This window comes from Micromys minutus (genome assembly GCF_963924665.1).
Source record: "Micromys minutus genome assembly, chromosome: 3".
NCBI classification, from domain to species: domain Eukaryota; kingdom Metazoa; phylum Chordata; class Mammalia; order Rodentia; family Muridae; genus Micromys; species Micromys minutus.
Window position 1 is genome coordinate 54,945,613 of NC_137972.1, and position 143,708 is coordinate 55,089,320.

At 46.6% G+C, this 143,708-nt stretch overlaps 5 protein-coding genes across 7 annotated transcripts; 2 read left to right on the plus strand and 3 right to left on the minus strand.

Annotated features, from left to right (window-relative positions):
* Positions 1 to 1,565: 1,565 nt before the first annotated feature.
* On the plus strand, positions 1,566 to 23,243 carry CFAP100 (cilia and flagella associated protein 100; the record flags this gene model as incomplete). The annotated part of the gene is made up of 16 exons (XM_080914440.1): positions 1,566 to 1,617; positions 8,842 to 8,919; positions 10,333 to 10,433; positions 12,127 to 12,319; positions 13,976 to 14,043; positions 14,129 to 14,292; positions 14,544 to 14,624; positions 14,980 to 15,161; positions 15,612 to 15,650; positions 15,727 to 15,847; positions 17,209 to 17,257; positions 17,364 to 17,515; positions 19,811 to 19,946; positions 20,659 to 20,864; positions 21,453 to 21,546; positions 22,874 to 23,243. 16 exons carry the CDS (start codon positions 1,566 to 1,568, stop codon positions 22,985 to 22,987), a joined length of 1,830 nt encoding a protein of 609 aa, XP_080770566.1. The 3' UTR covers positions 22,988 to 23,243.
* ZXDC (ZXD family zinc finger C) lies at positions 23,243 to 56,220 on the minus strand. Of its 3 annotated transcripts, none has more exons than XM_080915004.1 (11): positions 55,229 to 56,220; positions 53,178 to 53,330; positions 53,002 to 53,080; positions 52,049 to 52,179; positions 46,624 to 46,794; positions 43,850 to 44,040; positions 41,665 to 41,749; positions 28,088 to 28,257; positions 27,894 to 27,947; positions 26,180 to 26,281; positions 23,243 to 24,808 (listed from the first exon to the last, which is right to left on the minus strand). In XM_080915004.1, exons 1-11 carry the CDS (start codon positions 56,202 to 56,204, stop codon positions 24,722 to 24,724), a joined length of 2,199 nt encoding a protein of 732 aa, XP_080771130.1. In that variant the 5' UTR covers positions 56,205 to 56,220; the 3' UTR covers positions 23,243 to 24,721. The 3 variants fall into 3 exon arrangements, with proteins under 3 accessions (XP_080771130.1, XP_080771128.1, XP_080771129.1); XM_080915002.1 differs by having other exon boundaries at positions 43,352 to 44,040; XM_080915003.1 differs by lacking the exon at positions 27,894 to 27,947 and having other exon boundaries at positions 43,352 to 44,040.
* Positions 56,221 to 60,570: 4,350 nt separating this feature from the next.
* Positions 60,571 to 88,191, minus strand: UROC1 (urocanate hydratase 1; the record flags this gene model as incomplete). The annotated part of the gene is given in 21 exon segments (XM_080915005.1): positions 60,571 to 60,711; positions 62,261 to 62,360; positions 64,776 to 64,857; positions 66,060 to 66,159; positions 68,590 to 68,688; positions 73,070 to 73,140; positions 75,034 to 75,155; positions 76,251 to 76,323; positions 76,912 to 77,009; positions 77,425 to 77,604; positions 77,874 to 77,936; positions 78,779 to 78,859; positions 78,861 to 78,964; positions 79,879 to 80,022; positions 80,114 to 80,180; positions 82,759 to 82,820; positions 82,943 to 83,071; positions 83,348 to 83,407; positions 84,346 to 84,439; positions 85,071 to 85,201; positions 88,066 to 88,191. Coding segments are annotated over 21 exon segments (2,127 nt in total).
* Positions 88,192 to 98,015: 9,824 nt separating this feature from the next.
* CHST13 (carbohydrate sulfotransferase 13) lies at positions 98,016 to 111,497 on the plus strand (the record flags this gene model as incomplete). Its single annotated transcript, XM_080915020.1, has 3 exons — positions 98,016 to 98,112; positions 104,541 to 104,623; positions 110,658 to 111,497. 3 exons carry the CDS (start codon positions 98,016 to 98,018, stop codon positions 111,495 to 111,497), a joined length of 1,020 nt encoding a protein of 339 aa, XP_080771146.1.
* A 2,449-nt stretch (positions 111,498 to 113,946) lies between these two features.
* On the minus strand, positions 113,947 to 116,585 carry LOC308418913 (uncharacterized protein C3orf22 homolog; the record flags this gene model as incomplete). Its single annotated transcript, XM_080914441.1, has 3 exons — positions 113,947 to 114,154; positions 116,070 to 116,192; positions 116,497 to 116,585. 3 exons carry the CDS (start codon positions 116,583 to 116,585, stop codon positions 113,947 to 113,949), a joined length of 420 nt encoding a protein of 139 aa, XP_080770567.1.
* Positions 116,586 to 143,708: the final 27,123 nt, after the last annotated feature.

The window sequence follows — 143,708 nt, forward strand, 5'->3', positions numbered from 1 at the left end:
GAGTATATCTAACACTAGCTGCATAAAAAACAAACAAACAAAAATAAACCACATCGCGGAGCTCACCCTTTCTGCCTGACTCCTCCATGCCCAGTGCTGGGCTGCCCTGTGGGATACTGTCCCCTTTGGTGATTCAAGGGTCCCTGCCCCTTTGGTCTCTGCACTCCTACCCCTGGCCTTCTTGTCTTGGATTTATTTCTCCACCCACAGGGTGGCGCCAACGACCTTGAGTAGCGCCAGGAGCTAAGAGAGACTGTCTTTGGCACATTCCTAGCCTGTAGACTGAGCGTTGTCCTCCCCTATCCTAAGACTCCTAAATAGTCTCTGAGGAGCCAGGCTGTTGGCTGTGCTCTAGCTGCAACAAATTCCTTACGGATGGGCAGGAGAATCTGGGAGTGAGAGAAGCTAGTGCGCTGGGCGAACATACCCTGTCCCCGGGCTGCAATTACCCAGATCGCTCCCTTCCTAGTCGTTGTCCCTTCCTGATCTTCTCTTTAGCTGCCACAGTCCTGCACAGGACTCTGCGCCCGCCCGCCAGCCCGCCTTGTGTGCCCGGGCCCGCCTCCGGGGCTTTATGACATCACAGCTCCTGTGAGAATAGTTTCCTTGGCGTCGCAAACGCAGTTCAGGACCAGAAGACTCGAGAATTGCGGACTGAGACTTCGGAGCGAGCTGAGTGCACGCACGCGGTTGGTGGGTGCGCGCGGGATTGGGTCGGGAGGTGGGGCGTGTCCGTGGGGCTCGGGTCCGAGATCAAACACTCTATCTGGGACCCTTGCAAGGCTTTGCGTTTTTCCTTGCTTTATTCCATTTCATTTATGACAGGCCCAATTTAAGCACCACTGCTGCTGCATTCTTGCCCCAGGGTGTGGTGTGGCAAGAGAAGTTGGGGTGTTAGGAGGCAGGATTCTCTGGTAGTGTCTTGACCACCGGGTAGGGGTGGCTTAGATTGCAAGCAACCCTAGGCTCCACCCTTAGCTCTACTTCCTTGAGGTTTGGAACACTGGTTGGGCTTCTGCAAATGGGAAAACTCATTTCATTTTGAAGGGAGCCTAGAATAGCGGCAGGAGCTCCACCAGGTAAAACAGAGAGCTTGTTTCCATGCAACTTGCCTTCTGGGAGAAACGTGCAATAAAAGTCTTTTAAGAGGTAACCACTTGAACTCATAAAGAGGAAAATGAAGTGTGGCTACATGCACTGGTGCAGGAAGGTCCCTCAGAGTAACATCTGAGTTCAGATTTAAAGGGAGAAGCCACTACCCCATCCTTCAACCTCACCTAGGTGAGAGGCTCCACAGAGGCCCCAGGCAGACCAAAGCTGCTGTGTTCTAAGAACAGGAAGATCCAGCCAGTCTTGCCCAGGAGGGAAATAGTGGATCCCACCAAAACCACTGCATGGTATAGGCAGTGTTAGTCCACATAGGGGAAGTGCAGGCTGCTGCCAGCCACTCGGGGTCAAAGAGGGCTGTGGGTTTGGGGGACTATCCTCTCAAGTACTGTGTCACTCCTCAGGTGAGAATCTCCTTCAGCTAAGGCCAAGCTTTGCAAACCAGTTGGTCTTCAGCCATGACGTTCAAGGCACAGTCCTCTACGTTCTCTGTGAAAAATGCTGGAGACAGTAAGTACTGAGCTGAGTGGCGGCTCCTAGAGCTTGAAGGAGACTCTGGGACAGTTCAGTGTGAACTCACTCAAAGATCACCAGGCCTGCTTTCCTCATGGCTACGTAGGTTAGCTGGTAGGAGCCTGTTACACAGCTTTGTCCACCATGAGAGGAAGGAGCAGGAGCGCAGGGTTGGTGCTTTCTGAGGTTTGTGGAGTCTGACGCAGGCGCCTCTGCCCTCTGGTGGGCACTTAGCAACCTGACTACCCTTGGCTTTAAGGGAGCCACCCACTTCTGCCTCGGCTCTTCCTCCTGTGTGTCTGTGTCCCAGTATCATCCTCATTAGCACCTTGAATCTGGGCTCACGCTAGAATGTACTCAGCTTTACTAGCCACATCTGCAAAGGCCGTTATTTACAAACAAGTCTGCATTCTGAGGTGCTGAGGGGACATGGACTTCAGTGCATGAACTTGAAAACACACTGTAGACAGTAACAGGTCAGGAGAGATGCCACCATAAAATCAAGCCTCTCTACTTCTGTTATGCTGTGGCTTCTCAGCTGAGCCTGGAGGAGAAGGGCTGGCTGGCCAAATGACCTAGGGAGCTGTGAGGTGGACAGCGTTATCATCTTTGCATTGTCTGCTCCCTTCAGCTTTTAAATCAGAACCGCCCTCTTTTTCTTTTTTTTTTTCTTCTGCTTAAAAAAACAAAACAATGTGTTTTTAGGGTAAGTCCTCCATATTCGAAACCTATTTGAAAACCTACCCCCAATACCTCCCTGGACAGCATGGTGATGCTCAGAGCCATCTCCAAGTAAGCTCTGTTCACATCCAAGCAGAAACATGTGTCTACAGCTTGTCTTTTCTTCCACTTAATAACAATGCCCTTCTGTAGCCTGCCTTTCCCATGAGTGCACACACTGAGTATTCCTGTGAATGGTGGTACACCCTGTGATGCCGGCACTGGGGCAGCAAAAGAGGATCGTGAGCTTGAGGCTAGCCTGGGCTAAATAATGAGATGCTGTTGAGGATTGTGAGTTTGAGGCAGGCCTGGGCTACATAGTGAAACCCTGTTGCAAAAAGCTGTAATTTTAAACAAAACTGGAGCCATTTCATGCTTTCAAGCAGATTGGAAATCACACAGCATAAATGGAATGTGCTTTATCACCAGCTGCCAACAATGGAGACTTTGTGTGATTTCAAAAACTGAACTCTTACAATGCTCCCACAAGGATCCCATAGTCACTCTCCACGTCTCTCTGTCTCCCTTGAAAAACAAGGCTACAAATAGATAATGTCACCTCTCAACACAGAACAGTACATGGCCAAAGCAACGTGGGAAGGAATGGCTTTATTTTGCTCACAGTTCCGTATAACAGTTCATGAGGGCAGGAATTTGGAGGCAGGAACTGATGCAGAGGTCACAGAGAAGTTATTGGCTAACTCTCCATGGGCCTGCTTTTATAGAATCCAACAGGTAGTACTGCACAAATGGGCTGGGTCCTCCCCTAACTGATCAATAATTTTTAAAAAATGCCTTACAGCTGGATCTTATGGAGACATTTTCTCAGTTGAGGTTCCCTTCTCTCTGATGACTCCAGCTTGGGTTAAGTTGATACAAAACTAGTGAGTACACTAGCCCACAACTTCAGACCAGTTAGAGATCCTGGCAGTTACTGCCAAGATGTGTGCCGTGCTGCTGGTCATTTTGGTTCATGGGCATCAGAGCTTCATGGGACAATTGGTTGCTTTCCTCTTTGGCAGCTTGCACAGCACCATCCTGTGCTAGGAAAGTGAGTTCTCAGAGAGGAGGCTCTGCAGGTCAGATACAGCTTGGATCCTCTAAGTCCTGTGTGCAAAGTACAAGTCACCTTCAGTGAAAAAGAACTTTGACTCTCAGGGTCAGCAAAGGACAATAGCAATGGCTTACATTGTTTGGGACTCCCCTGACTCAGAAGGAGATTTCTCATGCTGCCATTTCTTTTGTTAGATAGTTTATGCCTCTAATGGGGAACATTGTCAGCTCAAGTGACATAACTTCAGTGTTTGTGTGTAATATATGTATATAAATGCTTATATACAATGTTAGGGAAATAAATATAAGTATTATTCTCTACGAATTTTCACACATCTTTAGTATTATTTTACTTCACCCCTTCTTAGGGTTTCTATTCCTGCACAAACATCATGACCAAGAAACAAGTTGGGGGTAGAAAGAGTTTATTCAGCTTACACTTCCATATTGCTGTTCATCACCAAAGGAAGTCAGGACTGGAACTCAGACAGGTCAGGAAGCAGGAGCTGATGCAGAGGCCATGGAGGGATGACACTTGCTTCCCCTGGCTTGCTCAGCTTTCTTTCTTATAGAACCCAAGACTACCAGCCCAGGGATGGCACCACCCACAATGATCTGCCCCCCCCCCTCTTGATCACTAGTTGAGAAAATGCCTTACAGCTGTATCTCCTGAAGGCGTTTCCTCAAACTGAGGCTCCTTTCTCTGTGACAACTCCAGCAGTACAACCCCTATTTTCTCATTCTGTGCTAAATGAAATCGTGTGTGTGTGCGTGCGTACTCGCACACTCGTGTGTGAAAGTCAGAGAACACCTTCGGGGCATTATCTTTCTCCTTCCACAGTGTGGGCTCTGAGGATCAAACTCAGGTCATCAGGCCTTCTGGCAAGCATCTAACCCAGCCATCTCACCTGCCTTTTGGGATACTTTTGCCTCAGTTTCTCCTTGGGGCACCTCTCTCCTTTGAGCCCTTCTGGAGTCTAGTCTCCTATTTCAGTTTTTGAGTGATTCCTCCCTTAAACACCCCATTTTAAACTCTGGCATCTATTCAGCTGTGTACAGCTTCCAGGCAAAGCTTGACAGAGAGGATGGTCAGTACCAGGCAGCCCCTGGAGGCCAAGGTGACCTTGTCTTCTTGAACCCAGGGCGGGTTGATTTCAGACAGAACAGAGGGCCACTGTCTCGGCCCCACTGGTTCTTGCTCTGTAACCCTCCCTGGGACAGTTAGACATTGATATGACACTTCAAGATCTTTGATTGGGTAAATGACAAACTATAAGGAACCCCATCCCCCAATGAACAAGGGACTCAGATTTTATGCTGGCAGCCACTAAATCTGTCACAGAAGAGAACTTAAAGTCAGACCCCCAGATAAGATGCCACTTCATACACATTAGGCCACTATCAATAAATGGCAAACACAGAAGATGGTATTGCCAAGACAAACAAGGAGATTCTTTATTCACCCAGATCAGTGAAGATTCAGCCACCAAGGAAGCAGTCTGGAAGCTCTCTGAAAGAATTCAGAAGGGCTGGATAGATGGCTCAGTGGTAAAGAGCATTTACCTTTCTTCCAGAGGTCCTGAGTTCAATTCCCAGCAACCACACAGTGGTTCACAACCATCTGAACTGGGATCTGATGTCCTCTTCTGGTGTGTCTGAGGACAGCTACAGTGTATTCATATATATAAATAAATAACTCTTAAAAAAAGAATTCAGAATAGAACTAACATCACAAAGCAACTCCAGTCCTAGACTCATCACAAGGAGGCTGAGTGATGAAAGGCCTGGAGTAGAGATGAAGACAGGGAGGCCAGGGTCCTGCGTGTTACTCCACCCTCACGCTGCTGCAATGCCTCCGTTTAGCCCAGGTGTTGGGAGAGGGGTGACTAGATACTCTGGCAAGGGTCCCCTCCCTTTTAAATATGATCCAACAAGCTCAGCTATGATGGTCTTTTGCAGACAGGTCCAGCAGAACTCTCAAAAATGGTAGTTTGGCTTAGTTTACACATCATCATGTATAAAATGTCTAGAGAGGCCTCTAGATCAGGCCCGAGTAGCACTGCACTGGTGGGCAGCCTGGGAAGCAAGAGCTGGGGGTGAATCACATGAGCAGAGTCTAAGTGGCATCTTCCCCATGAAGATCTGGTGGCAGCCGGGTCCCTTGGTGAAGCATTTTTGTGAACCTCTCAGTGTTCTCTGAAAAGAAACCTGTCTCTGGTCCCATTAGTCTCTTGGCCATGCAGGGGGAGAGCATCCCAAGAAACACAGTTACACTTTCAGCAGGTGAAAGGGAAACTGGGCCAAGAGAGCTTTCCCACTTCCCCACCCCCAATGACTCAGCCTCCTGATCTTCTGCTCTTTGACACTGGCAAGGCATGGAGCCTAGGAGCCTAGGTATTATGAAGACTTCATGCGCTGCAGCTGACACACCCAGCTTTTAGTGTTTGGCGGCTCCTGGGAGCTCTTCTTGTTGCCTGGCTGCAGTTTCTCTTGGTGGTCTCAGCCTTTTCCCGGCTTCTTTTGACTTTCGGGGTCTTGGACCACTCTGCCCAGCACCTTTTCCTGGGTCCCTCTCTCTGTTGCAGCCTCTGCCACTGATGCACCAAGCCCAGAACAGGGCACATCTTTGTACGTAAATCCAGAAAGGGGACGTGGAGCGTGTTTCCACTGTCCTTTGCAGTCCCTCATTTTCATGAAGGGCAGTTGTGGTTGTGCCCCCTCTTGGCTACCAGTGGGCGATCCTGCGACCTAGCGCTCAGGAGGTTGGGCAGACAGGTGAGCCATGGGGGCTTCAGCTACTGGCAGGTCCTCCAGAGAGCTGGAGTGTGCAGAGCTGAGATCCATGCGGCAGTGGCAGAACAAGGGACCTAAGCCGATAGTGTTAAGGAAGCCTGGTGGTCCAGAGAACCCACTGCAAAGTTGAGAAATGGTGAAAGACTGAAAAAACTCCTAGGATCCCTCGAGGGGCTTGTTTTTGCTAGGTGTGTGTGTGTGTGTGTGTGTGTGTGTGTGTGTGTGTGTTTCAGCTACAATGGTGGGTGCTAGAATTTCCTTAGAAACAAAGCTTCCATGCAGAGGCTATTCCTCTCCAGGACTGACAGAATCCTTGAAGCAGTGCTGGCCTCTGACCTGCTCTAATCCCCATCATGAAGGCTGGCTGCCTCATGTGGCATCAGGTCCTGAACAGTCAGCTGTGTATCTTGCAGCATTTAGTCAAAAGAATTTTAGTGGAAAAGTAGGATATGTGTGCATGCACACAATTTTGTTTTAAAAAATATTTGCTTATTTCTATTATTTATGTTTAAATGTTTGTCACATGTGCAGGTGTCTGGGGAGGCCAGAAGAGAAGGGTTTCCCTTATGGAAGAAGAACAGCACTTACTCTTCACTCTCAGGCTATCTCTATGGCCCTTACAAATATTTTTATTAAATTTTGGAGGCTTTATGAGGATGTATTTTGATGATATACACCCACCTTTCACTCCTCCCTGATTCATCTCTTCTCCTCTCAAATAGATTTCTGTGTATAGGTGATTGGCCTGCATGTGTGTACACATGTGCCTGGTGTCCTCAGAGTCCAGAAGAGGGTGTCAGATCCCTTGGGACTGGAATTATAGTTATCAGCCACCTTGTGGTTGCTGAAAATTGAACCTATCCTGGGTTCTCTGCAAGAGCAAATGTGCTAACTGCTGAGCCAGCTCTCCAGTGAGGGGGCAGAGTGTACCAAGACCAAGTTTTCAGCACAAAAGAGATTAACTTGCAAAAGAGTAAGGGCAGGGAATAAGAGACAAAGGCAGGAGACAGAGGCTGAGGGGAGCAGGGGAAAGAAACAAGGTGGGAGTAAGGGATGTTTGAGTCAGAGGGGCAAAGGTTTGTCTCTGGAGAAAGGAGACAGGAATAGCCCATGGGTAGATGGCAGTTCATAAAGAGAAAGGGGGAGCCCAGATCAGCATGAGTTGATTAATTTTGATTGGATGGGTCTGGTCAGTATAGCATTTTGATGGCTGGACTTTCATAGTCAGCCTCAGGAGGAGTAAGTGACCAAATAAGGGACCAGACCTTGGAAGCTAGCTCTAGAAATGAAATTTAATGGTCTAGCAAGGGAGGGAGAGTGGGGGAGGGCAGGACTTGTCAGAGCCATGTTTGCCACAGTTCAGCTTATTAGAGCCCTTCATCTGCCCTCATGTCTTTTAAACTAGAGATACAGGAGATATATTAGATAAATTAGATATACCACACTTGGGAGGCTGAGCCAAAGGGATAATGAGCCTGAAGCCAGTATATGCAGGGAGACTCCCGCTCAAGGGGACGAAAACCTCTGTTGGGTAGGGGAAAGAGTGAAGATGCTTCTCACACAACAAAGGTTGAGAACTCTGACTGCCTACGTCTTTAGCCATGAATAGCTCTTATTCAATTCAGAATCTAGATTTTGACTTGATTTTGATTCTGGTCTATTTATTTGACTTGGTGTGTTTTTTAAAAAAATCTTGCAATTTTTATAATGGGATAATTGAATTTTACTACCAGGCAAGTTTTCCACAAACTCTAGAAAATGGAATAATTTGTTGAGAGGGAGCTCTCAGGAATGAAGGATGCCTGACTCCCTGACTGCCCCACCCATTGTCTGTGATGAGACTGTAGTTTCACAAGTCCTGCAGGCCACCAGGCTTCAGTCTGAGCCTTCTTGCTGGTTAGTCAGACTTGCTGGGCCTACAGGGTTACGCTCAGCCTCACCCTTCCACTCTGGCCCACTCAGGCCTGACTTTTCCTATTTGAGGGCACTGGGGACCACAGGCATCCCTGAGCACTGGGGACCACAGGCATCCCTGAGCACTGGGGACCACAGGCATCCCTGAGCACTGGGGACCACAGGCATCTCTGAGCACTGGGGACCATAGGCATCCCTGAGCACTGGGGACCACAGGCATCTCTGACTTAGCCCAAGGCTCAGTTCTGCTCTTTCTTGTTCTCCTGGCAGGACACAGGATGCTGGAGTCCTGGTGGGCTTGAGAGGGGCCACAGGGCTCTTTGCTGTGGGTGTCAGGTGACAAAGGTAGCAAAGCAGCTGGATTACAAGGGCCTGAAGCTGCCTGAAGGAAGATATGAACCCACCCTGGGACCAACCTGGCCCTTTATTGTAGGTTTCTTGGTCACAGGGCCAGGTTAACAGAACCTCTTTTTAGGTGGAAGGGGTAGTGTTTCCCAAGAAGTGAGCTTCTGAAATTTCCATTCGTTCATGGGAGGAGTCTGGGACACCTGACCTGCCTCTAAAATATCTCTATGTTGCTTACACTAGTGTCTTCACCTCACATGCAAACTTGAAGGCTCATTGAGGTCACTAAACTGGTGCCCTGTGAGTCTGGAACCTACAGCAGCCTTGCTGTGTGCTCATAGCCCTCAGCGCTAGATATGTCATTGCGGTGGGTGGCTCTCTCTTGTCTCACACCAGGAGGCAACCAGGAGTTCATAAACAACAGCTCTTCTTCCTTCATTGAAGACAAAAAGAAAGCCTTAAAGAAAAACAAAGGTAGTTTCCTGAGCAGGTTAGGTGGAGACAAAGTTTGGCCCCTCTTCTAAGGTGCTTCAGTCTGGCCTCCAAGGTGCAGGATGTTGGGGAGGGTTTCTCTTCCTGTTGGGCAGAATGCAACAGCAACACAAGGAGGATTAGGAGTGGGGGTAATGAGAAGTGGGAAGTGAGTCAGGTCTGAGCTCCAAAACTCTTAAGAAGGCATCTGGGTGATCAGGACCTCTAGAGGCTGATATGCTCCACTGTTTTTGACTCAAGACAGGAAGAAAGGAATGGAGAGAGAGAGAGAGAGAGAGAGAGAGAGAGAGAGAGAGAGAGAGAGAGAGAGAGAGAGAGAGAGAGAGAGAGAGAAACTGTCAGCCCTAGTTTTCTGTTGGTATGATAAAATACCCCGTAAAAACCACTTAGGGGAGAAAGAGCTTGGGTTAGCTCACAGCTTCAGGTCACAGTAAGAAGGCAGGAACTTAAGTCAACTAGCCAAGAGCAGAGAGAAATACACTCGTGCAAGCTTGGGGCTCAGCTCACCTTCTCCACTCCTACACAGTCCAGGTCACAATCCTAAGGAGTGGTGCTGCCCATGGTAGGCTGTTGTCTTTCCACATCAATCAACATAATCAAGACAATCTCTCACAAACAGGCCCAAAAGCCAACCTGATCTAGATAATATCTTCCTGGGTGATTCTAGATTGTTTCAACTTGAATAAGTATCTTATTACCCACTCATTACCCAGAGGCCCCATCTAATAGTTCTGGCTCACATTTAATTGAACAAAACTCCATGTGGCCATAAGCATGGACACAGGGCTTTTAAAGCAGACACATAGCTACTCTTTCTCTCTCCCAAGGCTCTCAAAGAGCCTTTACCACATCAAGACTCCCCATTCTTTCCAGAACTGTCCTGGATTTTCATAGTTACTCCTAAGATTTCTGAGTTGCTAGATGGGGACCCCAGGAGACCCTCTGACTTTCTGGCCTTCCAGAGGTCACAAAGACCACCTCTAATAAACACACTAGAATTGGGTCAGTGTAGAGGAGAAAGGTATGACCTGGGGTTCACAGAGAAGACCAGTATGAGTCCTGACTCAGGCTCCCTTGATGGATTTCTTCCTGTCTCTCTGGGTCTTCCAGGAGCTGGTCTGGCTTGTGTTCCACTTACTGTACCCATAGAAAACCTGTTCAGTTTCATCACTTTTGGACAGCAGGCTATGGCTTTCCTTCTCTGTGAAAGGAGCCTTGCTGGGATTTCCACATCAGGACAGATGCTGGGAAGGAGCTTAGCTCCCCTAGATTAAACCACAGAGGAAAGTTTATGGGGTTTCAAGAGTGGCTGGATGGGAATTGTGCTGTGTATTGTGTGCTGGGTAGAAAAGGCATAGGGACCCCTAAGACACAGGTTGTTTTCTCCTTCTCCAGGGAATGTGACTATTTCTGACCGATCAAGTAACCCTTTCCACATATCAGGGGATGTGGACTTCTTCTTGCTCAGAGAGCAGGAGCGGAATCAAGCTATTGCAGTAAGTATCTGGACCTAGGGCAGTCTCTCCTCTCTGAGTAGTTTCCCATCTCCTGTTTCTATCTCGGTAAACATCCCCCTCCCCAACTCTCCAGAACAATCAATGACTCACTTTCCATGCAGATTTCTCTACCTCTTCCATTCTCCCCTGGGAGAACTGCCTTTCCCTCTCAGCATTCTTCTTGTCCTTCAAGGCCTGTCTCAAATCCCATGGCTCCTCTCCACTGGACCTCTCTCTTGCTTGGAATCCCACAGGGCAGATACCCAGAATGCCCCTACCCCTGTCTTACCCAGTACCCCAGCTTGCTACCTCTTATTTTATCCATGTGACTAGGAGCCATGGCATCCCTGGATCCCTCATCCCCAGCTCAGAACAGCAGAACACTTCTGCCATCCCCTTTTTCTCCCGACCTGATCTGGCAGCTGTGTCCTCTGGCTCAGGCTTAGCATCTACTGCTATCATGGTGGCAGGGTCCCATGCTAGAATCACATGGGCTGTAATTGGAACAGGTCTGCGAGCCATGCTCAGCTCCAGAAGGAGAGGCTGTGAGCTTGAACTTGGATCTCTGGAAGAAGATTCTCAGATGCTATATGACACACTGAGAAGAAATGGAAAACCCATAGGCAGGCCTCTCTCTGGTCTTTACCTTGGGCCTTCCTCTTCCTGGGATGCAGACTTGGGTATTTCTTCTATTTCCAGTCATAGCAGTACCTTGGGGACACTGCCTTCTGCAAAATGTCAATTACATGCCGCCCTTTCACCCTTGAGGAATCTACAATTTCCTCTTTACAGATGCCCAACCTGTGCCCTCCCTACCCAGAGTCCCCATACATACCCTCTTCACCCAGTAGGTCTCCAGTCTGTACCCTTCTCACTTTGTACCCAGCAGACCCTCAGCTCCACCCTACCCCATACAGCGACTCAGTGTTTTCCACACCTGAGAGTGCCATTTTACCATCATGCAGAGGGCTCAGCTGAAGACTTCAGGCTGGATTCAGCATTTGCTGGGGTTCTTTGGGGTTATCAGGTAGTGGATTGTGGCAGAATAGGGTATACTTTAGGTACTTTAGTACCAAACCCACAATGCTAGACAGCACTTGGGCTTGAGAGCTGTTACAGTCAGATTGTCCTCTTCCCCTGCCATTCTCGGATGGATCAGGATGATACCTTGTGGGGCAGTACAGAGGTGTAGGGCAGTGGAGACAGAAGCCACCAGTGTGCTCCCAGCCTGGTGACAAGAGATCCTGCAGAGGGAACTGCCTGTTTTGGAAATAGGGTTAAGTTCCCCAAACCTTTGGTTACTTTTAGTAAACTAAATGCTCAGCCTCAGTTAAAGGGTGGCTGACTCTTAGTTCTGCTGGTACTGTTTGTTATCTGGATGCACTCTGAGCTGGCACTTGTGTTTGGTATGGCTGCCCTTCCTGAGACCCATCCTCAGTGGTCACTGTTTCAACTCCAGAGGCTGTGCATTAAGAGCTCATGGGGCTCTCTAAGAGCACCAAGGTGTGTGTGTGTGTGTGTGTGTGTGTGTGTGTGTGTGTGTGTGTGTGTGTGTGTGTCTATCCATCCATATGTGTGGGCCCCTGTATGTGTCCTCCCTATATGTAGGTACCTTCAGCAATAGAAGAGGGGCACTAGAGATATGCATCTAGAAGTCCTGATCTGATCCTACTGACTGTCTGTCACCCCACAGGAGCGTGAACAAAAGAAGATTTTGAGGGTGCACCAGAAGATGACCTATGCATCTAAGGTATCGGCCAAGCACGCTAGCCTGCGCCGGGAGCTACAGCTGGAAGAGGAGATGGAGCAGCAGCAGCTGAACGCTGAGGCCCAGGAACTGTATAGCTTCCAAGACAGCAATGCTTGGAAGCTGGCCATGACCAGAGGTACAGCACCCCTACCTTATGTAGGAACATGGTTGAGGGATGGTTAATAAAGGCCTTCCTCTGTGTCTGACACTTGTAAACCTTTTAGAACTCTGTCTTGATGGGCCACAATTCCAGGGTATGCTAATCACTTGGGAACTCCATGGTGCAAAAGGGGCTGGCTTAGCTCACAGAGGCTTCGGTTCCATCCACGTACTCAACAATGGGCCAGTCACAGTCAGTGGGCAGTTCAACTATAGTGGGAAGACTGTATCTGGAACTTGCCTTCCAGTTCTTGGTCACATCATGGCATATGACAGGTCATGGGTAGCACTGGACTCCCCTAAGTGCACCAACCTCATGAATTGTGGGGTCTGTATTAAGACACAGAACAAAGCATCTGTGAGCTGCTAGTGTATTGCTCAGCAGCAATCCCTGAGTTGTGAGCTTAAATTCATGGTACATGGTGGGGGGGACCTCAGAGGCACTAACTGTGATCATAAAACAGAACCCCTAACCTCTACCTTGACATCAAGTGCTGAACTCAATGGGATTTGTGGGGGAACTTTTGCTCTCCATTCCTCAGGCTGAGAGAGGCATGTGGGGTGGCAGGCAGGGGAAGGCCATAAAACTCCTTACTGTCCTGACATTGACTTTCATGGGGACCTAGTGTCCTAGAGGCACAAGAGACTTGAGTGGCAAAATCACCCATAGAGGCTGTGATAGGGTCTCTGGACTACAGAATAGAACTCATACTTCATGCCACCAGGCCCTTCTCCCAGAAAGAGGAGCCTAGGGACCAGTCAAAAATCAGTTTTGGGTCCTCTAAAGTCAGAATCACATACAGCTTCCTCATTCAATATGCAGAGGACACGGATTTTGCCCAACAGTGGTATTTGCACAGTGGAGGCTGTCTAGATGTCCGCCTCACTTGGCTGAAATAGTAACCATGGGCTTAGCTACTCAACCTAAAGAATCCCATAGAGAGCACATAGCACCCCATTTATTTCTTGTGCCTCAAGGGCCTGGCCAGTGTTACTAAGTCTAATTGGGTGAGGATTGCTGAGAGCTTTATTCCAAATTGAGAGGATAATACTGTGAGAGAGAAACAAGTCAGACAAACACCAACCATGTTAGAGCCTAGCAGTCACCTCTCAGCATTCCAGGGAACACCATCCTGGAACCACCTTGGCATTAGAACCTATAGGAATGCTAAGGTTGTGTTTATGCCCTCCTGTATTTTCTAAGTAACTTATAAATCTGTTCATGATGGGTTCAGTATACATCTATGTAAACAATTGTAGTGACAAGCAATTCTGTCACTACACCTGTAGGGCAAATGTGATTATTTTCCATATGTTTCTAATCTCTTGGTTGAAACGAAGAATACAACCCTTGTAGATGTGGAGTGTTGGCTATGTGCTGGGGGAGCCTTTTCTCCATTTTTACAGTCCTTCTACCAACACTATAACACCCTGGGTGGGCAGCAGGAGCAGCATCCGCTGTGGACCATCTTGGGTGCCGAATTCCAGCTTGGGATCTATCTCCTACCCTCCCTTCCCCTTCCCTCCCCCCCTTCCCTCCCCCCCTTCCCTCCCCTCCCCTCCCCTCCCCTCCCCTCCCCTCCTCTCCCCTCCCCTCTCCTCTCTTCTCGTCTCTTCCTGGGTCTTGTTGCAGAAAAGAAGCAAGAGCACGAAACATTGAATGACTACGTGGATAAGAAGCGAAGCATGTTTCTCCTCCAGGTGGGAATGGCTACATCCAGGCTAGGGCCTATAGCTTGGTCGTGGCCCAGCCAGGTGCCCTCATGCCTGCTCTGCTGGCCCACAGTATGCCCTGGCAATGAAGCGCAATGAAATCCAGCGGCTGGAAATGCTGGCGACCCGGGAGGAGAACAGGCTGGAGAGGGCTGAGAAGTTAATGGAGAAGGACGCGTCCTTGTTTGATGAGTTCCTCAGGGAGAATGACCGCAACTCAGTGCAGGCCATGAGACTGTGAGCCTACAGGCCCTGAGGCCTTGCATATGCAAACCCATTGCCCGGGCCAGGTCCAGTCCGGTCTTAGCTGGACCTGGAATCCTAAGCCCCAGCCAGGCCCTGATCTCAACCTATGGTCATGACCCCTGGATATTTCCCACACCATCAGCTCCCCACTTGCCCTGTGCCCAAAGCCAAGGCCATGCTTCTTCCATTTCTGATTGGTCTTTAATGATCCATGATTGGCCTCCTGGTTCCCCCTCCTCCAGGGTTGAGAAAGAGACCAAGATCAAGACAGAGAAGATTGCTGAGATCCGGGAACTCACAGCCCAGATCACAAGCATCAAAAGGTAGAGCATAGGAGGGCACCATCCTCTGTGACTTCACTGGAGCCAAGGGCCACTTAGGACCACAAAGGCCTCTCAGGGACTCAACCCTGTGGGAGGCTATGGCCTGTCTTATGGGTGGTGATGAAGCTGACACTTAGTGACTTTCCTGAGGCCACACCCCAGGACACAGGAGCATTGTGGCTCAGGCTGAGACCAGCAGGAGAGTCCCCATAGGTGAGGACCCTGCAGGTCACAGAAGGGTCATGACTCTGGAAGTTCCACTGTTCTGGTCTCTGTAGGGCAGACTTCCTTCCCAGCCCAGCTAGGACTTGGTTGTGGACACCACCTAATTTCCTTTGTCTCTCTCTGGGTCTAGTGAAATCTCCAAATTTGAAGACACTTTGAAACATTACAAGGAATACAAGGACTTCCTGTACAAGTTGTCACCTAAAGAGTGGTTGGAGGAGCAGCAGAAGAAGCGCTTGGCTCTCAAAAGGGCCAAGGAGTTTGCAGAGTTAACCAAGAACAGCAGCTTGGCCACTTCATTAGGGGACAAAGGTAGGACAAAGATGAGGGTGTTCCCCTAAGGATGGGCCCTGATACTGGTGCAGAGAGCCTGCACCCAACTCAAAGGGACCCTGCATGCATGGGACCCCACCCACCCTTTCGTGGCTGGCTTCACACATAGAAGTGCCCACTTTGAACCAGGAGCTCAGCTCGGGACTTTCCATAGGGACGTGAGCTTTCCAATGAAACCAAGGGCTCTCCTCTCGAGCAATTTCTTCCCTGCCTTCCTCCTGGGCTGAGAGCCCGAGTTGCCAAGAGATTTCAAAGACATCCATGGAGGCTGTCACAGGGCCTCTGGACTGCAGGACAGAATTCCTCTTTAAGCACACGAGACCCTTCTCTCAGAGGATCCCAGGGACCAGGCAGAAAACCAGACAGTTCTGGGTCCCCTAAAGTCAGGATCCAATAGTAGTCATATGGGTCCTCTTTTGCTTCCTGTAGGGTCTGGCACTAAAAGCAAGACAGCCTCCCTGTGGAAAGGTATGCCTGCCCCAGCACACAGGGGACTCACACCTCATGCCAAGGGCATACATTAACCTTCTGTTTGCCCTGCTAGAGGTTCGCAGCTTGAAAAAAGTCACAAAGCTTTCACGGCCTGGAAAGGTTCCGTCATCCAGCACTCACAGCCTCCTGCAGGTCGGTCATTCCAGTCTGCACAACGAGCTGGACTCCAGAATGTGAGTGGCCTTGAGGGGCCGAGGGAAGCAAAGGTCACTGTAGGAGACAACCAGCCTGGCAGGGACATGGGAGGGTGAGGAGGGGGAAGCCAGCTGAGGTCACTCCACAGAGCTGCTTCAGGTGTCTGGTTCTGGTCCTGGGGTGATGGGGTTGTCAGTAGCCCCAGTGTGACAGCACAATAGGAGAGTGGTTGGGGCCAGAGAAGTTGTCCTCCCCAACCCCCGCCCAGAATGCATGTACCAGAGCAGCTTTCTCCTGTCCATAGGCTATTCTGGGAGGGCTCCAGATGTCAGAGGTCCAGAATACTGGTAATAACTATAGGGTCACTGAAGGCCCAAATGGTATCTGTTTTAGTGACATTTAGACTCATCAATGCTGAGAACACCATTTGACATTAACATATGTCACAGGCATGCTTAGGGACAACCTAAAGACATAACCTGATGCATACTGAGGAATGATACTGAGGTGCTGTGTGGTGTAACAGCATGTGTGATTCACAGGTTCAGAACCCAGTCTGCTGTGAATTCACAAACAGCTCAGATCATTTGACTTGTAATTAAATTCTGGTCCTGGCATGTTAGAAGACCTACCACTGTTGCCTGGTTTTTCCTATTTCTCACATTTAGCTACATACACACAGTTTAGGAGTGGCTATGCTGAGCTACATCCAAATTCTTCCTCGGTAACATAGCCTCCAGAAGGTGCAGTGGTGAGGCACATGCAACTGTCTCTGCTCCTACAGTTCTGTGCACTAGTGTATCTCCATTTCTACCTTGGATTCCTGGGCATTCAGTAGAGCCCAGCTGGAGTGCATGGGTGGGGGGAGCCACTGGGAAGGGCTGGGAAGCACGTGGAGGTGGGCTCCACACAGTGCTGAGACAATGCAGCCACTCAGCAACCCCGTGAGCTGTCTCAGGACAGGCCCTGCCTTGTATGGTGCTGCTTGGAATATGCTGAGAAGAGATTGGTATGCTCAATGCTGTAGACTGGGCAGATGCCCAGATCCAATCCAGATGGCCTCAGAGGGGTCACTCATAAAATGAATGGTAAGTAGGAAGGTAGCTGGGAAGTGACGGTAGGTATATAAGGCTCTGCACCTAGAGAGTAATAGCTGACAGATCAGGGCAGAGTAACCTAGTGGATCAAGGGAAGTCAGTTTTACTCTAACTGAAGACTGCTTACTGAATTTTATATGTTCCTTGGCTGTGGGACTCTGATGGGGGCTGGTGCTACATCTGGGCAATATGCAGTAAGGGATGGGGGGGGCATGCTCCATCCACGTCTTTGGTCCTTCGAACCCCTTACCACTTGTAGCCTAGACTGGCCCAGAAGCTCTGATCTCATTGTCTGTCCTTAGATCAAGCTCCACGTTCCCATCACAAGATGAGACTGAAAGCGATGAGGAGGTATGTGGCTGGGCTGTCTCTCCCCTCCCGTTCCCCTGCCCCCTCCCGTCAAGCGCCTTGCATTGCCCCACCTGTCCTGTACAGCACCCTCTGCCTCCCCTCATAGGAGATGTCACTATACTTCACTGAGCCCCAGCAGCTCTTAGACATCTTCGCAAAGCTAGAGGAACAGAACTTGTCACTGATTCAGAACACGCAGGAGATAGAGGAGACCTTGGATGAACTGAATGCCACTATGAAAAACACCCAGATCCGCATGTAGGTCCCTGCTGCCCTCTTGCCACTCCTGCCCCATGGCACTACCTTGTAGAGCGTCTGGGTGGACGCAGGACCTTGGCGCCATCTGCACTCAGAAGGCAGCAGCGAGGACCTCCTAGTCAGCCGTCTGCCACTATTCAGGCCCTGGGAAACCAGCTCTGCCATGTGGAAGGCCACATCCCAGGGCCCTGAGGCAAGCATGGCTTGGAAGGGATTGAAGCTGGTCTTCAAGACACTTCGGCCATGGGGAAGTATTAGAGTTCCTCACATAACAACACTAGCCCCCAGGCTGGCAGGGAGAGACCTGACTTCTTGGGGACAGGGAACATTTGGGTAGGCACTAAGCAGTAGAGGTGCAGTTGAGAGGGAGGACACAAGGCTTTCTGACAGGCTGGAGCCAGACTGGAATGGGCGAGGCCTTGAGAGGACTGGTCTGTCAAAGTCTCTCTAGCACTGCAAGGGATCAGGGATCTGGAAAGGCCCTAAGTGTAGCTAGCTAGGCAGCAGGGGAAGGCTGGACCTGGATCCACTCCTACCTGTAACCCACTGGAAACTCATAGACCCATAATCCCTATTGCAGGGTATGGCTATCAGACATCCCATCCCAGTCTCCTCTTTGGCCTATTCCAGAGTTCAAGGGAGATGAATAGTAAATGTTGAGCTGGGGTATTGGGGTGGGGGTACTAAGGGCCCATCTACCAAGTCCATAAATTCTAAGCAACTTTTCTCTGATGGCCCAAGGTCTGCCCATTGAGAGCTTATGCTGAACAGCAGCAAACAGCAGACAGACCCACACACTGACTGATAGGAAATGCACATGCTCTGGCATCAATGTGAGAAGAGGACTTTGGTTCAGGGAGAGAATGTTTTCCCAATGGCGGGGAATGCCAAAGCACTGAGGTGGAGAGGGTGATGGGAAGCTAGTGCACTTTTGTGAAGACAAGTAGAGGGGAGAGGGGATGGGAGCGGGGTGGACAAAGGGATAACATTTCAAATGTAAATATAGAGAGTATCTAATTAAAATTTTTTTAAAAAAGGAAATGCACACTCTAGGAAGATGAGAGCTATGTGAGGGACAGGTGACAGCTGATGAGAGGAAGCAGTGTGTGGCCCAGCACTCTGTTGGGGAACAGGAAGGAGCCAACCACCCAGAGTCCTGGGAAAGCAGCTCAGGCAATGGAAGCAGCCAAAGCATAGATAGGTCCTGACTCAGTTGAGACTTCAATGTCCAGCTAGGGAGCCCCGTTCCTCATATCTCATTTTACTGGTCCTGCATGACTGGCTCCAGAATAAAGTGAAGCTTCCAGCTGCTAGGCAGAACTGTTTTCTGGAAACCTGGCACGGTCTGGAGGCACAAGATCTTAGATTCTTAGATTCTCAGAGGAGCTGCTCTCCCCCAACGGTGCCACCCATCCTCACAGCAGCACACAGGTGACAGCAGAAGTAATCTCTCATCACCTTTTTCTCAGAAAAAAAAAAGATGACAACAAAATAAACAAAAAAAGAGAAAACAGCTTGTAAGAAAGAAAAAGCAATAGATACTAATTTAGCAGAAGAGCCTTAGAGGCAGCTGGGATAACAGATACATTGTACAGAAAATCTAAGGCTTTAAGAGGATGGTTCAGTCAGTAAAGTGTTTGCCTTGTGAGAAAGACCTGCATTTGATTCCCAGCTGGGAACAGTGGTATGCATTTCTAACTACGGTTTTAGGAGAGAAGGTACAGGGAATCCTTGGGGCTTGCTGGCTAGCACCCTTAACAGCACCAGGCAGTGAGAGACACAAAAGCAGCATACATCCACACATTTAAGGAAGAAATGATGACACTTCTCAGCCACCTCCAAAGGACAGAAGAGGAAGAAACACTTCTTGTCTCACAGTGAGACTAGCATGTGGCCCTAATGCCAAACTAGACACAGACAGCCCAGAAGAGAGGAGTCTCGAGCAGGGCATCTCACCACTGTAGACATAAAGACCTTAAGTGGAATCCCAACAGTGTGTAAAGACACCATGGGTCACAAATTAGGAATAGAAGGGAATTTTCATTTGCTAAACATCACAAGACCCTACAAGCTAATACTGTTAGTTAAAGGCATGAGACTAACCAGTGGCTTTTCTATTGACATCTGGAACAAAGGTTAGGCATCTCCTCTTTCTTTGCTGCCTTTGAATTCCACCCTGGTGGGCAGAGCCTCAACTCCTCTAGACCTGTGACCTCAGGATAGGACAGGTTCTCTGCCTAATAGGTCATGACTAGTGAGAACCCTGGGTGCTGAGGGAACTCTCTAATCCTGCAGGGAAAAGGAGGTCAACCTTTTGAAGCAGTGGATTACCACCATGATGATATCAATCTCCAAGGAGGAGGAGTCAGCCGCAGAACTGGAGCTCAAAGCCCGAGTCTTCCACTTCGGGGAGTATCACGGTGACCAGCAGGTAAGGACAGGGTTGTCTCAGGGCTGAGGCCAGGCCATGCATCCTAGACCCTGACCACTTTCTAGGCTCTGAGTGCTTAGTGCCAGGGCTGTCTGCTTACCTACTTCCTCAGCTGCCTGCACTGCCTCACAGACTCTCAGCAATAGGGATCAGGTTCTGGTCAGGAGCTTAGCACACGTACAAATAGAAATCTCATTTGCTTAGTCAGGTTCTTTCCAGTGCTGCCCAAGCCTAGTTTGATAGTCACCAGGCTGGGTACCTGGCTTCTGCCTAGCCAAGAACTGCTGGGCACTGGCTGTGGCTAGACCCGACTTTTTGCCTGCTGCTATTCATTAGTAGTTACTCAACACCCACACAGCAGTTGTTACCTGCTTTCTGAATGTCAGAAAAGGCTCAGAGATGAATGAATTTATTTACCCAGGGCTTCACATAATGTGGTCCTGTGGGGAGCTGGGGCCAGTGCATGGCTCTCTGGAATACAAGATTGGGGCCTCAGTGGGTTTGCTCAGGAAGCTGGGGGAGGGACTGGAATATGAGGTAAGTCAGAAGCCCAACCATACCTGGTTACGAAAAGCAAGTACCATTGCTCCACTCCATTCTCTGTGCCCAAGCTGTGGCTGTTCCATCCTGGCTGGCAAGCCATGAAGGCTGTAGGTATCAAATGAGGGTGATCAGGGACCTGCAGCCATGCCATACTACCAATTGTCCCCAGGACAAGATGTTGGAGAGCCTGAACCACAAGGTGCTGGATGTGTACCGGAACTGTGTGGGCATGCAGCAAGAGGCCAGCCTGGGCACAGTGCAGATGCTGACTGTGGTGGAGCACCAGCTGGATGAGCTGCTGGAGAATCTGGAGCGAGTGCCTCAGGCCAAGATCGAACAGGCTGAGAAGGCCAAGGAGAGGGAGCGGCGCATGAGGTCAGCCACTGTGCCCAACCTTCTGTGGCTGCAGCCTTGGCTGTGTGCAGGGTGATCTAGTCAGTGTCCACCAATATGAATCTCCTGCCCAGAGATGAGCTTAGACTCTGTATCATGAGGTTGAGGCCATTGTTGGTTAGGTCCACAGGGCGAAACTATGAACTCTCTGCCTGGTCATCTACTTATATGTGGGGGCCCTTGGACACAACCATCTGCCAAGTCTGTCTGTCTTTCTTAAGGTTGGGGTGACCTCTTCTGGGGCCCTGGCACCTGCTCTAAGGTTAATGTTTTAGTTGGGTGCTAGGGGGTAGGTCTGTGGACACAGGAATTAAAGACACAAATGTAGATCCAGGGACACATATTTTTCTTGGGTGTGTGCCCTAAACCTTAGGTCACCCTCATGGCCAGCATGGCAGCTACATAGCTCTGCCTGCCTTTTTCCTAAGCCATGGCCACTTGCCCAGGCCTGATAGGAATGGCAGTGGGGACATTTTTACGTGAGAGGGCATGGGCTAACTTGGAGCCTGAGTGGGAAAAGTAGAGATTCCTCCCAGGCCCTGGTCCTCATAAGCCTACCTCTTGTCCCAGGCTTCGTGAAGAGAAGGCCAGGATGCAGAAACAGTTGCAGGAGGAACGTCTGCAGCGGGCTCGAGCAAGGGCCCAGGCTAAAATAAAGAAGAAGGTGAGGGGTGGTGCCAGGGCCACTCTATGGTGTACATCTGAGGTCCTCCAGCCAAAGCTCCAAGGCCTCTCTGCAGGCAAATCACTCTGCTGAAGAAACAGACAGCTGCTTGCAGAGCCAAGTTGGAGTGGAGCAGTCTCCAAAGCCAGGCACTTCTAGTGTCCATCATGGGGGTGCTCTCCTCACGAGGATCAACCTCCCAAATGTGCTGCACCCTTGCCAGGTGCAGATGCTCAGCTCACAGAATTCATACCAACATCCAGTCTCTCAGGGTCCTGTTGCTCTCTCTGTCCACCACCCAGATAGACGTGGGGCCAAGATAACTGCCTGTTGCTAGGCCTGTGTCTTCTGGGCCCCAAGCCCTCACCCAGCAGAAAGTGGACTGTGGCAGCCTTGGGCCTTCTAGATATGACAGCACAAAGTCTGGTCCTGGAAGCAGATCTGGAGCCAAGCACAGCTTCTGAGAAGCAGGAGCTGGTTGGCATCTATGGAACATGGCTGCCCATGCCATTACTTAGAAAAGATGAGTGCTATTAATATTAAGATACTACTAAACATCCCAGTGCTTAGTTCAGAAGAAAAGCTGACACATATTTCCCTTCAGAAGATGTAGCTCATTAGAGAAAGACTTCCAGGCCATGATCAGGACTCAGATGGCAGAGAGAACATTAGACAGAGATAGTACAATATCAGGGCCTTAGTAGAGAGGGGAGGTTTGTCTTTCCTGGAGAGGAGCCTCATTAAGAGAGGGGGATGGGGCAGAGGAATGAGAGAACATATGTTGCCATGAGAAGGGTGGTAGGGCAGAAGAGCCTCTTAAGAGACCCTTCTCAAGCAAATCTAAGAACAAAGGTAATGGCTAACTAAGTTCTGGGGGGTGCTGGGTACTGGCAGCAAGTCTCATTACATGATTTAGTCCAACATAGTGTATGTGACAAAGGTATGGAAGAACTCGGACTGGTTAGGACCATCAGTCCAGGTCTACAGGACACAGACAGTTTATCTCTGTCCAAGAGACAGCTGAAAGGTATGAGATTGGTTTTTTAAAGAGTGATCACTGACTTTTTGAGGCCAACCTGTCACACTTCAGGATCTCTAGTGGAAGCCCTGAGCTAGGAAATACTTTAGCTCTTGCTCTCAAAAGGTATTGCTTCACGGAGTTGGCATCGTCTACACTCTAAGTCCCTTTAGCCAGTATCACCCTTGAGTGGATGGTCTTCATGGCTAGATTTGCTGGCCTCTTTATGCACCTTATGGCAGGGCACACGCACACGAGCAGCATGGAATGTACATGGTTAGTACAGGCTCATGTTTATTCCCCCTGCAGAGAGGCCGTAAATTGGTATGCCGCGCCCATCCACCAGTCATCAAAGTAAAGGAGGAGCATGAACAGTCACTGATGGACAAGGACAAGGAGGAAATGCTCTTCTTCTTCACTTAGCAGTAGAGCTGGCTGAGGGCTCAGGAAGAAGTCAGCAGTAAGTGCAGACAGGGACTGTAAGCCTGAGGGGTCCCCAACTCCATCTCATACTTTCAGCCTCCTTCCTCACAGGAAATAAAATCATGTCTCTTGGGAGTCTGAACAGCCTGTTGAAGGAAGTGTCTTCAAACCCCTTTTGTCATTTCATCCAAAGCATGTGCTTGAGAAACAGAACACTATGCTGGTTCTCATCATAAACTGCTGTTTGGAGCGAAGTCTAAAACCTGTCCCTGAGGAGGGCAGTATGCTGCTGGCCCTTAGAGACAAACAAACCAGTAGCCAGCTGGAAAGAAGCAGGAAGAATCTCAACACCATGCATGGTACCTTGAATGAAACCAGAGCAAAAGCTTTGGCACGTAACACACAAACACTTTTATTTGCACTAAGGACTGGGCCTAAGGCAGCAGGAAGCTTCAGTGCTCAGAGAACAACAGCCTATCCTGTCACTCGTAGACACAAGTTGGAGGCTGTGGGAAAAAGAAACTTCTCTGTGGGGTGGGCTCTTGAGGCAGGTGACAGTGGTACCAGGATGCCTACTGAGTGTGCATGGGGATGCTGGTTACAGGTAGGCAAGTTCAACCCCTCAACTTTGGCCTGTGATGCAGGAGAGACAAGTGGAATGAAGTCTTCTCAAGTAGGATTTGTAATCTGTTCGTGGGGAGCAGCACCCAGGTAGATGGCACAACAGAGCCATCCAGAGAAGACTCATGCCCAATCCAAGGGCTCTTCCCAAATCCAAGAAACAAAGCAACTCAGGTGGAACAGAACCAAAACAGTATCTGAATAAGCACACACTCCAAAAGCCCCCCCCCCCCAAAAAAAAAAGCATTTCTCAGTGACCCTGTATCTAGCCCTGACTAACAAATATGTGCAAGGCAACCAACTGTCTCCTCAGGGAAGACTGAATCACTCTGTGAAAACACACAAGGCCACATAATAATATGCTTATCTTTACCCTCAACCATAAAACAAGCCTATCATTCCAGCCCTATACATAACATACAGTATTCAGAACTTCAATGAAGAGACTGCTGACAAGTTACTATTTACTATGAATCCCAGAAACAGAATTTAGAAAGATGACTTTAAAAGCCTGAACTCTTCATTCCTAAACTATGAGCCACACTGACAGTCTAGGAAGAGGAACTACTAGCAGCCATTGGTGGGTTCAGACTAATTGCCCTGCCAGAGTTCAGCCTGACTTTGGCTTCACCTTGGCATACAGTGTAGTGAAATAGTGAAAACAACACACCCACTAAAACTATCCCCACAGGTGAGAAGCTGTCTTGTCATACAAGCTCTCAGAAAAGAACCCAATTCCTAGATGTGTCAGACAAAATCCTAACACACTACAACGGACTCAGTATAGAAATGTATTTGAGACGGGATTCATGTTCTACTCACTTCCTGCAAGGATCTTTTAATGTAAAAGGGCTACCTACCTCAGGCCCAAGGCGACCTGGGAAGGGCTGGAATACACACACACACACACACACACACACACACACACACACACACACACAAATCAGCTCTTGTTGGAACAGAATCAAAGTACTTTCAATATGTGCACCCCAAAGTCTCAAAGAAACAGGCTGGAGTGCTGAGGAAGTCAAACGAGTCTCTCTGTGCCCCCTACAGCCAGTGGAGGTTTTGAAGTACAGCCTGGAATGCAGTCCTCATTTGCTCAGGCTGCGGTCACTGAAGGTCCTGCAGGTTGATAGTGCTTCCTGGTACCTGTGCAGTCTCCAGCCCAGCAAAACCTCCGGGTGCTGGAAGTACCTCCTGTAAAACCAACCAGAAAAGTAAGGGGTAGGGCAAAAAGAGAAGAAGAAGGCACAGCAGAGATGTGACCCACACCTAGGTTCCTTCAAAAAACAATGTGACAGATATGGTGGCATAAGCTTTTGATCTCAGCAGGAGGAAGGCAAAGACAGGCAGATCTCTGTGAGTTCCAGACCAGCCAGTATAGGCTACAAAGTGGGAGCCCATTTAAAAAAGAAACCAGGCTGGGAGAGGGAGCACCTTCATGAAGGCAATGGGAGGGGGAGGGGATTGGGAAAAAGGGGCTAACATCTGAAATGTAAATACAGAGAATATTCAATTTAAAAACAAAGAAAGCAAGCATGAGAGAAAGGAAGGGAGGGAAGTAAGCGGGGAGAAAGAGGAAGAAGGAGAGGGAGAGAGAGCAAGGGAGGGAGGAGGAGGAGGAGGAGAAGGAGGAGAGAGAGAGAGAGAGAGAGAGAGAGAGAGAGAGAGAGAGAGAGAGAGAGAGAGGAGAGAGGAGAGAGAGAGAGGAGTAAGGGGACTAAAAACAATGTTTTTCCAGATATTTTTCTCCAGGTCTACTGATAGCTCCATACATACTCAAGCACCCATCTACTTCTCTGTAAAAAACTGAGCTCATCCTTTCTTGTACCCAGCATGCAGTGGGCAGCCTGCCCAGGGAGATGGCCATGGCTGTGTACCCATCATTCTCCTCCTGCTCTGGCATTGTAGACTCCACATTGCAGTGCGCAGGTCTCAGGTCACTAGTAGTTTGTATCTCCCTTTCCTCCCTCACTGCCTCTTGCACTCTTCCCACCACCCTGTATCTTCCCCCCCTCTTTTGGTTTTTAGAGACAGGTCCCTGATATGTGGCCAAAGTGGCCTCAAATTCACAGTTCTCCAGCCTTGTTCTGAGTTACTGGGTACAACTATGCCGATTACATCCGGCTCAGATTCCCTTTCTTTAGCAAGTCTTCTGAGGGCTCGGAACAGTAAACAGACATCTGGCAGCCTGAAAAATGACTTTCATTCCCACCTAGATCTGTACTGGTGACTACCTCCTCTCAGCTTACCTACTCATCCACATAGTTACTGAACTTACCCAGGTATAGCTCATTTGTCAAGAATTTAGAACCAGAGAGTGCAGAGGTCCTAGGCACACTGGGTTTCATCTGGTCCACAAGCAGGCACTGCTGTGTCAAGCAACACTTATTGAAGCTGTGACCCTGACTACCTTTTCAGAAAAGTGCAAAGTGGCTGGTGTGACCATTAACCCAAGGGGCCTCCAGGGCATGTCTGTGGCAGCTGCTAACCCATGCCACAGCCTTCTGACATGGGAAACCTGGGATGAATTCTACTGAGAAAAGCAAGAACCGTAGGCATCCAGACCTGGAGGACGTAGACAGGCAGATCCACGGTGAAGTAGGGGTGGAAGGCAGAGCGCTGTGGGCTGAGGGCCAGCGGTAAGCCTCCTTCACCTGAGGGGTCATCCTGGGGAGGCAACATCAAGAATTATTACACTCTGATAAACAGGAAGCAGGAGCAATGGTCCCTCCATCTCTTCATTTTAAGCCCAGTCCCAGGTTCATTTTAGTCTGGAATCTTCTGTTGTCTGGCTCCCATATGTTTATTATTTTAATACTCAAAAATTGTGCCTAGTTCCAACAGCTCCTTTCCTCCTACAATGTCCTAAATTCCACATGGATGTTGAGTACCTTCTCAAGCTCATGGAGGCTCCCGGCTTACCAATGGTCTGAACAGAGATCTTACAGCAGACAGCTTCTGGAGATGAGGCGGCTACCACCCCCATAAGCCAATCAGGAGAGATTTGTTTTGCCTTCTCAAGTGTGTACTCAGTTACAGCTGTCTAGTACCCACAAACTGAGCACCCTGTACTGTGGCACCCCTGTCTCTACTGCCTTAAGGACCTTCTGAGTACTACTGTTTCCATCTTATGACACAGAACTGAAAGATAAGGCCACTTGCCCAAGACAACACTAGGTGTGAAGGGACAGGTGAAAAAGTCACACCCATGCTCTTTCCAGTGGCTCTTTCTACCTGTGATGGTAGTTGTGCTAGAGTTTCTTCACAGTACAGCCTTAGTCCTGGAGTGATTGCTGCAAGCTGACCTGCACATTGGGACAGGCCTCTTACTCCTTTCACTGCCCCTATCTCTATCTTTTATCCTTTATCTCTTCCATAGTTCCAAGATGTTCTACCACAGGGTTAAACTAGAAGGAAGGAACATGATTTTCAGCTCATTTCTATACACAAGTCTGAGTCTCCACCCTCCAAACTCTTGTCTGCATCTTTTTTGCTCTAGAACCCTTTTCCTGCCTGCCTCCCAGGTCACCCATTGCCACCTCTCCCCCATTATCTGAGCCCCACAAACCCTTCACAGTCTTTTAGTCCCGGTCCTGCCTCTTTCGTTCATGGTTCTCCCCAAGATGAATCTTGCCTGTCTCTAAACTCTCTGAAGAAACAGGAACAGCTCTACCCTTAGTCTCTGACATCTAGGCTTTCACTGGCCTGCTGAAGTTTCATCTATACCTTCAAGTGGTATATATGTAGTTGTGACTAGGCCTGAAAATACCCAGATTCCTGAGCTTTCAAACCTCTTCTGTCTCCCATTCTACCTCCTCAGAGGAAAGCCTTGGGGGTGCAGGTATGTATGGGGCTGCTAAGTGACTTGGCAGTGAGCCCCCACAGATAGGCTCAGATGTAGGCAGGTCTGCTGAACCTCCAAAGAGGGGGCTAAGCCTTCTTCAGTGACCAGTGAAAAATGAAGCAGAAAAATCAGAGGCCCCACCATTTTCATATGAGAGTCTGCACTAGCTGGTGTGCAGAGTGCTGCCCAGAAGCATGGCCTGAACAGTTGTGAGGAGAGCTTCTAAGAGGCTCTGGGGAGAGGTGGAAAAATGTGAACACCAGTGAGGCTTCCACATGGCCACCTTGGGCATCTCAGATGCCTCTGCCCTGCACAAAGAAGGTACCAGGCAGGCCTTAGCAGGACAGGGGCATACACCATGTGCACCTCCAAGGGAGGTGGGGAAGATAGACCAGGTTGAGGGGACTAGACACAGGGTAACACAGTGCCACAAACCTGATACGTCAGTCCTAACAAAGGCAAGGGCTTGCACAGATGCAGTGAGACAGGCTGAGAAGAAGAGAGAGGCTAGGGTTATTAAGATGACTGGGACAGGACACAGGACTTGGGGCAGTTAACTGAGAGGGCAGAGGCCACCCCTCCACCATACTGCCCCTGCAGACCTCAACACCCACATGTCTGGTTCCTACCTGCAGAACAGGGATCTGGACACACTGAGGCCCGGCTGCAGGGGCTGGCACTGGTAGGCCTCCACTGGGTACCATGAGATTTCCACAAAAACAGCTCTGCTGGCCTGAGTGGACATGAGGAGGGCTCACTGTGCCACCTTTTATTTTCCTGTGAGCAGAGTCAGATGCTCCTAAAACAAAGCAGATAAAACCAGCACCTGTAGCACACGCTTCACTGGGCTCAGCCCTGAGAACTGGAGGAAGAACCTGCATGGTTCCCATCATCCCGTACAACTTTGCTGAGTTGAAAATTGTTCCAAGAAAGTTTTCATGAGGCAAGAAAGAGGTAAAAACAGACAAAGCTGATATGTTAGTGGAAAACTTATAAAAGCCATTGTAAGGCCTTGTGCCTGACAGAAGCTGACTCAAGGTACTTTTCTGAGGGCCAAGTCCTGTTTCCTTCTTAAACTCCCATAGCTCAGGAAGGTGGGAGACCACAGCAGCTGGCTTTGCCACCCAGACCAGCCTTCTAGTTGCAGCAGGTTCGACTACCTGCCCTCTACAAGATCCATGGCTGCTATGGACCTGCTGACTTTACTCCTGAAGGTCACCAGCACCTTGTGAGGGTAACATCCAAGTGTGCTATGCTCATGTTTAACTCCCTAGGCCACAGGTATAGGGCTTCCCTCTGCTTCTCCCCACATACAGCCTGTTCTCTCAGGGTGGGTGGGGACTGCTGAGAAACTTTTTTTTTTTTAATTGTTATTTACTTCCCCTCCCTCCTCTTTTCCTAGCCTCCCCTCTTACCTCTTTCCCCCCATTCTTCCTCCCCTCTTTAGAAAAGGGGAGGCCTCCCAAGGATATCAACCAGCCTTGGTATATCAAGTTTCAGTAAGAGGAGGCTCATCTTCTATTGAGCTAGACAAGGCAGCCCAGGTAGGGGAAAGGGATCCCAAGGCAGGCAATGGAGTCAGACAGCCCTGGCTGTCTTTAGGAGTCCACAGACCCAGTTGCATAACTGTTACATATGTGCTCTCTGGCTGGCAGGAGGAACTCTTTCTTAAAGTGCAACTATTAACCAGGCTGATGGACAAGGTGAGGAGGAACAGACTGACCTCCCCTCATTGCAGGGAGAGGGAGTGCATCGGATCCACTACAATTTCAGCTCACCTGCTGGGATCTCTGTCCAGAGTCCCTGATGATCTGTACACAATTTTCCTACCTAACAGCTCTGTTCTCAGCAGAACAGGGTTGGGGCTGGGCTACTGCAAGACAGTGCCCAGGGCCAGACATAGCAAGAAGCTTCCTGCTGCTTCTGCAACACTATCCCACCAGCTCCAGAACTATACACCGTGTGAACTCTTATGCTTTTAAGTTTTTTGTTAACAACCATGCTTCCATGACATAAAAATATGAACATAGCTGAAATTTTGTGTTTTGAAGTTTTTAGTCTACTAGTTAAAATTGAGTCACTATTGTAATAACTAGTCATGCAAACCAAATCACAAGATGGCAGATGTATCATCAGATACAGGGGAGCTCCTATAAGAATGGCAATATATATTCATATAAAGGGTCTTACTTATTATTGGTCTTGGACTTGTGATTCTCCTACCTCTGCTTCCTGAGTACTAGGATTATAGGAATGCCTGGCACAAACATAAAAACTTTGATAGTCCTATCAAAAAGCCAAGTTGTATTAAAAACACATCTCAAAATGACTAGGAATGACTGTTTACTCCCTGTATTCCCCCCCCCCCCCGCCCGTGCATGTATTTAATGATCACTTATGGGGAGAATAAACATGATCAGCATAGAACTCTTTTAATTAAATTTTTAAAAATATAATGCTCATGAGTCTTAAATATACTCTCACCACCACCCTCAGTTGCTGATGGAACTCACTCAGTGTGGAGGAAATAACAGTCAGGAAAGCCAAGCAGCAAGGGCAGGCATCAAGTCAGAACAGTTAGGGGAGCTTATTCTGATAAAGGCTACCTTTAACTTTTGTAATTATAATAAACACTAATATAGTCAAAAATGTAACTTTGCAGAATAAGAGGGTTGAGGTAGCTTTGAAGTTTCAAGAGCAGACACGATTGGAATAGTATCTATCTAGTATATATTACTGAACTTTGGTTTTAATTCTCTAGATACTGTGCAAGTTGAAGATTACATGTCATGCTGTAGCACCTTAGTAGCACCCTGCTAAGCTAGTTGCTCAGGTTTATACTTTGCCTACGTGGATGGCTCCCTTATTTACCCTTCCTAGTGAACTTAAAGCTGATGGGTGGATTTTTAACTTTTTAAAAAAGTTGTTGGAATTTGAAATTTTTAGAGGAACTACGCAAAATATGACAAGCAATGTGTTTTTAATGTTTCCTGCCAAAAATCTAGCAGGCCTTACCTTACCTGGACTTGTCACTAGCAAGGTGTGATGGTGTACTTAACACTATTACCATCTCCCCCGGGTCCCCGACTAGCTTCTTCCGGTTTAACAAAAGAGCTGCCTACTGACTCCTCATTGTGCCACTAGTTCTAACAGGTCTCTTTAGACTCTGTCCTATGGGTTTTCCAAGTTTGACAAGCACATCAAGGGCAAGCAATCACCAAGTCCCTTTTCACTAGCCTCTGTAAAATTCCCATCAGAGTCAAATACAACCATGATACAGGTTTGATATCGTTCCTAGATTTTGAGAAGACTGTTCTTGGCAGCTCTCCAATAAAAATAGTGAAGGTCACTATTATTAAGGGGTACTTCTTGGGTTCTCAGTTGATTAAGGCCTGTGAGAATGAATGCTACGAACTGCTTGTTTGTAGAGATACCATGGTTTTCTGGTCTTTGACATGGTCAATTATGCTGACAGGCTGCCTAACTAACCAGGAGCCACTTAAAGCTCTAGGTGAGCTTTTCCCATTCCTCATAGTCTACTTTGCCTGAGAGAGGGCAGACATAACACATGACCTATAGGGGTTCAGGGAATCCTGGGGTCTTGAGTTCTAGTCCTGGTGGATCGCTATTAGCTATTACTACTCCAAATTCTAAGATCCTTATCCAAAAAAGGGATCTATACATTGGGAATTTTAAGAGAAGACTAGGTTGAGTAATAGACACAAGGGTTCAGAACCATGCAGGTACACAGAAGACCTTAGATATGACACCTCTTTTGGGCTTTAATATATGGGAAATATTTTATTTGTGCCCCAAATATAATTATTTGAAATGGCTAGTATCTGTGTGTATATTACTCATTTAGCAAGTATTTCCTGTATCTTCATCATGTGATAGAGTGACACTTTCCCTAGAACTCCCTATGGCTGGCATGTAAAGCTAGCATTAAAATGAAGGAAAGGCTATCCAGTGACTGGCCCAACTTGGGATCCATCCCATGTGCAGGGACCAAACCCTGACACTATTACTGATGCCATGTTGTACTTGCAGACAGGAGCCTAGCATGGCTGTCCTCTGAGAGGCTCTACCAGCAGCTGACTAAGACAGATGCAGATACTTACACCCAACCATTGGATTAAGGTTAGGGGCCCCTATAGAAGAGTTAGGGGAAAGATTGAAGGAGCTGAAGGAGATGGCAACCACATAGAAAGAATAACAGGATCAACTAACCCAAATAACCCGGACCTCTCAGAGTTCCTAGAGACTAAGATGCCAACCAAAGAGCATACATACCCATGGCCCCCAGCACATATGTAGCAGAGGACTGCCTTCTTTGGCTTCAGTAGGAGAGGATGTGCCTAATCCTACAGAGACTTGATGCCCTAGGGAAGGTGGATACTAGGGAGGGGGAGTGGGTGGTTGGGAGAGCATCCTCTCAGAGGTCAAGGAGAGGGGGGGACAGTGTGAAGAACTCTGGGAGGGAGGACTGGAAATGGGGGCCAACATTTGGAATGTAAATAATTTAGTATAAAAAGGTGCAGTGGTAGCTGGTGGTGCTTCATACATAGAACTAGCATTTAAGAGACAGTATAGCTTGAGGCCAGCCTGGGCTACATAATGAAATTCTTTTTCAATGCACCCCTGCCCCCTGCTGCCCCAGCAGTGGAGATGAGATAATAAGGCAAAGACCGAAGATGTAAATAAGCTGACTGAGGCTGAGGTTGGCATTGCAGGCAGTCACTTGAACACAATGGCACTAGTCACTGTGAAGCAACATCTAAAGTGACCTCAGCAGCAAGGGACTACTCCTACCAAAGAGAAGGGACCAGGAAAAATGTCACCAGAGTCTAGAAGAAAGACAGTGCAAAGAGACAGACTGTCATACAGCAGCAGCTTGCTTAGTTACCCACCCACCTGAGCCTCAGGATCAGCTTCCAGGTGCTACTGGGGGAGCCTGGGTGGTAGTCTCTAAGGACATAAGGTCAAAGGTCATGACTACAAAGCCAGGCATGAGTATAGGAGAGCACTCTGTGTCCTGGAGGTCACTGGCTGTTACACCACAAACCCAAAGCCTTATTTTGCTTCAGCAAATTGTAAAATGAATATGCAATGGACATGACCAGAATATAAATTTACACCCATTCCAGCTCTTTTCAGTCTGTACTCAATCGTTTTACAATAAGTCCTGCAGACATCATACCCATCGTAGGAGGCCTGGTCTCACCACAAAGAAGGGGACTATGAGGTGAGATATCAGATGGTGTACTCTGATCACATCTGCCTTTGGATCAATGTAGAGTTGACCTTATTAATTAGCTCCCTGATACTGTGTGTGGCAAAGTTAATGGTGTTTTTATGTTAAGGTTGGGAACCAGCCATCAAGGGCTGCTTCCATTCCCAATCACCAAGAGCAAAAAGGGAAGACAAGAACAAAGTGGTCTTACAGAGGACAGTCAAATGAGGCACAGACTGTCCCAGCAGGAGAGAAACCTTGTAAATGAGAAAGGTATGAATGAGAGTAGAAATGAAAATGACCAGGCTGAAGGAGAGTCCTGAGGTTGGGAGTATGGGCTCGCCTCCAGGAATGTGGCAGAGTTTAATGCTACTGTCTTTCCCTGCCTCACTACGCCACCTTGCCAAAACCAGAACTGTGCTCAGGAGACTGAGAGCCTACCCAGGTCCATCACAGCCAGGATACTGTAAAGAGCAGTGCAATTGCCTGAAGGAACTTCACTACTCTTGGACACACAGACAGGACTAGGTATAGCTGGAGCAGAGGTACCTGGGCTAACCGAAAGTACATGTGACAGTGTAGCATCTACACTCTGCTTTGGTCCCCAAAAGCCACCACCATAATCCTGTGTTTTTGTGTATGGAGCTCATATGATAGAAAAAACTCCCATGGTCAAATGACATGCCCACAAAATCCAAACCCACCTACTGCTTTGTACTTAAATTTCCAGATAACTGTATGGATGCTGCTAAATTTTCTTCTAGAAAGAGAAGTGAAGTAATCCTGGGCTGATGCTCCTTGTCCCCATTTAAGGAGCCCCTTTTCATTCACAATGGCAGCTAAAGGAAGAAGGGAGGAAACCTATGAAACACAGGCTTGAAGATGTTTGTTTGAAAGTGAAAAAATTATGAAGATGAGATTACTGATTCAAGGCTCAACTCAGCCAGTAACTAAACTTGCCAGTGCATTTCAACTACGCGCACATGGCTCAGCCATAGCTTTCTGGCCACAGTCTAGGCTTTGCTGGGACCAGTATGTCACCTCAGGACTAGCTATGGAATGGAAAGTACATGCTCACCCTGGCCTCTTCCTCCTGCCTCTCTGGGAGGGGAATCACACATCTCCATGTACAGTACTCCATGTACTGAGACCAGAGAGCCCAGGAAAGCGTCACAAACTACCTAGGAGGAATGGCTAGTCTATTGCTCACTTTTAATGTGGTAGTTTTAGTTTTTAGAATTATAAAATCGATGTAGTCTCAAATATAAATAGTAGAAATGACAAAATATTCACAATCTTTATATTGAGAGTGGGGGTTGGGGGGACTATCTACCATGGGCATGTCTTGTCAGTTCTGTTTCTATGTAAGTATATACACAAATATGTCTACCCACACACCCACTGTTTCTTATAGACTTACCAAAAAAATGCAAAAGCATGCAGCTTTGTTGACAGACATTTGAGTTATAAATGCTCTCTTGTCAACAGTTCTGATAGAACAGTGGGTGGCAAACGGTTCCTTTACATGGTCCCTGCTATTTCTATCAGCTAGATGATAGGTGTAGCTGCAAGTTTTCTTTTTTCAGTATTCCTTTCTTCTTGAAATCATCACCCAATGAGCCTGTAGACACACCAGACCATCTCCAAGAGGGCCTGCCCTGGCAGTCTTCTGCAAGAACTTGCTCACAATGGTGCTCATCTGCCTCTTCACCCAGCATTATTAGATGTGGCTTCTGGTCAAGTCTGGTGATAAGATGTGCTTCCCACACCTCTGTTCCTCGGGCTTTCTGCCATTCCTCAGCACATGTGTATGTGGAGAACTTCTTCCCTGCCTAGCCTGCCAAGGTAACTGGGGACTAGGACCACGGCTTTCAAAGCCTGAACAGCTGGGTCACCTTAGTGCCTCAGCCTTCTCTCTGCCTCATTACACTTTCTTTGGACAGGACAACCACACTGGAGCCTCAGGACCTACCTAGACAGTCGGCCACTTGTTTTCACCCCTGTGGCACCTTCTCATCCCCATGTCTTATCTTCCCTGATGCTTTCCTGTCTCAATTGAGAACTAACTGTATAGGGCACATGGAGTATAAGTTAACAATGACTGTTGCTCTGAATGAAACAGGGTAAAATACAGGTACAGATGTGTGCACAAGCAGCCTCCTCTTAAGAAAAGGAAGATCCCTTCCAGGTTCTATCTTCATTAATTTCATCATTTGGTTTTTCCAGTCTTTGCTTATCAGGTATTTCTATTCCACTCAGTAGATGGGTATCTGCTGTTCACCTTTCTTTGGTGTATGGGAGGGAAGAGGCCATACTGCCAGTGAGCAACCGAGCTCTGCCTCTCAGCTAAGTTCTACCATCTTCTCCATGTACAAGTTGTTTTTTTCTGCCTGCTTATGAAATTTCCTCCTGTGAGGCTGCTGTAACCAGCAACCACATTTCCTCATTGTCCACTGCTGTCCTGTAAGAACCTCAGATGGCAGACATCTCTTTTTTACTGGATACTAAATTTACTAAAGTTTTAGCCAAAATCTCTTGGGTTTTCCAAACAACAGTGAAATCATCTATAAATTATCACAGTTCCTCCAAAGAATCCACCTTAGTTTTATTTTTGGTTTATTTCCAAGGCAAGATCTTCCAGAAGGACATGAACACCTGTGGCAAGAACAGAAATATGAGACTCCAAAAGTCCTGGGCACACCTGTAGAATGCCCTTGGAGCACAGTGCTAAGTGAGTGATGGCTGCTAGTCTAAAGTCACCTGGTGGCTGAGGACAACTTTGAAGCCCTGATTCCACTTCTTGATTAGTGCAATGACAGGTACGTGGCACCATACTCAGCAGAAATCATTATGAAATTACTATTTCACCAGTGAGGCCTATTAATTTTTAAAGAAATCCAACTTAAGATCTATTGAGGATTGGAGAGATAGCTCAGTGGCTAACAGTGCTCATAAAACACTCAGGTCTGAATCTGCCATCTCTAGAGCCAAAATCAACAAGCTGGACATGGCAGAGCATGCCTGTAACCCTAGAAATGGCAGGAGGGAAGGCAAGAAGGATTGCTGGTGCTACCTAGAAGACAGAGGGCTAGGTTCAGAGTCAGTGAGAGGCTGCGTCTCAATGGAATAAAGAAGTGGTAAGTGTGGGACAGCTGATGTTCCTTCCTCTGGCCTTTGCACACAAACCCGTCTGTTGAGAAAACAACTGGGCTCTTCACTGTCTCTGATTATGACTGACTCATTAACAGATCTACCACTAGGTAGTTTTCAAGCCCTGATGGTCTGAATATAGTAAATACATGATGCTGAGGATGCTGCTTAGAACATTGCATCTTTCTTTTTAGGAAGCTTCTAAGGCCACTCTTTGTGGTGACAGCACTTACTGTCCATTTCCTAGGTAGAGTAAGGTGTGTAGCCATTGCACAGTAGACTGACACATGCACTTTTTCCATGTTTCAATCTTCACATTTGTCTTTCAAAATAATGTGTTGTTGCAAGTACTATAATGTATTACACAGTGTGTGGTGTGTGTGTGTAATATGTTTATTTCTGTTCTCCTGCCAGTGCAACTTTTTAAAAATTTATTTTATTTTTTTGCAGTTTTTCCTTGGTTCAAGTGCCTCAGCAGAAATGGAAACCAATGGCCTGGAGAGCTGTGTGCATTTAAGAATGCGCTTTGTTTTGCCCAAGCCAAAAGTTCCAACCAACTCAGGACTGGTTGTTATGTGCTTATTTTCCACTGTGTTCTTCCTTTTCTTAAGAGGAGGCTGCTTGTGTACACACCTGTACCTGTCTTTCAGCCACAACCCTAGTTCATACGGAGCAATAGTCATAATCAGCTTATACTCTATGTGCCCTATGGCCACTGTCTCATTTAATCTCAAGAGACCCAAGCAAGTGCTTCTACTGTTCAAGAGCTCCAACGAGAAACTGTGGCTATCATTTTCTGTTGAAATTAGGCTCTCTTCCCCCTTTTCTTTTGCTACCCAATTGCTCAGTGGATTTTATTTTGGTTTCCAAGTGAATTTTACTTTGTAATTTATACAAATGGTTAGAAAATAAAATCCTGCCAAGACTTTTTCCCTATAAAGATGTTAGTTGTAATTTTTCTCATTTCTCGTATGATTTTTACAAGCACTGGATATGGACTAGAATTTAGTAAATGAGCTTCACTAAACTCATGAATAAACATTCTTCATAGCTTCCTTGTCTCTGCAGTCTACAACAAGCTAAGTGAGTCAGTTCCAACACTACTAGGCCTTTACTCATCCTCTCCCCTAGGTTTCTATCAGTGTTTTTACTTTGTGCTAGTTGGGATGCCAAGTTTTCAGAATAAATGTTCTTTAGCTCTGCTGAGAGCCACACATGGACACCAACCTAAGAGAGAAGAGCTTTGCTGTCTCCCCTCTTCACTCTAAGCCCTCTCCAGGCAAACAAACATCACACCTGCTTTGGGGACTGTTTCTGAGTCACTGTTGGCCTTCCTGTGCCTTCCCCTAAGGGTGTGCTTTGCTTAGATCTGTTCAGTCTTTGTCTCCTGGCAATGCACTTAAGAGCTGTTTATACTTTTACAGTGACACAGATGCCCTCAGGTTTTGGTCACATGTATCTTGCTATTTACTGTTTCTTCTGAAGAGAATCATGTTGGCTTTCATTCCCTGCCCTTAAAGCCACTGCTCACTACTAAAGAACTTGCTTGGTATGTGTAAGGACCTAAGTTCAATCTCTAGCAATGATCTCCCCTCTCCAATGATATTCTCACATTAAGTAAAAATTCTAGTATTTGAGATTCTGTTAGAAACAGCTCACTGCCTGAACTATAGATGCCAGCAGTACTTTTGTGTATCTACTCTAAACAGCAGCACACTGGAGCAGCCTTGAATTTCAGACCACACATTTTCTAAGAATGCAAACAGTGTAGGCCCCACATTTACAGCATCATCTTTTTGTTTGTTAAAGTGTAGCCTCTGCAAAGGTGGAGTTACACTGGGACATCTGTGCTCAGATTTACAGCTCATAATCTCCAATCACAATGTCAAAATGCTGACATCCCAGAAACCTAAATTTTCCTCCTCAGACTTGGTGCCAAAATAGCAAGCAGCACAGCCCAACTTGGCGTGAAGGCATTTCGTCTGAGCTGATTCCACACATAGAAATGTTTTACTAAGTATCAATATAATAACAAGGTGTGTAAAATACTGTGAACATACCTTCAAAAAGCTATAACATTTTGTATAGAAAAGGCACAGGAAGGTCAGCAGTGACTCAGAAACAGTCCTCAAAGCAGGAGTGGTATCTGCATAGAGAGGGCTTAGTGCAAGAAGAAGAGTTCAGATCGACTAAAATGGTATCTACAAATATTTCCTAGCACTGGCCACTGAGAACCAGGTACATACACCTCACCAGCATAACACTGGACCCACATCCTGATTGTAAATAAAGGAGCCTCCAGTAAAGGAGTCTGGGTTCTCTGTAGAAGCAGCTGACTGCAGGTCAGGACAAGTACAGGACAAGCTGACCCCGATCAGGCCAGAAAATAAAGAAAATACTTAAAAACATACAGGATAGGGTATGTTTTAAGGGCACAAGAAACCACTTGCAGGGACTCCAATGGCTGTGTCCAGGAATACAGACCCAGAGCAACAACATCAATGCTAGCCATACTGTGACTCAGTACTGAGCATAACCTAAGGCCAGGCCTGAGTCAATGCTGAGAGTAATGGAGGACACCTGGGAGAGAGAAGGGAGTGCACTGTCTGTACAAATGTAACTTTTAAACACCAACAGCAAATACATATTGCCTGTAGAACACCAGGGTCAATTATCAGATGAAAACTCACTGTCCAGGGTTAAATCTGTGGAAAACATAATGAGAGATAGGGTATTTGCAGTATGTGGTAAACAATTGGCTTCAATGAACTCTTAGAGGGTGTCTGCTTGTCGACATGTTCTTGCTTTGTGGATGGCTGGGTAGCTCTGTAGTTAAAAGCACTAGCTGCCCTTGCAGAGAACCCAAGTTTGATTCCCAGAACCCACATGTTAGCATATATCACCTGTAACTCTAGTTCTAGTCAATCTGATGCCATCTCTTGGCCTTTGAGGGTACCAGGTACAGGCATGGCACATGAACAAACATACAAGGTGAGAACCTATAAATATAAATATAATTAAAAACAAACAAACAAACAAACAAACAAACAAAGAAGAATGTTCTTGTTTCCCTAGGGTACTTAGGCCACTTCAGAGAGGCAATGCTAACAACGATATACAGTGCAGTCCTTGGTCACACACTGCCAGCCCTACCTCTGGAGGGGCTGGATCTCACATAATTGAGTCCCATTAATGAGTACAGCTAGTATGTTTCTGGTGAGCTCTCTTGGTCATCAATGCTGGAAGAAGTCTACACTGTCCTCAGCACATGGAACCCCTCATGGATCCTGCTCTTGGTCTGACCCTGTCCTTTAACTACACAATACTGACGGAGTACAAGAGCTTTCAGTGGGCTGTAAGAATGAGTGAAGCTATACTTGAGGGCACAGAATTGCAATATGTCTACATCAAGTTAAATATTTACAGCTACAAGGAAAAAAATAGAATATTTATAGAGGGTAGAAAGCTGGCCAACTGCACCTTTGCTAATAATCCAAACAATACACCTGTACCAGCACAATGCACAAGAAGGGCACATTAGCTCCAGCTTGAAAAGACCTGAACCTCAGTCTAATCAAAAGGAGGCTAGAAAAGAGGCTAAAAGAAATACACATGGAGAGAATCTGCAAAGAGAGAGGAACTGTATTCTTCAAAAGCATTATGACAGGCAAGGGAAGTCTGAGGCCTTGACTTGGTTGGAAGACCTGAAAACAGAGCCCAGGTGGGAGCTTAGTTCAGCCCAGGCAGAGAATGGTCCTGGTGTACACCTGCTAAGAGTAAACTTCCCATGACTGTGCCAGATGAAGATATCAGTAACAGGCTCACCAGGGCTATGAGTAGGCTGCTCCAAGGAATGGCTAGGTAACATGTCAGTTATGGACACATGGGTGACAATATTCATGGCACACACTACCCAAGGTAGAGAGAGTCTGTAAGTCTGAAGTTACAGTACATGTTAAGAAAAACGTGGTTGGTTCCAAGGGCTATTTAAAGGCAGGGACTCTATATGGAACCTCTCCTGGCTGGTCATAGGATTTCAAGAATGCTCTTTAAGACAGGTAAGTAAGTGCAGAAGGTAATACTTTACCATGGCAGGGACATTTTTTTCTTACCCCTGAAATCTATATACCTTGTAGATGACATGATTATATTTCCCTTCAAAATCTCCAAAACGTTTAAAATGAATGAGTACATCAAATGCTGTAATTGTCACAGAAGGTGGCTAGAAACTACTCACAGAAACCAAAGCACCTTGATTTTCTCTTGTCAATTATACCTCAGGGTGAAGGATGGAGCAGTCACTCTTTAGACAGGTGTCCTAGCTAATAAGAGAAAGGTAGAACTATTACCACCTTCTCTGAAGACCTCAGGGATCTAATGTCTCACGCTAGTCATTAATGGCTGCTAGGAACCAGTTCAGGGGACCCTGCAAAGAACCTAGCACCACCTCAAAGAGTTTTACTAACTCTCCTTTCCCCAAAAGAATCAATCAGATCAAGCCTCAAGATGTAATAGCTAATTTAGGGGAGAACACAATGAAGTACTCAACTATACCAGTGAAGCATGCTGCAAAAGACACCTGAACACATGGAACAGATTAACCCAACCTATGCAATACTCCACCAAACATGGGAAAGAGTGGGAGAGAGAAAGGAGAGGAAGAGAGAGAGGGAAAGGAGGGAGTGCATGCTATGGCTCCTAACCAGAAGGGCAGCTGCCAAGAGTAGCCTCAGACTCTCCTGTGGACTCTGATGCTATCAGGTGTCAGCAGCATATATGAAGATTTAGACATCTGAAAACCTCAACATTCACCAATACCAATGTCAAGGAAAAGCTGTCAGTTTTAAAAGAGGTGAAATATGTACCTAACTTTTAAAGTGTTTTTAATCTTTAAAATGTCACACTGCAAATGATAACTGCATAACTATCTTTGTAAGCACTATCCCAGTGTGGTGAGTGTAATAAACTCTGTACCTGAAGTCTGAAGTATTTCTTTTCCTTCAACACCACAATTGTAACTGGGCTCAATAGAGACATCTGGCTTGCACGTAGTAATTTTTTTCTACAGATATCCACATTTCCTTTTAATTTCCCTGCAAGGTTTACACTTGGATTCTTAACCACAGAATTGCCCTAAATTATAAGTGACAGGCACACAGGGAAGCATCTGCTGAGAACTGTTACTTTAAATATGGAGCTAAGATATTAAGAACAGAAAGTCATAAAATTGTACCAAAGTAAGTTTAAGTAGTTTCATTAGACAGGGCCCACCAGTCTCCTCTCAGCACATGCATCTTCAATCTCATGTGCAAAAGGGCAGCAGGTGAGGCCACAGACTAACTGGCCCATTCGGTACTGTCCTGTTTTGTTTTTTTCATTCAAGTGAGCTGCTGCTCTTCTAGGTTCAGGCTGATTCAACCAGAGACTGCTGTACATAGGCTGCCTTCACACAGCTAGCCTAGAGATAATGGCTGTACTAGAAAAGGGCTTCCACCACATGGCCAGACCTAACTTGGCATCCAGCCACCTTTCTGGTTTCCTAACACCTGGCCCTGTCATTTACTCAGTAGCCTTCCAGAACTGTCCCTGTTTGAACCCTTGATTTTCTCAGGGCCTCAGACCTGTCGAGCATGTTCAGACATGCTGGTGATTGGTTGCTACCTGTTTTCTAAGTTCATGTTAAGCTAAGGAATAAAAGGGCATTTTGAACATAGAAGACAAAGAACACAGAAACAACTGTTCTGTGTGCTTCCTCTGCCTGTGACTGTGACACAAGAGACCTTAGCCTCTTGTCCACCAGCACTGCAGCACACTCGGCCTCACCTTCATCGCTCCCAGTTCCTTTCTGCTTTTTTTTCTTGACTAGTTGAATGGCTCGGTAATCAGTTCTTGCTGAGCCCCCACTTTCCTGGGACCAAAGAAAAGTGTGTCAGTGGCTTGATCTAAACAGCAGAGGAAGGGTAGCAAGGGGACTAAGCCTGCCTGGGAATGTCAGAGCTCCAGGAATTAGTCACCAGCAAAGGCGCTCAGGAAACCATATGCTCAACTGTTAGCAAAGGAAAACGCACACAGCCTCATCATCTGGATAAGTGAAGTTCATTCTTCCAGGGTCTAAACATGCCAAGATATTTTAGAGAGACTGCTAAGAGTTGTACACTGCCCTGCTCCCTAAAACAGCATGTCTTCTTGATGCCAGGGTTATGTCTCAGCAGCCCTGGGCAGTAATGGCATCAAGTGCCACACTGTCATCTGCCAGTACAGAAAGTAGTACTGAATTCATGGAGGTGCCAGAGAAACAGTATTCAAATAGGAAATTTAAAAATGTGTGACCACTTAGTAAGAAAAGCTTCCTTTTAAAACTAAATGGAGCAAAGGAAACCTGTCTGCTATAGCTCATAGCATAATGAAAACACATTCACAACACCATTCCCATTCAGAGAAGCAGGGGAGCCCAATGCCACACAGCTAGCAAGAGAACAAACAAGGGGTAAGCTTAAATTCTGTGGGCTGTTCCACTTCCACCCAGGTTCTGCTGGCTCTTGCACCACTCCATCTTTCCTGACACAGGGAGGCATGGCGTATGAGGAAAAGGCTTCCCACATGCTTTGACATGTGCCTCCAGTGCCTGTCTAGACACCTGCTGCTCTCAACAACTGCTGTGGGTAGCCTAAGCAGATGCTGGCAAGTGTAGTTCTGTCACCACCAGACACCAGCAATGGGGAGACAGACTGTGCACACTGAGAGAAATGCAAGTCGGCTCCAGTAGATTGGTTGCTAGCTACCTTCCCACTTGATCCCAATTCACAACTTAGTATTTTAGTAAGGTACAATGTATGAATCTTAACATAATGTCAAAGCAAAATTCAATCAGCATTCTAAAGAAACCTATATAATCATTTCCATCGTAGACTGCGGAAAGTCACACTCTCTCTAGGAATCTTTAAATTAGATTATATTAAAGGCATAATTGATATAAATATAGAATACAGTAACTGTCCAGCCTCAAAATTAGAGTATTGTTATAATCCTTCAAGAATGAAGGCTCAGGAATCACTGTTACTCTAATAAAAATATCCTGATGTAGCTTTCAAGTTCCCATTGAACTGTTAAGATGATTGATGTCAACATTGCTCTTCTAGGACTTGTCACTATGTGAAAAGCACAAAGGTAAATATTTCAATAGTAAGAAATGCCTCAAGTTTTCTCATGAAAACTGTATAAAATCACAGAACTCAAAAGAATCTTAGAATGCATGTAGCCAAAACCCCTTATTTTAGAAATAACTGAAGATCTAGGGCTCAGATAGGTTAAGTGATTTCTTAAAGCTGTAAGAATGTCAATTCCAGACTCAAGGTCAAAGTCAGGCTTCCAGACTATTGCTCAGGCTCCTTCTGTCCTTCTGCACACCAGAAAGAATTGTCTGCATAGTCAGGCAGAATTCATTCCAAACATGATCCAAAGTGCATTAGGGAGTGAGCTAGTGGTGGTGATGGAATAGAGTGCTTCATACCAAGTAGAGACTGCCTGTGCCAGGACTGAGCTCTGAGTCCTTTTGAGTCCCTGGCCTCTCTGCAGAGCTGGTCAGCACAGACTGGGATGGCCCATGGCTTTCTTTCTGCCCCTGGACCACATCTGGGACAGGAGATAAGTCTTGTTCCACCTTTATTGGAACCAGCAGATCTGGAACACTGGCAGTTTCTTGAGTGGTGTCTGAAGAAGTTGGTGTGGTATTAGGTGCTGTCAAATTATTGCTGGGGGTTAAAGCTGGAGAGTCTTGACTCAAGTTCCTCACAGGCAGAGCCACTAGACAGCCCACTGTTCCTGTGTTCATGGCTTGTGAATCATCTGCACTGAAGCTACCTGCTTGGAGAACTGTGGCTGTTGTTCCAAGAACAAGAGGACTATCCAAACTTGAAGGCATATCACTGTGGGCCACTAAAACGAGAGGGTCCATTGGCCCTAAGGAGTTATTATTAGTAGAGAGATTCCCTCCCAGAGAAGAGCTCACAGAAGTGACATCAATGGTGAGGATCCCAGAGTTCAGTGCTTCATCTGACCCAGCTGTTGAACTGCTGCTATTAGTAGGCGTGTCAGAGAAAAGTGCTGCTAAATCTATGTTGGTGAGCTCACTTTGGCCTGGGCTACTCAGTTCACTGCTGGGTGTGAGTGAACTTGAAGCTTCCAGCTGAGGTACAAGATCTGTAAAAAACAATGGATATTTCAGTTACTATGTTGCCAGACTAAGAAATCTTTCTGCTTGGAAAAGCTAGTAGCTAACTAACCCTTGAAGCAACACTGACTACTTTTTCACTAGACCTTGTCATCAGGGTAAAGAATGAGACATACTGCTGGCACATAGTAAACAGCAAACACCAAAGGAAGAGCTGGCTCAACAACAGGAACATCAGCTAATATTTCATGTCCTCTGGCCGTCTTTGTGCTCCAAAGCCTGCCCTTCCTCCTATGCTGCAGTAGCTAACCAAGGTTTCAAACCACCCATAGCACAAAGCCTCCATAAATTAGCTCTAAGAGTAACTCTGGCTCTGGGGCATTTTTACAACTGTCTTCAGTCATCTCAGGTCTTGTCAAACTTTCTGCCCAGCTCCACATCTACTGTTATCCCAAATTGGATTAGCCTGAGTCATCTGTAGTTAGTCAAGGAGTAAAATTGGTTGTCTGGCCCGTTTGAAAGCTCCACATTAATGCAGATGCATGGAGATCAGACATTAGGTCCTTTTACATCCCTTACTTAAGCTTCTGAACTACCCAAGTGCCTGAAGCAGAGGGAGGGGGCACTCAGTTCTGTTTGTCCCACATCAACTACACGCTAACCATAAATGCATACTTTATAAGCATGAAGGCCAGATCAGAGTGCATAAGGTTTTTTTTTTTTTTTTTTTTTTTTTTTTTTTTTTTTTTTTTTTTGGTTGTTGTTTTGTATTTCTGAGACAGGAATTTTGTGTAGCCCTGACTTTCCTGGAATTCACTCTGTAGACTAGGCTGGCCTCAGAGATCTGCCTGTCTCTGCCTCCCAAGGACTGGGATTAAAGGTATATGCTACCACCACCAGGCTGCATACATTTTTAACTCAAGCTTAGAAAGACATCTAGTCTAGACATAAGAACAAGAACCAAAGACAGAATCTTTTGTTGTCACATTCACAAAATGTCTTCAACAATATCCCAGCATCATTACAACATTCTGAGGAGATGGGAGTGATTCTTCCTAGAATCCTGTTTTACAGGAAACATGTTACTTTTTCAAAATTAAAAATAAGCAAACAAACATGCATCTTGATGATTCTGTTCTTTGTGAAGAGTGGTTTTGGTAAAACAAAGATACCCACTTACTCAAAAATCTTCCACCTGATATTTTAGTAATTCCACAATTGTCAACTGGTATGAATGGACACACCAGAGAAAAATCACATAGGGCTAATAGTTAGGATTGTGGCTTTGGGAGGCAAACGGATCCCGATAAAGACCCGGGCGTGCGTGCAAACTTTTCTGTAGCATGGTGAAGCGAGCTGAGACACAAGCTAGCAGTTATCAGGCAGTCCTGCATGCTTGGTCCTCTACTGACCATGATGGGCAGGACGGTACATGAATCAGCCAACTATACCATAAACATGGCCTGCTAAAGGGCCTCTCATCCATCCAGAGTTTAAAGCAAACTCCTGTGAAGTAATCTGAATTAGTCAGCTTAGAGAAAGAGAGATGCAGTTTGAGAGTGAATGTCAACTCAGAGCTAGAAAGGGACAGTGGTTGAGAGTGACATTTCCAATATGAATTTTAGGAGACACTCTGCTGTCCTTAAGAAATCCAGTCTAGCAGGAGGCAACTGTTGTGGCAGGAAGTTACAGTGCCTGTGATCCAAAGAGCAGACTAACAACTGCTTCTCCCAAGAGAAGAAACCAGATTAAGAACACAAGCCTTCACCAGCTCCAGCTGCTCAGAGCCCTGCAACAGACACTTTAACCAAGAGTGATTCATAACATCATCGCCTTCCTAATTTTCAAAGCTCAAAGGAATCCTTGCTTCACAGGTCACAGTGAGGGGAAACTGGTTAGAAACACACATGACCATCACCAAGTTACCTTACCAGGAGCAGAAGTAACCAGAGACATAGTCTCGGTGAATGTACTAGAGACAGGCAGCCCCTGCTGGCACTCCTATATTCTTGATGTCCTGTCTATGACTGTAGATATGACGTAGAGGGGCAGGCTTCTCAGTGTTGTACCACAGATGCTGAAAGTCAGGTCCTATATGCTCAGCATCCTCTCCTCCACATGCCTTTGACCACTATCATGGTGCTTCTCTCATACCCCAATACCCCAGCTCATTCCCAAGACACAATTCCACCCTGAGCTTGGAGAGCTTCCTGTCCATCTATAGATCTGTGTAGGATCCACTGTCCTCTAAGACCAGGAGGAAGAGAAGCTTCAGTGCTCAGGAATGATGGACATGGCAAGGCAGAATCAGAGGGTGAGCATACAGGGTCAAGGGCCCAACTGCAGACTGGCACATATGTAGGGGAGGCCTGCAACATGATGGCACATGTGAAGAGAAGAACTTCACATGTAAGGGCAAAACAGTTACAAAGGGGCTATGTAGATGAGAGTAGCCAGAGAGGAGAGCACATAGGTCTCATAGTTGTGTGGAAACATATGGATCCAACTTCATGGTTTGCACGTGACTGAGGTAAAAGTGAGGAAAACAATTCCATGTTTGTCATGCTTAGGTATATATTATTTTGCAACCCTCAGGGGCCATAATCACAGACCTTGGCGCTGGCTGTGTTGCCGCACCATGTGCGCCTTCATGCTATGCTTGGAGGTGAAGAGTCGGTTGCAGTTGGACACTGGGCAGCGGCTTTTTGGAGCACCCACATCCTGCAGATGTTTCTTAGAATGGATGTACAGACTGCTGCGAGCTGAGAACCTGGCACAGCACCCTGGAACACAGAGGGGACACAGAATTATATTTGAGATGACCAAGGATAATTCCTAACTATATTAGAAATGACACTGGACTGGTAAGACAATTCAGAAGGAAGAAGGTGTTTGTCACCCAAGTCTGGTGACCTGAGTTTGATTTCTAAAACTCACATAATGGTGGAAGGAAATAACCAACTCTACAAAGTTGTCTGCTGACCTTCACATTTGCACTGTGACCCACTGCACCACATGCTTCTCCTTCCACAATAGTAATTAAGAATCATGTATGGGCTAGAGAGATGGCTCATCTTTGTTTAAGATCACTGACTGCTCTTCCAGAGGTCCTGAGTTCAATTCCCAGCAGCTACATGGTGGCTTACAACCATGTGTAATAGGATCTGATACCCCTTCCGGTGTGTGTGAAGACAGTGTACTCACATACATAAATAAATCTTTTTAAAAAAGAATTATGTACTGACTATTTCTATGTCAACTTGATACAAGCTAGAGTAATCTGAGAAAAGAACCTCATGAGAAAATGCCTCCATAAGATAAGGCAAACCTGTAGTGCATTTTCTTAATTAGTGATTGATATGGGAAGGCCCAGCCCATCATAGGTGGTGGTACTCTTGGTTGTAATCCTGGGTGGTATAAGAAAGCAGGCTGAGCAAGCCATGAGGGACAAGCTAAGAGGAGCAAGCCAATGAGCAGCACTCTTCCATGGACTCTTTTATTAGCTCCTTCCTCTGGGGTCCCTCCTGATTTGAGTTCCTGCCTTGATTTCCTTCAATAGACCTTGATTCAGGACATGTAAGCCAAATAAATCCTTTTATCCTTGAGATGCTTTGGATTTGATTTTTCAACATAGCAATAGTAACTCTAATTAAGACAGAAATTAAGTCAATGAGAAACTATAACCCAATCTATTCAGGATAACAAAGGGCTCAGAACCTTCAAGAATGAAGGTATGGGTCACTTCTTAAGGGAAAAAAAAATGAAACAAGACATTAAAAACAGAAACAAAAATCCAAGACCTGCTGAGGTGCTTGCTAAGGGTGAGGAAATATAGAATGGGCAGTAGAGGAAGATAGTCATAAGCACCAACTAAGGCCATGTGACCAGTTGCAAAACCAAGAATGATAATTGACATGTGCTTCTGTAACACGTTTTGTTAATAATGTGTTTGTAAGGACATTTGTGTTTTCTTCCCTAGATTTCTTCACCATGTTATGTAACACCAATTGAGATACCAGTGGTTAGAATATGTAAGTTATGGGATATTAAAAGACTGTCCCTCAAGGGACACTGCTACACACTCTAAGATATATAATGCATTTGCAGTCATAGGTAGATAGTTATATAATATGAGGAATAATTATGGCCTGGTTATTGGTTTTATTTGGAAATAAAACATGACATAGAGATATGATTGTGTGTCAAACTGACAAGGAGTAAATTTGCCATGGCTAATCTTGGTTGCCATCTGGAATTACCTAAACACCTCTAAGAGATTTTTTTTTTTTTTTTTTTTTTTTGATTGAATCATATGAAGTCAGAAGATCCACCCTAAATTGGGACCAAACCTTTTGGTGGCAGCCTATATAAAAGAACATGAAAGATTAAAGCTTTTGGGTTTTGCCTGCTTGCCCTAATTCTCACTGGCAAGTTTCTCTACCCTGCTGCCAAGGTATTCCTCCACTAGATTCAGAGCCTATTTCTTCAAAATTCCAATGTATGCTGAGACATCCAGACTTGTGGATTCTTGTATTTTCCCTTTGGAGACAGCCACTGTTGGACTATCTGGACCACAGCGTGTAAACCACTTTAATAAAATCCCCTTTAATATATAAGAACATTTTAACTGTTCTGTTCTTCTAAAGAACCTTAATACAAATCATGACACTATGTTGCCATGCATTGGTACTGACAAGTGACATATAACAAATACCCTCGCACAAGGGATAAAGGAAAAATTATAAAGGAATATGTAGACTGAGTTACACTAAGACATGTGACATAATCACATTCACTCTGTTTCTTCTATTTACTGCTCAGAGTTAAGTGGAAACAACTTAAAAACCTTGAGTTAATTCAGTTGCAAAAATGTATATGAATCACCTCTATTACACTATTAAAAAAAAGAAAACAAATCCTATAGTTCTAGGGATTGGGACTATCTTAACCATGACCAAATACAAACCTGCCCATTTCACCTCTGTGCAGCGCAGAAACTGAGCAAATGTCTCTAGGTCACAGATACAAGAGCAGCCAGAGCTGGTATTCTCCAGCTTATAGGTCAATTCTCTCACACATAAGATCTGGATTTGAGTGCTGGAGGCAACACATGTTTACAATTGCCTTCCCTTCATCCATGACAGCCTATCATGTTGGTGCCCTGTCCTTCAGAGACCCAGGAAGGGGAGGTAGAATATCTGAATTTAGAGGCTTATGAGTTAGATGAGCACATAGGTAGTAAGTCAGAAAAGATCAGCGCTGAAATAATGAATGTTGTACAAACAGCTTCAGAGAAGACTAAGATACAGATGTCTGAGCAAGGGGCAGTGGGTGACCTGCCCTAGTGAGTGATGGATGGGGCCAGATCTTGAAGCAAAGGGTGTTAGGACACATTGAACTGCCCAGGTAAGGCTGTCTGCGTTGCAACCCTTGTTTGCCCCATGACCACAGATAAGCTTCTGACTCTTTGCAGAGCAGCTTTTCCTTGTCTGTAAAATGAGATGTATGGGGGCAAGATAAGCAACAGCCTCAGAACTTGTTTAGAAACGCATTTTGAAGTTCCATGTGAGAATGAAATGAAATCCCAGACTGTACAGAGACAGCCAGGGCCCTTCCTCACATGGCCCCACAGTCCCCTAAATAGCCCACTTTCAGGTCCTGGGTACTAGCATTGTCTACCACCCTGAGCATGTCCCTGATGCCACTTTCTACAGAGTCTAGCTTCATTTTAGTCCAGTAAGCAGGAGTTCTGGAGTCTCTGCACCAGGCTCCACTGCATCATGACCTTGACCAAGCTGTCACACATCTCTTTGCTGAGGCTCAAAACTCCTTGAGAACTTCAGATGCTCCATCATTAACAGTGAACTTCCTTTTCTCCTTTCCCCAAGCACTCCAAGAAGAACTGTCAAAAATGAACAAGCAGTACCTTCCTCCTGCTTACTAGCTCTGCCTGAGTTACTCTACCAAAACTAGCCCACCAACAGCAAATGATACTAGTGGGCCACAGCATTCATAGTTGGCCCTCCACAGACATCCTTCTGGCTCAGTATCCTACCTTCAGAGTTCCTATTAGGGCAGTCTTTCCACATTATACCACCATCTGTGGCTCTCCATCACGGCTCACTAGGGCTTAAAAACAGAAAACAAAACAAAACAAAACAAAACAAAAAAAAAAAAACCACAAAAAAAACCAAACAAACAAAAACAAAACAAAACAAAAAAAAAAAAAACTCCAGCTAATAGTAATCACTACAACTATCGGAACTAATACTGTTTTTACAAGCTTTAAAAGTTTCAATTAGCTGAATCCCTGTAGGAACCCCATGAGGTTTAGTTTATGGATGAAGAGGCACAGTTCTGTTTATGCCAGGACTCCTATGAGCCATGCAAGGGGAAGACTTAGGACTTGAATCCAGAATCCACATTTTGAACTGCTTGAGAATTGCATCCTCTCAAAGGGCTTACATGAGGACCTGCATGCTATTTGCTTCACCCCTAATCCAGCTTGCTCTTTAAGCCAGCAGCAGACATACAGTCTGCTTTCTGAGTACTTTTGGTCAAGCTGAATATTTTATCATTTTATGTACCATATGACCAAACTCTTCTCTTATCCCAACATCAGCTAAGACCCTGATCTCAAAGACTACTCCTCCCCGTATCCAGGTCTAATCATTACAGCAGGCTCTGATTTTATTCTTGATGTGGATGGGATTTTCTTACTTTCTGCTGTCAGACTCTAGCTCAAGAGCAACTGTCTTCCAGGGAGACTGCAGTGCCTTTCCAAAGACCAGACTGGGCCTTGGCTTCTACATGAGCTACTACTGCCCTGTGGATTCTCTCTCTGGTCTTTCTGCTTCCAACAGCATTCTTTAATGTCTAGCTAGCTTTTCCTCCCTAAACTAATCAGGACATTCACACTCTGCCCACCAAGAGCAGTATAGATGACCCCTGACATCCACAGCAGCTGGAATGTCCTTGTTTACCTGTCCATACTCACTCACAACTGGCATGGTAACAGAAGGGAAAGCTTGATCATACCATTTGTTATGTTCAGTATGTTGTAAAAACTGGCATTGGTCTTATTATTCTTCTCCAACTATGATAATTAAAGTCTACAGACTCAGCAGAGGTGCTAAATTTAGGGTTCAACAGACTCATGCTAAACTGCTTCTTTCTTAGTGAACTTTCAACTAGAGCAGGAATGGTATAAATGGACCATACAAATAAATTACAACTTTTAATATTTCAAAGAAAAAAGCCTGTGCTGGCTAGTTTTATGTCAATGTGACACAAGCTAGATTTGTTTCTTTTGAAAGAGAAAACTTCAATTGAGAAAAATGTGTGCAAACATTAGTCTTTGAGAATGTCTGAGGCATTTTCTTGACTGATGATTAATGTGGCAGGGCAACCACAAATTCACTGTGGGTGGTGCCATACTCAGCCTGTGGTTCTGGTGCTCTGAGCAAGCAGGCTGAGTAAGCCATGGAAGCAAGCTAGTAAGCAGCACTCACCTATGGCCTCTGCATGAGTTCCTGCCTCTAGGTCCCTTCCTTGAGTTCCTCCCCTGACTTTCTTTGATGATGGTCTGTAACATAGAAGTGTAAGCTGAAATGCTCTCCAAGTTGCTTTTGGTCAAGGTGTTTTATCAGAACAATAGAAGCCCTAACTAAGACAAAGCCTCATGTACACCCTTATTTAAAAAATCAGACAGGCTTTATTTCTGTCCAGGTGCAACAAGACTAGCCATTTGTTATTTAGTGAGGCCAAACTACATGCCAGACCACACATGATGGTGCACTCTTCTCACTTCACCTGTTCCTCATAATCACCGAGTTAAACAGGTAGTGGAACTATAGCCTCAGAGTACTTCTTCCAATATACTCCCCTAAGACAGTGTGCATGTATTCTCAACCAACCAAATAAATACAGTGCTGCAACTGACAATTACCTCAGTGCTTCTGCAACTCAAACTTACAGCTTAACAGGAGTGTTGGTGTGGCACTTTGTCTACAGCTAAAGCAACGTTTTAAATGCTACCTTCCACAGGGCATTCGAATGGCTTTGTTCCCAGGTGGGTGATACTGTGGCCCTTCAGATGCTCTGCTCTAGTAAATGACTTGCCACAGCCTTCAACAGGGCAAGTGAACCTCCGGTCATCATCATGTTTCCTGAAACAAACGAGCAATCGTTATTCATAGATTCATAGGTATAGACTTTAGACCAGAAACAGCATGCTCCCTCCCTTCAGAAAGATCAATGCATTTCAGAATGTTCACCCAGGGTTTGTTTAGCTGCCCCATAATCAGAAATTCTACTTTCACAGGTAGGTAGCCCCAGAGCCAGAAATGAAACAATTAGCGCTACAACAATCTAGGAAGAGCTGAGCCCCAAAGAGAATGAAGCAACATGACTGTTTAGAAGTCTCTATGGCCAATGTTTCTTCCAAGTCAGAGATGACCAGAAGACAAACATACAGCTTGGCAGCAGCAGGAAAGATCCCTCTTAAGTAAATTTGCAAATACTTTCTTTTTCTAAGTAATGCTTTCACTCTGAGCACCTCAGACCTCAGTCATGCAAACATATACCTGCCACCCACCCACCCTGAGTCTGTATAATACCAATGTTGGGGCTGTGACCAAGATGGAATGAGACAACATACTGAATATCATGTGTACACAGACCCCTAGTTGTCATTATCACTGCTGAAAGTTTGCAAGAACATGAAGAAAAGTATTTCTACCACATTTAAAAGGTAAAAAAATGTAATTGTATTGACAGGAATTTAAGTAAACCAAATTAAACTTATACAGGAAACAACTGTTAAGTGAAGAGACTCTTTGTGGTTTTCTTACAGTTTATTTTCTAAAACAGTGACACTTAACTCCATTTTAAACTGCCTGAAATCTGTAAGCAATTCACTAAAAGTGGTTTGAGACACAGTTCATGTGCTCAATATATGTGTTCAATGCCAAAATATATGGTCAGTTTACCTTTTGTGTCTTAGAAGTTTGGACATACTGGTGAAAGTCCAGCCACAACTGTCTGAGTCACAAATAAATGGTCTTTCACCTTGTAAAAGAAAAAAATGACACAGCACAGTCATGAGTGCAACAGCCACCACAACACATGTGTCTGTCTATACAGTGGTGCACACTGAAGCTCATACCTGTGTGACTTCGAAGGTGGATTTTCAGTCGGCAGGCTTTGTCATATTGTTTATTGCATCCAGGAAAGGAGCAGGAGAAGAGCTCTTGTTCCCTGAAATGGGCTCGGTTATGGGAAAACAGGGCACTCACTGTGATGAACGTCTTCTCACAGCCTGAATGGAGGAAGCACAAGATCAGCTCTCAGGACAAAATCACTCAGTGCAGTTCACACTGCTGACATCCTGTGGCAGTTCAGAATGGACAGACAGGAAAGGCATGGATCGGAAACCATGTTTGCAAAGCTCTGTCCACCAATGCTTAGCTTTCTAGAAGGTACAGAAGATCCTGTTACACACGTGATATTGCAACACACATGCCACCTGTTACAGTGTGATGTAGTGTTTATCTTCCAAACATAGTATTTGCTGGCCAGTTCTGCAGACGTCTGCAAAGACTAGGTTTGTCTTTTACAAACTCAGTTGGCAATGCTGTCTGAAACCCAAGAAATGAGCAGGACAAACTAAACACTAACCATCAAGATTTAGTTGGGCACAGCTTTGCAGGGCTGCAACCATCCTACTAACTCAGATTTTCGGTCCCACTAGAGTGATACTGCATCCTCCTTACTTTTCAATTCCCTCCAGCCTCTGCAACTGATACTCCACATCTTACCACATGGTTTCTCTTTCTCTTTTACCCATTTATTTAGGCTGCCAGCTTCACCCCTGTTAACACAGCCCCACCCTACCCCAAACTTCAGCCCAATCAATCTACACCTCAGCAATTCCTTCATCAAAACTTCTTTGACAAAATGGTGCTGACACAGGGTGGTGAGTTTAGGAGCTCTTTCTCAGACTCTCTAAAACACAATCACTATGACTGTGAAGCACTAAACAGCCTGCATAAAAGTAACAGCCCAGGGAATCTCTGCCCCATCCAAAAGTCCTCTTCCTTAGCCTCAAGCTATCTGCTTTGCAATTTAGTGTGTAAGTGAATAGGTTAATCCAAACATTAGCATTCTTTGCCTTAGCAACTGTCCTCACCACCCCCTATCAATAGGCAAGCTCTTTCACCCTGCCTCTGCGATCTTTTCCTGAAGCCCTACACCATTCCCACTCTTGGCTCACTGTTGTCAAGAGAACCTCTCCCTGACTGGACACTTAGTGTACGCTACCTTTACCAGAGTGAGATCAGCAATCACCATTCTCTTATTAGGAAATGACTGTTTGTTTCCAATCAGGAGCCTGATGATTTGTACATAAGGCTGTATCAGATAGTCTGTGGGTGTGTTAGAATACAATACTAGAATCTATTGCTTGTAGAAGTTAAACCTGGTTCTTTCTCCTAACCTCATACAATACACAAGATGTTCTTTTTACAGCTGCTATATCCTACACATAAGAATAATCTAACTAGAGCAGAGTGTATATACATGTTAATGTGCAAGCTAGGTGCTGGCTAAGAGTAAAAAAGAGAACAGATATGACTCCAGAAACTGAGACATATGTCAAAAATAAGTATAAAGACACAAAAATCAGCTGTGTCAAACACCTGCAGAGGCTCACCCTGAAGCATCATTCTATCATAATATTGGGAAGGACAGGGGTCTGATTTAAAGTATGAGACGTCCCTGGGAGCTCTGTGTCCACTAATCAATGGGGCTTCCAGAGAAGCTGGAGAGGGACCAGAGAAGCACCAATGTGTGGCCATTCCCTCAGTATTTGGATCTCTGGTATTGTTGAACGAGTAGACTGAGAAAAATAAAGTTCTGACTCAACTCTGAGAAGTGGTCACTTTCAATGGAAGCATCTTAACAAAGGTTTGTAGCCACCCCAGGATAGCTGTGACTATGCATGTCACCTAGCCATAGGAACCCAGAGCTTTATATCTAACTACCTTAAAGGAATCTCAACACAAACACAGGAGTGGTTTTTGCTCATTTAGATTCTCATTTAGATCAGGGCATTACTACCCCACCCCACCCCAGGGAAACTCTGCCCAAACAGCGACACCGGCCCTTGGGTCCAAAAACCGCCCCTCCTCCCCCCACAGGCCCGAGACTGTAGTTTACCAGGGAAATCACACTTGTAGGGCCGCTCTGGCTCGAAGTGGCTGCGCTGGTGGGAGTTGAGCTTGGCGTGTGTGGGGAAGCGCTCGGCGCACACCTCGCACTTGAACAAACTCTCCTGCTCGTGGCCCTTCATGTGCGCCTTGAGGTTGTAGACTGTGGTGAACTTCTTGCCACAGCCGCCCACCGGGCAGCTAAAGGGACGCAGCTTGTCATGAGACTGCAGGTGCCGTTTTAGCTTGTAGGAGGTAGTGAAGGCCCATCCGCAGCCATCCAGCGGGCACTTGAAGGGCCGCCGGCCCTGGAGGCTGCCGTGCGTCAGCAGGTGTACCTTCAACTGGTGCTTCTTGGTGAAGCTCAGCGCGCACTGCGGCTCCGGACAGCAGTAGGCCGGAGAGCCAGCGCTGGCGGCCACCGGCCCGCGGCGGGACGCAGCAGCGCTCGAGGGCTCCAGGCCCGGGGTGGTCGCGGGGTGCAGGCTCGGGGCGGCTGGCGCGGGGGCGGCGGCCAGCGTGAAGACGCCGCGGTCGAAGCGCACCAGGAGGTCCTGGTTGTGGATGGTGACGGTGCCTGCCAGAGCTGCGCCGGGGGCGGCGGCCGGGACCTGTTCCGTGGGGCTCGCGCCCGAGTCGGGCTCGGTCTCCTCCTGTCCATGGGTGTCGGCCGCGCGCGGCACTTCCAGCAGTACCACGAAGGAGTCGCCGCCGTCCTCCGGGGGCGGCGGACTGGGCCCCGGGGCCTCCTCTTGACGCGGCCCGGGCCCGCCATCTTCCGGGCCCCTCAGCAGCAGCAGGCGGCGGCGCCCGGAACCAGCACCGAGGGACGGCCCCGCGCCACGGCGAAGTCGGCTTGGGCCACCGCCATGTTGGTCTCCGCGCGTGGCCGGGGCGGCGAGCACCGCCGGGAGGTCCATCTTAGGCCCAGCTGAGGTGTCGGATCCGCAGCCACCGGAGAAGAGCGGCCCAGCCCTGCTAGGCATGCGCGAGACACCTAGGGTCCGCCCCCCGGGAGTCTCTGTCAAAGCTGAGCGTAGAGTACAGCCCAGAGTCGCAGCCCGAGCTGCGCGTGCGCAGGAGCCGTGGGCGTGGCGCGCGAGGGCTGTCGGGACTGTAGTCACGAGGGAGCCTGGGGGTCGGGCAGAGGTGGGGTCTACAACTTCTCTGTTCTTTGGTTTGAGTCCCAACTTGGAAAAGAGGGTCTTCAGCTTTTGGCTCCTACTTTTGCATCTGGGTAGCGCAAAGGAATGAAAGCTGATAACATTTCCTGAGAGTTTCTGTGCCCTCCGTATTTGAAGATAGGAGCTAATTCAATGTATGGTTGCCATATGTAAGGAAACAAATCAAGTTTACCGGCAGCCACATGGTCCAGAACTGGCACTCAGACTTTGAACCTCTTGCTCGTCATCTTCTGTATGACCTCGCCGAAGAGCGCGTCTTTCTGCTGCTACTGGGCCACAGACCTGGTTTGCCCTGTAGCAGGTCTTAAACCAGTAAAGACATTTTGCATTTCCTTGATACATGTCAGTCTTCTGAGTTACAAGTTGTTCCCTGAACTCCACAACCCCACTTGTCTCATACAAATTTTTCTGGAATCACACCACTCCTGTCATCAGAACTCAAATTCAAACTTATTTCACTCCTAGGTTCTCAAATAACCAAGGGACTCATCCTCAGTCCCCCTTTACCTTACTATTAAAAATGTTTTGATAGTTCCTCAAAACTTAAACATAGAATTAATAATGTATCCCCACAGAGTTCTAGAAGATCTAAGAGCTGAAAGCAGGGCTTTGGGTAAACACTTGCACATCTGACTCACAGCAGGATTTACAGGAACCCACAAGCCCTTCAGTGGCTGAAGGGCTAAGCAAATGTGGTCCATCATATGGAGTTCATGGCAGGGCATTCTGCTATGTGCTGCCACATGGAAGAACTCAAGGACATGGCTGGGTGAGTAAGCCAGTCACAGAAGGATACATACTATGTGACTGAGGTCTCTAGAGCACACAATGCAATAGGGCGAGACTAGGCTGATGAATACTAGGGACAGAGGGGGGTGGGCAGTGTTGATGAAAAGCTCCTAGACCTGGGTGATTGGGACTGCTGCATGGGGTGCTTCAGGCCATGGAGTTGCATGTGTGTTGTGAGCAAAGACTCTTCGATCATATGTTCTCTCACATGCTTATTTAGCAGAACACAGACACAGATGAAAAGATGTTTTGCTAAATAAGCATGTGAGAGGACATGTGACAAAAGGTTCTTTGTTAACAACACACATGCATTGGTCCTCCTTACATTGCATAGTTGAGTGGCATTTGTGTGGACTCCATAGAGAGAAATGCACCCAAAAACCTCTTCTGGTGGTGTGCTGCAGTTTCTTGTAGCTTCTTCGGACTCAGAGTGCTTGACAGCATCAGACCCACATGCTAAGACAAGACCCATGGAGGACATGTGATGTTTAGAGGGTATAAATAGCACTCATTAGATAGTGACTGAGGCTGAGCTAGGCTTGCTTATAGAACTAGCTATGCAATGCTTGTTAGTCTTGAGTCTTTGCTGATCTTTGGTTCCCCGAGAGAGGCACAGCTGAGAACTTTTCCAGGAATCTCTCTGGGTCTCTCCTATTGACTGTGCCAAGGCTGAGGCCTGGCTGTTGCTGTTAGGTAGTTTCATTGCTACTGATTCATGTTTGCTATCCCAAATCTACCGAACTGGACGGCTTATGTATCCAAGCAGTGTTGCTAGAGGATTGAGCTGCCGCTGCTGCCCTATGAAGTGAACTGCTGATTTCCAGACAACACAGATTCGGTTGCTCCAGAGAACTTTCTAAACAGATGCAGTTCCCCCTTATTCTTTCTTTTCCATTACCTCTGGTGGGTGGTGGGATAAATGGGGAGGTTAAAGCATTTAAGAACCATCATTAAAAATAGGCATTTAAATAATTGAAGTTACAGTTGTGTGTTTTACTACAATGCAAGAAGAAAGAAGTGGATAGCATGTGGACATTATTTTCTTTGGTGTTCTCTGCCTTTTCAAGAGTGTCTTAGTATTTTTTTAGGACACCTGTCATTGGGTGGATCCAAACTGTTGGGTTTGCCAGGAGCTGTCTTGCACTGTACACTCTCCACTCTCCAATGAAAAATCTGAGCAAGATTTGACTCATGGGCAATAGAGGAAGCCAATCAGATCGGGGCCCATTCCATACTACCCAAAGTAGACTGAGACCTGCCTATCCACACTACTGTGTAGGGGAAATTTCAGGATTGCCCCAAAAGATAATAGCTTGTTTTTAAATGCTACTCCATGTACTTATCGGTTCAACTAAATTTTATTTTACTGTGTATGTACTCAATATGTGTTCTACCACTGAGCCTGCTTCAGCCTCTATAAGGACTGCATTTTTATAAATAAAGATGCTCCTGGCTTTTAGGGGGGAAATAGAATAGGCCTAGCCTAAACCTATGTGTAATTTTAATCTAATTATATTTCAGCTAACACTTATATGAATAGTAAATTAAACTTACTTTAAATGAATTAAAATGTCAAATTTACAATTTAGTTTCTTGGTGACACTAGCCACATCTGAATACTGGACTCGCCATATGAGGTATCCATTCTATTGGAAGACAAGGGCTGGCAGCTTTGCTGACTGTTGCCCACTATACCCTTCACTGTATCCTCCACGTTCTTCTACAGGAAGAACTGGGACTACTGGACGACAGTGCACCAACACTGGGTGGTCTCTGCAGTACCAGCCTCTGCCTGATTCTCTGCTGTGGCACTACATAGAGAATAAACAAAACAAAACAAAACAAAACAAAAACAAGGTTAACCCTCAACAGAGATCCAGGTATTGTAGCTCTGCCGTTCCTACTTGGAAACTGAGGCTCAGAGGCTCTGGTCCCTCACTGAAGAATGTCTGGGTCCTTTCTGATTAAAAAAAAATATTTTATGCAAGAAACATAGACCAGAATGCCAGAAATCTAGTTTTGACCTCTGCTATGGCTCCTGACTGGGCTGAAGTTTTATTCAAAAGTTGTGCTGAGAGGTAATGGACCCTTTAGAGGTAGAGCTGGGGGAAGGTTTATGTTATGGAACATGCCCTTGAGGAATTGTAGGACTTAGGTCCTAGCGTCTCTTCTTTCTTCCTGGCTCGTAGTGTAAGCAGTTTGTTCTGCCATGTGCTCTCTGTCATTGCCATTTGGCACTGTTGCCAGAGGCCCAAAGCAATATGACTTCCTGATCCTGGCTAGGAACATCTAGAACTGTCACCCAAATAAATCCCCCTTTTCTTTGTAAGTTAACTGCCTCATAGCCCTGCTTCAGCTTAGGAGACAACATAGCAGGAGAGCTGGCCCGGTGAATGATTAAAAAGGGGGGTACAGGGCATGGTAGTGGGGGGCCTAAAAGCTGGGTATTGGCTACCCAACTCTCTTGCTAGAGCTCCTGCTTCAGAGGCAAGTGTAGGTCTGGCTGGGTTGCGTTGCAGGCTGTGGAAATGGTGTAAAAACCCAGCTTATGGCTAATGCAACTCCTGAAGGATTCCAGATCCACCCAGGGATCTCTGGAAGTGGCTGATTCTGTTTTTCATGTTCACACAGATGGCCTGGAAAGCGTCTTTTCTCCACATGTTGTTGTAGCACCTGGCCACTTTGCCTCAGAGACACTGTTTCCCACTCCTGCTACCCAGTTTGCTCCATGTGCTTACCTCTACTCTGGTCTCTCTATTCCTGTATATCCTCCCCATACTCCTCGGCACCAAGAATTTGGTGTAAACTCTTTGTGTACCCATCCTGGGTTCTCTGAGGAACCGGAAGTGAAGGCAGAGACAATGGATGGGTGGGTAGCAGTCATGCACAGGAGACAGAACAGCACATTTAGAAGGCCACAGAGAATCCTGTGAGACTGGTGCCAGCTTGGCCAGCATTCAGGGTTCCTTCCCATCCAAGCTGAAGTCCACTCTACTGCAGGCTTTTTATTTTAAATATTTATTTATTTTATGTATGTGAGTAGCTGTCATTAGACACACCAGAAGAGGACTTTAGATCCTATTACAGATGGTTGTGAGCCACCATGTGGTTGCTGGGAATTGAACACAGGACCTCTGGAAGAATAGTCAGTATTCTTAACCACGGAACCATCTCTCCAGCCCTCTACTGCAGGCTTATGGGCTTGTCTGTGAACAAGATACATGTACCCTACCTTCAAGCCAGTGGTCAAAGACAAGTAAGTGTCCCATCTTGATGGGACACTAAGAGTGCCATGTAGGGGTACAGTGGCGGGGATGGGGTGATGAGCTACGAGGGGAAGCCAGTGGGAAGGAGGGGATAAAGAGGACCCATGCTCTTTTCAGGGCTGCAGGGCTCGCTGTAGCACTTGTTCATCTGTCACCTCATGGGGAAGAGTGACCACCAGGCCACTGTTCTCCTGCATTGTCTGGCAGATGATCTCATAGGCTTTGGGGTTGCCAGACCAGCAGCGCCGTGCCACCTGCAAGAAGCCAAGCACATAGCATTGGTATTAAGATCACAGGGATGCGCACATAGTATCCTGTCTCCCAAACTCTGTCCTTTTCTACTTGGGGATTTCAGAGTCTCCTTTGTATCTGTCCAGATCAGAACCCCTGTTCTCTTACCTGGAACATATAACTGACTTACCCTCTTTTCAATCTGGAACCACCTACCTTAAAAACGACCTGACATTTATAGAGGGCACTGCCTGGTCAGAACGATCTCAGGCCTAACACTCATTCATCCTGTCTCCTTTCAGACTCCTCATCACCAGCCACATGATTCCTCCTTGGTCTGCTCTTCTTCTTGTGCCTGGTCTGTCCTAAGTGATGGCCATGGCACCTTGCCATCAAGCTGCCATCAACCATTTCCAAGCTACCTCCTTACCTATATCCATACCACTGATAGTGGGGGCTCCTAGGAGGAAACCCTGTAATGTCTCACTGCAACTCCTAGTGTCATGATGAGGAACTCTGCCACTGGAGTGCTGAAGTTTAGTGGTTCCTGGTGAGTGGCCCTACCCAAGCCTCCCCATTCCTGCCTCTGTGTACAACCTCTGTCATCCAGAGCTACAGTGTGCACTCTGGTCCTTTGCTCTGGAATCCCTCCTCAGCTTGCTCACCCCCTATGTACCTTCCTCATGGTTACCTGACCTCCATTATCTGGTTGACCCCTCCTGGCTGCCTGAGATGTGGTTTAGGAGAGGAATCCGTCCCATTTCCCTATGGGATACTATGCCACCACAAAGATGGACCATAATTACAGGAGTGAAAGTTTATCTAGCTTCTAAAATGTGATCTTTGGCTGCCTTCGAAAGGGGCAATGAGGGTTGGTGTAGCTGTCTGACATGGGCAAAGCCCACCTGGCACAGCAAAGAGGAATAGCAACACAAAGCAGCAAAAGATGTGCCTTCAAAGGCAGATCTTGAGACCAGGGCACAGCACCGCGATGGAGTGAGCCTGAGGCCGGGGTTTCACTGCAGCCCCCAGATAGTGAGACAACAGCCCCAGTGCAGGGGGTACTTCAGGAGGAAGGACTGAGCCCAGCGGGGTTCATCTGCGTATACAGAAGATATATATACTGAAGGGTGAGACTAGAGACAATGATAACCAAAAGGAAGTGCAGAAAAATATTTGGGAAAGGATGGTGAAAGGGGAACCCTGGGGTCTGAAGAGATGGCTCAGCAGTCAAGAGCACTGGCTGTTCTTCCAGAGGACTTAGGTTCAGTTCCCAACACCCACATGATGCTGTGAACACAACAGTATCTGCAGTTCCAAGGGATCTGATGCCCTCTTCTGACACTTGAGGGTACGAGACACACACATGGTATACGTACACACAGGCAGAACACCCATACACACAAAATCAAATAAAAATAAACTTTTAAAGATGGAGGGGGTCCTAGAGGGGCTGGGAATAAAGCCCTTACCAGGGAAGGGCCAGGACTGCAGTCCAGACTTTCAACCTGGATAGGGAGAGCCATGGAGGAGAGCGGGTTCGGAGGAGCTAAAAAGTTCAGAGGAACTTACACCATTGGAGACATCCCAGCTGAGCATCATCCTGGCTTTTTGCTCAGCCTCTGGGGTTCCATCTAGAACAAGGCCAAATCCCCCATTGATCACCTCACCCCTGCAAGAGACAGAACAGTTTCCAGCTAACTTCCTGCATCAACTTGCCTGGAACAGGAATGTTTGTAAGTCTTCAGGCATTAGCTTGAGGAGATACCGGCACTGGGGAAGCCTTGTCACATTGATCTCTATGTCATAAATCCATGTAGCCAGAACAGAGCAGCAACATCCTGGCTTCTCAGTTCATTATGCTTCTGAGCTGGTCTTGTCCACTTTATGTATGCCTCCAAAAGCCCCACTCCCCCTACATCACCTTCTGCTTAATGCCTGTTTGTTCATCAGATTGGGAAGCAATCTCTCTCTATCCAGGTTGTGTACATGCTGGCCAAGTTGCTGTAGTGCTGAGCTAGACCCTGTTTCACAGGGCCCACGGAAACACTGATAAAGAATAGATGGGCACACAGGAAGGCTGACTGGAAGCTGCCATGTCCCCAGGACTGACTGCCCAGAGGCTGTCTGAGCTTACCTGGTCTGTGAAATGATATGAAGTACCCATTTGCCATCCTCTCCTATGGAAACAGCCCAGAAAAGACTTTGCTAAGGTACAGTCTCTCCTGCTCATTGACCCGACTGAATGGCCATGCCTGCAGACATAGTCCGGAGCACATGGAATTGCAACCAACTGGTGCCAAGTGGACAGACAGCACATAGCCAGTCACCAAGCAGACACTCCAAAAAAGGGACTTCGACAAGGCCATGGAATGAGCTAACACCCACACAGAGCTGTGGGTGGTGGCCTTGACAGGGAAGAGCTTCTCAGCACTTCAGTAGACAGTCCAGTAAGTAGAGAAGCAAGTCAAGAAGCCTGAGGGCAAACAACTTAAGACTCTTAGATTCCTGCCATACAAGGAAGAAAATAAAGCCACAACTGGGTGTGGCTTGTCATTGGAGACGCATCTTCAGTGAGCCAGGTCCCTCAACCCCTTTGGGGTGTTGCATCCCACATCCTCCCTGTGAAATTCCCAGGCCATCTGCTGTGTTTGTCTTGTGAAGCTTGGGACAAGCTTCAGTCTTATTAGTAGTTACACTCATCCCTTCCCCTGTGCTCCATAACCTGGGGGCTCTTTTCTGTGCTGTTTTTCCTCCAGCCAGGACATGTGCTATGGTCACATTTTCCATAATTAAAGCCACCTGCCTGGGTTGCAGCTAAGAATTTTCGTCTTGGTGGGCATGAGGGCAAGCCAACCATCTGAATGCACTGGGAAGCTGGTTAATGGAAGGACTTGGCTTTTTAGGATAGAGAGGCTTGCCTGGACCCAGCCCATATTCTCTCTCTCTTTCTCTCTCTCTCTCTCTCTCTCTCTCTCTCTCTCTGTCTGTCTCTCTGTACCCCTCAGAGCAGCCAGAGTCCCAGCTTTAAACTGCTCTGAGAATCTCAGGCAAGACACATTCCTAGCAGAGGACCTATGGCTTTCTTTCTTTCTTTCTTTCTTTCTTTCTTTCTTTCTTTCTTTCTTTCTTTCTTTCTTTCTTTCTCTTTTCTTCCTTCTTTTCTTTTTTTGTTTTTTCTTTTGATTCTGTGAGAGGAAATACTGAAAGAGGTTGGTGAATGCTGATGCATAGTCCTTGTCTAAGGAATCTGAGTTAATATTTTCAGCAGCAGAGGAATGGCCAATGCCAATCAGAATGAGACTCCTAGAGTTAAATGTTCCCTTGACAAAGATGGTGGAACTTTTAAGGGGCGGGGCCTCATGGGAGGTCTTCAAGTCATCGAGAAGTGCCTTTGCAACACTGCCAAAGGGGTTGAGGGACCTGGCTCAAATGTGATCCTGGTTTCTTCTTTCCCCTGTCATGAATGAATGGATGAAAGGTTCTGTCTGCATTCCCAGAGGCTCCTGCCGTACTATGCTGCCTATTATAGTGTGATCAACTGACCATCAATTGTAACCTGTGAAGCTATGAGCCAGATAAGCCAAGAACAGAAAGATAACCAACATTGTAGAGACCATCAGAGGCGTCTTCTATGCTGCCCCAATGGTCGGTCCTCATGCTGCTTGGAAAGTGACCTGAGTGAATGGAGCTGTAAGCTGGGAGAGTGGAAAACCAGAACTTACTGTCCTGGCAACCATGCATTCCTATTCTTCCAAGGGAGATAGTTGTACTGGGGATATGAATTTGGAAACAAATGTGTCTGTTACTCATGCTGGTCTTTGTGTTCTATATGATAGTTACAGGCCAAACTGCTGGAGTTGCTTTATGCAAGTCTCCTTCTCTGTCTCTCTAACCTCTGCAAATCTCAACATATGGACCCCTGGTTCCCAGCTCACACGAGGAATGTATTCACATAAAGCCCCCATTAGAACGAGTGGCCAGGGACCTAAGTCCAAGAACTGCAGATCTCCAGACCCATCCCTGCCTCAAGAGGATCCCATGGTCTCCACATTAGCCCACAGCCTACTTTCTTATGTCTTCTTACCAGCCGACACCTCCTCCGTTGTGAAGTGCAACCCAGGTGGCACCACGACAGGCATCTCCTACGAAGTTCTGCACGGCCATGTCTACAGGAAAAGGGAAGCAAGCACCATCATTCCTTGCACTAGGTGGTCCTGAGGGTCAGACAGGTGTATGCTAATTCTTGGTCTGAAGAACAGTGTGTCAGGTGGTAGGTAAGTGGGGGACAGAGACAGGAGAGTCTAGAAACAGGAAACAGGAGAAATGGACAACATCTAGTTGTACCTGTTGTCCTTCACTACAGCTACGCTCTTCAGCACCGAATGCCCGTTCATGCCTGGGGCAGGGATTGCAAAGGAATGACACTTCATTTCAGAGAAGCGAGTTCCCTACGTTGGCAGCAGGGCTTAAGAGAGATCACCTCAGCACAATGAATGTGCTGTCCCTTTAAATGCTGATAACTCCTCCAAGGCGGGTTTTTTGCTTCAGATAAGGCTCTCCAGAGAAACCCAGAAGTGGTTCAAGCTTTTAGATGACTTAAATCAATTTGCTTATTATCACACTCAACTCTCAACCCAGGAGGCATTCCTGTCCAACATTTTTCTTTTTGGACTGAGCAATGTCTGATGCTGCATGTGCTCCAGCTGAGCATGCTTAGTTGAGACGGCTTCCTATTCGAACACTCACACACCTCTGGCTTCCTTTACTAGGGACAGTGCTTTGGCAGTGTGCTGGCTACAAGTAAGCAGCCACTCACTGTTTCTGCCCTAGTTTTGGTTTTCCTCAGATGCTTTTCTGCAGCAGAATGGAGCCCATCATTACAGGACAGCCACATAGCCAGCAACCTCTGGATTCCAGACCCCATGGTGAAGAACCCCTTCCAGTTGCCTTCTAAGCATCTAAATGCTGAAGGACAGAAGTCTGTGAGAGTTGACATTTTGCCATCCTGGAGACACGCATAAAACTGCAGCTCCTGTAGCTCCCCCCCCACAGAGATCAGGGGTCCTAGGTTCTCCCACTCCTGGTTATGGGTAAGGAGGAGGGGTAGGAAGAAAAAGAAGGGGAAGAAAAAGAGGAAGAGGAAAAAGAGAAGGAGGAGGAGGATGAGGAAAAGCATGTAGTCCAGAACCTGGAAATCTACTTCTTCCCTCTGAGATGAGGCCTCTCTGTGTTACTCAGGATGCTACTAATTGTTAAGCTCACGCCCTGCTGCCCTATCCCAGTCAGCTGCTGGAACGGCTGGAGTTCCAGGTATGCACCTCCTCAGCTGGCTAGCGTTAAGTGACAAAAATCCTTTGGTCTTCCTCACCTGCACAGAAGGCAGAGCCATCATAAATATTCGAAGTCTCCCTAAAGGGGCTGTCAGTGCCACTCACGTCGTGGTGGTCACGGCTCAGGACCACTGGTGCCTGCAGGGAGTAGGGAAATTGTATCAGCCAACAGTATCCACCAGGTTTGAGGGCATGAGGCAGAGGATGAAAGGGGAATCACTCCAGATATCGTTTGGATTTCTCCACCTTGAAAACTTTGCTAGGCTCACTCTAGCAGGAATAAACACCCGAGGCCTTTGGTAGGTTCCTGCGTACCATCTAGCATCAGTGTGAGAAACCAGCATGAGAGCACTCACCTTCACAAGAACCCTATCCAGACAGCAGAACTGCTAACACACTCACTTAGTAGGCAACACTACAGAGGCACAGGAAGGCTAAGGAACTTGGTCTATACCAAACGGCTTGACAGTCAGTGAGCTGGGGTGTAGACGTGTACATGCTCTATCCAGTCTGGGCTCCACTCTTGAGGGGTTTAGTCCCTGAGCCTTTGCAGAGAGGAAAGCAGCTAGGTATGTAGGTATATGTAGGCATACCTAGGAGGTGCTCCCCTGTGCCTTGGAAGCAGGGTGTGGATTGAACTTCCTGTGTGATGTCAAGGAGGTCACCTCTCCCTGGGCCTTGACTAGGCTAGGTGATTGCCGAGGCCCGTTTTGTGATGCTAGCGTCTCTGAATACAAACCCATTTGGTGAGATTAGTCACATGTGCAAACAGTGCTCCCTCTATTCTAAAGATTTCAGGACCCCTGGGGACCCTAGGTACAGTAGGGCAGCTTTCCTGCCTGTATCCATGTGGAGGAGAATAGCTAACCCTGGAGGTGCAGCAGATATGGCCAAGGACGGATGGGCTGAGGTTACTTGTGCTGTGCATAGCCTACTTCTATCATGAGAGTAAGCTTTTCCTAGAGCCATATGAGGTCAGAGGGAAAGTGGTGAGCAAAGAGGACCCCGAGCTAGCACTATGGCAACAGGGGATGTATGGGCAATGGCATGGTCAAGTATTCTGGCTGTGGTCAAAGGGAGCATTTCCTAGTGTCCATGAGGACTGCCACTTGTCTCCAATGAAGTGATGCTGTTTCTAGGCCTGGCCCAGGCATCTTCCTCAACGTTCACAATGAAGGAGATACAGTTAGTCCTCCCACCCCTCCACAGTGGTTTTTGGGATTTTAGAGGCTCTCCAAACTTGTTACAGCCTGCTGGGAGGCTTGAGTTCTCCATGGAACTCAGAAGACCCCAGATACCCTTGCTTTCCTTGAGGAGGCTGTGCTGTGCCTATTAATTCACCTTTGTGTTGAAATTGCTTTCTGGCACCTCTGGTCATTCAGGGGTCAGTTAAATACCAGCAGGCCAGGAAAGCCTGTCCTATCCAACCACAGAGTCCCTTCTCACTACCAGGGCTCATGATACCTATAAACACCTGATAACTATTATCTGTGTTATGTGTCACCAGCTCCCTCTGTCATACCAGATCCGAGGCCAGCACACTGTCCATCCTGCCCTCTGCTATGTCCCAAGGCACCAGTAGGACTCTATCCAGTGAACCAAAGGAAGACAGGAGTGTGCTAGCTTAGATGCCAGAAAGTGCTTCTCACCCTCACACAATGGGCCTTCTCAGCAGCCCTCACACAGTGGGGTCTCAGGGAAGCATCCCAAGGAGCTCGGGACGCCATCCTGGATGACTGTAGGTGTCACCCTAGGCTCTGAGGCTGGGCCATCTGCAGGGATGACTTTCCTTAGCTCTTGCTTTTCTTCAGCTCTCCCTCACCTCTGAGTAGCATTCCCAGTACTGCACACAGAATAATGTCACCAAGAACAAGCCTCCAGAACAAAAAGGAAAGGAGAAACCAGCTTTTTCAGCACATGGGCTCAGGGTCCTGGGTCTCCAGAGGCGTGAGAAGGGTGAGAAAATGAACCATTTTTCAGTTTGAACTAGGTAACTCAGAAAAGACTCATGGCATTATTTTTGTGAAGTATGACTCACTTGAGCTTCACACCCACTTTAGGGTTTTCAGCACACTGTTCTTTACACTGAATAGAGAAATACAGGTCAGAGTGGCTTGACTTGCCCAGGCCACAGCAAAGGAGACACTGTTAGGACTCCCATTGGAGCAAGCCTGATCACTACTCTCTAGTTCTCCCAGCATAGTGATCTATTCTCAGACTTGGGATTCTGGGAGGACGCTAAGCCCTCCATGCTCTCCTTCCCTCCCCATTGCCTCCCAAGTGTGGCCAGGTTCCCAGAGAAGATCTCTAGGCCTCTCTGCCCATCTGCTTCACAGAGTCCAAGGACTTCAGAGAACCTAGTATCCCTACAAAGGCTCCCAGCCAGGGACAGAGAAAGCTCCTTATTACTAGGGTAGGGTGGTGGCGGCAGCAGCTCTTTCAGAAGATTGGAAAGGTGGGAAGGACAGCCTGGGATGTGAGTGGGAAGTCTATCTGGGAGTCCCCAAGCAGGGCCTCTGGAATAAGGTGTCTAAGAAACCCTCTTAAAGCATAGGCTATGTCCCTCACCTTGATCTTCCCACTGGCGATGGCCTGGTTTATGGCCACAGCAATAGCCACACGACCTTTCTGGTCTGAGTACAAGATCCTTGCCTGGGATCCCACCACCTGCAGAGGAAAGAAAAAGAAAGCTCAGCCAAAATACATCTAAGAGCTTGGTACGGGAGAGGTATGAGTGATACCAGAGCCTGCTGGCCCATCTAGGGGGACCACAGAGGACCCAGGGATGCATGGTAACTCTGAAGTATGAGGCCCTGGGGCACATCTCTCATCAAGCCCACTAGATGCCACACTGGTGGGCTAGTGCATGTCTACAAATAGACTTTTCATGAGGTCTGGACTACCTCATTCCCTTCTATGTCCCTTTCCTTACAGTCCATCCCTAAAGGACCCTTGGATACTGACTCTGTACCATGTGTACCATGGATGTTTCCTATTGTGGGGCCTTCTCCTTGAGTTCTTTTTACATCATAACAGCACCACCAATGTGAGACTTGATCAAGCCTGACTTGCTGCAAGCATTCTTTCCATAGTCTGGAGCAGAGTCTTTAGGAAAACACGGAGTTCTTCTCACAAGCTTGATCACACAGATGAGGAGACTGAGGCCCAGAGAGATGGGTAACCTTCCTATAGTTTGTTATTTGGACCTCATGCTCCTCTGGAAGGAAATGCCAGTGAATGTTTAGCAATGAAAAAGAGTCATTTCTTAGCCTCGAAGTTCTCAACCAGGATGCTACTTAGTGATGGCTGCAGATAATCTTGAGTGGAGTGTGGACCCCATAGAGATTAATTCAGACTCCCTTGGCATAGGCATCTACATAGCCAATAGTATGACAGCACTATTCACAAGACTGAGAGGTAGAAACAACACAGGTATCCAGCAGCTGAAGCATGGACGGGCAAAATGTGGTCTCTCCACTTGATAGAACAGAGCCCGTATCTCCAGCTTCTGCCACTGCATAGTCAACAAACCGTGATCAGAGTGTTCAGAAAAGCTGGGTGTAATGGCATATACATTTAATCCTAGCACTCAGGATGCAGAGGCAAGCCCCTGTGAGTTTGAGGCTATATCGTGAATTCCAGGATAGCCAGGGCTACATAAAATCGTATCTTTTAAAAAATCAGGGGAAGGGTTAGGGGAGAGACTTAAGTGCATCATTAAATGTTTTTAATGTATGCATGAGGACCAGAGTTCAGAGCCCCAGTACCACATTAAAACTAAGCAAGCAGGGCATCCCACCTGTAATCCCAGTACTCAGTAGGCTAACATGGAATCCTTGGAGCAGCCTAGGTAGCTAGACAGTGAGTGCTGAGTTGAGTAAGAAACCCTGCCTCGGTTAAAAAAAAAGTGAAGATAAATCAAAGAAGACATTCATTGTCAACCTCTGGCTTCAAACACACAAACATGCACACTCACACACACACACATACACACTCACACATAACATACATATAAACACACACACATACACACTCACACATAACATATATATAAACACACACACATACATTCAGAAAAGAAAAACCTAGCTGTATTGAATGTGAATGGGCTTTTGATTTCTTGTGACTATTTCCTAAGTGACTCAGTATTTAATATTTGCATGGCTTCTACCTCTTCTTAGATCTAACACGTCATCCCAAAGGCAATGTAAGGCATGTGGAGGGCCCGTAAGCTCTGTGCCAACACGAGGTCATGTGCATTAAGGATCTGAGCAGGCTGTGGTGTCCACTGAGCTCTTAAAACCAAGTCCTGGGTTATAGAGGGAAAACTGTAACACTCCAGCCTCGGAAGGGCTGAGGTCTTTGACTCATGCTGCACAGAAAGACCTTGAGACTGCCAGGCAGAGCTGGCTAATCAGGACTACACACACTGCACAAACTCTGCACTGCCCCGCTCTTAAGGGATCCTAGAGCACCCTGGGCTGGGAACAAAAGGGTGTTTAGTAAAAACTGAGTTAGAAGATGAGAAAGTTCTGGAAATGGATGGCAAGGGCAGCAAGACAGCACTGAGTGTGCCTCACACTCTTGAACTGTACTCTGAAATGCTTAAATTGGGGTCATAAGATTTGTGTGTGTGTGTATATATATATATATATATCTCCATGATTTAAAAGATGCCTCCTTCTCAGATATTGGTAGTGCCTGGGCTGATAAACCACACTTTCTCTAAAGAAAGTGCTGGGTGTCTGTCTTTCCTACTGGGGGAGCTGAACAAAATTGTACAAAAAGGGGCAGGAACAAGCAATGGGGACACTCGTTCGTATCTTACAGAGCCCGGAGTTGCCACGGACAGTGGGACCAGTGTCCTCATTGGGTCTGACAAAGGGACTCAGTTTCTCCAGGTACTTCCAGTCATTTATCTTTGAAACCTGTTAAGTCTGAATTGGTGCTGTGAGGCGTTCGGATTTCTTGGGGGGGATGAGGAAGAACTGACAACACCTCTGAGGGAGTCAATCTTCATTGTCCATTGGACTGGATTTAGAAGGCCCATGCAAACACACTTGTGGTACACTGGCAAGCTTTTAGGAGAGGGCAACTGAGGAGAACCCACCCCCTGTAGCAGTCCCAGACAGTTGCATCCTGATGCCAGCTCCTCCAGTCTCTCTGGATAGCTTGAAGATTCTGCCTGCATCCCTCCTTCTACTCCAGCCTCAGCCCCAGCCCCGGCCCCAGGCTCCCTGTATTGAACTTGGGTCATAGAGACCATGGCTGGCACATAGAGTTTTGTGGGGACACACATGCAAACTATGACCCTAGGATAGGACGGCCCACGATGGGGATAGTTCCCTCCTGGCTCTTAAACTTCTGGCCAGAGAATTGCTAGCTAGCATAGTCATGTGTGGATCAAATGTTTCTTCTTTATTTAATTTCCTCTTTAGCTAGGGCCTGGCAATGTTCTCTAGTATCAGATACCTTTTTTGACCAACTATCTGCCTCCTCCTGGTGCTGTCGCTGTCCTTCAGTGTGTTCAGCTCTGGGCCGGGACAGAGTTGTGCCCAGCAAGGGTCACAAAGGCACATTGCAAGATCCAGCACCATTAATTGCCTCTACATTATAGATGGAGGTTGATCCACCAGCCCAGGGCACTCAGGTCATAGAACCAGTTCAGATGCCACAGGGACTCTAGAGATGGAAGACCTAGTTTGCTGCTCCAGAGCTCCTAGATACACTTTTCATCCTTCTCATTAAAAAAAATCAGCAAAATACACCGTCATGGCTAGTTTTATGTCAACTTGACACAAGCTAGAGTCATCTGAAAGGAGGGAATCTTGACTGAGGAAATGCTTCTATAAGATCCAGATGTAGAGTGTTTTCTTAGTGATTGATGTGGGACGACTCAGCCCCATGAGTGGAGCTATCCCTGGGCTGGTGGTCCTGGGTTCTATAAGAAAGCAAGTTGAGCAAGTCACGAGAAGCAAGACAGTAAACAGCACCCTTCCATGGCCTCTGATCAGCTCCTGCCTCCAGGTTTCTGCCCTATTTGAGTTTCTGTCCTGACTTCCTTCAGTGAAGAACTACAAGAAAAACTATTGAGTTGTATCTACTATGTACCAGACACTGAGCCAGGCACAGGAACAAGAACTACAGTTGTCTATGGACAAGAGTGTGATGAGCTGGTTACTAGGGTGATACACTAGGTAAATAAGGCTCCCTGAGGAAAGGAAGGTCAGCGTCCAAACAAACCTTTTCCTCCACAACTTGATTTTTATCATGGTGTTTCATCACAGCAATAGAAACCCTAGCTGTCATAAATTTGACAAACATTAGTAAATTTTCAGCATGATGCTTAGTGTCATAATCCTGTCAGTGCTCTGCAGCTGGCCTACCATCTACTTCTAGAAACTGTTTCCAAACCAAAACTCTGTCCCCATGAAACACTGACTCTTCACACCCTCCATAGCCCTGGCTTTCACCCCAATAATTCCCTGTCTATGACTTGCTTACTCTAAGGGCTGCATGCAAGTGGCATCTTGCATAGGTTTGTTCTGTGACTGGCTTATTTCATTTAACATTGTGTCCTTCAGTTTTGCCCAGGTGGCAGTGAGTGGCAGAATGCCTTACTTGTTGCAGTAAAAGGAGAGACATTTTGTCGATCCATTTGTCTGTCAAGAACCCCTTGGACTGCCTTGGCATTTTAGCTACAGCTCCCATAGGATATTGAAGTCTTTCTATCCTGCTACAGACAGCACGGGATGCTCAGATTATACTGCTTGACACTCCCACCAACATCATCTAAGGCCTCCGGTTTCTCCATATTGCTACCCAGACACCCTTTTACAAGCCCCTTTCCTGGATAAGGTGGTCACTATAGTGCTGCAGTCAACAGCCACATGAGTTTCAGGATCTGCATCCCTCAGGACATGACAAGATGGGTCCCAGAACTGTGCTGAGACTCATATGGCTACACCTTGTTTTTGGGTAGTTTCTTGGCAGCTCGGCATCCTCCAGGACTCTGCAGTACCCATTTGTCCCCAAGCTAAGTTCTCACCAGCTGGTGCTTGGCAGCCTCTCGGATCCATCGTATATTATCCATGTACTGTAGCTTTACAGATGCCTTCACTGCAGGGAGAAAGAGAAGGATATCTCAGGTCTTGGAGGCTGCTTGCCTGGGGACCCAAGTCTCTTTTTCTTATCGTATGCATGCCAGAGGCACCTGGAGTACATGGGCAATCCCTTACATTAGCCTCCCTGAATTTGAGAATGAGTGCAATGATTAATTAATTATTAATGAGTGCAACGATAAAGAATTAGTGTCTGGACTTATGTAGCACATTGTTGATAAATTCATTCCCTCGAAGAACAACTACTGAGTATTTACCATATACCAGATACCAAGCCAGGCAGAGGAACAAGAACTACAGTCGGCTATGGACAAGAGTGTGATGAACTGGTTACTAGGGTAATGCACTAGGGGTATAATACATTAGGGCTCCCCAAGAAAGAGAAGGTCAGAATTCTCACTGCTGAGAAGCTCCATGGGAACTGAATTCTAGACAGAGGGAATCCAGGCCCCAAAGTGGAAATGTATGGGCTAGCCCAGGAGAGGCAGGAGCAGGTTGGTAGCCATGATGCTCAGCAGGTCTGAGCAGCTCACGGAAACAGACTGGGAATGTGAGAGCCGAGACTCAGCGGGCAACACAGAGCACATCAACACTTTACTCAATATCACACTTTAAAATTTATATTTGGGATGAAAGCAGCACTTGTACTTATCACTGCTTGCCTTTCTCCAGCCCAGCATTGTAGTCTGTGTTCTGGAGGTCCTCAGCATCTGTCTGCTCTGCCTGGTGGACGCTCCCTAGGCTGGGGTGTTTCTGCTGGGCAAAGGCAGTTCACACTGTAGCTGGAGGCTGACTGTGCTGGAGATTTTTATGCCACCACATCTATAGGTGTGAGAGCACTCAGCTTCCTTGTAGAGCTTTAGTTAGTAGGTACTCAGCTGACACCCAGATGTTCCTCTTATGGCCAGCCAGCTGTTCTGAGCTAGAGAAGCTGGGAAAGCAGCGGGCCAGAGTTCCTAATGTAAAACCCCAGCCACTTCCTTCACTTGGTCTGGCCTCATCTTTGCACTTGACTGACAACACCAAGAAATTAGAAAGGACAATGTGTTTTAAGAAAGCAGCAGGGACATACAGACGCAGGAAGACCACAGACACTCAGCTTGGAGGCAGAATCAAATCTCTACATTGATGACCAAGATGAGCTTAGGCGTCTAATGTTAGAGAACTTGAGCATCAGGTGGATGTGGACAGGGCCTGGCATGGGGTGGCATTGGGTGGCTAATAAAAGGTCATGGAAGTGAATGAGAAGTGCTCCTGACGTGCATAAAAAAGGCCAATGATCAAATGATTTCCTCCCCCTGGAATGGGTTGGAGAGGGCCAGCAGCTCATCAATCCCCAGCAAACCCTGGGGATTGTGGGGCTGTTTGCCAGCCTCTGGCACTATTGGGGGAAGGTGATGGAAACATTAAGAAGTGGGAGGAAGTGAGATCATTGGGGGTGTAGCCTTGAAGGAGATGTTGGGACTCCAGCCACCCCTCCTCCCTCTGCTCCCAGAGAGTTCCACTTCAAAATAACGGAGCCAACTGACCATTGCTGAAACCTTTGAAAGAAGAGCCTAAAGAAAACCAAGAAAACCTCCACTACTTAAGAGGAAGGCTCGCTTACTTAGGTATTTGTCATGGTGACAGATAGCTGACTCTGTCCCCAGTGACTTTGCAACCAGCAGGGACAGAGGTGGAGCTGAGCACAGGGCTGGAGGGCAAAGCCTGATGTGTGCATGGGCTTCATGCTCACAACAGCCTTCAGAGAACAAGATCTGAAAGTTCTCGAGGTCCCCTGTGCAACAACCTGTGGTCCTTTGACTCATACAGAATCTGACACAAGCCAGCAGGAACCCCACAGATTTGGAAAAGCAACTACTCCTGAGCACCACCCATCCAGAAGTATCACCTCCATCAGCAATGGCTTTCTCCAGCACAGATGTGGCCAGATGATCAGTGACGGCCAGATCCTGTGGGTTCCCTGACGTGCAGACCCAGCGGAAGGGCCCAAAGCCCTGGGAGAATATATCCCTGCAAGGATAGAAGTTTCCTTAGCCACAACCTCCTGGGCTGCTCCACCTTTTTGTTGAGCTGGGGAGTGGCATGTAGGCATGCCTAGAGGAGCACCCAAAATGAGCTCAAACTGTTGGCTTCTAAACAATAAGCCTTAGAGGACCTCACCCCTCTGACTTCTTGGCTTCTGCTCCCATCTCTAAATTTATACCACTTCTCTTCTAGCAGCAGGAACAGGGAACTGGGACAAAGGTAAACATTTTCTCAAACTACTTATAAAGACTACATGGAAACCAATCACCTAAAATAAATGGCTGGTAAACATGAAGACTCAGCTCAGCCTTTCCTGGTGACTCAGCTTCTGTGGCAGTTGAAGTGGGACAGAGGGATGCTATGGCCTCGGGCCATCTTAGATCCATGCTTGCTGAGCCAGACTGGCCATATTACTGCTGTCTTTTTTCTGCTTTTCTTCCCTGGGGAACACACAGACTCTGTACCCCAGTATCCCAGCCAACACTTGGTTCTGCCTCCACCCATAGCTATAAAGCTCAGAAGGCAACTTCTGCCTCTCTGGACTCTGTTTTCCATTCTTCTCTGGCTACCTCTGTGGCCAGAGGCCTGTGAGTCTGAAAGTCCAGACTCCTCCATAGGTCTAGCTTGGCCATGGTTCCTGCTGGGTCCCTCTACATCCCTATTTCTCTTGACCACTGGCCTTTCTCAGACCTGCCCTGAACAGCCAGATGGCTCAAGGGCTTCAAGTCACAGCAGGTCTTAGTCTCCGGGATTGAGTTACCACCCAAAGGACAGCTTCCTGGCCATGTCATTTAGGAAAATGAATGGGTATGTGGTAGGGTGGCGTGCATAAGGGAGTAACCTTAGCCACCAGACCCCTTGGTCTTTTTACTGAGGCCCTGCAGAAAACTCTTCTATACATGTGTGTCATGTGGAAATGCTGTGACCACTGCCTGTCTACTCCCCAGCTGGGTTAGGTCTCAGTACCCAGTCCTGTGGTGATCGGTGACAGAAGTTCTTCTAGCTAGAAAGCCAGGTCTTAGGTCCTGAGAAAAGCAGAAATGGCACTAGACATCCCCAAATGGGGCCTCCGTCACTCACCCCATAATGTGCTGAACATAGGAGGGGTAGCGGAACTCCATCTTGTTGGCTCCTTTCTTCTCTACATCTGCTCCTGTGCCCAGAGTCATCTATCCGTGTGAGCTCCCGTGACCACACAGACAGTGACTTAAACAAGGGACCCTGGGAAAGGCTGGGAACAGAGTCTCAAGATCTTTCCTTAGGCAAAATAAGAGGCAAAACAGCCCAGTGCAGCCCTGGATGGCACACTGCCATCTGTGTGGTCTAGGTGTGGACTAGACATAGCCTACAAACTCACCGTCAGCCTTAGAGGTACCACTCTGAGGATCCCACCCCACTCGGTCTGCAAATGGCCTTGCAAATGGCCATGGGGGAAGGCATGGAAGGAAACAATCTCTTGTGGATGTTAAGCCATATATATATTATTATAATATATATTATATATAATATATATAATCATATATATATTAATGCAAGGAGAAGGTAAGGCCCAGAGAGGCCTGCCGGTTTGGCAGAACCAGGTTTTAGAAGGAATAACTGGGTAAAGGCACAATAAGGTCTTCCAGGTACTCACTGGGTGGCATTGTGGCTGAGTTATGGGTATGAAGTTGGGAGATAAGTTTGCCCAGGTATGCTCCCACAGGCCCAAGGTACCACTTGTCCAGCTTTCCCCTCTACCTACCTGCTCTCTGAGCTTCCAAAAGGAAGGCATTTCCATAGTCCCAAAAGAAGAACTTCTCTTGAGCCAACCTGTTGATGGCTGAGACATGCCTCCTCAGGCTGCAACAAACAGATGGTCAGCCCCTGACTTAGTTCCACAGCTCAACCCCACCAAGCCTCTCCAACCAGCTAAACCCAGTACCAGAAAGTCTCCTGTAGAATTAGCTGCCTCCTCTAGCTCACTGTGACTGCTCCCAGTGCCACCAATACCCATGTATACTTAAAACCCTCAAGAGCCCTTGTCTTTCAGTGAACCCCTAAACTCTGGGGTCCAGTGTTCCAGATAGGGTATTGTAGGTATGTCAGCATGAACCCAGCATGGACATGAAGCTGCCCTAGGGATTTCACAAACATCAATTTAGTTTGTCCCATCATTCCCAAGAATACTGTGCCCATGATCCCCTCTGAAGAGAGGAAGCTGAGGCTCAGAGAGGTTCGGACCCTGTAGACTCTGCTGTTCTTTCCTGTTGCCCACCTTTCCTGCACCAGGTGCTTGAAGGCAGCGGGGTTGGAGGACATAAGGCTTTGGGCCTCTGAGAAGCTGAGCTGCACAGGGTAGTAGCCGCCATTGAATGGGTTGTGGCAGGATGTCTGGTCAGACCCGAGATCCACCAAGAGTTCCCCTGTTGTGTCCAGTTCATGAACAAGGCGCTCCCTGGGGGGAAGCATCAGGCTGGTCAGAGAAGGGCAGGCATACCTGGGCTGCAGGAGGGCCAGCTGGCAGACACTGTAGCCCTCACTCCACCCCCACACTCCGTAGGCAGTGTCTGCTTTCTCCTTTGCAGAGTGCATGGGCACAAAGGCTGTACGGGTCTGAGTGAGGATGATGGCCTTTACAGGAAGGGCAGAGCTGAGACTCAGCTGGTAACTTGGAAGCACCTGTTTAGCACCCCTGAAGTACCCAAGTCATCAATTTCCACTTACCAAAGATCCACCACATTGCCATGGTAGCCAAGACTGAGTACCTCCTTGTTTTTTCTTGCTTCCCTAGAAGGGCAAAAGAACAGAACAGATGCCCCACACCTGTCCTTGGCTGGCCTGGATGTAGCTGCTCTGCTTGCACACAGGGAGCGCAATGCTGGCCAAATGTGGCAGGTATAGGAGGCCGCCTAGGACTTGTGTGTGAGTGTGTGCTTGTGTGAGATTAAAGGCCAGTGTGAGAGTGGGCTTATGTCAGTGTGTGGGCCCATGTGTGATTGTAGGCTTGTGTGTGAGTGTGAGCCTGTCTAACTGGGCCTGTGGGTGAGTATGTACCTGTGTGTTGGCCTGCATGGGCCTGTGTGAATTTGAGCCTCTGTGACTATGGGCCTGGATAGACGAAGGCCTGAGTGTGACTGTGGGCCTCTGTGTTATTGTGGGTCTGCCCAGGCACATGTGAGTTTGAACCTGAGTGCGTGTAGATGTGGAGATATGTGCTAAGATGAGGTATGTTCCCTTAGACCCCATGACACAAGAGAGAGAGAAAAAAAAAATGAAAAAAAAAAAAAGTAGGCCGGAATGCTCCAATTGGTTGAGCTGAGCTGCAATGGTTGCTGGGAAATGTGTGTCTCAATTCTAATAAGCTCTTTATAAAACACACTTGTGGGGCAGGGCATGCAAGTGGTAGGGATTACAAAGCTATTTGAAGAAATAAAAAAGGATAAGAATATGAGTATAATTAAGGCAGACATGGTAATATACAACTAAAATTTCAGTACTTGGGAGAATGATGTAAGAGAATCTCAAGTTCTGAGCTCCATGGCCACCCACAAGGCAGCAGCAATAATCCTTGGGTAATGAGATATCTAGAGACCCTCCCATTACACTCCTATAGCGGAATCTCTGGATACCTGTGGCCAAACAGGCACTGAATGGCCCAAGTCATGCTCTCAGCCCTGCTTCCAGTGCTCAGGGTCAAGTGTTCTGAGTCTCACACAGCCAATGTACCTGAGTCTCGAGATGCAGTGATCCAGGCTGTCAGTTACCTCCATCAGCCAGCCTTGCCGGTGGCGTTTTACAAGAGCAGCTTTGTCAACCTGAGACCATGGGACACAGGCCATCCATTACACACCATCCCTGAACATGCAATCTCTCGAGAGGTGCCCCCTGTGTACCCCACTCCACTGATGCAGCCTCAGGGCAGTCACTACAACCAACAAGAAAAACTGGGGCTTCTGAGACATGGTTTCCCTGCTGAGAAAGTAAGCCAGAGCCAACACGTCTCTCCCCACTTCTTTCTGCTTTGAGTGAATGGCACAGCTGGATAATGTACCGATTTTATCGCCATGAGAGAAGCCCAGGAGAGCTAGCGTTGACAACATTGAGCTGCTGAACAAATGTGAGCGCTGTCAGTCACACGAGAGAAATAAAACTCTTATTTATACAAGTTGCTAAGGATTTCCTGTTTCCTGCAGCCCAGCACAGTCCTAGCAAAGCTCAGGCATGCAAAAGGCAGGTAGTGTCAACTAAGTCAAATTACACTGGTGTGTCACCAAGACTTATCTCAAAACTCCTCCCTCCTGCTGTCCCCCACATCCTTCCAAACAGACGTGAGAGCAACTAGGGCAAGCCCCCTGTGCACACTTCTGTCAAGGAACAGCTTGTATACCTCCTCTATCTGAGGTCAGCCACTGAAGCTGGGGAAAGGGTGCTCTGTACAACATTTTTTCTCTCTCATCTAGGTTCTGCATCTATCTGACGAGACACAGAAAGCAAAGGCTGTGCATACAACAGCTTCACAGGTCGGAACTTAGCAGGCATAGAACATGGAGGGCGGTGGGCACTGTGCAAGTAAGATCCGTGTTTAGTCATAGAGATACATCCAGTTAGGCAGGAGAAGGAGGTGAGGGGTTTGGTGAAAGAAGGGGAGAAGAAATAAAGTAAGCAAGGAGAGGCAGGAATGAAGGATTCAGGGAGGTTTGAAGGGCCAGGCAGATGCTCCTCAGCTTACCTCTGCAATCACTCCAATGCATCCAACGATGGCTGCAGCTTTGGCTTGAGCCCCACTCATCCCACCAAGTCCAGAGGTGACAAAGACCTTCCCTGCCAAGTCCTCAATGCCCAGGTACCGCCGACCAGCATTCAGCACAGTGAGCTGTAGGCAGAGGAGGTGGGGTGCTAACTGTCCATCCCTAGCATATACACCCGTGGGGACCCGCCATTCATCATTTGTGCCGGTCTCTCACCACTGTGCCATGGACAATTCCCTGGGGACCAATGTAGCAGTAGCTGCCTGCTGTCATCTGGCCATACCTGAGCAGAGAAGAAAAGACCAGCACTTAGGAATTTTACAGTAAACCTTGGACCACTCTCAAGGTGCCCCTCCATTCTCCATTGCTATAGTAAATGGACAGAAATGGACATCATTATGTCAACCAGAACAATCCAGAGTTGGAGTCAGAAAAACCAATGTCACATATTTTCACTTCTTTGTGAAATGTAGACGTGTGTGTGTGTGTGTGTGTGTGTGTGTGTGTGTGTGTGTGTGTTGGAGATAGAAAGGGCACCATGAGAAGGAGGGAGGAGATCTACAGGGGAGAAACAAGAATATATGTTCCACGAAAGTAAAAGGACACTACTTAGGGAAGAAGGTGACTAGAGAGAAGAAGCAGCAGGCATCTGGGAACAGTGAGGAGGACAAACAAGAGCTAAGTATGTAGCTGGAGGGACAGCTCGGTGGTAAAACACTCATAAACATAAAGTAAAAACAAAACTTTAAAAATAACTAAAATGATATACACACATAAAAACATCATGGTGAAACCCATTTCTCTGTACTCAAAGCAAAATATTTTTAAAAATTAAAACCAAGTGAAAATGAAAACATAAGAGAACGCAATATGCTAGAGCCTCGCAGGCTCTTTACAAACAGATCTTATTCTCCTAAAATCCGTCATACAATTAATTTCTAAAAGCCAGCGTGGGGATGATTGGGCGAGGCAGAGCAAGGCTACATGCCAGTGTCTACTCAGTCACTCACGATGATGTTCACAGAAGATTTATCAGCAGTGATCAGTGTCTGAAGCCATTGAAATGCCCACAAATGGACGGAAGAAAGAAATGAACTGTGATGTACGCATAGGATGAGACACAAAGGAGATGATGTGTCCCTGCTACATATGAGCCAGCCAAACATGGGATGTGGGAGAGCATGTTCTGCAAGATTACATTTGAGTGACACCTGGTAGGCACTGGACACATGGCAAGCTCCCTGTGAGAATCCTCATGTTACACACGCCATGTCCATGGCACTCTGTACCCTTCCAGGAAGCCTGTCAGCTCTAATTTTCCATGTGAATGAATGAATTGTTGCAGCAGTGTGACCTCCTGCTGCTTCCCTCTACCTGTGGGCTGTGTCCCCAAAGGCAGGCAGGAAGCTGTGAGTCATCAGAAACAGATATTTCTAGTTCATCTATCTATCTGTCTGTCTGTCTGTCTGTCTGTCTGTCTGCCTGCCTGCATAAGTATCACAGACGTAAGAGAACAATGCTGGCATAAAAGAATTCTGGAGATGGTGAAACCCACTATAGCCTCATGGAGTCAACTCCCTGTAGAGCTCTTGAGCTGAGAGGCATTGGGCAAATACCCCAGTCCTGCAGATTGTGCCTCTGTGATTGTATAATTATCACACAGGCCTATGTGACAGGACCTATGAATGTCCCCTCTGTCTAGATGAGGCCTAGGCCTGAAGGTTGCACAGGACACAGGCCCAGGGAGGTGCACAGACTCTGGTCCTTGGTGCTCAGCTAGAACCTCACATAATGCTCCCAAGGCAATTTACAGCTCAAAGTCACAGGACCAAACTTCTGCAACTGAAGCAGGACCCTTTAGGGCTTCATTCCTTCCAGTCCAATGTGATGATCATCTCAACAGACAGTGTGAGTCTATTGCCCCATCATCCCACACAGGATGTTCCCTGCATGACTAGACTTGCCTCCTTGAAGGCAGGTTTTGGTCTTCAGGGCTTCTCAGTTTCCTTGCACAGCAGACCTTGCTCCCCCTCTCCTACAGTTCCCACCTTTCCCCTGTACTGAGAATTGAGCCCAGAGATGCATGCATGCTAGGCAAGAGCTCTGCCGCTGAACTACAAGCATGAGGTTTTGTTTGTTTTGTGTTTTGAAAAGATTTTTTTAAAAAAAAAAAAAAACAGGCTAGTTTTGAACTCATACTATATAGAAGCCAGGCCTTATGATCCTCCTGCCTCAGCTTCCCAAGGCTGGGATGATAGGTGTGTGCCACCAAACCTAACTTTTACACTTTTCTAGTCAGTGTCTCCACACTCCCCGTGGCAAACCCTCAGTGCTACAGCCAGACCAGGTCTGACGTCTGTATCTCTGTCACTTTGACCTTTAGTTCCCACCTGTGAAACAGAAGTATGGGACAAGCCTGAGGTTATGGTGAGGGAGTAGTGTGGCAGGATGTACGCCCTCAGCCCTCTAACCTCAGGCTGCTTCACTGGAGCAGAGTTTCCTCATCCAATAACAACATCAGAAAGACTCACAGAGGCTTTTTTTTTTTTTTTTTTTTGTGAGCAACAAAGAGACTGGGTTTTCCCTTTACTATTGGGGTCTGTTTCAGATGAGTGATAAATTCAGGGCACATGGTGGTTGTGGTGGTGGTGATAGGGCTGTACTCTGGTTACACTATGGACTGTCACCTGGAGGACAAGTCACTGGCTCTTTACTTTACAGATTCCATTTTACTTTTTTTTTCCTTGAGTGATGGTCCAGATGTTCACAAAGATTAAACAGAACATCCTCTGTGCCATGCTAAAGACCAGAAGCCTTGCATGATGCTGCTGAAGAGAGAGAGAGCAGATATAGCGACTTACATGGTCACCCCCAAGGCAAACAGCTTCTCATACTCTGTCCTGGAGGAGTAGTTGGGAATGACCTGGAAAAGAGGGAGGGACAAAGAGTGAGTGCCACCTTGTTGCCTGAATGCCTTCTCACCAGCAGCACCCCTTTCCCAAGCTTGGCCTTGGATAGGCCCCATGCTGGCTGCCTCAGACTCACCATCCCATTGGTGATGACCAGCCGTGGGGCACGGGGGCTACTGGGGAAGAGGCCCAGAGGGTGTCCACTGTACATGACTAGAGTCTGTTCCTCGGTCATCTTCGACAGGTAGGACATGGTCAGCCAGAACTGGATGGACAGTGTACATGCAGGACTCTGTAAGTGTGAACTGGCAACCATGTGGGCCCTGCACCCTACACCTAGATCCAGGGATTCCTACAGGTTCTGTCAGTCCTTCCCAATGGCATTGTTCATCTAGATCCTCTTTGATCTCCAGGGTCTCCTAGTACTTCCAATAATGCTACTCCTTCTTATAAGTAAAGCATCTTCAGGTAATTGCTAGTGCTGAAGCATTAGGCATCAGGCAGAACTATGGACCACTGAGTGCCTTCCTGGCTACCATACCTGGGCCCAGTTGCTGAACACTTGCCCGTTGCCTCCGTAGGTCACCAGCTCCTGTGGAAACTGAAGAAGATGTGGCATTATCTGAAATGGGGCTATGGAGAGGTAGAGGTGGGGCCCCTACTTTCAGCTATACTCAAAGGAACAATGAAATGGGGGCAAGGAAAGAAGCCTGAAGGGACACATAGCATGGCTGTCTATGTGAAATGTGTCCTCCATGTAAGAGTAAAGGAGGGACAGAAGGGATCTCGTTAGCAATGGTAAGATGCAGTATGATAGAATATTATTAAATCCTTTTATTCTCAGGTGGCTATAGAAAGCTACAATGACAGGTGCATTTATATAACTGTATTGTTATATATTCTTGTTATCTTATATTTGTTTTCTGCTTTTGATTTTGCCCCAGTTACAGAGAACTCCATGTTCTAATGCCAGCTTTGTAAGTGCATTGAAAGCTTAACAGCATAAAGTACATGTAAAACAGAATGTAACCTGGAATTAGTCAAAGTTTCCTTGGTGTATAAGGAGTAAACATAATGGTTTTTCCTTTCTTTTTTTTTCTTGAACTTCACACAGTCTGTGAGTTGTTTCTGGGGTGTTCAGAGCTTTCTGGGGTTAGTATCCCATTATCAGTGACTGCATATTATGTCTGTTCTTTTGTGACTGGGTTATCTCACTCAGGATGATATTCTCTAGATGCATCCATTTTCTTAAGAATTTCATAAAGTCATTGTCTCTGATAGCTGAGTAGTACTCCATTGTGTAAATGTACCACAGTTTTTGTATCCATTCATCTACCGAAGGACATCTGGGTTCTTTCCAGCTTCTGGCTATTATAAATAGAGCTGCTATGAACATTGTGGTGCATGTGTCTTTGTTGTATGTTGGAGCGTCTCTGGGGTAAATGCCCAGAAGTGGAATAACTGGGTCTTCAGGTAGTACTATGAGATTTCAGGTCATGTTTCTCTGGACTGTTCTGGCCTCAGTTTCCCTGACAGTACCTGGGCCACAGCAGGGTCCAGGTTGTTCATGATCATGTGCATGATGGCTGCAGCTGCTCGTGTCCGGCATGGGTACTGCTCAATTGGGTAGGCCCTGCAACAAAAAGACTCACAATGGGCAATGCAATGGGCTTGTCAGGCCTCCTGTCCCACTAAGATGTCTGCCCTGACAAGGCACCTGAAAGAAATCCTTAGGATCATGGGTGTGAGTGTGGAGGTGGGGGTGTGGGTGGGTGTGGGGACATGGGAGGAATGGGGCATGAGGATGGGTGTGGAGCACCAGGCCCACCAGCTGTGAGGCAGCCTGACTTTCCATGTTCCCAGAGCAGGAAGTCCAGCCCACTCCAAACACCATCTCTCTACTTCAAGCCTGACTACAAAGAGAGCCGAGGGCTGCTTTCCAGAGCCCCCAACCTTTGGGCAGTTTAGTTTTTGTTCTTCTGTTCAATCATCAAATACCCCTGGGCAGCAATTCCATGGGAGGTGGCAGCAAATACTGAGGGGACATGAGGACCTCATCTTCTGGCCAAGCAGGCCAGTGTCAGACCTTCTCCCCTCTCCAGGAAGATACCTCACTACCTATTTTCTATGCAGAAGGACGTCAACTCACTGTGCACCTCCATAGTTCCCCCACCTCAGACAGATCAGTCCCCCTTTACCATAGATCCCCCGAGGCTCCTGACTTTTGCACAGCCTTGTCTGACGTCAAACCCACGAGGGCTTACCTCATCTCAATGCTGGGGCAGAACCGGTACATGTAGATGTGTCCAAACTGTCGTAGCTCCTGGGCAAACTCCAGGGCCAGCAGCTTCTGGACATCAGGTGGGAAATAGCGCAAGGCGTTCCTCAGTGCTAGCTGGGAGAAGGGTAAGAGGTGGCTGGGTTAAGGGCCCTGGGGCCTTCCACGTACTCCATCTTCCCTCTCCACCTGGATTGCCTCTGCTCTACTCAGAAACTGGTCAAGCCACTATGAGGACATCTGCTTTGTCTTCACAAAGCTGTTCCCTGAGGACCACCGACCTCTTTTATGAGGGCAGACCTCAAGTTCTCTCTTCTTGGCCCCATCTGGTCTAGGAAGTGGCTGCAGACTTAGGGAAAGCAGAAGCCACTGAAAGCCCAGAGAGGCACCAGCCTGCATGTTGCCTTACACAGTGAAAGGCACTTTCCACAAATAACTTTGTTAAGATTGTGAGACTGTTTTGGGATCTCCAAGTGAAAGGCCCTTGTAAGAGACAAGGGATGGCCAGCATCAGAGGTGATACGAGAACCAAGCTGAGTATCGATGTGGTGAGATGTGGATTGGAGGACCCAGTGTTACTAAAGACAGCTGTATGTACAGAGGGCAACAGCACCCGTGTGCCCTGCCTCCTCCTATACCGTCCCTGTCTGTAAAGTGGGGGGAATAATAGAGCCCAACTCCTAGGTACCGATGACCTGACACAGTTAGTATGGTGTTGGGCTCATCGTGGAACTGTCCCCTTCCACACCGGGATCTCCGGGCCAAGGCTGTGACACTCAGGCCTCGGATGCTGGGTCTCCTCCAGTCACGCCGGATCTGCTGCTCCAGGTTCTGCTCTCAGCTCTGCTTGCATGGGGTCTCCTCCGTTTTCCACATGTTTGGAAGGCCTGTCCCTGCCTTTCCATGTACCATTCCTCTTGTCTCCAAACAGCCCTTCTTTCCCTCAAAGAAACCTGGTCCAAGCTGTCATAACCACCTCTGCCCAAAAGTCCTCCTATGCACCTTGTGGGATGTGGAGTTGGCTTCTTAACAAATGTTCTTGTCTATGCATTCAATGAACACATGCTGGTGTTGCTGGACCCCAGAGACTGACCAGCCCAAGGGATCCCCGGCCAACAAGCTCCAGATGGTATGTAGGCAGAGACAGACATGCAGACCCACTATGTTAAGTCTCTGAGGATAGAGTGCTGATAGAGACAGGCATTCAGGCCCACCACAGTGAAGGGCACCATAGTGAAGGGCTCAGCTGAGGCATTTCATGTCCAGCAGAGTGCAGTGGATGAGGCAGGACTCAGGGGAAAAGGGGGAGAGTGCTTTTAACAGCAGAACTGCTCACCTTGCACACAGTGTGAAGGTTGAACAGGCCTGTACGGAGGGTTCATTGACTAAAGTATAATAGGTGGGCACTGCTCACATAAATGGAGAGCTGCCAAAGAAAATCGAGGAGTGAAACCGAATCCACCAGAACAATGGTAGAACAAGTAGTGTGAAGGAGTGGAAACAAAGGATAAACTCCAAGTATGCACACCTGAACACACACATAGACACACAGACACACACACACAACCACAACCACAACCACATATGTACACATGTGCAAGCACATAGATGTAAACATACACACACACAGGAACACATATAACCACACATGTGCACATGAAAGCACACACACACACATACACACACACACACACACACACACACACACACACACACGAACCACAAATGGAAAGCAAGTTGGTGAAGGAGAAGTTTTCACTGACTTTTGGGACTCCATCATAGAGGGAAGACATCCTTTCCCAACTCTTAACTCCCCAGGTCTGCAGATCACTCCTCCTTTAAGGATGCTGTGCCCTTCAAACACAGGGGAACACATAGAAATAAAATCAAAGGGGCTGGTTTTTCAGTTCCTGCCTGCCTTTCTGCCACCACCAAACACTGTGGAGGCTGGTCACTATCACCCAGCAACAGGAGTGTCAGCAGAGGCTGTGAGCCTTCCCAGCTCTTGTGGCTGAGTGTCAAAGCACTGGTGCCTAGCAGTGAGGTAACAAAGGAGGGAGAACATTAACCACAGCAGAGACGAGCTCAGCAGAATCAGACAGGTCAAGTGAAAAGACAGGTAACCCCCAACCCCCACCTCATGCTCCCCATCTCCAGCACCAACCCTGTCATGCCTGGTGCTACTCCATTTTCTAGGACCCTCAGTTCCTTTCTTTGTTGCTCTCATTCCCAGCTCCTGTCCACCAGGGTCCTACCCCAGCAGCTCCTAAGCATGCTTCCTGATGTCGGCAGCTCTGGAGCTCAGGAGTGGTATTCCCCAGAACAAGCAGTCTGTGGGTGAGAGTGATAATGGGCTTTTTATTTAGCCTTTGTACTTTAGTGTCTTTCAGAAAAGCAGCTTCCCACGATTCAGGGACTTGCTTCAGTCTGGCAGCTTGGAAAGTTCTTTAACCTAAATCCTTTGTGTAAAGGGAGCCACCAGGTGAGGAGATACCTTAACTATCATCCTTTCAGCACTGCTGTGTCCGTAATGGAGGCCGCACAGCTGAAGTCAATGGGAGGTTTGGGGGAGGGACAAAAAAAAAAAAAAACTGTTGCAGAGGACACAAGAGTCACTCAGTGTTTGGAGCTGGGCAAGGGTTATGTGAAGGTGCTGAGTTAGGGCCACTTCACACCCTGTCTCTTTCTGTTCCTCACCAGAAGTGGCCACAGCACCACTGCAAACTGTTTGGGTGACCTTGAGCCCCGTGCCCTCATCTGGAAGTGGGAACCCCAATTCCGAGTCTAAGGTAACTCCAGTGTGGCTTCACCTGAAGAATATTAGGTGATAGATGCTGACATGTCCCCTCATCCTTCTCTAGGAACTGGTAGGGACAGAAACAGCTAATATATGGAAGGAAAGAGGGGTGTCCAGACATCATGGCCACCTGAAAGGCACCAAAACCCACAAAAGCCCTGAAGGATGGGGTAGAAGTTGTTACCTGCTCTTCTTCAGGGCTGAGATCAGGAGTCCTAACTGGAGCATGTGGCACCCCAGCCCAGCGCCCCCGGTTCTCAGGTAGGGGTCGAAGGGGCAGACCAGAGCACAGTTCCTGGAGGCTGGACATGTCTGCAGAAACTGAGGTGGAGGCAAGTATGAAGTGACTAACTGGGCAGTCAGGGGCAAGCAGGATGGGGACAGCCCCAGTGCCACCTCCTCCGGCCCCTCATTGGGTCCAGAGAGGGCATAAGGGGCTGGTCATTTGGATCATTGTCTGATAGGCAGGTTGCCTGAGCGTTACTTGCTGGAGGAGAAACTCCTTGTGGGGCATACTCAAGTTAGATGGGTATGAGTTTGGGGTCCTGGTGGTCTCTGAGGGTTTTTTTCCACCAATTTTAGAGAATGCCAAAAAGTTGCATGTTGGAAAATGTGTTTTGACGTTGGGGTATGACACTGAACCTGGCTCAAGCTCTACAGAAGCAAGTTCTTTGTATTCTGTTTCCCTGACACCTGAGCAGAAAGGGGATGGTTGTTGTGGTAACAGCTTTCCACACCCCCACAACCCTTAATCATTAACAGCTCTGCAAAAAAGCCTTCCTCAACATCCTGGCCTCGGACCAAAGCTGGGTGTCACTCCCCCAACCCACAGCCAGGAAAGGTTCACTATTGAGTCCCAGTGATTCTGGTAAATGTCCACTCATGGCCAACTTCATGGCCTTTGCTCTGTCCCTGTGTACACAGGTGGGTGGTGACAAACTCCTCCCTCTGCAGATAAAGGTTATGTCATCCAGCCTTCGGCAGTGTGAAGGTGAACCACTGGACTGTTTAGTTTGAGCAGTACATGAGGTGACAGGCACTTGTCACTGGTAGGGAAACTGAGGTTAGAGAGGCAAGGGGACTTCCTAAAGTTCTGTAGCTAGTCATGAGTGAAGTTCAGACTGGAGGAGACCTGGGACCCTACATTTAGATGAAGATGCCATTGAAATGAGTCCAGTGTACATGCTGGCATAGGGTGAAGACATCAACAAGATGGGGTATAGCATAATTAGAAATGCAGATCAATCTCTGTCTGAAACCCCTGTGGCTGGGGACACCAAGTGACATCCTGGGTAGCCTTGTGATGAGACTAATTTTGTATTCTAGAGCTGCCCTTTCAACTCTCAGATTACCCAGAGGCCATTTGTATCCCAGGGAAACTTTCTACTCCAGGGAGGGGAGAGTTGGAGGAGGATTGACCACTATTGACAGATGCTACCAGTCATGATGGTGTAAGGAGTCCCACAAAGTCCCCAAGGAAGGATTTAGAGGACTTCTATCAAGATAGCAGAGACCTTGGGACACCAAGAAACCCTAAAGGGTTCACAATTCTCACAACTCACCCTGAATGCCTTCTATTGGGCTGAGACCTAAATCCATCATGATACACAGGACAATAAAGTAACATGCTACCCTCAGTTTGGTTTGTTCTGATTAGTATCTTTTTCTTTTTTCTTTTTTTTTGCCAGGCATATGCTAGTCAGTCTATCTACCCTTAAGCTTCAATCCTAGGCTGCTTTAAACCAACTGTGGACTGCACTGGGCTACAGGACCCACTCCTCCCAATTTATAACCAGTCAGTCAAGTATAGGCCACTCCCTTGCTGTGATTAGCACCTAAAGTGAAGCAGCTGTGGAAACCGAGGCCTGAGTTGTGGAGTAGGGCATGTGCTCCAGGTTAGTGTTTGCTTGGGAAAACCTCACATTCATTCCTACGTGTGTGGTATTATGCAGGGCCTGAGACAGAAACATCTTTCATGCTGGAGTCCTTAGGTTCCTAGTGCCTCCTGCTGGACTTCTCAGTTACGTCCCTCTGACCCACTGAACCAGAGGTTTCCTAGCTGTCACCTAGCTTCCTGATCTTTCTTACACACTGAGGTGACTGAGCACTGCCTTGTGCTAGGTACTGTTACAGGCTGGGACCAGACTGAGTGAGTAGGACTCCCTTGAAAGTCCCAGCCTCTGCACTCCCTTATGTGAATCTGAGTACTACTGGCCCAATTCCAGAGGCTGCACATGCTTCTCTATGCTCACTGGGGCTGGTGCCTAGAGCCTATCTGGCCTCCCACATCCTGCATAGGGCTGCAGAATTGGATAAACCTTAATTCCCATGGCCCTTGGGGTGGGGGATGGGGCAGAAATACCCCATGAGCAGTAACCCATTCATCTTTCAGTTCTAGCATGCCCCTCCTAGGTCGTATTGCATTGTGCCTGGCTGGACTCTGTTTCCCTGTTCTATTTCCCCTCCCCATAACAAAGGTCTTTGATAATATGTTTGTATAGAGTTCTGTTCTCAGGAGAAAACCAGAAATTACAACTGTTTTGTCTAATCTGATTTTTAAATATTTGTAACCAACTAAAGCCCTTTGTACATTGGGGTAGACAACCTCAAGTTCAGCATCTTGACTGGAGTGCTCAAGTCATCACCACAAGGGAGACATATGGGAAACATGGGGTACCTATACTACCTCATAACTACGTGTGAATTTCACCCTAGAATAAGTTATTTAGTCAGAAAACAAATTGTAAACATTTTAAAGGGATGAGAGATTCACATAAACTGAACACAGCAGTGTTTTAGTCATGAGCCAAATTAAACATCTCACTAGCTGTGTGTCACTGGGTGAGTTTTCTGGCCTCTCTAGATCTACATAAGTGAAAGGATGGATGACCCTCAGGATACCCATCTGAAGGTAATTAAAAAATGTGAACTGGACCCATGTTTATACTGACTATGGGCTCCACAGAGATACAGTGTGAAGTCTATTTGCATTACAATGACATTAGGTATCACATAGCACCCAGAGATGACAGGACGTAAGGGGAGGACTTCACAGGTTACACATCACTTTATGACACGTAAGGGAGGTGAGCCTCTGGGGACTGGTATCTGTGATTCCAGTGCCTTAAACACTAAGGGATGGTTGAACCTATCAACACTAATACCTCACAGATGAGGCTAGGAATAGAATGAGGTCCATATTTGAAAGGGCCCTGAACAATGAATGGAGAGAAACTTCAATCAATACCATTTAAATCAGGGACTAGACAAGGCTGCCCATTCTCTCTCTACCTATTCAATATTGTACTGGAATGCCTAGCCAGAGAAATTAGACAACAACAGGAGGTAGAAGGAATAGAAATTGGAAAGGAAAAAGTCAAAATATCACTCCTTGAAGACGATATGAATAGTATACTTAAGTGACCCCAAAAATTCTACTATAAAACTCCTAAACCTGATAAACAACTTCAGCAAAGTGGCTGGATATAAAAGTAATTCAAACAAATCAATGGCTTTCTCTACGCAAAGGATAAACAGTCTGAGAAAGAAATTAGGGAAATGACACCCTTCACAAGGGTCACAAATAATATAAAATACCTTGGTGTGACTCTAACCAAGCAAGTGAAAGATCTGTATGACAAGAACTTTAAGTCTCCGAAGAAAGAAATCAAAGAAGATCTCAAAAAATGGTAAGATCTCTCATGCTCATGGATTGGCAGGATTAATATATTCAAAATGGCTCTTACCAAAAGCAATGTACAGATTCATTGCAATCTCCATCAAAATTCCAACTCAATTCTTCATAGAGTTAGAAAGAGCAGTTTGCAAATTCATTTGGGGTAACAAAAAATTCAGGATATCTAAAATTCTGAATTCTCAAAAATAAAATTCTCAAAAATAAAAGAATTTCTGGGGGAATCCCTGAGCTCAAGCTGTATTACAGAGCAATAGTGATAAAAACTGCAAGGTATTGGTACAGAGAAAGGCAGTTAGATCAATGGAACAGAATTAAAGACCCAAAAATGAACCTACATGCCTATGGTCACTTTATCTCTGACAAAGGAGCTAAAACCATCCAGTGGAAAAAATACAGAATTTTCAACAAATGATACTGGTTCAACTGGAGGTCAGCATGTAAAGAAAAAATGCAATCCGATCCATTCTTATCTTCCTGTACAATGTTCTAGTCCAAGTGGATCAAGGACCTTCACATTAAACCACATAAAACCAGATATGCTGAATCTAAAAGAAGAGAAACTGGGGAAGAGCCTCGAACACATAGGCACAGGGAAAATTTACTGAACAGAACACCAGTGGCTTATGCTCTAAGATCAACAATACACACATGGGATATCACAACATTGCAAAACTTTTGTATGGCAAAGACACTGTCAATAGGACAAAATGGCAATAAACAGATTGGAAAAGGATCTTTACCAATCCTACATCTAATAGAGGACTAATATCCAATATATACAGAGAACTCAAGAAGTTAGACTCCAGAGAATCAAATAATACTTTTAAAAATGGGGTACAGAGCTAAACAAAAAATTCTCAACTGAGGAATACCAAACAGCTGAGAAGCACCTAAAGAAATGTTCAATATTCTTAGTCATCTGGGAAATACAAATCAAAACAACCCTGAGATTCTACCTCACACCAGTCAGAATGGCTAAGATCAAATACTCAGGTGACAGCAGATGCTGGCAAGGATGTGGAGAAAGAGGAATATTCCTCCACTCTTGGTAGGGTTGTAAGCTGGTACAACAATGTCTTACTCGGAGTTTCTATTCCTGCACAAAACATGACCAACAAGCAAGTTGAGGAGGAAATTATTCAGCTTACACTTCCACATTGCTGTTCATCACCAAAGGAAGTCAGGACTGGAACTCAAGCAGGTCAGGAAGCAGGAGCTGATGCAGAGGCCATGGAGGGATGTTACTTACTGGCTTGCTTAGCTTGCTTTCTTACAGAACTCAGGTCTACCAGCCTAGGGATGGCAGCACCCACAATGGGCTGGGCCACTAGAGATCCTTGATCACTAGTTGAGAAAATGCCTTAAAGCTGGAGCTCATGGAGGCATTTCCTCAACTGAGGCTACTTTCTCTGTGATAACTCCAGCTTGTGTCAAGTTGACACAAAACCAGCCAGTACAAACCACTCTGAAAATCAGTCTGGCTGTTCCTCAGAACACTGGACATAGTACTATCTGAGGACCCAGCTATACCACTCCTGGGCATATATCTAAAAGATGCTCCAACATACCACAAGGACACCAGCTCCACCATGTTAATAGCAGCCATATTTATAATAGCCAGAAGCTGGAAAGAACCCAGACGTCCATCAACAGAGAAATGGATACAGAAAATGTGGTACATTTACACAATGGAGTACTACTCAGCTATTAAAAACAATGACTTCATGAAATTCTTATCCAAATGGATGGAATGTGAAAGTATCAGCCTTTGTGAGGTAATCCAGTCACAAAACAACACACAACATATGCACTCACTGATAAGTGGATACTAGCCCAAAAGTTCAGAATACCCAAGAAACAATTCACAGACCTCATCAAGCTCAAGAAGAAGTAAGACCAAAGCTTGGATGCTTCAGTCCTTCTTAGAAGGGGGAAAATACTCAAGGGTGAAAATACAGAGACAAAGAGTGAAGGAAATGCCATCCAGAAACTGCCCCATCTGGGGATCCATCCCATATGTAGTCACCAAACCCAGACAATATAGTGGAAGCCACGAAGTGCATGCTGACAGGGGTCTGATATTGATGTCTTCTGAGAGGCTCTGCTAGAGTCTGAAAAATACAGAAGTGATACTCTCCAAGCACGGGATCCCCAGTGGAGGAGTTAGAGAAAGGACTGAAGGAGCTGTAGTGGTTTGCAAACCATAGGAAGAACAACAATATCAACCAATCAGAACCCATTCCATCCCACCCCCAGAGCTCCCAAGGACTAAACCACTAAGTAAAGAATACATCTGGAGGGAGTCATGGCTCCAGCTGCATATGTAGCTGAGGATGGCCTTGTTGGACATCAGTGGGAGGAGAGGCTCTTGGTCCTAGGAATGCTCAATGCTCCAGTGTAGGGAAATGCCAGGGCGGGGAGTTGGGAGTGGATGGGTGTGTGGGGAAACAGAAGCAGGGGGAGGGAGGATGGAATAGGGGGTTTTCAGATGGGAAACCTGGAAAGGGAATAGCATTTGAAATGTAAATAAATAAAATAGCCAAAAAAAAAAAAAAAAAAAAAAAAAAAAAAAAAAAAAAGAAAGAAAGAAAGAAAAGAAAAGAAAGAAAAAACAGAGAGATTCCATATCCAGAGACAGTTTTGTCCTCTTGCTAGCTTCCCTCTTCCTGACCAACAGAAACTGAGAGGCACAGCCAGCCTCCATATTTCTCAGCTGTCAAATTTCAGGTGTGTTTAGAAATACTCACTGGAGGCTGTGGAGCTGTCCCATCTCTCAGTTCACTGGTACACCAGCACTCACCACAGAGCCTCATTTGTGAGCGCCTACGCTCCCTAACCAGGCCAAGGCCACTCAAGAAACCATGAAGCCATCAGGCTGGCTTGAGAGTTCACAGCAAAACTTAAGTGGTGGCAATTCTATTGAGAGCGACCAGACTTTAAAAATGATCAGAAACAACCTAATGGTGGTTGTCAGGATTAATATAGTTGAAGTTGCCAGGATACAATGACATTTGCAAACTATACAGGGTCACAAGATTCCTGTCTAAGACCAACCGTCCCATCAAACTTCCATGCTTCCTTGACTTCTGAGAGAACATAGAGAGAAACACCGAGGGAGTGCATTTGTCTCTCAGGACCTGGAAGGCACATTATACTCCAGTAGTCAGGGTCTCTAACCTGAAAATCTGATGATACCTGCTTTTCAAAGCAGCTAGGCCAGGCCAACTTTATGGTTCCTTGCCCTCCTTACTGCTCCTTTAACATGCAGAGAAAGAATTACATCAGATCCACAAATTCTCAGGCATGTCTATGTGTGAGGCTGGGACTCACCCATCACTGGAGCCTGGACAGCCTCAGTGGCTCCAGGAAACTAATATGGTGAGGTCAGAGACAGGCAACACATTTAAGTTCTGTGGGGATGGCCCCAAGATTCCAGACTCCTGAGGAAGAACAGTGATATATGTCATATATGATCACGATCCATTAGTGTGATGCTTGGTGGGCCTCCTGATAAGATGATGGCCATCATGTTAGCATCTGACTGCAGGGGCAGGTGTCCCTGCCTCGGCATGGGCTCTCTGGGGGAACCATGCACCTGGGACCCTTCCACAGTTTTGATCCACAGCTTTGAAGTGGTTTTTGGACCTTTCTAAAGTTCAAGGCACTTTGCTATTTAGCTTTAAATTACTTTCACTTCAGGGGCTTTGCAGCAGGCAGAAGAAAGCCTCTTTTAGGGAGTTACCAGGGACCTGCGCCTGGAGGCAGGCATCTGCTCTTGAGTTCCAATCTTTCTGGTGGAACAATAGTGGGCTGAGTTATTCTCAATTTTGGTCACTAGGTGGCAGCCCAGAAATCAAAACACACTGAAGATTGGAAGACTGGACAAGGTTCTGTTCGGAGGACCCCCGTGAGTTTAGATGAGATTTGGGGTAGATAGGTATTGTGGGTGACCCAGCATCTGGAGTTCTGGGTTGGCCCTAAAGGAAGCAGACATTTCCCAAGAATGAGGCATACTGAGAAGGATGTAGTTTTAGTGTGAGTTGGGTTCCCACCCCAAAAAGAGGTAGAATCATTGTTGCTAGTTGAAGCTAAATGTATAAATGTTTTTCGTTTCATAGTCTTCATTAATTGATAATAGATAATTGCTATAAGAGGACCTGATTAGGATTATTGAGTACTAATATCAAGTCCTTACATTGCACTTGCAACACCTGAAACTATTCAAATAGCTCTGCTTCTCATTAAACCTTCACAGCACAGTGAGGTTTAATATTACAGCCATTGTACAGGGCAATGGAGTACAGATGGCAGGCAAAACACTAGGGTTGGGTGCAGCACCTCATCCAATGTACTCAAAGACAAGTGTTGGATCAGCATGTCCCTCCTCTGCACACCTGTGCATACAGGGCCAGCTGCTTGTTTGGGTTCCCTACCAGGCTGGAGTGAGGGCAGCAAGATCCTGAGATTGGGTGCAATCTGCAGGCTACAGTGCTCGCTGGATGTCTTTCTCTTCTATTTTTATGTTGTGGCATCAGGATGTAAGCCAGGCTCCACAGTTTAGAAAAGCCCTCTAACACTAAGACATACTCCCAGCCCTTTCTTTATTTGTTAAAGGCTGGACTTCACTCTGTCTGAAAAAAAAAAAAAAAGCTCTGAGTGGCTGCACCTGCAGCAGCTGTGGGTGACATGATGAAATACAACAGGCCTAGGTGCCAGGAAGACTTGCCCGAGATCCCTCACTTCTCCTCCAGGCTGGACAAGTCCTGTGGGACTTGCAGAGACATAAGAAAGTGATGCTACAGTATGTGCTTGGTGGGGGTGGGGGGCAGAGAAACATTTGTGACTGATCTTGGGATGGTGGAAGGACTGTCACACACAGGTCCCCTGGGCTTGTGTTCAGTCCAGCCATCTGGCCCTGCCATTAAGAAATGCTATAGATGGCCTGTTCTTTCCATTTCTCTACGTGACTGGGTCTTGAGTAGATGGCAGCACCCTAGAACAAGCTGTAGCAAATAGAGCCAGGCCAAAGGTGGCTCCTTACTTATTCTCTTCCCCACACACTCCCTTCCCAACTGAAAAGTTGCTGTGGCCTCCTGGGACACAGGGCAGGAGTCAGGCACTGTGAAGACAGTTACAACGAGGCTTCTACTGCCAAGCGCCCTTCAGTACTTATTTTTTTCTTTTCATTGATTGATTGATTGACTGATTTTCAAGACAGGGTTTTTCTGCGTAACAGTCTTGGATTTGTAGATCAGGCTGTCCACAAACTCAGAGATCTTCCTGCCTCTGCCTCCCAAGGGCTAGGTTTAAGCCACAGGCTATTTTCTTCCTTTACATAAGCCTCATCTGGGTTCTGGAAGGTTTGTGATGCTGACACTTTGATCCTTCCCCTGGTGAGGATTTTTAGCCCTCCTACCTCACCACTATCCTCATGGTTTCTGGCTGCTTTGAACTCTCCTTGTACACCTTGGGAAGCTGAGTTCTGACCTCAGCTGCTGGATCTCAAAGCTCTTGACTCATGGTCTCAGTCGACAGCATTTCAAACAGCTTGTGCAGGATGCCAGGACTCTCTGCCTATCATCAGCCTTGGGGAAATCAATATGACTCTTGGGCATCTTTACTCACAACGGAAGGGGAGTCTTTTTCCTGGGACCCCGTGCTCTGATTGGTGCAAATGTAGTCCCTAATTTTCAGGAAGAGCAGTGCCTTGATCGGTGCACACACTTCCATTCAGAATCAGCTCCTGATCTCTTGTGTGGTCCATATGGAAAGTTTCTCTAAAGTGGTTTTCCCCAGAGAGGGAACTGAGGGGCTACTGTGGGGAGCAGAAGCTTCATAGGCAAGGCCAGGGGAAATAAAGAAGAGACAAGAAATTACCAAGGGTTAAGGCTGGAGAAAGCAGGCTGAGAGGAGAAGCTACTGAGCCTTAAAGGCAAAGTGTCCCAGCACCCCGCGGCCTGAAAGCTGTGACATTTGCCAGAACAGAGGGTCAAGAGTACTAAAACCTGGGGACCAGAGCTGCCATGCCCAGACTTACAATAGCTGCCCTGTACTAGAGGTTAAAGCCCAGCGCATTGAGTGTCCAGACCACTTGGAACCCGAGTTTCTGAACAACAGGGTTTTTGGCTCCTAGGACCTCAGCTGCCCCTGGCTCTGCCAGTAAGGCACTTGTGCCAGGGCACCTGTACCTGAAAGCTTTTCCTCTACTAAGTCCCATCTGTGTAGACTAGAGAATCCCAGCCCCTGCTTTTCACTGTCCTGGGGGTTACAGCTTTACCCATTAGGTCAGTCAGGCACCGCTATCTCTAGCTTGGAGCACAGGACCATGCTTCTGGGCGGGCCCTAAACTAACAGCAGGACTGGGCGTGTCCTGGACCTCCACAGCACAGTGGGAGAACGCACCAGATGACTGCTGCCTGCCACGCGCCAGGCACAGCATGGGAAGGCGCTTTTGCCGGAGGCCCTTGCCGGTGGTGGCAAGTCTGGGTGCTGCGCTCCTGCTCTTGTGCGCTGTGCCGCGCGCCCTGCGTCCGGGTAAGTGCGCGGTCCTGGAGGGAGGGGGTGTGGAGGACTCCACGTTGCTTCCTCAGCTGGAGTGCCTTCTGGGACCACCTGAAATCTTGTGCTTGTTGGTTTGGACTGGGACTTCACGGTGGTAGACAAACACCCTTCATTCCCACAAGGAACTTCTTCCTTGTCCCTGTTGAAATGACCATTGTCTGACTCCGGGTGTGTTGCTGGTAGGGAACTTTTGGTCAATCTGGGGATGCTGTCTGCCCCACTCTCTGAGCCCTGAGAAGTCATTTTTCACTCTGGCCCGGATACCTGTTTTAATCCGAGATCCTGCTGAGTCTATAGATCCACAGAACTGTGCAGCTCTATGCCGGCCTGGGGTTACAGGGCCCACGATCTGCTAGTACCAGTTTCCACCAGGCATGTGGTTTCATTTTGAATGAGCTTAGGTCTCCTCTGATCCTCTGGCAGATAACTCACGTTACAGTTACAGACAAAGCTAATGGCAGAGGTCATGTGTGGAGTGGCTCTGAGGTACCTGGGCAGTGGGCTGTGTTTGTGACGCATCCTTAGTCTGTATGTATGGGGTTTGCTCACTTCTAGACAGGTTCTTACCCAAGGGTGGACAGGGGCATTGGCTGGGAGTGACTCAGGATAGGGGAAAACTGTTTTCAGAATGGTACTTATCCATGGAGAACCTCAAATGCCAGGCTTGCAGATTGGAGGTCACTAGGCAAGCCTAACCTACTATCTGTCCCCTCCCAGGGCCTTAACATCTCATCTATGGAATTTGGTGCAGACTCCATCCATACAGAGCTTTTGGGAGGGTGAGCTTGAATGTTACAGTTGACAGTGCATGCTTGGCTCCCAGCACTTTCATGACTTTGGTTTCATCCTTAGGGAACTCTGGGATGGAGGCCAGGTGAATAGAACTGGGTAGGTCTCAGGAGGAGTCACCACGCCTGTGTTCACTCACTCTGCAAAATTAACAACCTCTCCATGGCCAGTGCACCTGTGCCAGGGTGCCCCCGGAGGCCCCGAGAAGGGGGCCTTCTTCCCCTTACTGAAGACCTGTAGGCGAACCGCTAGTCCTGTATAGGTGCTTCCTCATGTCTAACATGTCCCTGGGCACCATCTGGGTGTTGCTTTAGTGTCTGCTGATACCATAGTCTCTGTCCACCCAGTCATTCGTTGTAGACAAATGTTTACCCAGTCCTGGGTGACAGTGGCTCAGGTCCCTCAGGGCCTAAACACTTTTGTGGAGTATGAGGGGATAGATGAGAGTCTGGACCCTGGGGTGTGTCTGCAGAGGAGCACATGTCTGGGTGGCTGCCAGGGTGTCTTCATGCATTTTGAAACACATTTCTCCTGCCACCCCCTCCAGCCAGGTTTGAGGAGAAAAGCAACCCTGGGCCCCCAACTCAGCTAGGGAACCTAGAGGGAAGGGGATGTGAAGTGGGAGGAGTGTAAGCATGGTTAGTGAAGGGGTCCCGTGCTCTCCCTTCACTGGCTTTGCTCAGGTAGGGGTGACATTTACACCTGTCACCCCCAGGCTAGCCTCATGCTGTCTGTTCTAGACAGTCACCACGGACCCTAACTTCATTCCCCGTGGTCTGAGATGGGTCTCTTGAGCTTCCTCAGCTTCCACCTCTTACCTCCCAGTCTCTAGATATGAAGTTCTCAACTTGTGGGTAGTGAGCCACTTGAGAGTTGAACCACCCCTTTCATAGGTGTTGCCTAAAACCACCGGAAAACACAGATATTTACATTATCATTCATATCAGCAGCAAAATTACAGTTTTGAAGTAGCAACAAAAATAATTTTATGGTTGGGTCACAACCACAAGAAGAACAGTATTAACAGGTCTTAGCATTAGGAAGGGTGAGAGCCATTCCTCTAGATGCTCACATTCCCCCATAGTAGGTTTCTAGCTGTCACTTTTCAGACAGTCTTGGGTCAGCAAGAGTCCAAGTTTATCTAGAGCTAGCTCTCCACTCACCTTAGGGGGAAAATGTGTGCTTATGGTAGGCACTGGCTGGGAGACAGGGGGAAAGGAAGGTTTGTTCCTGCTGCAGGGGCAGGATCCCACTATACCACGCCTCAAGGAGATGTGTCCCTGTGTTTGCAGTCAAGTCTCAGTCAGAAGGGGATCATGGCAAAGCTTTATGGGTCAAGGAGAGCTCAGAGTCTAGGAGATTTGCAATGTTATATCTCAGCTGAACACCAACACATCCCTGTCCCTTTCTGTTCCAGAGAATAAGGTATCATCATTACCATGTGCTGGGCAAATGGAACACTGAGGGGTTACAGGTTATGCCTGGGTTCCAGCTGCCTCAGGGATCTCATTGGTCTCTTTTTAGTGGGGAGCCCATTCTAGTCCTGCCCTGGATCTGCTACCAGCATTGACTCATAGCCTAGGTTTAGCACGGTGGAGTGGAATAGCTCTCCAAGACACCTCTGTTACCAGCACGCCACTCTTACCCCTGGGCTTCCTTGGTCCTTTGGCCTGGGCCTCCCTGCTGTACATGAACTCTAACTACATGTTTGCTGAGCCTGCTGCCGTATAGTCTCTCTATGGGAGCTGGAGAACTTACATATGCCCCACCTCACAGGGTTACATTTTGACAATAAAACCACAGGTCTCCATGTCATCTGCTCTTAGACACACCCAGAGGGGAGGGAGTAGGGTGATGTGTCCTGTCAAATGGAAGAGCAGAGGAGTCTCAGAACTTGGTCTAAATGCCAAGTAGGAGCAGGGAGGCAAATGTGATCAAGGGAAAAGAAGTTACTTTCTTAAGGCAAGAATTTTTAGGTCAGGATTTGAGTCCTAGAGCTCAGAGTCAGGGGAGGGGGTATGCTTGGGGGACGGGACAGCTGCCCTGTATATCACTTTCCCACAGGGCTTCTGTGGCATTTCCATTACTGCCCCTAGGGTCTGTTTTTCCTCTGCTCCATTGTCATCCTTGTCTGGAGTGATGCTTATTTTTTTCTACTTTACAAAGCAAAAATATTTGGAGCAGGCTTAGAAAGAAGCCCCAGAATTGATTAGATGGGAAACTGAGCTGACTCGTTACTTGTTGTCAACTTGACACCAGCTAGGGGTCATCCGGGAAGAGAGACCTCAGTTGAGAAAGTGCCTCCATCAGATTGGCATGTAGGCAAGTCTGTAGGGACATTTTTGTGATTAATGACTGATGTTGGAGAGCCGAGGCTACTGTGGGCAGTGTCACTCCTGGGCAGGTGGGTCTGGTTGTATAAAAAAGGATGTTGAGCAAGCCACAGGGAGCAAGCCAGTAAGCAGTGTTCCTCCATGGTCTCTGTCTTAGTCCCTTATTTTAGGTGCCCACCTTGAGTGACTTCCCCCTTTGATGGAGTGCATCCTGTGATGAAATAAACCCTATCCTCCCCACATTGCAGTTCTAAGTTCTTGAACCCATGTGGACATATGCCCGTTGGAGGAGCGGGAGGCCCGTTGGGTGATGGGAGATGCTGGGCTGGTGCATTGTGGATCTGGTGATGGCTGGTCAGATAGGGTTTCTCTCACAGCAGCTGGTCTGCCAAAGAGGAAAAGAGGAAAGAGGCAGGAAAGCCTTTCTTCCTGTGAAAAGCTTGTCTAACATGTCCCACTCTCCCTTCAGGGTAACCACAGAAGAGAATGCCCAGGGCACTGGATTGTAGGGCTCCCCAAAAGCACTTTGGGGTTCTGAGTGTGGCCAGCAGACCCGAGGCTCTGATCTAGCTCTTGCTGGTGTTTCTGTTGGTTTGTCTTGCAACAGGGTAGTGAGAACTTATTAACCAGGATGTGGCTGTTGCAATTTGCCCTGCGATGGACTCAGCCATCCACACCCCATCCCCCAAGGCAACTTGCCCTCCCCTGCTTGGGGCATGAGGCTTCCTGCTGGAAGTGCAGGCTGAGGACTGAGGTCAGCTTTCTTGGATTTTTCTGGGGTGTTTCAGTCCAGTGGTTCCTGCCAGGGTGTGTCCTGCGGTAATTCATCCTCTGTGACCTTGTGTGTCCTGCTCCTCCCCACCATGGCTAGCACTTCCTCCTTAGTAAAGCAGAGGATGAGCAGGAGCCTGAAAGCAGAAGCCTGGTCTTCAGCCGTGCAGATGCTGGAACCTGACATGTTCCCTTTCTTTAGAACCAGTCAGCCTTGAGTTGTTTGGCCTCTTGACTGTCAGTTGCCTCATCACTGGGGAAGTGAGTGTCCACCCAGCAGGAGAACACAGGTCAGTGTCTCACACAGCATAGTTCCACAGTGTCCACTGTTACCTGCCTCAGACACCAGTAACCACATGCTGCCCCGGAATCTGGGCAAAGCCCTCTGCTGTGGCCCATGGGACCTTCTCCAGGATTTCCTTCCACCTGTGTGGGCACTACCTAAGGCTGGGCACCCAAAGCTCTGGTGGTCCTCACATTGGTGTCTTGAGCTGAAGGAGGCAGCCTGCCTGGACAGTCAGCATATTTTTGCTTGTCTCAGGCCTGATTCCCAGCTCACAGACCTGCTCTGGTCTCCTTCTGAAGTACAGTTGCCTCCAGGGCCTCTGCCTTCACACTGCGTTCTCCCAGCTGCACTCCAAGGGTGTCCTCATCTATCTCCTTTTATTGGCACTTCAGTCCTTCCTCTGTTCCTTTCCCTTCTCTCAACCTCCTGTAAGGTGGGGTAGGTTTTTAGTTTCCCTGCTCCTGCTCAGCTGCTTAGGGTTAGGCCCTAACCAGTGGTCCTCAACCTTCCTAATGCTGTGACCCTTTAATGCAATTCCTCTTGTGGTGACCCCCAACCATAAAATTATATTCCTTTCTACATAAATGTAATTTTGCAACTGTTAGCAATCATAATGTAAATATCTGATACACAGGTGGTCTTAGACAACCTCTGTGAAATGGCCGCTTGACGCCTACAGATTGAGAACCACAGGGTTAGGGGATGTCTCAGTTAAGCCCAGACCCCTCCCTGGCTGTAAAAACCTGCTGTCTCTTTTTCATTCTCTTTTGTGTGCCTTGGCAGAGGAGAGGGAGTACAGCAGGGAGGAGGTCAAGCAAGTTTTGGGGTGGAGGTGCTGGGGCCTTAGTTGGAGCTAGTGTCAGTGGTCTTTAGTGGGCTGGACCCATGGACCATAAGGGCAACTGTTTCTGATCAACTTGCACACACACACACACACACACACACACACACACACACACACACATCTCATCCCTTCTATAGTCTGCCTGAACTTGCCAGACCTGGTGCCTCAATTCTTCATTGGTAGGGTGGAGATAGCCCAGCCCTGTAATCTGTGACCACAGCTATTCTGGTCCTCTTGGTGTCTGTCCTCCACCCACTGGCCCTTGTCATCTGTTATGGAACCCACTCTTAGGCAGCTGTGGTCTGGCCAGGAAACAGAAGGCCTCGGGCAAGGAGTGGCTTCTGGAAGGACAGGAGCCTCTGCGTAGGTCTGGGGGTAAGATTGCTGCAGTGTAGTCCTTCCAGAATGCTCTCCCTAGAGGGACTGCCCACAGACCTAGACAGATCATGGCCTCTTAGTTCTTGCTGAGGCTCGAAGACGACCCCCCTTTAAGGGTGGCCTTGAGTGACACCTCTAACTTGCAGAATGGCGAGGACACATTCTCCCTGACATTGAGAGATGTCAGTTGGGCATGTTGCAGCCCTGATGCCAGTTGCTGTATTAGTGCCGACTCCTCTCCTGGCAGCTCATTCTCTTAGAAAGCTGTTGTCCTGTCAAAAAGGCAGCCCCTTCTTTAAGTAATGTCTGGAGAAGTTTGAGGACTGTGTCTATGACCATCCTCAAGACAAGCATCCTGAATGAGCCCTGGTCCAAGCAACCCTACTTATCCTAGGTGCACACACATGGCCCCCGGTGTGCAGACAGCCCTGTAGTCTTAGGGACACTAAAGAATGCAAGCCCAAACACAAAGAGGCCCTGTCCAGTTCCAGGAATAGGCAAAGCTACATTTATCAGGAGTACTATCCACACCTCATGGCATGAATAAGCTTCTACAGGGTTAGTGTCTCAAACAGCCTGCTCACCCTGACAGCCTGTAGCCTGGACGTGCCATTCATCAGCCCTTTCTGGATGCTTACAACCGAGACCTAAGGGCTGGACAGCTATCAGACCTGTCAGCCCCTCAGGACATGAAGGTGGGTGGGTGGGGAAGCAGGGCCAGAGACAGGGGGAATAGAAACAGTTGGGGCAGAGTGCTCTTTTCATAGGGCAGGTAGCTCCTTTCTTTTTGTCCTCTGAACTTGCCACACTTTAGTGGTGGCACATAGGGCATAAGGGTGAGAATGACCCCAAAGTGACCCCTACCAGTGACCACCACCAGGAGGAAAAGAAGACACAGGAGAAAAACTGAGTCACATGCTGGGTAAAATATGTCCTAGGTGTGCTGCTAAACCACACCTTGTCCAGAGCCAGCAGTGATCTCTCTCCTTATGCTCTTCAGCATTTGAAAACAAAGCTTTGGGCTCCAGCTGGTTCGGAGGAGTGAGGAAGAGTCCCTTACAGCTGTTGCATGACCTGGACCAGGTAAGTGGCTGGAATGCCCTCTTACATCCTAGATAAGGGGCCACCATCTCCTAAATACCTGCTGTCATAGGTTTTGTCCAGTCTGGGGATCAGGGCTTCCTGTCTAGCCTGGAAGTTCAATTTCTGTCCTTATCATCTCTCTCACTACAGCTGAGGCCTGTGCTTGTCCAATGCTATTCATTGCAGATACAGGGAGGTAACACATAACACCATGCTTGTCTTAGGGGACCAACGAACAGATGGTCATTAAGCCAGGCCTGTCCCAGGGCACCAGCAAGCAAAATGGTTTTTAACCTGTGCCTGTCCCAGGAGTTTAAGTAGATGGTCATTAAGTTTCCAAATTTTAGTATGTGGAACAAGTGAATGTTCAGAGGAAGCCACACCCCATCTCTAAGCTGATGAAGCAAGTGACCCTTATGGGGACTGCACACAGACATGCTGTCACACACATATAGTAAAACACTCTGGCTAAGGATGGATGGGGTTGACTCCCAAGGAACCTGGCCTACTTCAGTTTTGTTAAGTCAAAACACTCCTAACATCTGGGACCCTCAATGCTCAGCCACTTGGCTGTGCAGCACACCATGGATGTAACAGCTCCCCTAGTGGTGGTATGTGCATCAGCTGGATTTATTCACTATCATCTCCTACAATCTACAATGTCACTCCAGCCCACGAAACCATTCAAAATCACATCAGCATATTCTGAATGCCACTAGGAAGGAAGGAAGGAAGGAAGGAAGGAAGGAGGAAGGGAGTCATACAAACAGGATTGACTAAATACCACTAGGAGATCATACCCTGGCTCACAGCCAAAGGAACACACAGATAGTGTATATTGAGCACCTACTGTATGTAAGCCATTTGCTTGTGCTGAGACTTAGTGGCAAACAGCTGGACTGGAGTCTACCGTCACAGAGCAGACAGCACAGCCAGGCAGGGGATAGTTTGACCAGTACTTACACTTACATGAAACCGAGCTGTGCTCTGAGGGAACAGTGGGGATTACAAGGAACGCTCCAACGTGATTCTGGCAGAAACAGGGAGAGACTGCTCCCTGAGAAAGCAGATTGTAATGTGATTTGAAGAAAAAAGCAAGCGCCACAGGGAACAGCCAGGCCAACTGGTAGCAAGGAGGGCAGAGAGATTTTCTGTGGTGAACCCGGAAATCCGGCGGTATGCCACAGGGCCCAAACTGTGCCAGGGTAATGGGGAGCCATGGGGGATTTTTCAGCAGGAGCAGCAGGATCAGAAGAACCCCTTGAACTGCTATGTGGGGAATGGTGGGGCTGCATAGGGGTATTTGCCAAAACTAGCCACACCCCAGGGTTGCAGATAAGAAATTCTGGTTCAAGGAGGCTGTCTGGTTTACCCCTGGTTGCACACTGAGCAGGGGGGAGGAAGACTCTCAGGAGATCTCAGATTCCACTAGCTCTGCAGCATCCAGAGGGGCAGATGAATCTTCACAGTCTGAGGATCCAGGGCTGATTGCAGTCCAGTCCTTAAAGGTTACATACATTGCCAATGGAGAGATGGCAGCCATAGAAGTGTCAAGGGACAAGGACTGATCCGTGTCATGCATTTATCCACCCATGAAGACCATAAGATGAGGCTACTGTGACTATAGATGGGAAGCTGAAGCCAGGGGCTGAGGACCCTGCAGAAGTCATGGAACTCATAAAACCCTGAATCAGCTGGGCAGCTGGGAAGCTCAGTGGGAGGAACAAAGGCTACACTGCAGGATGTGGCAGCAGCCATGGAGTCCCACGGGCCTTTAAGTTTAAGAGCTAGCCTCTCCATAAAATGGTGTGACCTCAGGCAACTCCCTTTTCCAGAGCCTGGGTTTAGTCATCTGCAGAGACAGTGTTGCCTGTCTTAGAGCAACAGCAGTATTGACAAAGGGCCAGCATCTCATGGGACAGCAGTGGCATACTGCCCTCTGCCATCCTCCGAGGATTACTCCTGTAACAGATTCGCAGCCTCATGACTGCAAGATCTCCTCTGTCATCCTCACCGAAGGATCTAAGAGCCTGGCCACATACCCTACACTCATGTCTTTTGTGACAGTATAAGGCTGCATGGTTGGTTCTTCTGAGGCTAGGCGTGGTTCCCCATGCGGTGGGTCAGCTGATGAAGAAGAAGGTGAGGTAAGAAGTGGCTGGCATTCCTCCACAAGGATGTGCTGAGCTCTAAGGAGATTGAGGCCAGCCTGGTGTGTGGGGCTTTGGGCATAGCTAGGCTTCCAAAGCTTGCTCCTCATGGTAAGATCCACAGACCCTATGGCCATGGCTGAACTTGGCATGGTGATAAGAAATTTCAGTGAAGCACAAGTCTCCTCATTCAGGCCCTGGTCCTTGAGTGGGCTTCTAGGCAAGTTCTAGGCACGCACATGTTAACGCCTCTAAACTGTCACTTTCTGGGACTCAGTTGTGTATTTCTGCTTGTTAGTCTCTCTGCTTAACCCTCCTATGAAGTAACTCATGCAGGGTGACTGACATGGGATCCCTCACCACATCACCAACTCCCTCCCCTGCTCCAGCTCTAAAGCCTGCCCCAGACTGGGTTCAGGGCTCTGTTACCTCTTGAGGGAAAAGGTGCTCCTCTACCCATCCTTTCTGAAATGCTGTTTTCTTCCCTCTCTCATATAACACAAAGGTCAAGCCACTTAATGAGTACTAGACTTCTGAGGAATAATACTTTTTAAAGCTTCAGAAACACATGTGTACACGTGGACACAACCACATGCTCCCACGCCACCAGTGTCCATGATTTCTTGCTGGGGCTGGGGGTCCACCATTTCTGCCTCTGCTGTGACCTCTGAGCTGACAATATTCTAAAACAACTCAACATAAATTCACTCTTTTGAAATGGATGGTTTAGTAGTTTTCATATTTTACAATACCGTGTGGCCTCACTACTGGCTAATTCAAGAACACTTGGTTATCCCAAGAGACACTATGGCTGTATGAGTGGTTATTTCTGTTCTCTCTCTTCTATCCCCCAACAATCACCAATCCACTTCCTGTTTGTAGATTATCTGTTCTGACCATTCCATACAAAAGGAATCATACAACTATGCCTTTAGTCCCAGCACTGGGAGGCAGGTAGGAGCATCTCTGTAAGTTCAAGGCCAGCTTGGCCTATACTGCAAGTTCTAGGACAGTCGGGGCTTCTCTGTGTCAGGAAAAAAAGGGGCTGGGGGTGGGAATCATACAATGGTTGGCCTTTTCGGCCTGGCTTCCTTTCCCCAGCTTAATGCTTTCAAGGTCGTTCTGTGTTGTATTTATTGTACTTTCATTTCACATAATGGCTGAATAATATTAGGCTATAAATATACCATATACTATTTGTCAGATGATGGAATTTTAGGCTGTTCCCAGTTTTTTACCAATAAGAATAATGACCCTTCATGTACAAGTTTCTATGTGCATATGTTTTTAGCTGTTTGGCAGCTGTGAGCTATGGGTAGGTGGGGAGCAGCAGTAAGGGGCACCCCACAGTGTTATATAGTCTTACTCAGGCTGTATACTGAGTTTATTGTTTATAGGCTATATTGAGTATATAGCCCATACACTATAGTATACATACTGTATACCTAAGAATCGGGGCCTTTAGTGCTGCTGCTGTTCCTTTGTCAATGCAGAGTCAGGATTCCTTAACCCTTTACATAAGCTAACATCACAGTGCTTAGGCTTGCATCTGAGACAACTGGCCCTAAAGACTTGTCAGCCTTCTAGAACTTTCCAGCAAGAAGGACACTCTTTCCTTCTCTGGCACTCTAAGTCTTCTCTTCTTCAACCACAGCTCTTCACCCCCTCATTGGTCTTTTCTTGTCCTTCCTGCTCTGGACATTCTCCAATGTTTAGCTGCTAGGCAGCTGGCTACCTTGCCCTTGCTCAGCTCGGGTGAAGCAGTTGCCCTTCTCCCTTTGAGCTGCCTCTCCTGTCTTCTCTCTGCTACCGTCTCAGCCCACAATATGCAAAGGAGGCAAGAAAAGACCCTCCAGAGAAGGATCCAACAGCCCAGTGTTGCAACAGCAGGGACAGTGCAGAGAGTCTTATAGAGAAGCAGTCAGCCTTCTGCTCACACAGCCCAGGAAGGGGCACTGGTACTGTCTTAGGGTATCTATTTCTGCACAAGCATCATGACCGAGAAGCAAGTTGGAGAAGAAAGGGTTTATTCAGCTTACACTTCCACATTGCTGTTCATCACCAAAGGAAGTCAAGACTGGAACTCAAGCAGGCCAGCAAACAGGAGCTGATGTAGAGGCCATGAAGGGATGTTACTTACTGGTTTGCTCAGCCTGCTTATAGAACCCAGGTCTACCAGTCCAGGAATGGCACCTCCCACAGTGGGCTGGGCCCTCCTCCCCTTGATCAAAATGCCTTACAGATAGATGTCATGGAGGCATTTCCTTAACTGAAGCTCCTTTCTCTGTGATAACTCCAGCAGTGTCAAGTTGACACAAAACCAGCCAGTACAGGTACCAAACAGCCAGTTGTTTTTTTTGTTTTTTTTTTTTTTTTTTTTTTTTTTTTTTTTTTTTATTTAGCATGTCTCAGGCACAAAGGCTTGGATTTGGAACAATTAAAGACCTGGAGCACAGGGACAGATGATAATAGACACCCACTCTCCCTGTGACTCAGGTAGAAATGGCTGCTGGGTTTTCTAGGTCTTGTTAAGCCCTGTAATAACAAAGGTCCGGAAAAACTCAGTCCCTCTAACTCTGATTGAAGCTGTGCCTTCAGGAGCCAGGAGAAACAGCTGGGATCTTTGCACGATTTTCTCAAGGCGTCTGTAGTGTTCAAGATGGCCTGTGCTGTCCTAAGGGAAATTTGGCTGTTTGGCTGAAATCCTTCTACTCAGCAGAGCCATGGAAGTCTGGTGGCTGCTAATTAGGGACCCAAATTACTCCCCAATGTCTTATTTTTAGAAAAACAAACAGCAGAAGGGTGGTAACATTTTCATTACCGCAGAGTAACTAGTAGACTTTAACAGTGCTCTGGCCTAGGTGGTTACACCTTCTCTGCTCATATCCATTCGGGCAGCAGGGGCTAGTCTTAGAGATGAAGAACCTATTTGAAGATGACTATATTTGAAAGGATACTCTAAGCACAGCCTGGTTCTTTACATGGCTGAGGCAGGCTAGTGGATCATGTCTACAGTCCTCTTAATGCGACTTAATTCATAGAGCTATGCTGTGTTTGGCATACAGGAAGTGCTAGATAAATGCTGGCGGAGGGCTGCAGAGATGTATTGGCATTAAGAGCGCTTGAAGAGAACCCAGGTTCAATTCCCAGCACCTGTATGGTGGCTCATTCCCATCTGTAACTCCAGTTCCAGAGGATCCAGTGCCCTCTTCTGGCCTCTTTGGGCACTGAAGGCACATGGCACACAAACATACACATAGACAAAACACCTATATGCATAAAATAAGGAACTTTGCTGGGGGTAAATGAAACAAGTTCCAAAGAAACGTGCCTATTTATTAATACGGAACAATACATTTATTTAACCACCACACACATAAAAGCCCAATAACCTACAAGTAGCTGAATGGCTGTTGCCAAGGGATAGCTATGCCCTAATGATAGCCGGGTACATCCTTTTTGTTGTCCTTGTTAGAATGGGTGAGGTAGGGAAGACACAATGTGGCAGCAGAAATTAAACCCATAGTGGAGGACATGGTCTATGTGGGTCTGTGGTTATGTGCTGTGAGCACTCTGGGCCATCTTTCTCTATCCAGCTTACTCAGTCCTGTAACACCTCATTCTCTGCAATCCTAATGTCCACACAGTACCCAGCATATCTGTCTGGTTCTTCACATCCTTCCCACCTCAGCAGTTAAGACTTCATTTCTCCTAATTGCAGCACAAAGTCTGACTCCAGACCAGGAAGAGACTGGTGTCATCTCTGGGTTTTCAGTTTCCAATCCGGGACCCCCTGCCTGAGTCTTTGGGTGCATAGCATCTGTAAAGCCCCAGGCTCTGAAATCAGCTGCACTCTTAATACCACCATCCTTTGTCTCCTGCAGGGCCCGCGCTCTGCGATAGCCGAAGTGCACCAGCAGCGGCGTGAGATGCTCCGCCAGGCCTGCAGCCGTCACACTCGACGCCAACGCCTGCTGCAGCCCGAGGACCTGCGGCACGTGCTGGTGGACGACGTGCACCAGTTGCTGTACTGTTACGTGCCCAAGGTGGCCTGCACCAACTGGAAGCGCGTGCTGCTGGCGCTGCGCGGCCGTGGGGAACCAGGCGCGATCCCTGCTCACGAGGCGCATGCGCCTGGCCTGTTGCCATCCTTAGCGGACTTTGTGCCCTCTGAGGTCAATCGGCGGCTACGTGACTACCTGACTTTTCTCTTCGTGCGCGAGCCCTTCGAGCGCCTGGCCTCAGCCTACCGCAACAAGCTGGCGCGGCCACACAGCGTGGCCTTCCAGCAGCGCTATGGCACACGCATTGTGCGTCGCCTACGCCCTCATGCACAGCCTGATGCGCTGGCCCGCGGCCATGATGTGCGCTTCGCTGAGTTCCTCGCCTACCTGCTCGATCCGCGCACGCGCCGCCTTGAGCCCTTCAACGAGCATTGGGAGCGCGCGCATGCGCTGTGCCATCCGTGCCTAGTGCGCTATGACATAGTGGGCAAGTTCGAGACACTGGCAGATGATGCTGCCTTTGTGCTGGACTTGGTGGGTGAGCCTGGCCTGCGCTTCCCAGCTCCACCGCTGAGGCCAGAGAAGGACCTCACGCGTAACCAGGCCCGGCGCCTTTTCCAGGACATCAGCCCCTTCTACCAGCGTCGCCTCTTTGACCTCTATAAGATGGACTTTCTGCTCTTCAACTATTCTGCCCCCTCCTACTTGCGGCTGCAATAAGGGTATTGGGTGCAATAGGGCCTGCGGCTGCTGTGACTAGGAGGCCACCAGGAGGTCTGGAATGAACCTGGTAGTGTGTATTGTCATACCCTATCCCGTGAGCCTGACCAAGATCCTGGACACTGACCACACTCATTCCAACTGGATAGGGCACAGCTTGCTTCAGGTGACCATATACCTGTCTGGCCGTTTCTGCCTTTAGTTTCATGCCTGTTCTTCCTCCTCCTACAGATGTCAGGCTTCTTCCTAGGACCCCAGGTTTGTGGTTTTGTTTTTGTTTTTTTTTTTTTTTTTTTTTAAGTTGTAAGAGGCCATTTCTCAGTCTTGTCTGTGCAGAACCTGACCCTGGCATGGTGCTACAAGACAGAATGCCATGGTTTAGTTCAGTGTGGCCTGAGGTCCAGCCTCTGTTTTCTCTCAGGCTGGGAAGGGCAGACATGAACAGAGAGAAGCTATCCCATGGCCAGCTTCGGGGGGAGAGGTATGGCCATCCTTGTCAGCAGTTACTGCTTAGGAGTCAACATGGGCTTCCCGCCACCCCGGCAGTCACAGGATGGTGAGCAGAAGCTACTTCACTTCCTCCTGGCTGATTACCTTTGATCTCAGTCTCACAAGAGGCTGGATCTTCCCCTGTGTCAGCCAGGATGCAATATGGTGGTAACTTGCTCAGCTCCCTGTTTAAAAATAAATGTTTTGTTATATTTTCACTTTGGGGAGTTTCTCAGTCTCACTGAACTCTTTATCTACCAGATCTTGTGCATCTCACTGTGTCTCTGAACCTGTTTCCTCTGCTGCTAAGTGGCACAAGAATGCAAGGTGGCTGGCATATCAGAGCAAAGTGGTGATGGGACCTAGGTCACCTCTACAGCAACCCACAGGTGGTGGTGACAGTGGCAGTAAGAGGGCAGCTGGAGTTGCGGAGAGCAGTTAAGTACACCATGGAGCAGAAGTGGTAAAGAGGAGACAAGGATGGTAGAGAGAGGGCCAAGAGCTGTGGCTGAGGAAAAATGGCTATACACATGGGGTGGAGATCACATCAATTGTAGGATCAGGGGAATCTGACACCCAATACCTGTTCATAAGTTGTGACAGTTGCAGATCGTGTCTGCCGTTGTGGCCTGTTATCTTCTGTCTGTTGCTGTTGGTACTGCTCACTGAGTTACAACAGCCTCGTGCAGTACTGCGGGGTTAAACGGCAGTGAAACGATTTCCTGACCTGAGCTTGGGGCCCCTAGTCTCTGGATTATACAGCCTGGAGCAACAGGGCCTCAGCTCTGAGGGTTTCACAGTTGCAGCCTCTGGTCTTGCCAGTCTAGCTCCTGGGCCTCCAGCACAGGAGGGTTTCTCCTCGTCCACTCAGATTTCTATCCAGGTAAAGAACCTTAGGCATCTGAAAGAGCAGGCAAAGCCACGTTCCATCTGTGGAGTGCAGAGGGGCCCAGAGGTCTTCCTGCTCACTCATATTCACCTCTGTCCTTTGCTTCTGCTGGGATCTCCCTCAGGAACTGGCCTGAAGCCCTCGGGATACCTGTCTGTGAGCAGCCACAGGACTGTGTACAGGACCCTTGCCTCTAATGACCAGGAAAGAGCTGCTGCTGCTGGCTGGCTGAATTCTTTGCCCCAGCCTGCCCTTCTCTCCACTAGAGGACCAGGGAGAGCTCAGGGCTTGGAGTCTTTCCCAGCAACCCCCCTGCCTCACCCCCCCCACCAGACCATAGGTCTGCCCTTCTAGCTAAACTGGAGTGAGAGGCTGGGGCCTATGGTCACACTAGTGATCACCCAGCTTCTCTGCTAGGCCTGTTGTGGCCCTCACTCTGTTACAGTTCACTGAGGGCTCGGCTGCTTCACATCCACTTCCATATCATTCACCTTGGTTCCCAGCTCTACTCCACTCCCACACAGCCCCTGATAGGACCCATTTGAGGAAACAGACACCCAGCTCTAATGCCACACTCTCAGGTGTGTTACATCCAGGTGCCTCCAGGTGCTGGGCCGCCACCCCTCAGTGCTTATTGGTGCTGCTGCTTTAATGGCTGCCTAAGAGTGTGGGTGTAGCTGTGACCATCAGCAATTTAGTTGCTTTCCCACTCTTCCTATTTCCAACTACTAAAATGACTACCATTATTGTTCGGATACCTTGATTTATGTGTGCATCCATTTCGCTAAAGCTCTAGAAATGTCATTTGCTCTTTTAAATCTTTACTCTAAGGCTTCATAACTAAATATTATACCCATTTTAAAGTTGAGATATTCAGAGCAAATTGATCAATGCAGAAATGGGATTTGAACCTGCAAAGTTTATTGGTACTGTATGGTCTTTGCATGTGAGGGATGGACCACTCCTGGTTTTTGGTGGTCCCCAAGGTTGATCAGTTTAAAAATGCCTCTGAGGCAGGTGTCTGGAGCAGAGGGAATGAGGCTAAGAAAGGAGCCTTGAAAAGCAGATATTCTAGGGAACGTTCTCAGATAGCCCCGATGGCTCTGAAGTCCCACTGGTAGGGGGCTGGTCAGCAGTGGCCTGCAGAGGAGGCACCTTGGGAAGGTCTTGTGTGGGGAAGCGGAGCTTCAGTAATTTAAGTTCCCAGAGGTTACACAGTGGGCGATGTGGGGATGGTGAGCAGAAGCTGAGTAGCCGTGTGACTTCTGGAGCGCCAAGCCTAGAGAAGACACACAGAACCACACCTGATCCTGCAGGTTGCAGCCAGCCAAGCAGACAGGGCCATATCTGTGAAGGCTCTTGACAGATCCGTCTCCAGTTAGGCCTATCTCTATAGCCAGTGGCTGTCAGAGAGGCCCAAGAAGTGGCTCCACACACTATTCCTGATTCCTGCTCGTCCAGCCTCAGAAATCTAAGCTGGAAACATCAGATTCCTATTACTTCTTGGGCCTCCACGGGCAGATTTAGGGCATAGCCTAGTCCTGCTCATCCACTGGGTGAGTTATGTCAGTTGATAGGGTGGCTAAGTCATGCTAATTTTTTTCTGTGCTTACCACTCACCTGAGGCTACCCTTTAGTTCCCCACCAGAAATTGTCCTAAATCTAAGACTGGCCTCTCCCACTAAGACTGGATCCTCTTATCTGAGTCTGCCTTCACACATTCACTAGGTGGGTTCTTTCCCTCTTTCTCAAATGGCACCTGTTCTGGCTGGTTTTGTGGGTCAACAGGAGCTGGAGCTATCATAGAGAAAGGAGCATCCCTTGAGGAAATGCCTCCATGAGATCCAGCTGTAAGGCATTTTCTCAATTAGTGATCAAGGTGGCAGGACCCATTGTGGTGCCATCCCTGGCAGTCTTGGTTTCTAAGAGAAAGCAGGCTGAGCAAGCCAGAGGAAGCAAGCCAGTAAGTAACATCTCTTCATGGCTTCTGCATCAGCTCCTGCTTTCTGGTCTGCTTAAGATGCAGTCCTGACTTCCTTTGGTGATGAACAGCAATTGTGAAAGTGTAAGCTGAATAAACCCTTTCCTCCCCAACTTGCTTCTTGCTGTTTTCTGCAGGAAGACAAATCCCAAGACAGCACCTACAAGTGAAGTCCCTTACATTTGGCCCTCTCTTTCAAAGTCTTGGCTCCTCTTTCACCTTGCTTCTTCTCCTTACTCTGTGCTCTCGACTCCACAATTGGCCTTCTTGGCTGGACACCCAGCAAGAAATAGGCAAGGATTCAGAGCTAGAGGACCTCATGGAACTGGGGATTCTCCAATTTGTACCTTGCTCATCTGTTCTAATGTGGTAGGCTGCCCAGCCCCTACATTTATTTTCTCCTGAGCCCTGGTAGCCTCAGTGCTACCCAGGGGTTGGTTCTCTTGGGTTGGTCTCACTGTTACCCATAACATCAGGTACTCCCTAAAATATCTGTTACTGTGTGGGCTTCCCCTTGGGTCTCCGTACTAACGACCCACAGTCATAGTATTTTCACCCTTTGGCTTGGGAGCAAGACCCAGACATGATTCAGAGTATGTGGGGTCAGCCCCAACAACCCCCCTCATTGTAACATGGCTTCTACATTTTATCCTGGTTCTAAGCTGCTTTCATTTTGCAGCTTATGTCCAAATGCAGGCAGAGGTCCAGAGACTTAGCATCTCTCTGACCACAGCCTCAGCAGCAGATCCCCCATGGGTTCAGTTAGGAGGTTTGGTTTAGATGTCAGAGAATTCTTGCTCTGAATTCCCAGATAAGGGAAGATGCTAGAGACCAGGGCTAGGGTGTGTGTGTGTGTGTGTGTGTGTGTGTGTGTGTTCATGTTGTCTCATTGGGTGTTCTGTGGAGTAAATGTACATACTTTTGACTGGCCAGAGCTGGTGCACAGGGACTAAACAGTAACTAGGGGTCCTGAGAGAGGGGCTGGAGTGCCAGGGAACCCTTTGCCACGTGTCCCTGAAAGCCCCTCAGGATGGAGCAGCTTAAGCACCACGCTTGTGGCAGGTGCACTGCAGCCATGTGGAATCTCTTGTTTCCTGTGCCTCTGCTTAGGATGGAACACTGCAGTTACGTCTCTGATGACTATGAGAAAACCTGCCTGAGGGTGACTGAGGTTTCCCTCAGGCTGGGGGTGATGCCAAGTACAAGGACTTACCCTGGGATGGGGATGGACCTTGTTGGCACCAGATTCTTCTGTAAGGGCAGCTTTTTCTTCAGTGGGTTGTTCTTGGCCTTCCAAGATTGTGGGGATGCAGTAGGCTCCGTTAAATGAGGTAACCTAGAAGGGTCCTTGAGTAGTTAAGTGCCCACAACTGCCAGCCATCTACAGGGGTTCACACCTATATTTCTGTTTGTCCCCATACTCAGGGCATTCCAAGACATGTAGCTTTTCACCTGGACTGGGACAGCAGGTGAAGGAAGAGCTAAATTGTTGCCCATAGCACAGGGTTCTTCAGGTGCCCCATGGACTAGATTCTCTCCTCCTAGTCCCAGCTCCTCAGAAACACTCTGTGTTCTGGAGACATGGGAGCAATATGGGACTTGCAACAGGACTCAGCCCTAAGTGTCTAGGCATCTTGTACCTGTAAGGGAACTTCTTGATCAATCTCTCAAGACTCTTGCTTTTGTTTTTCTTATGCCGGCGGAGCTTCTTGTGGCTTTTTGAGTCCATCACAGAGGGAGTTAGGCTGTGTCCCAGGCAGCTGTGGCTAGAAAAGAGGCTGCCAGAGCAGAGGCAGGAGTAGGAAGTCATGAGTGGCAGCTATTGAGCTCCTTTAACTTTCCCCACTGATGGAGAACATTGATATCAGCCCATTTTTCATGGGAAGAGGGAAAGAGCTCCAGAAGAAAAACGTCTTTCTTTGTGTCCACCTGACAAAATGATTAGGGATACTGGGCTTTCAGAATAGCACAGTCTGGAGTGACAAGGATGTGGCAAAGACCCTTCTAGCTGTCTGCCTTCCATTTTCATGATGACCCTGTCAGCTGGCTGATCTCAGTTGTCCAAGGAATCTTTTGATTCATGACACCCATTTTAGGCATCTCTGCTGCAATCTTACAGCAATAACTAAAGTCCCTAACTGGCCTGAGGCTCTTCCTTCAGGGCTATACAGGTTACTAGAGCTTATCAGGTAGCCTAGCTTAAATCTCCAATGTGACAATGATTAGGACTTGGATTATCAAGTCCCAGAACTGCTCCTGCCAGGGAAGTTGCAAGTGGGAAAGCTGCTGTAGCCCCATGGCTGGGCCCTGCTGTCGTACCCTGAAGCTTCAGTCAGATGGAAGGCCTAGGCCCAAGGTATTCTGGAAGCAAGTAAAGTAGCAGAGCTACATAGTATGCACACTCTTAAGTGACTCCATTAGGGTTGATCCTGGCCATGATTCTGGGTGCCAGGCACCAAGGGAACCATAATTCCATGGTCTGAGCCAGCAGGGCCCATAGGCTCATTCCAAGGTCAGAAGCCTCTGAGGGCAGGGTAATTGCTGATAAGTCTCACAGAAGCTGGGGGCAGGTCTACCAGCACATCCCAAGAGATCTGCAGAGGGTGCCTTACCTCGATAAGGAGAGAGAATAGAAACAGAAGAGGAGCCAGGCAACAAGATGGACTGAGAGGTCTTGGGAGATGGCCAGTGCTGTCAGGAGATGCCAAAGAGTTGGCAAGTGGCTTGTTTCAGGTGACCCGACCAGGGTTGTGCAGGAACAGGAATTCTCAGCATGCCACTCAAATCCTTAAGCCTAGATTTAGGCTTTCTTCCTTTTTTCCCTCTGGGCCAGAAGACCCCCTCTTCCCAGTTTCTTAGACAAGTGGCTTGAAGTGAACAGCAGGGAAGCCAGGTGAGGGCTCTTAGAGTTTGAACAAAAGTTGCTGGATCTTCATGCAACCACCTTACAGTGGCTGGGGTTGACAGTGACTGGGCTCAAAGTGGGGAGAGCCAGATGAGAACACATCTCTTACAGTTTGGTGGTTCAGACTCTCCCAGGAGACTCACATGTTGCAGGTGCTGTCCCCAGCTGGCAGATACAATAATTGAGATGTGATTATATTGTGAGGGCTCTGAAATAATCAGAGGGTCAACCCACTGATGAATTCATGATTTTATGGTACTGTGAGGAATAGCTGAGACAGAAGATCGGGCTTATTGTAGGAAGTAAGTACTTACAGTGGTCAGTTGTTCTGGAGAGTACACAGTAACAGCAACCGGAATAAGTTGGTACCATGAGTGGGTATTGCTGTGGGAGACCTGACTATGTATTTTGGGGAGTACTGTGGAAGGCCTTTGGAACCTTGGACTAGAACACCATTGAGTATTGTGATCTCAGTGGGCTGTTCCATAGAACTTGGAAGATAAGAATGTTGAGAACAGTACAGATGATGGATGCCCATGGTGTGAAGGATCTGTAGTGTCTGGGTCTGGGGACTCAGCAGGGATTAACAAGAGACCACCACCATGGTAGTAAAACGTTTGCTATACTGGGACAATTGATGCTGGTTAGCTGGACCTGATAATAGCAGTGATTAAGCATCAGTGAGGCAAAATCTTCTGGGAACTGTTTTCCACGAGTCAGCACACAGAAACTGTGTTCCAGTGGCAGCCAAAGTTATACTTTGTGCAGGCAGCCAAACTTGGTAGTGTGAGAATCCCTTAAGTCATACTGGTTTTGAAGACATGGAGGAGTCATAGAGAGCCATTGAAGATTTGTATCATGAAGATAGTCTAGGAGAGGCTATTGGTGAAAGTGCAGCTCAGACCAGTTGCAGTAAAAAACCCCAGCAATTTGGAGACAGTTGCACTATAGGATGTCAGCCAAGAACAGCAGCAGCTATAGGGGGAGCTATCCTGAGTCTAAACTCAAGCTGTGTGTGCAGCAGCAGTGGAGGGAGCTATCCTGAGTCTAAAGACAAGCAGTGTGTGCCGCAGAGGGTGGATAGAAGTGACCCAACCTTTGGAGGAGCCCAGAAGTCTGGGACCGAATCCCAGATATTGACATTGTTTTATCTGATAGTGACTGTGCCTTGGTACTTTACTCTTGAAGGAAGGAAGTATTTATTTATTTCTATTTATTTATTTATTTATTTATTTTTTATTTTACAGGCACCCATAGTTGAGAGACTGAATATTAAAAAGAGATTTTAGGTTTTAAAAGAGACTGGATTTTTAAAGAGATTGAATTTTAAAGTCTTTGAATTTGTAAAGACTGTGGGAGATTTTAAGTCTGTAAACTATTTTATGTTGTGATATTGTTACAGGTCTCTGGATACTTGGTGGGTTCTCCTTTCTTCCACCTCTCTCCACCCTCCAATGCTCTAACACCAGATAAAAGAGAAAAAGTGGATAGAGAGGACAGAGATCCTTGAATAAAGTCAGGGGCTGGAAAAGGGGCGACATTATCAGCTATGAACTTGTTAAAGTCACTTTAGTTGTTTGCACTGTCATATAAATAAAGCTGGTAACACTCAGAGAAATGAACGCCACATCGAGTTTCTCTGGAGATAATGTCTGTCCACTGGATTTTAAAGATTAATTGTAAATGAATATGAATTATGCTTGTCCCTGTTTGGCTTCAAATGAATAAGACTCAAACTATGATTTCTTTATTAGGCTCTGCACAATTACTGGGGGATTACCCTTAATCTAATTCTCTAATGCTAGTCTGGCTAGTATCCAAACTGTGTTCCCCACAGTTTTGTTGTTTTGAAATATACCAGGTTATTTTTGCCCCAGCAGTCTGACATCCTGGGAGGCATATCACTCTGGCAGGTGCTGCTGGCTCATCATGACCTATTCTCTCCCATCGTCTCTTCCCCTCTCTCTCCTCACATCCTCATTCCTGCCTCAGACTCCAAATCTGGAAACCATTGCTTTGCCCATCTCTTCTGTCCAGCTCATGCTCTAGGCATCTTATTAACCAATCAGGGATAACTTGGGCAAGGTTTACATAGCATCATTTGGTATACATGAGGATCTGGTTGTTGGGGTATTTAGCATTTGAATACACAGCAGAACCAGATTAACCACGTATCATTAAGTTTTAAAGTGTGTGTGTGTGTGTGTGTGTGTGTGTGTGTACACATTGTATGTACATGTGCAGATCACTTTGGAGGTCATAAGGTGTCAGGTCTTCCAAAGCTAGAGTTATAGGTAGTTGTGAACTAGCACTCTTAGGCACTGAGCCCTCTCTCTAGCCCTTCAAATGGTAGTTATAAAATTGAACTCAAAACAGTTCACAAAAGTGTCGAATCTTGTAAGCAAATTATATCTCAGTTTTTAATTGATAAGAAAAAAATTAAAAAGCCCTGAAGCTAGATGTTGTGATTCATGTCTAACATCATAGCACTCAGAAAACTTAGGAAGATATATTTCTGCTGGACTGAGACCAGCCTGGACTGTGCAGTGAATTTCTGCCCAGCTTGGGCTTCAGTGTGAGATTATGTCTCAAAAATGAACACAGGGGCTGGGAATTGAGCAGGTGATCTTCACTCTCTTGTCTGTCTCCCCCTCTCTCACTCTTATCCCTAGATCTGTAGCAGGGACTCTCAGGGCCCTGTCCTTCCACCATACGTCCAGTCTCAGGGACTCTGCCAAACCTTGGAGTATACCCAACCTCTAGGAATGAACAGGATCTCCTTAACTCTGTTCTGAAGCCCATCCTCCTTTTGTCATGCTTACTTCTGTTCCTCTCTGTCACCCACCAATCTATGGAAGCACTCCATATCAGGCAGTCCATAGCCACTATAGGTCCAGAGAGGCCAATAGATACAAAGAAATGGAATATCCATCCAACAAGGACAAGACAAAGTATCAACACCTAGGATCACAGTCATCCCAAATCCTAGATGCCTAGACACCAGTGCAAAACCAAAACAGCCAAGACAATATGGTTCTACTAGAACCTTCTAGTCCTATAACACTAGGCCCCGAGGAATGCAATATAACCAATGCACAAGACAAGGTCTACAGAATAGCTATTATGACCTTAATAAAGTATGTAAAAATACAGTGAATGAAATAATAAAAACAATTCTCAGCATGAAATGAGAATTTAACAAAGAAATGGAGCCACAAAAGAAAAACCAAACTTGAACAAAACTTACACTGAAGTGTTTGGGAAGTTAAACAAAAACCCTCAGAGGTAAGCCTCACTCGGAGTACAACACATGGAAGAGAAAATAGAAAAAAAAATAGATACTGTAGTCAAAATGTTAAATCTAAAAAAATTGCAGGCAGAAAACATCCAGGATCTGGGAAACTATGAAAAGACCAATCTAAAAAGAACAGGAATAGAGGAAGGAGAAGGAATCCAGGTTAAAGGCACAGAAAACATTTTCAAGAAAATTGTGGAAGAAAAATGTTCTAACCTGAGAAGAAGGTCTCTATCAAGGTACAAGAATTATAATACAGAACACCAAATGGATATAGAAAGTAAATTTCTCACAACACATAATAATCAAAACATCAAACAAAATATTAAAAGCTTCAAAGGAGAAGACTAAGCAATATGTAGAGGTAGAACCACTAGAATAACGTGTTTTCAGTAGAGACTGAAAAACCATAAGGTACTGACCTGATGTTTTCAGACTCTGTGAGATCACAGATGCCAGCAATACTATCAATCACAATGGACAAAGGAAAACATTCCTTAATAAAATCAAATGTAAGCAGCATTTACCTACAAATGCTGAGCTTTACAGAGGTTCTAGAATAATTTCAATCTGTAGAGATTAACTACAGCCAAGAAAGCACAAGGAATAAGTAACATCAGACCATAAAATCAAAAGGGAAAAAACTCATGCCATAACAACAAAATAATATGATTAATAAACACTGCTCAATAAAGTCAATATTAATAGTTTCAACTCCTCAATAAAAAGATACAGACTAATAGTTTGGATTAAAAAACAGTCTTTTTTTCCTATTGCAACAATGAAACACTTTAATATAAAAAAATAATTTTTACCTTAGGGTAAAAGGATAGAAAAACATTATAAGAAAATGGACTCAGGAAGCAAACAGATGTAGCCATTTTAATACCTGATAAAGAAGATTTTAAAATTAATCAAGAGACAAGGACACTCTATCCTCATCAAAGGAAAAAACTCCACCAGGAGGATAATGCAATTCTGCATATTTATGCATCAAACACAAGAGCAGCTAAGTTCACAACAGAAATGCCTTTACAGCTAAGACCACGAAATGACCTCATAGAGTGGTAGCAGCTGACTCCAGTTCCTGACTCTCACCAATAAACAGGACAGCCAGATAAAAGTTAAACAAATTCTGGAGCCAAATGACATAAATCAAAAGGACCTAGCAGATATCCACAGAACATTTCACCTAAGCACAAAAGAATATACCTTTTTTTTTTTTTTTCTCAGCAGCTTGTAGAACTTTCTCCGAAAAATAATTATATGATTGGGGACAAATAAGTCTCAAGATATACAAGAAAATTGAAATAACACCCTATGTAATGAGCATGGATTAAGTGTGGACATTAATAACAAAACAACAGACAATATATGAGCTCATGAGAACTAAAAAACTACTACATAAAAATGGCTCAAGACAAATTAAAAAGAAAATGTAAATTTTTAAAAGTTTTTATATTATGGCTGTTAGCTTGGTGTTTTGTGGAACTAACAGTGAGACCGGGGTCCCTTTCCTCCTACCAGGTTGCCTCACTGCTGTGATATGAGAGTATGTGCCTAGCCTTATTGTATCAGGTTGTTTTGGATGATATCCTGGGAGTTCTGCTCTTTTTTAAAGGGACATAGAAGAGGAGTGAATCTGGGTGCAGAGAAGAAGTCAAGGAGAAAAGATGGAGGGGGAATTGCAGTCAGGATGTATTGTGAGAGAAGAATAAATAAGTAAAGGTATTGGGAGATGTTGAGAATTCCCATGTTCAAGGATTAGTAGGATTAGTATAGTGAAAAATGATAATCCTATAAAAAGCAATGTACAGATTCAACACAAAATTCCAACAGTTCTTTACAGAAATTGAAAGGACAATTTTTGCTTCATACATAAACACAAAAACATAGAATAGTGAAAAAAATCCTGACTAGTAAAAGAACTGTTGGAATCACCCTTGTGAATCTCAAATTGTATTACAAGGCTATAGTGATAAAAACTGCATGGTATTGACATAAAAATAGACATTGATCAGTGGACTTAAATTAAAGACCCATACACAAATCCATATGCCTACTTACACCCGATGTTTGACAAAGAAGCTAGAAATGCACACTGGATAAAAGACAGCATCTTTAACAAATGATGCTGCTCCAAATGGATGACTGTATCTAGAATAGTGCAAATAGATCCATATTGGTTGTGGTAAATATTTAAAAAGTGGTGTGACCAGTTCTCGAACATACCCTTCAGTGCTTTGCTGGCTCTCCCTGACATGAGTGTGTTCAGCTCTGCATAGCTCCAGCATGGTACCCTGTCACACTCTCTCACTCACAATTCCCTTGGTGGGTTGCTACCACACTAGTTCTGCACATCCCAATTCCACAGCAGGCTTGGTGTGCCCCACCACTGCATTTTCTCTTGAGCTCAATTAAGTTGCCACATGAAAGAACATACCACATAATACCTCTGATCCAAATGATAAGAGATAATTTTCCATCTAGACATCACAAAATCCTGTAACACCCATCCCTTAGAAATATGATAATCTGTACCTATGTGCAGAGAAAAAAATTAACATCTGCCTTCATGTTGCTCCAGTTGCTTCTCTTTGCTGTCACTCCTTCCTCCCTTCTGAAACTTTGTGTCTGCCCATCCTTTCTTCTCATTCAATGACAGGCCTTGCTTTATCCTGGACCTGCCTTATTGCATAATGACAGCTCCTTCACATATTTATCACCCTGCACAAAAATTAACTTCACATGGATCAAGGATCTCAGCACAAGGCCAGACACCATGAATGTAAAAGAGAAATTTGGGACTAACCTTTACTGCATTGTCACAGGACACCATTGGCACAGGCACTGTGAATAGCAGTGGGAAGTCAATGAAACTGAATAGTTTCTGTGTGGCAAAGGACACCATCATTAGGACAAAGTGGAAGCATAGAGGATGGTAATAAATCTTTATAAATTTATCTGATGGAGGACTAACATCTAAGATACATAAAGAACTAAAAATAAATTGGACACCAAGAAAGTGAACAAATTAAAATGCATACAGAACTAAATGGTTCTGAAAAGATAAGATCCAAATTGCAGAGAAATGCTTAAAAAATGTTCAACATTTTTAGTCATTAGTGAAATGCAAAATAAAACTACTTTGAGATTTCATGTTACATCAGTCAAAATGACCAAAATCAATAAAACTAATGACAGATCATGATGGCAAGATGTGGGGACAATAAGAACACCCATCCATTGCTGGTGGGAGTGTAAATTTGCACATCCACCAAGGAGAAGAGTGTGATGGTTCCTCAGGAAACTTGGAATGGATATACATCAAGATAAACCAGCTACACAACTCTAAAGCATATATCCAGAGGACTCTACATTCTACTACAGAGATACTTGCTCATCAATATTTATTACTGCTCTATTTATAGTAGCTAGAACTTTGACACAACCTGGTGTCCATAAAGAGATGAATGGGTAAAGAAAATATGGTCCATTTACACAATGATATATTGCTTGTTAAAAATAAAAATTTTAGGTAAATGTATGGAACTAGGAAAAATAATAAGAGACAACGTATGTATTCTCCCATATGTGGATGTTAGTTTTAAGCCTTTTGTTAGGTATGTTACTAGTTTTATAATCACAGAGGTTAGGTGTAGAGTAAGTGTCTGGGTGATGGAATTGCCAAAGGAAGGGGAAGTAGAATCTATAGTTACAGAGAGATGGGAGGGTCACAAGAATGGGAGGGAAGAGTTGGGCAAGGGAAAGAATATGGTAGAGGACAGCTAACACTCATGGGCATTTGAAAAGTCCTTTGGAAACCTACTCTAGTAGACACTTTATATGTATGAAAGAAATCTAAAGGGAACCACCAAATAATGAGGGAGATAAAACCAGGACACCTTTCACCATAAATGAAACCTCCAGTGTCAGAAATGTGTCACATATAAATTAAGTTGTTAGCCAACAGGGTCCCATGGAAACTCCTAGAACAACTCAGGCAATTTACAGGCTGTTGTTCTCTACAGAATATCTCATTGAACATGACAAGGTTGGACTGGTTTCTACCTAGAGCCTTCATCCCTATCAACCAGAGTTCATGGCACTTGAAGGTAGTCTGTATGCTACCAGAGGATAAAGCTAAACACCATCCCATCTACAAACTCTTCAATCTACAGTGCTGGCCTGCCTTCATGAAATGCTGGTGTAAATTGGCACAAAAGTGGGAGTAATCAACCACACTGTCTGATTGCATTTAAGGCTCACTGCATTAGATAGAACCGATGTCTGAATCTGCTTAAGTGGCCAAGAATCTGAGGCTACATAGGCCATTTATCTATTTATTTTCTAGAAGAACCACAAATACTGCTGTCTGACTAAAGGTACATAGCGATAGAATGTCTCCTAATGACATTCTGCTCATGATCAGCCAGAGACACCTTTTCTTGCAGGAGATGGGAACAAATACAGAGACCCAGACTGGAAAGTGTGCTGAAAGCAAGAGACCTTACAACTCTATGTTCTAAATGTGATATCTTTCTCAAGCTTCTCCCCCCAGGGCTCCAGGAGCTGTGTGGAAGAGGAAGTAGAAAGAGTGTAAAAGCCATGGATGGACAGCACTGAGCAGTGTCTTCAAGACACGAGACTGTGGCAGTACACAGGCTGCACACGTTCAAGCCAGTGGAGTTCTCAACACAGAAAGAGGAAGTAGACATGAACCCCATCCCTAACTAAGAAGCTATCTCCAACTGACCACTGTAGATGGCCAGCACAAAGCAAGTTCAGTGGCAGTTTAGGAGGGGTTTTTTTTTGTTTGTTTGTTTGTTTGTCTCATAATGCTTTGAACATTTGTTTTTGTTTCTTTTTTGTTGTTTTTTTTAGTCTTAACATGTCTATTGCTTATATATTGTGTTTTTTCTTTTTTAATAAACAATCTTTTCTTTCTTTTTCTTTTGTTCTTTTTCTCTTTTTCTTTTGTTCTTTTCCTTTTTTTTTTTTTTTTTTTTTTTTTTTTTTTTTTTTTTTTTTTTTGAATTTCAAGACAATATTTCTCTGTATTACTTTGTTTGGCCTGTAGACCAGGCTGGCCTCAAACTCATAGAGATCTGCCTGCCTCTGCCTCCTGAGTGCTAGGATTAATGGTGTGTGCCACCATCGCCTGCTCACATTATGGGCTTTGATTGTGTGTGTGTGTGTGTGTGTGTGTGTGTGTGTGTGTGTGTGTGTGCGTGCGCGCGCTTTTCATGCTTTCTATTTTCTATTTTTTGTTTTGTTTTATTGTGGTTTATATTTTTCCTGTTTGTTTTCCAAAGATACATAAAGTGTGGAGATGGGTGGGGTGGGAAGTGTGGAAGGCATGGGAACAGATGAGAGAGCAGAAACTGCTCAGGATATAATGTATAAAAGTGATTTTCAATAAAAATAAAGTATAGGAGGAAAAACAAAGACACCAACAGCACTATACAAGTAAACAAACAAAACCAAAGCTCTGAGCTTGTATCTAGGGCTTACTGTGTGAGGAGTTAGCAAGGAATACACAGGGAAGAAGTCACAGGGAAAAAGATAAACTTCTCACACAGTGGCTGGATTATAAAGAGAGAAAACACTCCCACTTGGGAGCTAGGATTATCTTTCCGAGGTAAGGACCATTCTGGCCAAGGAGACAGAGTAATGGGAGAGGGAAGGTGGGAACTTAGAAAGAAAAATGGGGGTTCCAAAGAGGGCAAGCCTGAGAAAAGACCAACTCAGAGTCCACCAGTCAGTCAGTTTACCAGCTCTGGGGACCCTGCCCTTCTCAAGAGAGAGTGTTCTGCTCTGTGCTTTCTGCCTCAGAAAACACCTCTTCACATTTTCTAACCCACTGAGCATCTGGTTTATTTAATCCATATCCATTTATCTGCCTCTCTGTCTGCCTGTCTGTCTGCCTGTCTGTCTATATCTATCTTATCTATCTCATCTATCTATCTATCTATCTATCTATCTATCTATCTATCTATTATCTATCTATCTATTATCTATCTATCTATCTATCTATCTATTTATCATCTATCTATCTATCATCTATCTATCTACCTACCTTCCTATCTATCTATCTATCTATCTATCTATCTATCTATCTATCATCTATCTACCTACCTACCTTCCTATCTATCTATCTATCTATCATCCATCTATCTTTATATCTATCAATTATCTATCTATCTATCTATCTATCTATCTATCTATCTATCTACCCACCTACCTACCATTTGCCTCAGGGAAGAGTCTGGCCTCCTGGGCACCTGCTCTGTGGTATCAACACCCCCATTACAACTGGACTTGAGATGCTCTTTGAAGTAATTTACTGCTCTGTTTACTCAGGAACCCCTCTCTAGTATCCCAAGGTCTTCTCTCAGATGCTTCTCAAAGTCCGATGAGAGACAAGAGTCCGCCAGTTTCTGGTCAGAACACAGGTGACATACTAGCAGCCAGAATTATGGGAGTGGAGATGGGGAAGAGGCCTGGGAATTTACCTAGCTGTTCATCTAAAGGTGGTGCTGAGAAGTCCTGAAGCTTCCTTTCTGACTTGGAACCATCAGACAAATGCCACTTGCTTTTAATCCACTTTACAAACAAAACAAAACAAATCAAAAGCCCCTATCCAGGCATCTGCCAGAGTTGAAAAGGGGTGTTTAGAGTGGAAGGGGTACACATGTCCCTGACTTGGAGAGGCAGGTGTTTGCAGTGTTAGCTGGCGTCTTGACTCATTATACCTACTTGTATTTGTTTTTAACCCACTGGCTTATGTATCTGTTTTTTTTTTTTTTTCTAAAATTCTATAAAAATTGAAAGAGTAAATAATACCTAAACAAATGGGAAAATCCCTGTAAGTAGCAGGGTCACTCAAATGTTCTCCATATTCATTCTATCCTGATACAGGAGGTGGCCTCAGCCAGGCTGTCAACTACAGACTTCCCTGGCAGCACTCACCTGGAATCCCTATTGACGTCCAGAAACTTTTGTGCATCTATGTGGCTTGAGAGTCCATCAGTGGGCCACGTAGCAAATGGGAGTCATTTAACACCAGATACCAAAGTGCACTCTTAAGCATTTGTGTGCCTGCAGTGTGTGTGGACTGTGGAGTTCTCTAGCATAGAAATGGCCTGTATCTGCCCTTGACCACCCACATAGGCTTCTTACCTTCCTTCCCCTTAGATAAACACCCCCAGAAAGCCAGTTGCTGTTTTCTGTGAGCTGGGGGCAGTTGTGGAATCAAGCAGACCTCCAGTCACCTTATTCCGGAGTCCAGAGCACTGTGTCCTCTCCAGCCTCCTTACTCCACGCTAGGAAGATAAGACAGACTAGCCTCTCAGGTATTTATCTAGATGACTGGTTTGTCCTCAGTCTCCACCCTAATGGAGATAGTGAATACTGAGTAGTGTAGGGTGGAGCATGGTAGGCTTTGTGTCCTGCTTTGTGGAGCATTGGGAAGCAGGAGGAAGGTGCCCCCTTCCAATTTTTGTTGAGAGCGGGTGTGGCAGCAGCCCCAAAATGAGGCTTGGGACTCCAGCCTAGTCTTGTGGCTACCACCTGACTTCCTCCGCTCCCCACAGATTAGCCACTCCCACCGTGCGAGCTGCGCAGGCGCACCCATATGACGCAAGATCAGGCCAGATGAGGAGGACCTATGAACTGTAGCCATGCAACATGGATTGAGGAGGTGGAGATGAAAGAGGATAATAGGACTGCGCTTGGGGGTGGGGAGAGAGAGAGAAAGAGAAAGAGAAACAGAAAAAGAGACAGGGGAGAGAAAGATTTTCACTGGCATGCTGTAAGGTTCCTGAATAAGCCGCTTTGAGAAGAACGCTGTGTAGTCGCTCCTTTTCTGCTGGTCGGAGACGGTATCGACAAATTTTACCTCCCATTTATGGGTTGAGCCCCACAATCAGAAGGCATGTTCAAGGCCATCCTGTGATGATAGGGTAGCAGAGCAGTCAGCCATGCAGAGTGCTGAAGTCAGGCCCTTTGAGATGCCTCTGATTATAATGCATGGCCTCTTTAGTTATTGGTCAGCTGACTGTGGGCCCTGGTCACATTTGGTGGAAGGTTCTTATCACTCTTCTGTCCCCAAGGTATTCCTCAGAATATTATTTCTTCCAGACAGTTCCCTTCAAGGTATGGGCCCTTCCCCTCCCACATTCAGCAGTCCTGAGCCAGGCTGGGTATCCTGACCATGTGACTTTCTCAGGGCCCTGTCCTGGCCCCGCCTTCAAATTAGCCCTTCAGTACCCAGCTAATGACACACAATTGTCAGGAAATAATAGGTAAGGCTCAGCCTGAAGGAGGGAACCCCACAACCTGAGAACTTGGGGAAGCCACAATTTGGGTTACCCTCTTTTCTAACGCTCCTATGAGTTCTAAACATTATGAGGTGCACACAGGGGCACACTGGTCCACACCACTGTGGTCCATACCACCGCGGTCCACACCATTGCGGTTCACACCACTCTGGGCTTGTTTTCCAGGTGAAAGGGAAGTCTCTCAGTTATGGTCTGTTGTCCCTGGTAAAAGAAAACCAAGCATTATAATCCTCAGTATCTTCCTGACTTCCTTCGGTGATAACAATGTGGAAGTGTATGCTGAATAAACCCTTTCTTGTCCAACTTGCTTCTTGATCATGATGTTTTGTGCAGGAAAGAAACTCTTAACTAAGACAGCTGGGCTTGGCCTGTTGGTTGTAGTTTATAGGACTCTCAGCTATGTAAGAGCAGTGACTTTTCTACTGTGGCAATGTGCATAGCCCTTTCCAGAACCATAAAAGGCAGTCTGTAGGGATGGAACTTTCAAGTCAGTAATAGCTTGATTTCCCATGATTTGAGTATGTGGTGTCTGTCATAAAGTTTAGGATAGCCAACTATAGTCAACAGACCCAAAGAAGTCAAATAACACAAAGGGCCCAAGGGAGGATGGTCAAATCTTTCTCAGAAGGGGAACAAAATCAGAGGTCAATGGAAGGAGGAATCTGGGCAGGAGGAAATAGGGAGGGAGTGGTGTGGAAGAGAGATCATATGTAGGAAGAGGAGAGAAAAGAAAGATCTCTAGGATGTGCCAGAGATCTGGGATGGGGAGAGGACTCAAAGGATCTATGGGAGCAACTCTAGCTGAAATTCCTCAAACTGGCCATTTCCTGTAGCCAGACAGGACTCTTAGTGGAAGGATAAGGACAGCAACCCACCCATACAACCTTCAAGAGAAAATGTCTCCTGCCTACGTGATGTGCAGGGATAAAGATAGAACAGAGACAGAACGGCCAATTGATGACCAAATTGAAACCCATCTTATGGGCAAGAACAAGTCCCTGATACTGTTAATGATTCTCTGTTATGCTTGCAGACAGGAGCCTAGCATAACTATCCTTTGAGAGGATCTCCACCCAGCAGCCAATGGAAAGAGATGCAGAAACTCACACCCAAACAGTAGATGGAGCTTGGGGACTTTTATAAGAAAAAGAGTTGAAGGACTGAAGATGACAGGGACTCAGTCAAATACAGTCAACTGACCTGGATCCTTTGTGGTTCCCAGAGATGGAATCATCAACCAATTATCCAGCACAGGCTGAATCTAATCCCCCTGCATATATGTAGCAGATGTACAGCTTGATCTTCATGTGTATTCCCCAACAACTGGAGCAGGGGTTGTTCCTGAGACTGCTATTTGCCTGTCTGCCTGCCTGCCTGTGGAACACATGACCCTAAATGGACAGTTTTATCTGGCTTCAGTGAGAGAAGGTGTGCCTAGACCTACAGCAGTATGATGTGCCCATGGGCTGTGGGCTAACACCCAGAGGAAGGCTTCCTCTTCTCAAGAGAAGAAGAAGGTAGAATGGGGGAAGTACTTGTGTAAGGAGGTACTGTGAGGAGAGCAAGGTCTAATATTTGGTTGTAACATGAATAGATAAATAATTCTAAGTATAAAAAATAGTTTCTTATCATCAAGTTTGGGGAGAGTAACCAAGAGCATTGGAATAGAGTGATGTTTTGAAGTCTATGGGACACCAGTAGCCAATGACTCCAAAAGAGATAACTTATGGTGGCATGGGCCTTTTGGTTTATTAGCCCATGGCTTATGATAGGAGTGTTTCTGTTCCATTCTAGGGTAATTCCATAGTATATGTTTTTGTTCCAATGAACCCCCTTAGCACTCTATGCCATTGCATTTTATCTTTCTTCCACCCCTCCCTCTTGGGCTTCTTTCTAATTTACTAACTTCTTGGATATTCTAAATTGAACACACATATCTAAAGATTTAAATTAGTATCTACAAATTAGAGAAAACACATAGCATTTGTCTGTGTCTGGATCATATCTCAATGAATGTTTCCAGCTCTTTAATTTACCTGCGGAATTCATAATTTCATTTACTTTAAGAACAAAATAATATCCTTAAGTGCATCCCATTTCTATTATCCATTCATCAACTGATGGATGTCTAGGCTCTTTGCATTTTCAGGTTAATGCAACAAGAGCAACAAGGAGCGTATGAGAAGGCATCTCCATAGTAGGATTAAAAAGTCCTTCAGGTATACGCCCCAGAGTGGTAGAGCTGGCTAGGGTGGTAAATGTATTCCTAATTAGACAATATTTCACTTTGTAGGCCTAGTTGGTGTGTAACTCACTAAATATAGTCCAGACTGGCTCAAACTCACATAGATCTGCCTGGCTTTGCCTCCTGATTGCTAGGATTAGAAGCATATGCCTCCACACTCTGCTGTGTCCAGCTTTTTGAGGAGTTTCCACACGTATTTCCAGAGAGGCTGTACTAGTTTGTATTCCCTTTATTGCCATTCACAGCACACTTCAAAAACAGACATCTTTGGGATTTTGTAAACCCAACCCCCCAGTTACCTGGCAACAGCCAGGTATACTCCACCCTTCAGTTACCTGGCAGTAGCCAGGTATGCATCGCCCCAGTGATCTGACATTATAAAAGAGGCTGCTTGTCCCATCCTTTCTCTCTTGCTCTTGCTCTCTCTCTTCCTCTCCTGCCCTTACCCTTCCTCTTCCCTTCCCTCTCTCCATGTGCTCATGGCTGGCCTCTACTCCTCTACTCTTCTATTCCTCTATTCCTCTCTCTCTCTCTCTCTCTCTCTCTCTCTCTCTCTCTCTCTCTCTCTCTCTCTCTCTCTCTGCCTCTACTACCCTCTTAACTCTCCCATGACCTGAATAAACTTTATTCTGTACTATACCATTGTGTGTCTGGTCCCTTAGGGGGAAGAAATTCTCAACATGGGTTCCCCAGAGGCATCCTCCTCACTTTCAGGCCTTGCCGTACCTCCATGGGCCATATCCTACCCCTCACTTTCTTCATCCTTTTCCTTACATTGATGCTGAAACCTGGGACATCATCTTTTAACAACATTGGTGCCCTGTGTGAGGAGATTAGATTTCCTCATGACAAGATATTTCTTTTTCCTTTCATCGATGCTGTGACTTGGATCAGAAACGACAGGTTCGAATCCTGATATTCACTAGCCCAAGCTTCAGATATCTGGTAAGCTCCCTCCCCACATTGGTCGTAGCTACCTCTGAGGACAGATGTTTTTACCGATATTCATTCTAGGACCATTGCCCTGGGTAAGATCCCCCACCCCACCTTTTACTGATGCCAGGCCAGACCTGGATAAGCTGCTCTCATTCTGGAGCACAGGCTCCATGGAGCACTGCCTCTGCCTCTGAGTGTAGCCCCATTGCTGATAGGGGCAGTTATCCCTACCCTCACCCATGGGCTTGTCGCTGCTGTTTGTCTTTATTTCCTGGGATCCTTTGGTTTAATTTACAGTACACAGAAACAATAAACTGCACTTCCTTGCTAGTGATCTAGAATATAGGTTCCCTGGCTCACTGCTTGTTGCCTAGTTTTCTGTGTGAAGAGCAGAATCTGGGCCTACCCCCAACCCCCCTGGGGACTCTGTTTGCTAGACCTGACTGTTCCCGTCCCACATGTGCTTTCTCTGTTCTGGACTCTGTCCCAGACTCTGTCTGCTGGGAGCCAGTGGACAAGCATCTGGTCCCTCTAGAGGCACAGCTTTGGTTGTTTGGGTCCTGCCACTATTCCCACTCACTGAGGAGCGAGGCAGTGTCTTGCCCGTTACAGGAATCCAGAGCTAACTGCCTGGAGCCAATAGAACCTGCCACTAGGCAGGCTTCCTTGAGGCAGTGGCTTAGCTGATCACACACATGGTTCCCCCCCCCCCCCCCGCCCGATGTGGCAGTAGCACAGGTTCTTCCCCCGCCCACCAAGGAGCCAGGTGGTGCCACCCCATGGCCAGAACCACTAGTCCAGGGCTTCTGCCTGCCAGGAGGACTTCCCTAGGCTTGCTCTGCTGCCACAGAACCACATCCCCTTCCCCATATGTGAGCATGTCCAGTGCATCAGCTACACTCACCTGTGTGCACTAGTGCCTGTCTCAAACAACACATTTTATTTCCAGTTACTATTTTTAATCTTATTTTGTCTTAATGATGTTTTAGTACTGCCATTAAGTTATAATGTGCTCTAACTGATAAAGCTCCCAATCTTGTCAGAAATTTGTTAATCATTACCTGAGTCTTCTGAGCTCAAAAGCCAGACCGATGTGTCCAAACTGCTGTGAAGACAATAGAGACCTGGGGAACTGTTGGTTGATAGACTCTGTCATTTTTTTTAATTGATATACCTGCTAGATTAAAGTTTTATTTATTCTGAGCCAGATTTCTGACTACATTGACAGCTAAGATAGTTGCAGCCTGCCAACTAAAGAAACAGATTTCTATTTTCTAATAACTAGCTCAGATATAAGCTCTTACAGATATGACTGGTTACTTTCTTACTTAAACTCAGGTCTCATTAATGCTTTATGTTTCCTTTTGCTAAACTTCCATTTCCACTACATATAATTCTTGCTCCTTCTGCTCCATAAAGGCTCATCTTAAAACAATGTTTATGTTGTTAACTCAGTTATCTCTTTTATGAACTTATAAGCTACAGGAAACCCCAGATCTACCTCTCATGGACCAAATAAGACTCCAACCAGATAAGTACATTTGCCTAAAGCTCACTACCTATTCTAAAGGGTGGGATTCCTATAGATTTCAAATGTGGGTTTCAAATGTACATCTAAATTTTTTCTTTCTTTTCATGACAATAGTTTCTGCCCTGTGGGCCACTGAGATAGATAAGCCACACGCCACAGGGCTTCACTTTTCCTGATACCAGATTGTGGCTAAGGCTCCCACACAAACACCAGCAGATTAATGGAGATTACCACTCCAGTTGGCAAAGAGAATCCTCGATTTCCCAAAGAAGATTTGGCCAGCCTTTGCAGGCAAAGAGAGAGGGTTAATTCTATATAGCCACATATTTGAGACAGACATTGACCACTGAGAAGACCCCCTCGGGAGCACCCTTCAGTTCATCCCTCCCCTTAGGTCTCTTGCAGCCGGTTGACTCGCTGAAGCCCAGGCCTGGCGAGTGCATTCTCTGTCAGATCCGGGATCTGGTACAGCCACCAGCAGTCCAAGTGATGACTCTGGACTCCTGCGCATTGGCAAAATTATCTCTACTGAGTTTATACACTGGGACGCCAGTTTGAGATGACTTGGTAGTCCCTCTCCTCCTTTTCTTTCTAATGGACAACCCAATGTTTCAGAACATATCACTGGGCTCCCCACTGGAGTGGCTTTTAGAAACTTTTAAATCTCTAGCCCTCAGCTAAAAACATCTAAATTGATATACCTCTGCAATAATGTTCGGACTCAATATCCACTAGATAATGACTCAAAATGGCCACAAAATGGCACCCTAGACATGTTAATTTTATGAGACCTTCACTTGTACTGCTAATGATCTGGTAAATGGAACGAGGCCCCCTAGGTACAGACATTTATCTACCTTTGCTATAACCCTTCTCTGTGTTCTTCTTGTAGCCCCACCCAACTCTTTTTAGCAATGGGGCATACGGCAGATGACATTACAACTCTCGACCTAGCCAATGAGCGACCTCCTCTCTGCCACAAAATCCATACTGCACCTCAGCTACTCTAAGTTTTTCAGAACCCTTCCCTCCTCCATTGCCAGACTTACATGTGGGTGTGGACACACCACCTGACCTCAAGCACTGCCAGTGCCCTTTCCTGCCTTCTCTTGTCCTCTTCAGTGCTGAAATTTTTATAGTTTTACATTCCTTAATTTACATATGATTTTTTACTAATAATTTACTTCCAGAGGAATGCCAGTGAGTTTGGGAGCAGCCAAAACGCATGCAGACAAGATCCATCAAATAGATAGAACATACCCAATTGAATCTGAGGCAGTAACCTGACCAAGGTCCCCTATGAGATTATAATTCCATGGGTAGTATTTTGGCCAGAAACAGATTCATAACCTGCCTCCTGGCTGGTCTCTGCAGAGCATCCCAAGAGGTTTATCCAAGACAGACAGGAAAACCTATCCCAATTTTTAGAGTGCCTCATGAAGGCTTTATTACAGTACACTAATTTAGAACCTAAAAACACAGAAGGCAAACAACTTCTAATGACCTATTTCTTTTCCCATAGCTACCCCAACATAAGAGACAAGCCTAAACAGCTAGAGAGGGGACCCTTAACTTCACAGGCAGAAGTCTTGGTGCTGGCCTTTAAAGTGTACCACGGAAAAGGTAAAAAGGTTCACAGGCAAAATTACCATATGCTGGCAAAGGCTGCCAGACCAGCCCCAGCCACTGCTACATCACCAGGCCCTCCTGCTACAGATGTGGTCAACAAGGTCATTGGGCAAAAGCTTGCCCTAGCCCCCACAAGCCAAAGGGGTCATGTCCTCGGTGCCATTGAGAGGGACATTGAGCTGCAGATTGCCCTTTTGTCACAAAAGACAGAGGGACGTCACACACAAAAACTCTCCAGCTGAGCTCCTAGGCTTGGCTATGGACAACTGAAGAGGCTTGGGCTCCCTTAATCTGACCACCGCCATCATTAGCAGGAGCCACAGGTAGCCATCATGGTATGTGGGCAGCCCATCTCCTTCCTCTTGGACATTGAGGCCACTTATTCAGTTATGACAGTGTCTTGGTGATCCACTTCTTCCTCTTGTTTTCCTATTGTCTGGGTAGGAAGACAACCTTACCTTCCTTACCAGACCCCACCATTTAGTTACATTTTTAGAGGTATGCCTCTCACCCATTCATTTTTGGTAGTGCCAACATGTCCTGTCCCCTTATTGGGAAGAGATCTTCTACCTAAGTTGAGAACCTCTATTTCCTTTGCTCCCCCCATTAGCCTGAACCCAAGCTCGCCAGCAACCCCCTTGCTCCTCCTAGTCAGTCAACCTACTAACACAAACATATTTCCTTTACCAGCTTCTCAGTTAGACCCCAAATGTCTGCGATGTCTAGAATCCCTCTGTTGCTAAAACATCATTCTCCTGTTGTCATCCAATAACTACACCCTACCAGGACCCCTTTAAGGTGATTCTTGAGACACCTACAGCTGTTTTTCCACATACAAGATCTATGAGATTCCAGGTAAGAGACAGAAGTTGTTGGTAAACTCTACCTTAAAAATCAACCAGGGTGCCCAGTAAGTACAATCAACATTCAGAAGAAATATGTCTCAGTTGATGTCATCGGACCCGGCTAATAAGACTGCTAGCTATGTGTACCCCCTAAAACAAACTCACAATTGCCATTTACAGCCTCCCCAGTGATGCTGCCTAATAACCTTACCTCACCCTTTATCAGCTGCCCTCACTCTGATGTTGCCATGACTCTATACCTTTCCTCTATCCCTCTTCATGACATGACAAACTGTTTTAAGACATTTGAGACATGTCCTGTAGGAATTTACTCCAAACCTTATAAATCTTGTTTCTTCAATAATAGACACAAAAAATTCTAACCAAACTCTTAATCAGTTTATGTTACAGAATTACCACCCATAGAGAAGCCTGATGTGAACATTTGCCAGGTGGACACTGATGGTGAAAGCCAGCTATACCCCCTACAATACCCTAAGACAGCAGGAAGTAGTCAATGAGATTTGGCACCCTTATTCCCCTTTCACCATTGCACCCCCTCCCTTTTTTAAGAAGAAAAGGGGAGGAATGGCAGCACTAGGACTGCTCCTGCAAAATTTTCTTTCTTCAAAATGCACTTAATCTCTACCTATAATTTATACATATGTGTCTTCCAGCATCTTGCCAAGTCCAGGCACTCACTACATCTAGAACAGCTCCAGAAAAGCAACCTACAGATGCTTCAGCCTTCTCTCACAGACACAAATGCTTCTATTGGACCTGTTCCTACTGACATATCCAGACCCTGGACAACAAGGAAACAGCCAATTCTCTGGATGGACAAACATCCCCACTCCCACTTTTCTAGACTCTTTAGAAACATTGCCCCAAAACAAGTGTGAAACAGTCAGAGATCACACCGACCCTATTCCTGGTCCACCTTCACCTCTAATTTTTCTTTTTTAAATTAAACCAAAGTGGGGGAATGTTGGGATTCTGTAAACCCACCCCTCAGTTACCTGGCAATAGCCAGGTATGCTTTGCCCCTTGACCTGACACTATAAAAGAGGCTTGTCCCCTCTTCTCTCTCTTGCTCTTGCTCTCTCTCTTGTTCTCCTGCCCTTCCTACTCCTCTTCCCTTCCCCCTCTCTCTCCATGTGCTCATGGCTGGCCTCTACTCCTCTACTCTTGTATTCCTCTCTTTTCTATCTCTCTGCCTCTACTACCCTCTTAACTCCCTCATGACCTGAATAAACTCTATTCTGTACTGTACCATCATGTGGCTGATCCTTTATGGGGAAGGGATTCCCAACATGGGCCCCCCCAGGTATCCCCCTCACTTCCAGGCCTCACTGCACCTCCATGGGCCATATCCCCTCCCACTCTCTTCATCCTTTTCCTAACATTGGTGCTGAAAACCCGTTACATCATTTTTTAACAGCATTAGTGCCCTGTCTGAGGAGATTAGATTTCCTCATGACCAGATATCTTTTCCCTTTTAACATCACCTTAGAGTAAAAAGATAAAAGGTAAAAGGATATGAAAAATTATTTCAAGCAAATTGAGCAAAAATACAAGCAGGCATAGTTAGTCTGGTATTTGAAAAATAGAATTCAAGCTCAAGCTAATTAGGCTAGGAAGGACACTACATACATATTCAATAAAAAAGCAATCAGTTGGATATCACAATTCTAAACATATATAAACCAAATAAGTGGTACCCAATTTTATAAAAGAGACCCTAGTAGATCTTAAATCACAGATTGACCTTAACATGGTGACAGTAGTGATTTTAATACTCTATTTTCACCAACAGGCAGGTCAACCACTCACCCTTCCCCTAAACCAAACCAAACCAAACCAACAACAAAGGAACAACTCTGGAGCAAAGTGGCATCATAAATCAAATGACTCTACTATATCTACAGAAAATTCCACCCGAACTACAGGAAAAAAGCACATATCCACAACACAGAAAATGAAGTCATATTCTGCATTATATCTGACCAAAGTAGAATGAAGATGGATATCCATAGAAAAGTAAACTATAGAAAGTACAAAATCTCATGGAAACTAAGTAACAGACTACTTAATGATAATAGGGTCAAGAAAGAAGTCAAGAAGAAAATGACAAAAATACTAGAATTAAAATGAAAATACAACATAATAGAATTTATGACACACAATGAAAACAGCGCTAAAAGGAAGAAATATGGCACTAAGTCCAACTCCAACAAACAAACAAAATGAGAGTTGTCAAAATTAATAATAATGCATCTGAATACGGTAGAAAACAAGAACAAGCAAACCTCACCAAAGTAGACAGAGGAGATAACCAAGTTGGGGCTGAAGTTACTGAAACAGAAACAAAAAATGCTCAATGAAACAAAGAGTTGGTTCTTTGAGAAAATTTATAAGACTAACAAAACTTTAGCCAAATTCATTAAAAGAAAGAGAGAGGAGGGTTGCACTCAATCCCCTGACCTCTATTGGCTGGCCCTTCAGTTCCAAGGAGCCTTGCAGGACACCAAGAGCATCTTCGGCATGAAGGCTCAGGTGTGGGGTATTAGTTGAAGAAGAGCTACGAGCTTGGAGCATTGCCCAACCAACCCCTTGCCAATGGGGTTCTCCTGAGGCATGGCCAACAGAGTCCAATACCCTGATCTCTATTGTTTGGCTCATGGCTCCCCTGCCTTATAGAGAATTCCTGCTTTCACCAGGATCTTCCAGCCAACACCAAGGAAAACCAGATGACTAAAAGATAGTAGAAAAACCCAATCAACAAGAGCCAGGGCAATATGGCACCACTAGAGCCCAGCTATCCTGCTACAACAAACTCTGAATATCCTAACAAATCCAAAACACAAAAAGATGATTTTGAATCTAATCTTATAAAGGTGATGGGGACCCTTCAAGAGGAAATGAATAAATCCCTTAAGTAAATATAGGAAAATACATTCAAACATATGAGAGAAATGAATAAAACTGTCCAAGACCTGAACATGTATTAGAAGCAATAGGTAAAACACAAATTGAGAGAATTCTGGAGCTGGAAAACCTAGAGAATAGGAACTACAAACATAAGGATCACCAACAATACAAGAGAAGAGACTCTCAGGTATAGAGGATACAACTGAAGTAATTAATAATCAGTCAAAGAAAATGCTAAATCTAAAAAGCTCATGGCACAAAACATTTAAGAAATATGGTCATAAACAGAGCTGGACCTCTGCCATTAGGACCCAGGACTCTGCTGAGCAACCAGAAGAGTCTCAGAAGCGCTCTCCCACCTAAGCCTGCTGGTGAGACCCACTTCCTCCCCACTGACTATCTGGGAGAAACCTCTGCAAACTCTTGGGGTGCAGGAAGCCCGGTGCTGAATGGGAACAGCCTATTCAGTCAGAGGCAGAGTTGGGCCACTGCCATTAGGAGTAACTGCCCATAGATTGCTAAGTACCCAGAAGAGCCTCAGAAGGCTCTCCATCCTGAGCCCAGGGTGAGTTCCCACATCCTCTCCACTGACTATCTGGGGAGAGACCACCGTGAATTTTGGGGGTGCAGGTAGTGTTGTGCTGCCTGGGAACTTGGGCAAGGAAGAAATAAAGAGGAAAGTTCCTAGCAAGAAAGTGCCTTTATAAATTGGAGAATTCTCATACTAACAAATTAAAAATGCACCTGAAAGCTCTAGAACAAAAAGAAAAGAAACAAGAACATTTAAGAGGAGTATATTCTCCTCTTATTAAGGAAATCTTTATTAAGGAAATAATAAAAATCAGGGATGAAATAAATCAATTAGAAACAAAGAGAACAGTACAAGAAAAGTCAATGAAACCAAGAGCTGGTTCTTTGAGAAAATCAACAAAATAGACAAACCCTTAGCCAAACTAACTAAAAGGCAGAGAGAGAGAGAGAGAGAGAGAGAGAGAGAGAGAGAGAGAGGGAGGGAGGGAGGGAGGGAGGGGGGGAGGGGGGGGGAAGGGAAGGAGGGAGGGGGAGGGAGGGAGGAAGAACCCAAGTTAACAAAATCAGAAATGAAAAGGGAGACATTACAGAAACTGAGGAAATTAAAAACATCATTAGGTCTTACTTCAAAAGCCTGTATTCCACAAAACCCGAATACTTAAATGAAATGGATGATTTTCATCTAGACAGATATGACTTATCACAGTTAAATCAAGATCATGGAAGCCATCTAAACAGTTCTATAACCACGAAGAAAATAGAAACATTCATTATAATCTCCTAATCACTGCCTTCCACCTAAAAAAGCACAGGACCATAGCACAAAGAATGGGAGTAAATGAGGGCTAGGGAAGTCTTTGGAGCTAAACCAAAGGATGGGTGAAGCGAGGTTTGGGGAGTGCCTACTGGTGCGGAGCTGGGTGGGTGGATGGAGCAGGAGATGGACTAGTAGGGGCGAGCTTGGCTGTGTCAACATGTGCTTCCAGTGGGTGTGTTTGAGGCGGAAAGGGGCTTTGCTGACTGGAGCTGGGGACTTGTAGGGAAAGATCAGGGAACTAAGGGGTTGAGGCCACTAAGTCACCAGAGGTAGCAGCTAGGAATCGCAGCAGCTTTGACATCACAGTCATCTGAAGTGAGCGTTGGAACTGGCGGAACTGGCCGCTGACAGTCTTCTGTAGGGAATAGCAGGACTGACCGCACTGATCCGCATGCCTCTCTTACACATCCCAGGCCGCGCAGGACAACAGTTTCCCCCACTTCCTACAGCCTTTTCAGCATCTGCGGTGGCTATAAAGAGGATGGTATGGGTTTCTTATCCGCGAGACCAATGTCTTTGTAGATACCTGTGAGGAGGACAGCATCCCGGTAACTCCTCTGGTTTGATTTAACAATCCAAGGTTGAAAAGGCATGGGGGGCTCTGACCCATCAGAAATCACCATCATGGCTGTTTCTACTGCCCAGTTATTCACCGAGTCACCGATGATCTGTCACCTCGCTGACAGAAACGCACGACTCCTTCATTAGGAGCTTGTCTTCCTTACTTCCGTATTGCACCGCCTTATCCCTCTTCCTAAATTTTCAGAAGCCTCCTTTCATCTCTCCCCATGTGGACTTCTACAGTGTGGGTGATTTCTCCCTAAACTGCCGAGCTTCATGTGACACTAGGTGGCGCCAGAAAGTTTGTACTTAGGAGCTTGTTTCCTTGCATGTCCATTTGCTTAGTTACAGGAACTTTTAGGAAGCCCCTAACATTAATTTTATAAGCAGCCTACACTTTTAGTTCAGATGTCAGTGAACACAGTGGAATTAATTTTCCATATATGACAACGCTGGAATCATCAAGGAATTCAGTCCCCAGCATGATTCATTCAGTGCACTAGAGCCAACCGCAGTTTCTCTCAGAAGCCAGGTGAGGGTCCGAATTCCCTTCTGGTTTTCCTCTAGCTATTGTTGCTTGGATGCTTAGGGCACTCCTCCGAAGTGCAAGGTTTTTCCTTCCTTCTGATTTTTATAAGTCTTGAAACAGAATTGAGTAAGAAGCATTTCTTCACCTTTCTCTGTGCATTTCTTCAAGCTATTAGGTAAAAATTAAAGATTCTGTCTTCCTTTTCATTAGAGTTTTTTTTTTTTAAGTCAATTGTGTGTGGTTGCATTTTCTCTTGGTTATATTCTTCTTCCCAGGATCGAGAGAGAGAGAGAGAGAGAGAGAGAGAGAGAGAGAGAGAGAGAGAGAGAGAGAGAGAGAGAGAGAGAGAGAGAGAGAGAGAGACCCCTGGAGGATGGTGGCAGCCACAGTGGGAGGTTTTCCTAGGTCCATTAGTAATTCAAGACAAACTCCCACAGATAGGTCAACCTGATCTAGACAACCCCACTTGATTCTAGAGTGTGTCAAACTGACAGTATGTTCACAAGTCTACCATTTACCAACCCAAGGTAAGTAAAACACTTCTACCTCTTTCCTCCAAATGCTCATTTTTATTTTCAATGTAGATCACACACCAACTTCAAAAGTCTTAACAATTTTTAAAATTCCAGCACTCTAAAAGTCCAAGTTCTCTTGATTGTGAGACTATGACATTAAAAACAAGTTATGTACTTCCAATATAAATGGGACACTGTAAACACTCTTTATTTCAAAATAGAAGAGTTGGGACATAAAGTAATACAGCAGCCCCAAACTAAAATGAAGAAACATAAAGAGCTCTGTGTCTAGCATCTGTAACTCAGGGTGTAATAAGCTGGGTTCAAAAAGCATTTGTTCATTTGTTTTGTTTTATGTTTTGTGGGGTTGTTTTTGTGTTTTTGTTTTTTGTTTCTTGAGACAGAATTTTACTGTGTAGCCCTGGATATCCTGGACCTGCTCTGTATACCAGGCTGCCCTGGAACTCAGAGAAATTCACTTGCTTCTGCCCCCCAAGTGCTAGGGTTAAAAGTCCACACCACCACCACCACCCAGCCCCTCTCTCTTGTTATTAATCTGGACCCAGTTCACTTCTGTAGCTGTCCTTGGTAAATGTCCAGGCCTACCCTATACTCTGGGGTCTCCATTGCAGTTTCAGTTTTACCATCACAGCTTAACACATTGGCATCTTAAGAACTCTCTGCAAGAACTTCGACTCCACAACACAGTGCCTGACCTCTGCTGCTGTCTATGACCCCACAGCAACCCTCAATCTTGCATCTTTCATGTCTTCAGAATGAGTCATGTAGATAGTGCTTGTGATGTTGCTGAGTATTGATGCTAGCTCAGGATGTAGCCAGGAGCCCTTGGGAAACAGGTGTAGCATCATTGTGCTGACTCTGAGGAAACTTTACTGAGGTCTCAGCGCAACACAGCAGATTTCTCTACAGTGTTGCTGAGTTTTCTGTCTATTAAAGCTAATTTTCAGAATGAGCCTCAGCACCATCCTGCCTTGAAAATTTCACTGTCAAACAAATCAATTAATCAAATCTCAGTTTTGTTTTTCCTAGGCTTGCAATATACAGACATAATTAAGTCACATTTTTAGCTAAAATATAGGAAGTAGTCTCAACCATAACAGCCCTCGTTCCCTTCTGAAACCTCATGAGTTTGGGCCTCCACTGACCAGGTTTCTTTCTGTTAGCACAGGTTTTCCTAAGCTCCAACTAGAATAGTCTAAGTTCTGTTTACAGTATCCAG

Bases quoted from the DNA above. Each gene is read 5' to 3' on its own strand.
- ZXDC (XM_080915002.1), bottom strand. From the start codon at position 56,204: ATGCCTAGCAGGGCTGGGCCGCTCTTCTCCGGTGGCTGCGGATCCGAC. The intron at 44,041-46,623 runs GTCTGTGATTAT...TGTTTTTTACAG, and splicing joins GCAACACAGCCAGCGCCAAG to ATCTTGTACCTCAGCTGGAA. The intron at 26,282-27,893 runs GTTTGTGGCACT...TTGCCTCCCCAG, and splicing joins TGTTAGGACTGACGTATCAG to GATGACCCCTCAGGTGAAGG.